General features: G+C 40.2%; 2 protein-coding genes across 8 annotated transcripts; both read left to right on the forward strand.

The window, feature by feature from the left end:
- Positions 1 to 57,907: 57,907 nt before the first annotated feature.
- On the forward strand, positions 57,908 to 70,386 carry TMEM33 (transmembrane protein 33). 2 transcript variants are annotated; one of them, XM_075148983.1, is made up of 8 exons: positions 57,908 to 57,927; positions 58,029 to 58,093; positions 59,229 to 59,323; positions 59,763 to 59,950; positions 60,934 to 61,001; positions 61,739 to 61,872; positions 63,820 to 63,903; positions 65,361 to 70,386. In XM_075148983.1, exons 2-8 carry the CDS (start codon positions 58,037 to 58,039, stop codon positions 65,488 to 65,490), a joined length of 756 nt encoding a protein of 251 aa, XP_075005084.1. In that variant the 5' UTR covers positions 57,908 to 57,927; positions 58,029 to 58,036; the 3' UTR covers positions 65,491 to 70,386. The 2 variants fall into 2 exon arrangements, with proteins under 2 accessions (XP_075005084.1, XP_075005085.1); XM_075148984.1 differs by lacking the exon at positions 57,908 to 57,927.
- Positions 58,032 to 120,243, forward strand: SLC30A9 (solute carrier family 30 member 9). 6 transcript variants are annotated; one of them, XM_075148982.1, is made up of 18 exons: positions 58,032 to 58,093; positions 80,205 to 80,381; positions 83,917 to 83,979; positions 86,969 to 87,068; positions 88,470 to 88,562; positions 88,959 to 89,041; positions 90,434 to 90,492; positions 91,217 to 91,284; positions 95,996 to 96,098; positions 99,465 to 99,520; positions 100,872 to 101,007; positions 101,414 to 101,453; positions 101,900 to 101,971; positions 102,427 to 102,534; positions 103,820 to 103,985; positions 109,547 to 109,676; positions 112,152 to 112,265; positions 113,788 to 120,243. In XM_075148982.1, the coding sequence occupies exons 2-18, from the start codon at positions 80,219 to 80,221 to the stop codon at positions 113,830 to 113,832; spliced, it is 1,599 nt and encodes a 532-aa protein (XP_075005083.1). In that variant the 5' UTR covers positions 58,032 to 58,093; positions 80,205 to 80,218; the 3' UTR covers positions 113,833 to 120,243. The 6 variants fall into 6 exon arrangements, 5 of the variants coding, with proteins under 5 accessions (XP_075005083.1, XP_075005079.1, XP_075005080.1 ...); XM_075148978.1 differs by lacking the exon at positions 58,032 to 58,093 and adding an exon at positions 77,957 to 78,296; XR_012673488.1 differs by lacking the exons at positions 58,032 to 58,093; positions 109,547 to 109,676 and adding an exon at positions 77,957 to 78,296.
- Positions 120,244 to 121,896: the final 1,653 nt, after the last annotated feature.

The following is a 121,896-nucleotide window of genomic DNA, read 5'->3' on the forward strand; positions in this document are numbered from 1 at the left end:
GAAGAGCACTCGTGCCACAGAAATACGGCAGTCGATTTTCTACACCGCATGAGCATAGCTGCACTTGAAGCTTACCTTGAAACTCTGTGTGCATTCATTGATAACCCCATTATGAAATTCAAGAGACCTAATGCAATTGTGTCTAGGAAGATTTACTTGTTAAAAGGAAAACAACTTTAACATAAATAATTTACTACAACAGAAAAATAATCCTCTGTGCTATCATCCTTGCATTGAAACTAATCGAAGGGAGTTATTTTTAAATTGCTTGGAAGTGTACTGCTCTCGTTTCATTGTCAATAAATACGCTCCATTTCAGCACAGCGCCTCACTAAATGCATCTGAATTTTCAAGGGGGGCAGGAATTGATCAGAATTTTTTAAAAAATGCAGAAAGAGAAAGTTCCTACAGAAAATTTGTATATTGGAAAATTCATAACTCCTTTAACAACCTGAAAATGGGCTTGGTTTCTGTATTGATTCAGGTCTGGTGTCTGCTTTGCCATTGAAGTTGTGCCATTGACCTCAGTGGGAAGAGATCTTTAATCCTCTGCTGGAATGGATTTGTCTAAATCCTGAAAAAACAGCAGAATTTAACCTCTATAAGGAGCACTCAGAATTTTAACAGATGTATGAAAGGCTTTGTTTGACTTCTTGATCTGACCGCAACAGAAAGATATAATAACAATTACTAAGGCGTTTTTTTTCTCCTCTCTTTTTTTCTTTTTTTTTTTTTAACTTTTCACCAATTTCACCATATCTACCAGCAGGAGCTGCAAGGACTGCTAACAACACTTGCATTTTTAAATATCCCTTTCCCTTGTATGTATGTCAAATCAAGAAAGAGTACCTGCACTTTCAGTTAATCTAGGCAATATTTTCTAGGCAAATTTTTTGCCTGTCCAGGATAATTCTCTCTCCCATTTTCCTTCTTGCCCCACCTCCTGGTCCCTTACACTATTCCGGTTCTCTGCAAAGACGTGTTTTCCCCTATGGAGGCTGCAACTGCTTGAAAAAAGGCAAAATCAGCTTTTAGAAACGCACATGGGAGCAGTTCTGAGCTTGGGAGGATGGTAGGGTGTCGGGCCACACATCACCACCACCAAACTCCCTGTCTCAAATCCCAGCTGGGCCACTCGGCAACCCCGTCCTGCCTTGGCATTTTAGTTGGTCAGCAGGGTTTGGGTTGAGACAAGCACGGATTTGGTTTGTGCTTACACTGTGCCTTCAAGTGCAGGGATTGGTGTTACAGAGGCCAGAAATACAAGCTGAGTATACATATGTGACACTAAGATGAGTCTATACATGTGTTCTTAGAATTAAAAGCTAGAAATAATCACAATTTTTGTTTAAATAAAAGTTCTGGGTAGACAAATGGCCTTTCTCTATAAGGACAAGTAATCTTTATTGTTTTTCTCCAGTGGTTTTTAATAAAAGCTGCAAAGTGAACAGTTTTTGTTTCCGAAAACTGACATTTTTCATTAGAAAATATACAAAGGCATGGAGAATTTGTGGGTGAGTATTTTGATTGAAAAGTCTCTTTTTAATGACAACAGTTTGCTTTATTGGAAAACACTCTCAGAAAATGCTTACCATTAACTTGAAATCTCTCTGAAAGACTGATTTGATTTTATTTAGTAGGTGTTTAGTTCCGAGGATTCAGCAATAAGTGCTTGTCCTAGCGTAAACATTTTTGGGAGATTCATGCATATTCAGTGGCAGTAAAAAGGCACTAAACACAGGTTTGTGTAAGGACTGCAGGATATTAGATGTGTCAGCATAAGAAGCATTCTTGCTTTTTCTTTTTATTCTCTCCTACTCTTTATGTAAGCCCTCCAGGAGGTCTTTTATATAGCTGTGTTTTCCCTGAGCATGGTTTAACCATCGTGGGATACGCTTGAACTGGCATAAGTGTTAAATATAGACAGACTAATTCAGTTTTAGTCGAAGTCCCAGAAAGGCACCAGAGAAATCATGTCATCTCTTGTGCTACCTGAATGTCACTGCTTCAGAGGAAGTCACCTTCAAGAAGAAGTCATCTCAGTGTCTCTTATTGTCCCGTTGTGTCATGGCTTGGATCTCCATGCTGTTAAAAACCAACCTGTTAATTTCCATGCACAATCTAATAAATGCAAAAGAGTCGGTGTGGAACAGTCTCATTCACAGCTGGTTATTTTGTGTTTCTGTAATTAGCGTAGCACACGCAATTACAGCTGTCGGTACTCTTCGGCTGAACCTACCTAACAACTCGCTTGCTCTGACAGGGCAAGATCCTGCTCCATTTTCCCCCAGCTCACCTCTCCCTTTGCCCCCTGCCCGACCACCAGCTCTTCCCTTTCCTTCTAACGCCCACCTCGTGCTCAGTAGTTCCTGTGCTGAGCCAGTTCCACTCACTAACCTGGCAAAAAGCTATCCCCTTTCTTTGCTGGGTTATTTTTCTGCCAATGTAGTGCACCGAATTGGCTTGGCACTGGGTCCTGTGAATGCCAGAAGTGGCGCAAGGGGAAGGGGAGTAGGTAGTCGGCATTGGGATGAGCTGCAGCAAGGACAGAGGTTGGACTCCCTGTTTTGGGTCAGAAAGCCACTCGATTGGGTAAAACTGCAGGTGTGATTTCCCCCTCTCTTGATAAGTAACCCCGCTGTCCTCAGTAGGGGCGTTCCCAGGACCAAGTAGCTTGGACTGTGTCTCAGGGCTGACAGACTGCTGTCCAAGACGGCATGACGTCCGACTGAAGCTTTTTCTGGTGTTGGGCATTGGCAAGGTCTTTCTGTTGACATGGACTCTCCGGTGTGAATTGAAGTTAAAACCTGTCTATCAATGGGGGCCATTATTTATTTGGCTTTCTATTTTCATGCAATGTGTGAAAACACAATTATTTTTGAGCCTGTTACTGATCAAACTTTGTTGAAATCAAGCAAGGGGCTTAGAAGTTATTACAGAAAGGACAAAAAGGACCCAGACGGACACACAAGCAACATGATTGCAATGAGCTTCATTTCCTTAGGAAGCCAGGCAAAAAATTACTCTTCCACAGGGTCTAATTTTGTAGGGACGGAGATACCAGAACACTAATGCATAAAAATTACAAATAACATTGAGGCTGTGCTGACAGGCGGAAGAAATTCAGTGTGTTGTTCCAGACCGTTCCCCCTCAAAGTTATCCCTCCTCCTCAGCATGCATAAGGACTGCATTATTAATATGTGCATGAGCTGTCAGGGCAAAACATCTGGTGTAAGGCAACCAGTTTGTCTTCCACAGCTGCTGCAATCTGTTTCTAAAACTGTCTTAACAACCCCATGAAGAATCAGCCCAGTGTATGGGTGATCTTCTCATGCCAAAGATACTGTAATGCAAGCCAGCGGTCCTAGCACTGTGCAGGACTTTCCTATCCATAGGTACCTTTGACCTATGCTTTCTGCAAAATATGGCCACTTGTGTCAAACAAAGTTTGCTGTAGAAATTCTACTGAAATAAAAATACATTGGATGTTCTAAAAATTCATGACCTTGTAGCATTTTGAGTTATTTTTTACTTAATCTGTGTGGGTGTGAAACTAATGATGACAGCACTGGTGACTGATGGCCAGGACTTGCTGCCAGCCCCGGCTCCTGATTACCCACCGCACGCCGGCAGTCGTGGATAACGCTTGCACCTTTATCCAGGCTGCACACAATAGGATGCATTGTGGCTGTTGGTGTCAGGCAGGAGCCTCTTCCCAGCTACCGCAGAGTCCTCTGGCTCTCTTACAATCAAATTTGATTTTTCAGAGCACCCAGGTCCAGGCATGGTTCCCAGTTTTTCAGGGCAGGCTCGTGTCTAGTGGACGAGCAGTAGGACTGCATCACAGGCTTGCAGAAGCTGCCTGTAGGGCTGGTCCCGTTATGTCCGTGGCCCCCTCCATTCGCCTGTGCCTTGCCCATCTCTAACACTGTGTCCATCACATAAAAACTGGTTTTCTTACATTTTCATGTAAGCAGGCCCCTCACAGTCTCCTTTGTAGTAACACATACTGAGCTGTTGCTGCTGCCCTCAAGTCAGCAGATGACACATCTCCTACAGTAAACAGAAAAACAAGGGAATATCTACTTTCAGGACGATAACGAGGAGCGGGGAGAACTTGCCGTGTTATTGCTGCATCAGTGCACTCCCTCTTGTCTAGGAGAATTACTCTCTGCGGCTGAGAGGTAATTTAACTCTCAGGCTCATTCACCTCTTGGCCTCCGTGTTGCTGCTCTGAATATAATGGCCGTGGGCGCAGGAGGGAACGGGGAGCGCGTAGGAGCGCGTGGCCGTTAGGAGCGAGGATGGAGTCCCTGAAGCACTTCACGCCGCCAGGGTGACATCCAGAGTGAGGTTTTGTCCACTACTGGCCTGTCTGAATTAGAATTGGTAGGGAAGAGGTGAAAGGACAGGGATCCCGTTCCCGGTCCTCTGAGCCATCCAGTCCCCTGAAGGGTATTTTGAAATGCAAAGTGCAGTTCTTTTATCATCTTTGCTGCAGCAGCACTATTTAAAACACAAATGTAAGCTAAACTATTCAAATACACGAGTTAAAAATATGTTTGAAGTACCAACCTCCCACAGTCTGACTCCAGAATTACTGAAAAACATCAACCTGGTTAAATACTGGCCATGTGCTTAAGTGGTGTACCCATGGTCTGAGAGTGTTGTGCTGCTCTGGCCATTGCTGCCAGTTTCTCCGTTATTCTAGCCAAGGAGTTGATATTAAAAGTTGCTTTCAGGGTTGTTCAAAATTCAGCTTTGAATACCCAGTGTTTTTGGCTTTATTTGAATTTTTTTTACCTGTCTTGGAGTTTTCAAGAAACAGTGGATTCACAGTGTTATTGATGTCAGTGGGGAAGAGCTGGATGTTTCCCTGGAGCATCTCATCTAATCATGCTGCACCCTTCAAAGATGAGGTGAGCAAGCCCTGCAGGGAGATCTTGCCCACGCTCCAGCCCTCCCCGCGGTCCTTCTGCTACGGAGAGGGGTCACAAAGCTGCACATCCAAACTGTGACACACCTGAATATAACCACAAAGACCCCAAAGAACGACGTGAAATTTGTGGACGAGTCACAGATACCATGGAAGTTGACTGGATTTGGACAGTGTGCATTTAAAGTGTTAAAAAACCCTGAAAAAACCTCAGTTTGGGCACCCAGGTTTAGCAATTTTGACCTCAATCCCTCTGGTCCTCAGTTTCCATCTGTAAAATGGGAATAATTATATCCATCTGTTTTTTTTTCAGATGTGGCAAAGACAAATCTGTATATTTTTTTTGAAGCACTGAGCACACATGGATGAAAGCTATATAAAAGCACCCACAAAGAACCAAATGTCTTCAGTTCACGTTTTGAACAATGTGTGGTAAATAACGCTTGGGAATTAAAACATAAAACCCAGCAAATTTGTAACAAGTATTTATTTTGCTCAATGAATAAGGCAAGAATCCTGTGGAGAAAACCCTGCATGATTGAGTAATAAAAAAGCCCTCTATGTCTAAGTTTAAGATTTCATTTACAGTTGCACAGGCAGCTTTTATCCAAAATTTAAGTGTTTGATTTTTTACCTCAGCATTCCTGCAACTGAATGCTTTTCTGAATGGAATATATATATCCCCTCCCTTTAACTGCTGCTTTCTCATCGTTTATTTAAGAAAACATTTGAATTGCTTTAGATGTCTTGTGAAGTTAATTAAATAAAATTAGGGATAATTAAGTGTCATAAAACATGATATAAACTTGTTGATGTCAAGGGGGATGTTTAAAAACAACGACAATGACAGGTAAATTTGACATATGTCAGTATTTTTTCCATAAGTTTATGTAATAGAGAACCACATTTGTTTTCTTTTCCAGGCTTCCCTGTCCATATAATTCAGGTTTATTTTATTCTGTAGCTTGATTACATTAAATCCATTGTTATTTTTTATAGTAAAAATTATCTTCTAATCATGTGTCTTGAAATGTCTCAGTCAAACACCATTTTATATTAACATTTTTAATGATATAAATGATTAAGTTTGGTTAATTAAAATATATCATTAAGACTGTATTTTTCCTATATTAAAAAATTGATTGCATTTTGTATCTTCCTTGCTTTTGTTAGAGCAGCTCCACTACAAGTTGCTGTATACCAGCCTGTTGTCTACGTCTCCGCACATTGACCTTTGTTGTAAGATCTGCTATAGACATCACAAACTCTCACATCAATTTACTACAATTGGATGTGGCATCTTCCAGCTAATTTGATTTAGGAAGAAATGCACCTGGCTCTGTTTTTCCCTATAGAATGTTGAGGGAGTTCGGAGTCCTCCCAGATGCCATCTATCTGAGTAGCCCATGTGTTTTTCAAGGTCTAAGCGGTTTGTCTTCATCTTCCAAAATGTAAGCCATTACAATAGGAGAGTAACTAAATTATTTAATGTAAAAATAAATTTGATTTTAGGTGCAAAATGCATACATATGTGAACATATGTATATATATGCATGGGTATATATGTATGATGTATTTATATGCTTTATATTATGTATATAAAAATATAATATGTAATATGTATATATATACATATTCATACATATACATATATATGCATATAAAATGAAAACATAAGCCTATGCCTCAACAACATTTAATATTCTGACTTTTTTGCAAATTTACTTTTTTTGTTTTTTAATATTAAGCTGTTACAGGGACCCTTTGCATGAAGAAAAAACATTTCGAATCTTGTGAAACTTTCCAGGCACTGATTTCGATCACGCGGATCAAGCAGGTTATGAAGATCAATCCTGTTCCAGCGGCAGGAACATAGAGAGAATGAACCACAGACTTCTGTTTTCTGTTTCATCCCATAGGTCCAAAAGTAAAAGCATGATTGAAAGCATATACATGAGCCTTCTTCACCGTATAAGAATCTTGAGCGATCAGACAAATTAAATCCCTGGATATAGAGTTGCAAATGGCCGTGGTGATTAAAACGAGTCCGGACAGTTCGATGGAGGAGGTTGGTATGGTCCTACTGGAGCAGGAGCTGAACTGAGCAGAGGATGGTCCTGCAGTACTGAGCAATATTCTAGATGTTTTCACTGGTTGTTTTTTTGGCATGGAGGGTGGGTGGGTGAGGGGAAAGGGTTGTTTATTGAAATATTATTTGTATGGCTAACTACTTAAGTTGATAAAATACATATAACAGTGTAAACTCAACGTGTTGCACTTTATTGCAAATGGAAAGCCTAATTAAATTAAAATGAAATTATTTGAAAACTTCTCATTTTGGCTTTTCAGAACTACAACAGTTGTGTTTATTTGTCAACTGGCTGCCAGTACTTGGAGGAACAACCCAGCACTGGACACCAGATTCAGTGTCCTCCAGGAATCCAGAAGCTTTCCCTGATGCCAGCTGGGGCCTGATCCTTGCACGCAGGTTAAAAGTCATTCTTGATGGAGTCAGTGGGTGCTGGGTTTGTGCTTCAGAGGGAGTGAGGGAAGGGAGCAAAATATGGCTTTTGGAGGGATTTGGTGTCCAAGAAGCCTGGGGATAAAATCAGCCCCTATAAGAGGGAATCGTGAGTAGCACAAAAAGACAGCTGTTAAAAGTGTAAATATCTGCTCTTAACAACTACAGTAGATATATTCAGTGCAAAATATGGCTTTGGAAACATAAAATGAATTATTAAGGTGATTGTGCTGCCAATAATTTGCAAATCTTAGAAAAAAAAATTAACCAGCTATATGCTACAGTTTATTTTGGTACTTTGATTGCAAAAACTATAAATCTCTGTGTAGAAGTAAAAAGAAATGACTTGTTAATGGTGAAGTTGGAGAACTGGACTATTCTGAAATACTTTGACTGCTCTATCTGCTCTTTCTTTTCCTGTCTACAGACTCATGAGTACAGACCATATCTCCAGATGAACTCTTTGTATTTCACAGTGTTTCCAATTTTGATAAAATAACTAAATTACCTGAAACTGATAAAGGAATACCGTTTACACACTTTGAATGTACTTTACAACAAAATCCTTAATTAATTTCTGGAAGTGTTTAGAGTAGTTGCATTTTCAAATCATTCAGGCCCCCGTGGAAATGAAAAAAAAATGGGTTTTGTTTAGAAAACCAGCTTTCAATGAAGTATGGGTCTAGAATACAGCCATCATTTACTTTATAAATATATTTATTTCTTTTCTCACAGAATAATCTTTGGCAATAGTTCCTCTTTTCAAACCATTTGTCTGTAATTTCCATTTACTGCAGTGACACCTAATGGTAGGAGAAGAAGAATTGATCTCCAGCTGCCTTGTTTGCTGTTGGACAAAGGGGGGTTTCGCATTTTAAGCTGGTGGGGAATGTGTGGATTCTTTCCTCTCTCCTCAAAGAGCAAACAGACTCTGCTGCGATCTGGAAAGCATTCAGCTGCAGGAACAAAAGCATCTAAACTAAAACTATGGCCCTTAGAAAGCCAAAGATCTAGCCTTGCAATTTTTTATAAGCTTCTAAGCGCTGAACTTCCATTAAGAGTAAGGAGAGACAGCAAGGGCTGATTATTAAAATGACTAATAACAAAATGATACATAATAGTTCTTTGCAGCATATGGTCATGACTATACATCTGGAAGTTTCAGGCTCAAGGGGGCTAATGTTTGTGATGGATTTTTAAAATTCATCTGTGCTAAAAGCTGCCAGAAAGTGAGTTATTCAGGTCAGAATAAAAGTTGGCAAGATATATGCCAAAGATGTTCAGAATTTACTTCTGTATAACAAGCTTATAAAATACCTTTTTATGCAGCTAAGACCAGCTGGACGAAAGTTAATCAGCCAAATGCAATTATAGGTGGTGTAAGTCTTATTAATGTATTAGGAATTCTCAGGGTACTACTGGACCATTCCAGATGTGCTGCTGCATAATGAGTACAGAGTAACCTTGATCAAGAAGCCAATCTGCCAGGTCTCCTCATCTCTTCTAATAATCTATATAATATTTACTAGAAGGGACTAATAGAAGTAATAGGTTCTCATTCAAATGTAGACTTCATTTTCTAATAAATGCAGCTCAGTATAAGCCTAAAATGACAAAATTTCACTTCACCTGTAGTAGAAAATGACATTTCTTTAAACATGCCGCCAACCAAAGGCAGGCCTTATTTAATATTCTGGCTAGGACAGGTGTATTTTGATGCTGTAAAAGCTGAACAAAATGATCGGTTTGTGTTGGACTAGTGACAGCCTCCATAGGATATTTTTTACTGAGATACCGGGCAGCCAGCTTCGGGGAGAGGGGTCTTCCAGACGGCTCTGAAGTGAGATGGCAACCAGGCAGGCTGGGAGGGAAGAGCAGATTGCCAATCCTGGGAGAAAATCTGGGACTCGTGGAGACAACAGGAGGTTTGTCTGTGGGGTTCTGTTTTCTCGTACTGCGGCAGGATTCTGCCCTGTTGGTTACGAGGGAGCTTGCGGAAAAACTACCGGCTGTGTCTCACTAAGCCACTTCTTCCTCTGGAGAGAAAAAAAAAAAAAATAGGAGACTTGAATCTGACCTACTCAAGCTACCCATAAAAATGTCCCTACTCTGTTTTCACCTTCTGTTTATTAACATGACATTCATAGATCAAGTTTCTTACCTGCAAATGTGTTATTAACCGGGTAGCCACAGGGACACCAACCTTTACCCTCAGACATTTGCACAACTCGCTGGCCATCGGTAATTATTTCCCATTACAAGGGCTGCCAGCAGCTTCCATGCTACGCTGTTGTTCTGGTAGTATTCTGGCATCTAAAAAGACCACAACAAATCTACGTGTCTTCCCCATTTGTACTGACATTCCCCAAAGGAGGCATGGTTCGTCTTAGGGACCTATTGTCCTCTTTGTACATACAGTCAACGCCCATTAATCTCATTAATGAGACCTACATTCCCAAACTGGAAGGAAAAAAATCAGTTGGTAGGAAACAAAGATTTCCTGGGGAGGCAAGAAGGGAGCTAAGGAGAGTGTAAGCACTCTGTCCCTCCGCTCCCCTCCCCGCGGTACCCTAGAAATGCCCAGGGGAGCACCCATGGGAGCACCTGTGCAGCAGAGCGGGGCCACCCACCCATCCCCTTCAGCTCAGTCCGTGACTGATTGCACATGTAGGAGGGAAGAGAGTGAGGGGGAGGAACGGGAAAGAAAACGAGTGTGATATTTCTGTTGGCCCTTCCAGCAGAGACCAATGTCTGGCGACACTCAGTAGGTGTTTCTTGTCGTCCTCGGAAAACACACAGGGAGGAAGAATGAATGTGGTGCATTCTCTTGTGTGTGCAGCATTTTCATCTCAGGAGAGGAAATATAAGCAGCCATTTAACCTTTCATATTTTTTAATAAATTCCACTGAATCAAATCTGGAAACACTGTTGCAGGCTTAAAATAACCCTCATTTAGCTAAACTGCTTGGGAACAAAACTTAACGAACAGTCTCTGCTGGAAGAAATAGGTTCTTGCAGGAAATGGTGCAGCCTAGACTGAGTCATTACTGTGTCTCTCTGAAGCACGTTTTTCCTGCCCTCCTGGTGCCACCTGCACAAGGGACCTTCCCCCAGCTCCTGTCTGGAGGTAAGGTACCTCTTACCTCTCCCTTCCCCAACAGCAAGCAAAGCCACAAGCTCAAAAAAGTGGCACGTACTTCACTGGCCTAAGGATCAGGCAACTATCTCTGGGCATCAGGGTGCTAGAAGATGGCACTGAGTTAGCACTCTGTGTGGGCTGTTAAATTTAGATGGATGATTAGCTGATGAGAAATGCCATCATGTATGCATATAAAACAGAATGTTATCCGAGACCTGCAGTTTCAGAAGCATCTGCTACTAAGCCTGCAAGTCTTACAAGTGAGAGAGAAGCCAGCTGGATTCAGGATGAGATCCAGGCATAAGTGAAGCAAGCGCTCGCTCAGGGCAGGGATCTGAGGGGGCTTGCAAAGCCCCAGCCCTGGGTGAGGAGCCTGGAGCCGTGGCTGTGGCTGGCCCACACCGCCCACATGCAAGTATAGGGCAGCCCGTGCTTCTGGGCAGAGGGGAGTCCTGCCCAAAGCAGGCTTCTCAGCCAGGTGAGGAGATAAGAGATGGGGCTGGGACATGGCCGTGCTTCTTGTCCCCCACGCGCTGTGGTGCCCCTGCCACCGGCTCTGGCTGGATGCTGATGCTCAGGGCCGGGGACAGGGTAGGAGCAAAGGCAGGCAGAGAGCAGGGCTGGATGTGCAGAGAGTGGGGCCATGGGAATACGCTCAGCCTTGGTGCTCTGAGTCATCAAGAAGGCTGGTGCCAGGGAGCTGCTCTTCTGCGACTGAAAAATTGAATTTTGCTTGTGCTTACTGGGAAGACTTGAGTCAGCCTTGGTTCTGCTACAGAAAAAAAAAAAAAGAGAATTGCCCTGATTATGTGGCATTACTGCCTTTATTATCTACGTCAAATGAGTCCAATGTTTTTTCAGACTTTGTGGCCTGATGATAGGGCATTCTCCACATCGGAGATGGAATTTAATTGCTTAACAGCCATCAAGCATGTTGTGAGATGTGGCCGTAGCCCCCAGATGGGTGGCAGGCCAGCCTGGGCAGCGAGGCAGAGAAGCCAGAGGAAGCCCACCCGGGCAGGCAGCACCGCAGCTGTCAGCGGTACATGTCAGCTACTGGGACTTAAACATGCACTGAAAGCCAAGGGTGTTCTTGAGGGATTCATTGAACAGAGGTTGCCTTAATCACATGCTTTGTTCAATCCTTCAACAGGAGGATTCTTCTTCCTAGGCAGTAAAGGGCCATGCGAAACACTGATCATGGCACGTGTGGCTCTTCCTCATAAGGAAAAGCAGTCTGCTGACAACTCCACTGGTTCGCTTCCTACTTTCTTTTCCGCAACAAAGTGTTTTCCTGCAAGCATAGCTATAGCGGGAGAGAATGAAAGCTGGCTGTACACAAAGGGAGTCCTTGAACGAGGAAGCACGAGATGCTTTATACACCACACTCGGTGCGATCCACTTAACAGGCAGCCTAGTGCTGCAGGCATAAGACAACCTTCAAAGTCCCATCTGCCGTACTCCTGTGCGAGGCGTTTGGCTGGCTGATGCTGTCCCACCACCCTTGTGAATGGACGCTTATGGATCAAATGCACAGAGTGATGCTGCTCCTGCCAAACTCCCTCAGCCTCCCTCAGCCTCAGGATCATTTCGCTGCGGCACATCAATCGTGTATCCAAATTGTACAATATACTTAGAGCTGCCCAGAACAGTTTATCTGTGTTTTTTGCAGAAGCATTGCAGATTCAGTCAGTAGCAAATGTTTAATCATATCAGGTTACACAGAGTTCCCCCAGAATGAGGCTTTGGAGGCTTTTTGGGTATTTTCTTAAGCAAGCATTTCAGAAACATGGATGCCCAAAGTCTGAAATAAAAGATCAGCATATGGTGATACAACTTAACATTAAGGAAAGTCCTTTTGGCCGGTGGAAGAATGCATCTCTCCTGACCATGCCTAGACTGAACTGCCTTTGTATGCCGTTGGGACATAACTGGAGCCTGCACCCCTGCTCCTGAATCCAGATCTGTAGCTGTCCTGTGTATGTTTTGCCTTTGCAGTCAGCCACTGGCCTGTGGAAATGCTTTGAAGCCTTTGTAGTCACATTTGTGTTCAGCAGGCTTACTATTAACACACGACAACTAAACCAAAATGCATTAGAACAGAATTTATTTGAAATTTCCTGCTAATACCCCATCTCGGTGAATGTGCAGAGCGCTGAGGTTGCCAGTGGGGTAACGGCTCGTGCAGACCCTGCCAGGTTCGACCAGCACCCTTAGTGCTGGGGGTATGCTGTATGGCTGGGGGTAAGGCACTGAGAGGCACTTTAGGATCCTGGGTGCTGGAAGAGTTAATATTCCGTGCTGGGCAGAGGACACAGTTACCTCACTACTATTTCAGTGTTTATGCTAAGGAGATCAAGGAGGAAGGCCGCTACCTTAAAGCTGTGTTAAATGTGCTCATCCAGAAGCGTGTGCTGTCACTATGGAGAGGAAGAGAGATCCAGAACCACAAAGTTTGGATTTATGTCTGGAAAATCAGATGCTCTTCAGTGTGCAAAATTTAACTGGAAATCTAATTAGTAAAGATTTTTTAAATCTTTTTTTTTTTTTTGAGATGTCCTTATCTCAGTTTCTAGTAAGGTAACAGATACTAAGACATGAGCCTTCCCATGATGATAGGTCTGTTTTGCTGCCAGCCACTGAGAAAACCCAGAAGTATACATACAAAAAAAAAAAAAAAAGGCAACTAAACAATTTAAAACTTTCCATAAGATTTTACCGTGAGTTTGGTTCTAGAAATGTGCAAAAGTTGGGTTCAGTCCAAGTTTTCATTGTTTCAAAATCACGTGCAACAGAAATGCTTCTGAAAGGCAGGCACAAATTTTGATGTTACTTTGATTTCAGTGTGGCATGGGACCCTCAGTTTCAGAAAGAGGGGAATCAGCTGCACAGCGCAATGAAGCACTGTAATGCTAAATATAAAGTAAAATATTTACAAATTGGGATGACTTATTAGCTGCAAAATGGTTAAAGCTGGACTAATCATTAGGTCAAGACCTGCTGGGAGGAGAAAGAGAAGGAAATTTAGGAAATCCTTTATGGCTCCCTCATTTCCAAGCTGCCCTGGCACCAGGAAAGCTAAAGCAGTTACAGAGCTGCTTTAACGGCCCAGCCCGGCTGCAGGGCCCTGGCTGCGGCTGCAGGGGAGAGGGCAGCCGCATCCCGGGCAGTAGCTGGTCTCTCTCTGGTGCCCATGCCTCGGGCACCAGCTGGTTGAGGGTTCTTTTCTAACCTTTAAGAGAAATCAGCCCCACGTGGGGAAAACCTAAGCTGCCCTGAAAGAGCTGGTTTCTGTCCTTTTTGTATATACTCCGTATGTAACCCTGGAGGAAAAGAAATGTTTGTCCATAGCTAGTTCCTCTGAAATCCTTCGCTCTCCTCAAGCGGTGTTGTCTTTACGTAGGGAGCAGCTGAGTGATTGGCAATGCACAGTCTGATGTGGGAGGGTTGGTAATACTTTTTGGAAAGCAGTGCTTTGCCAGCAAATGATCTCCAAATAGAACCCCTCATCTTTTTGTCCTTATTTTGAAAAAAACTCCCTCTAGGTTTAAAAAATAACCCAAACTTTTGAAATTGCAAGCAACGTTTCTTCTTTCCAGAGCTCTGACTTTATAATATAAAATCATCTCTGTTACTCAAGTGTTACGTGTCATTCCTAGAGTCCTGTTTTTATTTAAATACAGGATTTAAAAAAAAAAATCACATTAATTAAATCACTTATTCATCACATATCATAAAGAACAAGGCCTTCAGTTGAAAAGGTTTTCTTTCTTTCGATAATAGCAGTAGTAAAAAGCTTATATGAGCGTATCCTGCTACCTTGTATCTTTGGAAAGTGTACTTTTAGTCACACTTTTCTAACTAGACTTTTTGGAAATAGATGTTATGGTGCAGATCTGTGCTGCAATGGATTCAGTTCTGTTCAATAAAAATGCCTGTTACAATCACAACCAGTTCCCAAAGAAACTCTTAAAAAATAACTATATCAAGCTCTTCTGCTAGCTACTGTTTTTTTTTCCTGGGAGCCAACTCTTGCTGGGTGCCTGACTCTTTCTTGTAGGTTTATGTTTGGGAGCCCCTGCAGAAAGCCCTGCCCTGGCACAGCCCATCTCTCTTTCTAAGGTCGCTCAGTACCGGGAACTGGCAAATTGCTTTAAATCATTTCTTAGGTCACTGTTCTTCATGGCCCAATAAGTCAAAGCCAAGCTGTGATCAGCTCTACCTGCAATTTGACCACAAGCTGTTATACATCTTTTTTTAAATTCTTTTTTTTTTTTTTTTAATTTACCATGAGTTAAGAAATTGAAGGAAACTTCATTCAAGAAGCTAGAGCTCTTCCAAAAAAAAAAAGCCAAAACCAAACCAAGAATAGTGCTTCTACTTTGGAAAATGGAAAGAAGAATTTTATGGTCCTATTTCTGTTATCAAGCAAAAAATGCAAAGCAGCTGGAGACTGACCTGAATCTGGACACTGGGCAAAAGGGCAGGGGGGGAAGGGAAGAGAGGGGCAGCAGAGAGGGGAGGCAGGAAAGTCCCTCATCAACAGCAGGGCGTGGATCAAACCTGTAACGCTTGATGGTGACTGATATTGTGCACAACTTGAAAACCATAAACAGCTTGTTAATTTTAATACCTATAAATTATATTATAATTAACTGAACATAGTCATGACTACTCTTCTTAGTTAAATATACTTCCTATAATATTCTTTTGCATTATAGACATGGTTTAATTTGGTGCAGTTCTAAGTAATAACGTATATTCCCACCAGTATTTCAAATGAAGCGCAAATTATGCTGCAAATACACTATTTGTAGTGTATTTAAGGCTGTGAAATCAGGATTAATCCTGAATACTTGTATCAAGGAAGACAGGGACTTTTCCATCCACTGCAAAGCAAGAAACACTGTCCGTGGCATAAGGCTGACGTGTACAATGTGTGTAAGAAAAACATAAATAACAATAGCATGCAAAAAGTTGGACGGAGAGCCTGACACGGGGTGTCTGAAATAAGTGAGTCCTGATGCTGCCTCACGTGGTCTCCGCATCAGGTGCAGGTCTCTGAAAGCCGCCTCGCACATTCTTCGCAGCACTGAACCGGCCGTACAATGCCGGAGCCCGAGGTTGTTAAGTTCAGTAAGAGCAGGAATGAGCCATTGATGCTGCTTGAAACAAGGGAAGACAATAGGTCTTTAAGACAGCTCCCATTGCTGAATGTAAATTGTTTTTTAATAAAATGTAGACAAAACCAGATGATGTCAGAAGAATTCCTCCCCTGTGCCACCCTGGAGATTCTTCAATAAACGGCAAGAAACGCATACATTTTGGGGAGCCTTTCTGGGTTTCTCATGCCTGTTGCAGCTGTACACCAGAGTCTGTAGGCCTTTTCTTGCATATCCAAATCCTTACTTCCAGCAGGACTACTCCTATGAAAATGCAACATATTAGGTCTGTGGGGTGGGACTCCTAGGCAGCAAGTACACGGCTAATTTCTTCCTACTTTTAACTGCGCCATGGGACATTCTGTGCTTCGTTTGCTGTCTTTAATTTTTCCCTCCCTTTCATCAGCATTTGTTTTCCTCAGATCTTGTTGGTGGTGAGTCCTTTCTTAGATTAACAGAAATAAGATTAAAAAAAACAGACCATCTGTGCATTTATGTGTATATATGCACACAAAATAATTGCATGTGTGTGCACATATATATTTATACATATGACTACATGTATACATGTAGAGGGTGTGTATAGCTGTATGTATACACATATAGTCATTTTTTGGAGGGCAATGCCTTGTGTTGGTAAATTGTATTAATGAGAAACAAATCTTCAAGCTGATAAATAATGGCCTTTTGAGACAACCTATACGTTAGCAGTTCATGTTTGATCATTTTCTTGAACATTATCCCCCAGCAGTTAGAGTCATCTGATTTCATGTGTTGCATCTGTATTAAAAATAACGCAGTTCCCCGTAATTCCTTCTGTATTTTCTTCAAACACAAGGGAGAAAGCACATTCCCTAATATATTTTATGGGCACACTCTCTTTGTAATATTTCCTTTGCAAAGGTCCTGCTCATATTTGTATCTTATTACTTTTCTTATACTGGATTTATTGATAGTTTCTAACAAAAATATGATTTCAGTATATTTACGGAGCAAAACTCAATATAACAGCCCCCAATTCAATTTTTTTCATCAAAATGGAGAACAATAAAGAATCTAAAGTCTTCAGTTCAGACACATAGCATCAAAACCTCCTATATTGTTAAAAGAAATAACTCAATAACAGGGAAGTGATAGATATTACTTAAAGAACAGCATTAGCTTTGTTTACCTTATCTGTGTTTCTAATAATCCAGACTACAACTTGGAGAGTTACACATATTTTGCTCCTGAAACATGTATAAATTCAGTCATATTCTGTAAATGGGGAAAAATAGTGCCTATACATTAAGAAGTATTTATTGCATATTGTTCCTGCTAGTAATAATGTTATATGCATTCAGATGCATTTTACACGAAGGAGTCTTGCTGTTGTTCTGTCACACTTCTTTTATAAATGTGTTTCATTGATGGGGTTGAATTTTTTTGCTAAAAGTTCATATTCTGCATTTCTAATGGATTACTTTCAAAGAAAGACTGTGGAGCTAGTTCAGGGGGGATGTTTTGTTTGTTTTTCTATTGACCACTAGCTAAAGATTTGATTAATAACTTTGGCTAACAATAGATTTTTAGTTAAATAGATGGATGAATTCATTATTTACCTGTTCTTATTCTCGCGTGTATTGCCCAGTGATGATTATAGCTGTTTTAGAAATCATCCTTATTTATGGTACGTTGCATCATCCAGAGATGTAGTAATGATTTTAGATTTTCCACCTAAATTACAGGGCACTTTCCACTGAAAATGGTAAACAATATTACAAACTTAAAAAAAAGAAGTAATCTGATTTCAGGGAAGAGGGAACCCAGTGAAAGATGTGTGCTTTTATAAGGGTGGACAATGGAAAGCAAAATAATAACTCCTAAGTTTGATTGTTCAAATATATTCTGCAATACAGAGAGCTGCATGCAGGCTGGAGCAGGCATGGGGCAGGAAGGTTAAGTAGAAGAGAAGGCACAATACTTCAGATTGGCAGTAGACTGCAGCAAGAATAATCTAATCAAAACTAAATTCAATTATCTAGTCCCAGGGCAGGCTCCTGGGACTGCTGCACTGAATGCTAGCAGAGCTCCTCCTAGACATTTTTCCCCAGTCAAACTCACATGATGAATGCAGATGAAATTTGAAATATGAAAATCTGAAATAATTTATGGAAGTTGTCAGAAATTTGGCCTGCTTGTGGTGTAATTTCCTCTGAGACGAGGCAGGCTGGCTCATTCCTTCTAGTCTCAGAGCAGTTGCTGGTCTTCCAGTGGATGGATCAACCCCTTTAAAATGCTCTTCCAGACAAATTACAGCTCATTACAGACAGCCTTGCACCATGCCATTATGTCAGAGGAAATCTTTTTTCATTTGCACAAATTTGCTTGGAATTCTCATATTTATTTGAGCATCCATTATCGAATCTGAACATTGAATTATCCACAATTATTTTCTGGGTAGGCGGATGTTTGTGTATATGGAATAGATAGTGACTGTGTAGATATACAAATATTACAGCATTGCTGAAAATCCTGCATGTTTCAAACAACTGCATTTATGCAGAGAGTTGCTACATATATATATATAAAGGTTGTTTCCTGAAGATGGTCTTTTAGGAGATGCATTTACTTTCTGAAAGGAGTCAGCTACAGAAACCAGCTCACTTCCCAGTGACTCAGAGTCTGCCCTTTGTAGTTATCACAGTTAGAGCTTCTATCTCTGCATATGCAACTCTTGTATGGTCTGGCCCCATGTGAGACATCTCCAGTTGTTATGTACTTTAAATTACATTCTGTAACAAACATGCTGTCTCCGTCAGTGCCACGCTCACATCTAGCACGCCTCCCACCCCTCCCTTGTGCTGGGAACGGGAGTAAGCGCTGGCATGCAAGAAAATGGAAGGGGCAGCGATGGGACACATCCTGCAGTCCTCACTCCGTTGCTCTCAGGCAGATTTTGCCTCAATTAGGACTATGAGCTAAATGATGTACTCAATACTTACACTTTCTAGTTGCTTAACCCTGTTACTAGGCTACTGATATCACAACTTTATGGTTGTTTAACATTAGAAACGTTCATTGGAAGAAAGATTTTACAAGTGGTAAATCTTGTGTGAAATTGTTCCCTTAGTTCGCCTCATCAGGGACATCAGACTCTTAGACGTGAAACTTGCTGAGGATAGGAGTTGCTATAGCAAACCAGGCCAATGTGCCATTGAGACCATTTTTATTCTTCGATCATGGTCAATGTTAAAAATCTAAAAAGTGTGGCATTGGCCCTTCTGAGAAGACCTGTCAAAAAAGAAACAGGGTTTGGAGGACTTCACTTACAACATGATGAGTTTTGTCTTTGTTTTAAGAAACAGCCCATTGCAAATACTCTCAGGTCTCCATATAAAAGTTTGATCATATTAAAGTTTTTAACTGCCTATTGTATCTCTTTATATAGATACCCTTTAACTTATTTCTGATCTGTTCCAGCACTGTAGCTCTAATCCCATCATTATTTCTGTCCTCTGAACTTCTCACAGAAAGCTTTTTCCAACCTTTACGGAGTAAGAGCTGGAGGAGAATAGAGTGCAGGGCTGTTTTTCTCATGATGTTCACATAAATTCTCTTTCATTATTCAGTCAGGTAATTAAGCACCAAGGAAAGGCTCACAGTGTGATTAGATCTCCCATAGTCAAACCTTTACAGACAACTGCATTTAGGACTCTGGTATTTTTATTTTCTTGAAATAGAATTAGGTTTGAAAACTGTTTCACAACACTGCAGCAAAGCGAGCAGAGCTCAGTTTAACAAATAACACATGCCCACACACACTCGCTCAGAGCCCAATCTGTTGAGCTGGCCAATATTCTCCCTTAAGGGTCCCCCCTTTGGTTTTGTCAGAAGCCTACCCAGTGCTCATGGAGAAGGTGCTCCAGCACGGGCACAATTCTCTGCAGGTCCTTCCACTCCAGGTACTTGCAGCTACAACCTTTGGGAGAGGTATGGGGCATCGCCTGACTGCTAGGGTGGACCGTGCAGGGCTTTGGCAGAGCAATCCCTTTTTGCTTTTTGCTATCCGTAGCATATGGAGAGGGGCATGTGTTAACACATTCATTCTTCTTCCCCTCAATATTGTCAACTGTTGTGGGGATGCGTTATTGAAGATGTGCATTTGTCATTTTTACCCATTCCAACTTTTTTTTTCATTACTTCTCTGGAAAATAATTAGAGGAACTTTCCTTTTTATCAGGCTGAAAGGATTTTTTCTAGTCACAGGATTTTTTTATGAACTCCTCAAAGGGTATCTTTCATGAGATTAGGCAAATGTGTGCTCGTATCGATTGGAAAACTGTCCACCCTGGAATATTTGATAGGTTTTGTGATGTATCGAACTTCCTGCTACATACCTTTGCCTTGCTGCTTAATCTAGTCATCCGCCTATATGAGAAGACTTTTCCCCATCTGGCTTTTCAGAGTGTATTCAGTCTCTCAGTGGAAGTGATGATATGACTGGACTGTTTGTAGGGTGGACAGCATTTGGGACAGAATGTAAAATACAGACTGTTCAATGATCTCAGGATAGTATCTCTGTCTGCCTTGGGACAAAGCCCAACCAGAAAGGTCTCCATCCCTGCTGGCAGAATCACCAGTCGCTGCAATAAACACATGAGAATAAGGCATGGTGGAATTTGCAATAATTTTATAGTCAGTGGATAGCTCCTAGTAACCTGCAGAAACTTGCAGAGATCAGGGGGCCACCTTAATTCCAGCAACCAGACCCAAAAGTTCCTGGTCGGTTCAGGCAGCAGAGGGAATGCATTCATTGCAGGAGACCCTTGAAACGTCTGTTTATGGCTGGGCCCAAGAGGTGTGAGCACTTGTAAAGGGGAATTGGCGGTGTGTTGGGATGATAGGAGAGCAGGAATGAACCCTGATTGATTATAAGGCTTATGAACATTAGCCAAATGCGGTCATTTGTGCAATTAATGCAATGATGCTGAGAACAGCAATATCTAGTACTTTATTGTAATACTCTGAACAGAATTTTGAACTAAGAAGGAGTCATTTTGCTACTACGGAAGTTATTTATGTTAAAGATACATAATGATATTAGGACTTCAAAAACTAGAGCCACAAAATCATTAAACTGAGAAAGCTTCGAGCTATTTTATATGTCTTGTCTTTGCATTTTACTCATAATAAATATAAATTGCGAATATTCCCTTAAAAAATGTCAGAAGAAAAAATAATTACCTAGGAATCAGGAACTTTGTTTATTAGGATTTCTGCTCCTTTTTGTGCTACACATTTTGAAATATTAGTGAAGTCACTTCCCCACCCCCCTCCATACCACTCGTAGTGTTGGCGGGATGGAAAAAAAAAAGTCGCAGAAACACGTAACTTATTTAAGTCACCACATTCTTTCTTTCATCTGGAGAGCTGTTGCTTGGCTGGAGTAGGTTGTAGCCTCCCAGCTTCTCTTTGCTGCAGGAAACTTTGTAATAGCACTTAAATAAATAAAGAGACTGGGTAGGAGATTATTGCTTTCATTGTGCTATTGTATATGTGTATTATAGAGTCACCCCATAGATTGACACAATTAGTTGAATGCGGGACAAGACAAATGTTGTATATGACAGTGGGGTAGTATTGAAAGATGACCCCATATCTGGAGAGCTGAGAGTTATGGATCCATTGATAGCTGTTACCAGCGTTTTGAAGCGTGGCTGTTAAATTTTGCCTGCTGGCTTCTGGCTGCTGGCCTGCCTGCCTGCCTGGGCAACCGCGCGGCTGAATGGAGCTGCAGGCAGCTTCGGCACTTTGTTCTTCTGTTATAATAACTGACCACTGACAGGAGGAGCCTCTGCAAAAAGCCAACGGGGACACAGCACCGCTAATCTTTGTTGCTCGTTTCACTGCCTGCACTTCTGTTGTTGAAACAATCTAAAGGGCTGAGACGCTTTCAAACGCCTGTGTATGGCGGCGCTGGTCAAGAAAAGAGGCTCTGTTCGCAAAGAAAATATTCTGAATGAAAGTGGGAATTCTAATCAAACATTCAGCATTTCCTCCACAGAGAAAATAAGACCATAATAAGATACCTAATAGTGACAGCTCAGCATCTCTGAATACAAGCCATTTTGTATTTAGATGCACACAGATGCTATAGACACATGTATGCAATAGGCTGCTAACTTCAAGCATCCAGCCTTGAAGATGTTGGCAGAAGTTTCTGTCTGCTTTGTTTTGAGTATCTGTCATTATAGTAATAGGTGTAAAGATTTTATATTCTTTAGTCTTTGGTGACCACTTTACCTGTAAATAGCAAGGCCAGTATTTCCCTGTTAAAACAAGCAAGCAAGCAAGCAAACTTAAGCATTTAAGTAGATGTTCCACATACTTACTAGGAAAAATATTTAGGAAACCTCTAAGGGATTTTTTGTTTGATTCCCTGAGTAAACAAGGCTTATGCGATCCCACTGTTTGGGTTGTATGTTAGTGTGTGTGCATGCGTTCGCCCAAGCGTGTCCCCTAACATGGGAACCCAGAGGACAGTCTGAAACAAAACAACAGTGAAACAGTGGGTGATATGTTCCAATCTCATTAAATGGTTGAAAGTTGGATTTTTCCTACTAAAGAAAAAAATCGTTTCGAGTTCAGCCCGTGTGAAACAGAGAATCCACCCAAACAAGACCTTTCAAATACATTATTCAGAAAAAGAAATCTAGCTGCCAGCCCAAGAGAGATGGTCACGTTCTGGAAAGCTCATTGGCATAAGCCTCTGCTAAAAAAAGAGAATCGTCTGTTTGACTTCATATAGCAAAAGCTAGGCACACGGTCAGCTTTCTCAGGGAAAGCCATTTCTACCTCAACTCCTAAAATGCTGGTTATTAAATATGTGCCTCACAGGATTTATTCATGCAGGCATCGGGCCTGTTGGATTCTGATGGAGGAAATTCTACGTTTGGAGGAAACTATAAGCTTTTGTCTGACTTTTCTAAACTAACACCAGTTTACAGATGGGTGGTACTGGTTAAACACGCAAATATGGGCTAAATGCAGTTTGTCACTTGACCCTGCACTTCATCAGAGGAATATTCTGGCTGCACACACACAGATAACTGTGTCATATAAAGGAGTCTCTGTTGACATAAGCTGAAAAAGACCTCATATCATTGTGGAGTTTTGTTATTACTGATGAGGAAGAAAACATCTTTTGAATGAAAAGATCAAATGAGCCTACTGTTCCTCTGTTTGCCTCAAGTCCCTGTGGGAGGAGGAAACTTATGAACAGTTCCCACCATTACTGTATTGGGAAGAAGCTGGACTTTCGAATTTAGATTTTCCACCTCAAAAAGAAATGGGAGCTGGCAGGCTCCAGGCCGTTGTGGTTTCCAGTGCCCCTGACCGCTCTGCTCCCACGGATGTTGTACGTCCAGATACCCCCCTGGCTGGTTACTGCCCCCAACTTTCTGGGCTCTCTTAAGCTCTTCTGTTCCCCCTTATATATTTGGGAGAGGAAAGAAAGCACTCAGGACGAAGACAGCACATGTGAGTGGTGTAGTTAACCAAATCATGGGTTCCATGCTGGACTGGGAGTTAAAATTGTCAGGAGAGTAACCACGTTTCTCCTAAATTCGCCTGGTTGACCATTCCCTAGTTTTAGAGTGCCTGTGCAGTATTTTCTGTGGAGACCCCAGGAAAGGAGAGGTGTTACAGAGCAGGGTGGGATACTTGGATACTCCTTCTGCATGGGGCCAGCAAATGCTGGTCTTCCTGGCCAGGAGGAAGGAGACAGTTTAGGATTAGCAGTGATAGAGGGGAGATGGGGATTTGCTGGTAAGAAATCAGACTAGCAATCATGAGACTTGGATTCTGATCTTTGTTTAATATAGAGAGCCCCAGTTTCCAAGTCAAAGTACGCATTGATTGTTATGTCATGGCACATATTTTTTCCATATAAAAAGTAGATAAATAATATTCGCCCTGACATTGTTGCCAAACTGTGGAACTCTGTGTGAATTAAGATCTCTAGGAAGAAGCCAGTAACTAAATACAAAATAACAGATTTTTTTCATGCCCTGCCCTGCTCATTCATTAATAATTGTAAAATGCCTTGAGATCCTTGGATGTAGAGTAGGATAGAATATGCTGTAATGTTATTGTTAATAATAAAATCAAGATAATTTAGAGATAAAAGGAGATTGATAGATGTAATAGAGTTCTTGTCTAGGAAGAGACAACCAGCAGTTTCTCTTTCCATTGTACCAAATGTCTTTGTTTGCTTTTCAGAGACAAATTACAATGTACTAATAATTTCATTTAACTCACTGATTTCTTTTGTCCTTTTTTTTTTTTCCAAAGCACTATTGCTTTTGCAAGACAACAATAATCATGACTCACCCTTCATATGCATTTCTTAATAAAGTTGTTCTATTACTCTTTCCCAACTTCCCGGTGTTCAGGAAAAGTGTGGTATAAAGTTAGCAGAGTTACTCTATTCGAGTGGGGCTTTTTTTACCTTTGCTGCCAACCACCCGTGTGAGTACTCCCACCCCAAGGCAGATGATGAGGAGGATGGAGTTCACATCTGCAAGGGTTGCAACTTTGGTGTCTCTTAAATTTGCTCACTCTGCGGGTGTAAATAGTTCCTTGGAACTCGGTGGGATTTCATAAGATGAACAAGATTTTAGCCTTGCTGACTACAGTAAGAGTATTATCTGATTCGGGATCGAGGTGTTGGTCCCAAAGGTGAATGATCAAAGCCAAAATGATAAGAGATGAAGTGAAAAAATGAATAGTCATCCTTTTTCCCCTACAACCTGTTCTCATTGCTTTATTGAATTCTATCTCTGTAAAAATAATTCAGACTGCCTCTTTTCATGATGCACTTTCAAGTAGTATGAAAGGGGAAAAGATGGTTTCTAGTACTTTGTTATACTGAAAAATACAAGGTATTGTAGGGGATTTTTTATCCATCCCATGAACCCTAACAGCAGAGTCTCACAATGTTCTTGTCTTGCAATTGTCAACACAATTGCAACCAGATTGTGTTTGGTTGTTAAGGGGAAAGACACAGACAAGGTTTAGAAGATCACTCCTGAAGAGGATACATTTTTTTACGTAGGAGTCTTTCCTACCACTGATTTTACACAATACTTGGGCACAGGGAATGTCTGTTCCCATATACATCTTGCACATTTTAGTCAGTGAATTGCTTACTTCTGCGGGACTTGAATAAGTCTCTTCATTGTAGACCATGATGCTCAGTGGGACATGTTTGCAGATCAGTCTTTATAAAATAAGGGCATTTCCATCCAGTCATTATGTGGCATTAGTTTTAGTTTGCCTCAAAGAAGCCATTTTAGTCTTGAGGAAAAAATGGGGCTTAACCTGAGGAAAGTTTACACAAATCTAACTGTGCCACCACACTAGGGCACTTGTCACTCTTTGCAAATCAGGATCCAGGACTCAGCTTTATGCCCTGCCTGCCAGAATGGCTTTCCACCAGCAACACCATCCTACTGGGGCCACGAGGCCACAATGTTCACCTTCCCTAGGGACTGGGCTTGGCTTGTATCTCTCCCAGCTGAAGAAAGAGTGGCTGGCTCAGCTAAGGAGCCTTGGGAACCGCACAACCCCATGGAATATGACATCAGATTTGCAGGCCCTCTTCCACCAAAACATTTGGGACATCAAAGATAATAGACCTTTTACAACCCTTTATTTAAATCTGCTTTTTATTACTATTGCAACTTCCACAGCTGTTGGCTCACTTTTCTCCTGCCACACCTATGCCTATGCCCCTATGTGTGTTTGGGTGCGTGTGTGTGTGTGTGTTGCAGATGTTATAGGGGTGCTGTCACATCAGAGAGGGATCGCATTGCGATGGGCACCATCTCCGTCACCAAAGCCCCAGTCCGGAGTGCGGTGGGAGGACTCTGCTTTTAAGGGCAGACCCATGTCCCCTCACTCGGGGACCCATCACCATCAATCAGCGGTTGAGTGAGAGCTGCCAGCCGTGCCGTGCCGTGCCGTGCCGTGGGGGGAAGCGGGTGGGGCCCCACGCTGCGCTGGCAGGCAGCTGCATGGGCCGGGGCCGGGGGAGCTCCGCGGGGGTGTGAGGGTGTGTGCACGCGTGTGTGTGTGAGTGTGTCAGAGATGGCCCTTTCACCCGCTCCGCTTCCCCGGCAGCGCTCTCCTGCTTCAGGCGGCTGGTGGCTCAGTGCACAGGCTGATTAGGTAACAACAGAGCACCTTCCCTCCCTGTTTGCTCTCAATGCGCTTGGGCCACGGCTTTTGAAGGAGCCCAGCCCTGCCACTATCCAGCCATTATAAGGGGATGTATGGGGCTTTATCCGGAAAAAGCTCAGCCTTGCCCCAGGCTTCATCAATCATTTAGACCGGTTCAAATCCCCTTCATCGCGTTCCGCCTCATTAAACCTATCAAGGGGGACTGAAGAGAGTTTGTATAGGTCCAGAATGCCTGTACACTCCTTCTCGCTATCTCAGATAGCGCGTATGGAAAAAAAAAAAAAAAAAAAAAAGCCGAAGAAAAAGGCAAAGAATCAATTAAAAGGAATTTCGCTGCCCTGTCCACTGCCTCCGCCCATGAGCCTGGCCGAGCGTCCCCTCCCGACCGCGTCTTGAGGAGCTCCTTCACACCCCGCCTGGGCTTTCGGCCCCCAGGGGCTCTCGGCCCCGCGGGGGCAGCCGGCAGTCCCGCCGGACCCATCAAACAGCCCCCAGGCGTGAGGGCCGGGTCGGCGCGGTCTGTCCCTGGCCTGTCTGCCCGTCTGCAGGCGGGAGAGGAGGACGGACCAGTGCACAAGCCCTGCAGGCGGGGAGCGAACGGGCCGGTTGCCGTTGGGTCGCCTCCCTGCCTTTTGAAATAAGCGTGTTATTTTATCCCCTGGGAGAGAAGGATAAACTAGCTCCAATAAAACAGTGCTGGTTGGTATTTACCGTTATATTTTTATTCTGACGACGTCAACAGCCAAATTTGCCACCACCCCCGCCCCGGTGGCGGTGCGCTGCTGCCGGGGCGCGGCGGGGACGGGCGCTCCGTCGGGGCCGCGCTTCAGTCCCCGCCCGGCGCCGCGCTCCGGAGCTCCGCTCCAGAATGCTGACATTTGCATTTAAAACAAAGAGGGGCGGCTGCATTATCGCCGATCCCTCCTGATATTAATAGTCATAAAACCCGGGGTGATTACCGAAAGGGAACGTGTTAAATGCCAGGAGCCTGGGTAGGGTTGGGTCTAAAAAAAAGGAAGAAGAAAAGAAAGAAAGAAACAAACAAAAAAAGGCAGTGCACTGAATCCAAGTCTGTATTTTAACTTTTTTAATAACGATTTTTCCTGTGCTGTAAGCTTGCACCGAATCCTGGAGGAATTGCTAAATCAGATTAAGGTTATATTTTGCAACAGACTGGATGGAGCAATAAAGGAGAAAGCGCGGAAATGGGACTTCACCCATCAATTAGATCTCTATTAGCAGCCAATGCAGGCTTCACCACAGGAAATGTCACGTCCCGGCAGAAGCAGAGCCTTTCACTTTCCTCTGAAATTAAACAATTCTTCATGCTCGCAGACCCCGGGCGAGCCGAGCCTTTGTTCGCCCGGGCGCAGAGGGTGCGCGTCCCGCCAGCACCTGCTCGCTGCCTGCGCCGGGAGCCGCGGCCGGGCCACCGCCTGCACAGGTTGCCCCAACACCTGCGCTGCTCGCCCGCCTGCCCAGCGCCCAGGAAACCGCGGCCTTAAAAGGCTCTATTAATATTAAAGGGGTTATTCCAGTCATAAACGGGCCATTACCAACACAATGGGTAATATTTTGAATAGCAGTTCGGCTCATCTGCCTCCATAGATCATATCTGCCAAAGCAAGGCCCCCCTCCTCCCGTCGCTCCCCATCCCCGGCTCGTTGGGGTTTGTGGGGCCAAACGCGGCTTTTCGCATCGAGTCTCGACGGTGGCACCGTCGCGGGGTTTAGGGCCGCCTTAGGCTAAAGCAGGCCGAGCGGGCCGCTCTCCGGGATGGAGAAAGAGGCTGCTTTCCCCTGTGTGGAGCCGAGTGCCGGGGGGAGCTCGGCTCTGCCTGGCAGGGCGTGCCTGGTACTACCCTCCCCTCTTCCCCCTCCGGCACTGCAACCAGACGAGCCACCGGCTCCGGGGAGCATCCTGCGGGGAGGGAGGCAGGGAAGGGCACGGGGCTTTTCCCGCACACGTCCCCCCGCCACTCCTTCCCCCCTTCCCGCTCAGAGAAAAGAAAGAAGAAAAGAGAAGAAGAAAAGCCCTTGAATTTGCCCATAAGCGAGAAAGGTGCAACAGGAAAGGAATGGCCAAGCAGGGGGAAGTTGCAGGGGGGATAAAGGGAGCTCTGTTGCCCCGGTCCTTGTTGTTCTTGCTGCTGCTCCATTCAGGCACCGAATTCAAATGGATATTTACAGCTCAGCCCAGCTGAACAGGGGCTCAATGCCTGAAAGCTGCTGAGCTGCCTCCGCGGACATGCTCTGGGCCCGATATTATAATTTTCATAATGCGCTTTTATGTAGCTCCAGCCTCCTCCGGTGAGGAGCCCGCAGAGCGGCTGAAAGGGGCTTTGAGAGACCGGGGAGCGGGGCTGCAGCGAGCTGCGAGCCCCCCGCCGGCGTGAGTGGCACCGCCTGCCCCGGCCGAGGGAGCCTCCCTCCAGCCCCCGGCCCTCGGCCTGCCGCCCCGCCACGCTTCCCCGCCCGCCCGCCCGCCACGCACCGGCCCGGCCCGGCCCGGCCCTGCCCCGGCGCCCTGCGGTCCAGGTTTGCTCTGGCCTGATGTGGCTGGACTGGTGCGCCCCGGCCGTCCCCGCCAGCCAGCCCAGGGGCACCAGGACAAAGCTCTGTCCCAGCCCGGGCCGCCAGCGACGTCCTGTCCCGAGAGAGTGTCCGGCTACGCCGGTCCCACCCGGGAAAAAGGCACGGAAAGGGGGATTCTCCCTCCAAGACAGGCCGTGGGGCTCGAGTGAGCCCGAAAGCCACGCTTGCACCTGGCCGGAGGGAGGGCAGCTAACCAGTGAGGAAGCAGGAGGGTTATTTCCATCGCTAAAAGTCGGGTCGACTGAAAAATCTGTAACTGTGTATTTGTCATCCTGGGTCAGTCATCCGCTGCTGAAGAGGGTGCCTGGCTGAATCGTTAACCGGCTGGTGCCAGTGGCTGGGAATGACATTCAAAAGGTTATTGATTTCCCTTCAGGGCAAAGCGACACGGCTCCGCCAATGCCCGCACGCCTCCGCCCCGCTCAGCAGGTGCGTGAGCCGCGCTCCTCGTGTGAAAACATCCGAGGTCCCCCCTTAGAGATATGCTGCCGGCCCCTTCCCTCTTGGGAGGCACCGAGTAGCAGTGGTCCAAGAGATAGTCACTAACAAAGGAAAGGGCCTAAGCTGATATTTCTAAAACTTGAAGTTTTAGCTTCAAGTGTGTCCTTAAATGTTTGCCTGATAGACTGAAAGAAGGGAAATTTTTAAAAGGGGGGGGGAGGAAAAAAAACAAAGAAAAATATAAAAAAAAAGAAAAAGAAAAAAAAACGGAGAAAGCAGGGAGCGCGGAGAGGGCGCACACGGCCGCGGGGACGGCTCCGGCCCCCGGCCCCGGCCCCGCATCTCCCCGCCGGTGGCTCGGCGTCGCCCGCCTCTGCGCGCCCGCGGCCGGGAGCGAGCCGGGCAGCCGCACCGCGGTCCCGCGGGGCTTCGCTTAGGGACAAGGCAGGCAAGGAGGCAAGGCAGAAATACTTTTACTTGTTTATAGCGTGACTTTTGACGTTTAGCACGGAGTGGAAGGCTCCCTAAGAATCAAATTACTATTTTTATCGCACTATGTAACTGCAACCCGAATATGAGTGGCTTGTCCCCAAAATCTTGTGTAACTACTGCCGTGTCTCTCTAGCTAAGCTCCTGCTGCAGAGTTATAAACACACAGAGGCATTTTTTAAGCAGCTCAAGTCAGAAGACGTGTTTTTTCTCTGCTGAGGTGTCCCAAAGCCTCCCGCAGCCCCACTGCAGCGGCGGGGGGCGCTGCCTGGGGGCTTTGCTTTCGTGCCCGCAAGGTTCCCAACCCGCCCCTAGCCCCGCACACGGCTCGGCTGAGTCCCGGTGCCCGGAGCCGGGCGGCACCGCGGGCTCCGCTCCCCCTCGCCGGGCAAAGCCCCCGTTCAGCTTCGCGGCAGCTGCGGCTCCGGGCACGGCTGCGGAGCATCGTTCCCTCCCTCCCTCCGGCTCTGCAGGAGAGCTGGAAGGAGGGCGGACAACAAACCTGTCTTCGCTTGAGAAAAAAAATAAAGAAAAAAGACGGTTTTTATCTCGTGCAGGTGGAATTTCACCCAAGATCCGCCTTAGGGAGGGAAACTGTTTGCAGCCCCGAAATTTGCACGGCGTGAATTGCTCTGCTTCACACCCACGGGGCCCGGGAGAAGCCACGAGTGGCCACGAGCTGCTTTAACCCTTTCCCTCCGCCTTTCCACGAGGTCCTTTGCAAAGAGGCAGAAAGGTTGTTGGGCAGATGAGCCACCTCCCCCCCCCCCCCCCCCCCCAGGTTGTCCCCTCAAGGGACAGAGAGAGGCCGGGGACCCCGTCTGCGCTCTGCAGAAGGTTCCGGGTGCTCCGGGAGGGCGGCTGTGCCCGCCGCAACCTGGATGCTGCCGTTTCTGGGTTGTTTTAGTTGGGAACCTACTGCGCTCATGTTACAAATGCAATTAATAGTAAAAGCAGCCTTTATCTGAGGAGTAGGAGGCAGCTGCACACCGCAGGTCATTATCCATTAGCGGGGAGTGTTCAGCACTTAGCAAGGCTATCGTGTTCAAGGCGAGGAGAGGAAAGGCAAAAGCTAATGCCTTATCTCCGGTCCTCCTCCCTCCACCACCTTCCTTTGCCCGGGACTGAGGCCGGTTTGCAGCAAACTGTCCCGGGGGACAGCGCGGGCTGGGCGCCGGCAGAGCGTGGGGACCGGGTGGGCCGCCCCCGGGGTCAAACCCCGGGGGCAAGCCTCCCAATATATATCCTTCTCGCCCGCCTTCTTCCCAGAAGGGTCCTTCACTTCGCTTCGTAGCGATGGGCAGGAACCAGCGGGCACCGGGCAACCCACGGGAGACCCTACGGTTCCCTTCCCGGACCCAGCCGTGGGAAAGCGGGTCCGTGCCTCAGTTTCCCCATCCTGCAGACCCAGACCAAAGCTCTTAGCTTACTTTCCGAAACACCTCCAGACCGGTGCCCTGTGCTGGCGATGCTAAAGGTGTTTCCGCACCTCCGCGGGCCACCCTTACGAAATGAGCTGCCCGTCCCAATCCCGCCCGGATGCGTGGAGCATCTAACGGGCTGTCCCGAGCACAGGCTTTCCCCTGCAAGATATTCCTCCTCCCTCCGGCCGGGAGCTGTGGGACTGAGTCCGGGGGCGGCCAGAAAGCCGGGAGGCAGAAACCCTCCCCTCGGCCCCACGGCAGAGCTCTGCCAGCTGTGGCTGGTTGGCAGGATCCACCAAGGTCTCCACCCGAGACTTTTAGGGCTTCTCGCCCCTTTATGAAAGACCATTCTCCAAGTTCAAGAATACACTGGGCAAATCCAACCGGTCTGGCCAAAACCTCGCTCGGGCCACTCGCTTACCGCAGAACGGAGCAAAATACCTCCTCGGCAGAGCGGTGAGCTGGGGTGAACCACCTACCACCTGCTTAAACCTCGGGATAAGAAGAAATAACCTATTGATTTAGTCGCTAAAAGAAAGAGACGGAGGAGGGGAGGAAAAAAAGCCAACCCAAAACAACCCTTTTCTGTACTCTGGAAGAAAAAAAAAAGCACCTCTTCGTAGCTCAGTGGGGAAAAAGGTCAAGTTACTATTGACAAGTATGTAAAGACATCTTCTAACCATGGGAAAACATGTATAAATTGTTTCGACTCACTGCATTCAAAACCAATGGAAGTGAATTACAAAACTGCACTTCTTGCATTGTTGGACTGAAAGGATATCTATTTATCATCTTATAAGACAGCTCGAACGATCTTTATCTGCTTTGCCCACTTTCTGACCCAAATTCAGGGTTTTTATGGAAAATTGCAGTCAGTTTGATTGATGAAATCCAAAGATGTCTAAAATGGCACCAAAGATCTCCAACTGTGCAGACTCCAACCGAGGGCTTCAATGTTGGCATTGTTCCTACGAAAAAAGTTGAGAAAACGAGCAAAAGTTAGGGAATTTCTGTTTAAAAACTTCAAATTTCAATGAGGATCCCGAACCTATTATCCCTATTCATGGGGCGAACTGTGTGAACATAAAAGTATTTCCCACACATTGCAAAACAACAACAACAAAAAACCCCTTAGTTTTAAGCCGCGCCATAAACCTTCTTTGTAAAACGCTGAATAACCCTGTGCAGAAAATCAACCCAGCCGTTCCCGTTTAGAAATCAAATAAGTTTAAATCGTATAAACGGGAAGCTCACGAGAAGAAGCGTTTAAAGAGAGTGTGAAAAAATACATGTATTTCAGCTGTGCATCCGAAATGGAAGACAGCCTTAATTTAAAATTCGGAGAGGCAACGGAGGATGATTTTTTAACCCGATACGTGTCTTCAGAGGATTGCATCCAGGGTTTGGAGGAGGCAGTTCGGCGGGAGAAGCTCTTTCCCAGCCCTCCTCGTAGGAGGAGGGTAAACCGGTACCTGCCAGGATTCAGCTGGCAACGCACTGAGCTGCGGGCTGGGGGCTTCGCAGGTAGATGAGTCCTCGCTGCCCCCTGGACCAGCCCGGACTCACTCGGGACGTGGCTGCGGCGCAGAGCCCCGGTGCTGCTCGGCCACGGATCTATTTGTTAGCGGCTCCCCGTCTCGATAAGGGCCACGCATTATTGTGGAATATTGTCACCTGCCTAATTGTGCTAAATGGCCACCTCCTATTATTAATAATAGCTGGAACGTGGCTCCTAGACACGTTACCAAGGCTGGGAAGCTGATGAATGAAACCCCTACTAGGGAAAATCTTGGTAGCTGTCTTCTGTCGCATTACCCAAGGGGGCCGACTATAAATCTTCCTTCATTTTAACCACGTTTACCCTCATACTCCTCCAGGCTAGGGATGCTGTGTTAAGATTGCACTGATGTGCCAATGCTTTGGACCAGCTGCTCCTAAATACAGACAAGTCCTTGTCAATTAAGCCATTGAGGAGCAGGGCCTGGGAGCTCTGGGGCATTTTAGCAGGCAGCAGTGTGCAGCCCCAACAATTAGCATCCATTTTGAAGGGACCTCCAGGGCACAACTGCACAGGCAGGGAAGAATCAAAACACCAGGCAACTTCAATTCTGAAAACCGGTCACATAATGATACTGAACAGACCGGCCTAGGAGAAGTGAGCCAATCTTTCTTGGGAAGGACATTCACCCGCTCCCCCAGCCAAGCTGTAGGGCCGAGGCACGCCGCGAACCGCGGAGTCAGAGGAGATAAATGAACACATTCATTTGCCTGTGTGAGCCGAAGTTTCCTTTGGCGGTTCTTCTTTGTAACTCGGTGTCACCTCAAGCAGCTGGTGGCATGCAATGCTCCCATGATCCTGGCCTTTGGCCCAGGCGGAGCTGGACAAGGCAGCCCGCTCCAAGGAGAAGAGCTGCGATGTCTCAGGTCAGAGAGGCCACGCTACCAGTGGGACAGGCAGAGCACTAGGAGTTCAGCTAAACAAAACCCCGAGGGGATTAGGGAGCCTGGGGGATCATTAGCGAAGGTGTTTGCTTAAGTCATTAGGAAGCCGGTAGCTAGGGGAAAAAAAGGCTTGTTCCACAAGGCACCTCCCCAGAATCGCAGGGCTGGAAATGCGGAGGATATCACAGCACAAGACTATGTGACCCTTCCAAGTTCAACAACAGAGCAAACAGCACATGCCATTAGGGACGGCAGTCAACTGGGAGGTAACAAAGAGAGGAGGGCACCGGCAAAAATGTTCCTGTATTAAATATGGAAAAGTATGGGGACAAGGGCAAGGGTCAATGAAAGTCAACAAGAGAGCAGGCTTAATGATAGAAAGAATTTAATATCAAAAATACATAAATCTGCGTGGGAGGCAGCCCCAGAATAGGCAGAAAGGAAGGCAGCCTTGGAGCCAACATTCACTTGGTAATAGAGCCAGAATGGATAGCGCCACGTTGTTAACATTTAACACAAAAGTTAGCGGGGAATAAAGGGCGGAGGGCCGGCTCCTTTAATTGTGGGTCCGCCGAGAGATTTCCATATGTCACACTAAATGGATAACACCAGCCCCGTTCCGCAAGACTTCTGCCGAGGAGTCCCTTCCCCCCCCCGCCCCTTTACTTTCCTTCCCCATTATTTCTTTTTCCCCCGGCCCCCTCCGCACGCCCCCGCGGAGATCCCGACAGGGGCCGAGGCGAAGGTCCGGCCCCGCGCACCGGCGGGGAGGCGGTGCGGGGAAGGACGGGAGAGCCAGAAGGGAGCGGAAGCCGGAGCCGAGGCTTCCAGGGAGCCCATGCCTCCCCGGGGCTTCCCTGCCGGCCCTCCCCGGGGTGTCGCGACTCGCTGCTGGCTGTCGCGACATGAAATTTAACGCCTACCGCTTTGTGACGTTAGGAAAGCGCCCTAAAGGAAAAGCGGACTCCGCTGGAAAAGGACTGCTCTCCCGCTGCAACACTGCGCGGGGAACCGGCCGGGCCCTGCTGCCGCCCTCCTGTGGGGACTGGGCCGGGTCCGGCTCGGGGGAGCGTACGGACCGGGGGAAGGGGTGAAGGGGTCTTCCCGGACCAAAAAGATTTAAAAAAAAAAAAAGAAAAGAAAAAAAAAAGAAAAAAAAACCGCGCCCCTGATCAATACGGCAGTGTTTCCGCGCTGGTTCAGGAGGTCAGGCGGGCGTAGACACAGCATGGAGAGTTATTTATGTCAAGTCGGGTTATTGTAAACGAAATCCAGCAAATTGCACATAAGCTCCTCGGGGCCGCCAGTGGGCTCGTGGGCAGAGGTCAGTGTCAGTCAGTCTGTCCATCCCTCTGGAGACAGTAATTGTCCGGGGGCTGACACCGCGTCGGGGGCGATAGGCGGCTCCATCCATCTCCATCCAGTTATCCCGGCGCCGGGGCCGGGGCTGCCCGCTGCTCCGCGGGTGCGTGGCACCAAGCCACGGCCGGGCTCACTAGCGGGAATGCCACGGCGGGAATCCCACGGCTCCCACGGGCCGTGCCGTGCCGTGCCGTGCCGTGCCAGGCGGCGGAGCTCCCCCCGCGGCGCCCCGCCATCCCCGCGCACCCCGCGCTTCGCACCGCGCCTCGCCGGCCCCCAGCATCCAGCTCCATCGCTCCTCCATAATCCCTTTATTAATAGGGAAATTCTTCCTTTCTGACAATTTAATAGTCCAAAGTAATCATCTGCGTGACATTGCCCATCCGTCTTCTCAAAAGAGAAAACAAAGGGGATGTTTTTTTCTCTGGGCCTCTCCAGATCCTTTTCTATTTTGAGAAGGGCTCCCCACAATGGGGTCCTTATGAACCATAATGGTTATGTTTATGAAGCCAGCGATACCAGTGTATGAAGACAATTTTATGCCTAATTAGAAAATGATGTAAGCAAGGGGGAGACAAAGAGGGCTTGTTTGCCCTGGCTGGGTCCTCGGCCATCACTCCTGGGCGAATATATCGCCTCTTCTGTGCCTTACGTCCACTATTTTTATAACATCTCGTCCATTAGCTCCTCAAACTGTTTATGATATCGTGGACAGTTAGTAAAACAGCTCAATTTAGCGGTGGATTAAAGCAATTTTGAAACATGTTCCGAAGGGAATCGCATGGGAGGCGAAGAGCAGCCCTCCCCGCTCCTATCCAAGGGGACTTCACCTCTGGGAAGACTCCAATAACTGCAACCCCAGCCCCACTCGATTAAGGGATAATTTTTAATATATATGCAATAAATGTTCACTTTGTTAGATTGAATGACAGGCAATAATATCGGCAAATCTTCATATCCATCCATTACCGGCAAATGAGCCGCACAAAGAACATATTTGCTTTTGATTAATTTATTTGCAGACTCTGTTTGATAAAGCAATAACTATTTGGTTAAACTTGACATTCGGTCTTCGGGGGGTTATCAGACCAATTCCCTCTCGTTCGTGGGTGATAATAAAGCTGTTTAAACGGGATTAATTATTAATTGGTTGCAATTAATTTCCTCTCTTCTCCGCGTCGACAAACAATGAGGATCACTCACTCCCAAACAAAAGACTGCCGTAGAAGCATCCTCGCCCCATCCATATCTATCTCTCTGTTTGTCCGTCTGTCCCTCTCCAACTCTCCTGCTTCCTCTACATGGGACCTCAGCTTTCCCCTCCGAAGCGTTACATCTGCCCTGTGGCAGGCAGATCTCTTCCCCCGGGGGAGAGAGGGTCGCCGGGACCCCATGCGTGCCCGCGCTCCCCGGTCCAGGGGCGCCAGCCGGTGACGGCCGTCCCTCCGCGGGCGCGGGGGGAGACTGGGGCAGCCCCGGCCCCTCCGCGGGGCTGATCTGGACCGGAGCTGACCGAGCAGGGATCCCGGGACGGCGGCCACGGGAGCGGATCGCTGGAGGACAAAACTCCCCGATTCAGCCGCAGTGATAAATTGCTCTGGGGGAGAGGAAGAGAGCTCCTCTCTCCCCCTCTCTCTGCCTCTGATGAATGGGGCCGGAGGATGGATAGTCCAGAGTGTGTTATATCTTCATCAAACTGTGAAACCCCTCCCTTTACTAATAATCTGTCACAACTTTACAGAACACACACTGAGACCAAAGGGAAGCCCCTGCCCTGCAGCCTGCCCCTTCCCTCCCCTGTCAGGAAGGGCTTTATCCGGACAGGGAGCACGGGGGAGGGGGGCTCCCGCCGCGGAAAGCTTTCCTCGGCCGCTGCCCGGCCTCTTCCCCCTCGGCTGCCTCAGGAGTCCCCGCCCGAAGGGCCCCGTTCCCCGGTTCGGCTCTCCCCGGCCGCTGAGCCCGGTCCCTCCCTGCCGACCGCGGGAGGCGAGGCGCGTTGTGCTCAAGAGAGCCGAAAGCACCCCAGAAAATTCGCGGCTTCCTCGGCAAGGTTTTTAGTACCGGGAGGGGGGAAGCCGCCCGTTTTCCCCGGGCAAACGGAGGAGAAACAACTAAGGCGAGACGCAGCACCCTCCTTTAACGACAGATCTAGCTCTTTCCGCTGGTGTTTCGCTAGGACACAGATAAATCTCCCTTTTCTGTTTTACATTTCGAGCAGATGCGTATTCCAGCAGCGATGTCCGTCCATTATTCTATACAGTTAAAAACAATAATCGAAACTAGTTGCTTAAAAGTAAAGTAAGGAGACCAGCGGGAGATGCGGTGGGTGACAGGCGGCAAATACCCACAGGCACCCGTGTGCCCGTGCCCCGCAGCTCCGAGCCCTGCAGCGTGACCTCTGCCTGCCGCCCCGGAGAGCTGCCTGCCGCTCTCCCCGGCCCTTTACCTCGAGAAAGGGTCGTTCCGGATTATTCTACTGTTAGCAATAGTCATTGCTCTGTCCGGGAATAGTTTAAGGCGTAAAACTGAGGCAGTGAAAAGACATTAGTCTAATGGGGTTTGTCGTGTAGAAGCTGTTGATATTATGTTGTCATTCATCTCATTTAAAGTCCGAAGAAACGCATTCATGAGATTGTTTCTTTATTTTTTTTCCCCTTTCTCCCCCTTTCTTGCTGTTTTAAAAACATCGCTTTCTTTGGCTGTTTGCTTTAGGGGCTTTTCATCTGCGTGTTTCAGATAAGAAAAGAAATCAGATTCTTTTATTTTTCGATTGGATCCGAATTCCTTTTGATGTCCCCATTTAGTGCCTTTGACTTCTCCTGTGAATGGCAGCCTTTTGTTGCCGTCCTACATGCCCTTTAAGAAATTCTCCCTTAAACGCCTGGTACCCGCTGATGGATCCGTTTTCAAATGGACCAGAAGGAAAATGCAAGGAGCGAGAGGCCCGTTTCCTTAGTAATTGCTCGCGTTTGGGTGAAAATGCAGATATTTTTGTCTGATGTGGGAGTATTGGGAGCAAGAACATCAGCAGGGGTTTAAAACAAAGATTGTCAGCTGCGATCTCGCTGCACAAGGCGAGCAGCTCGCTTGATTGCGTTTGGTGTCAAAGTTGGGGTATCCTCCAAAGCGGGGAGCGACGTGCAAAACCTCCCGACGGCCAGAGCCGCGCCGGCGGAGCGGGGGCAGCGTCCCAGGCCGGCCGGCCGCCCGCGCCCGCCGAGCCGCCGACAGACGGCCCGGGAGCGGCCGGCCCACCGCCCCCGCCGCCCTGCCTCGGCTCCCCTCTGGTCACAGCCGTCTGCACAGCTATTTCGGCAGCATCGCTAGGAAAAAGAGTTTACGCGTGATATATATCTGCGTATATATTCATATATATGTGAAAAGTTGGATGGATGGGTGGGTGGCTGTGTGGATGGATGGATGGATGACTGCCTGTGTGTATACCCAAATATCGCTGGCGCTAAAGAAAGATTTGCGTCTCCCACATTACACTTCGGAGGAAGCTACTGTAAAATAAATTCGCCATCCGAGAGTGCCAACGCCCCTCTGCTCCGAGGCTCGGCAAGCAACGAGGACATCGCACCCAGCCCAAGGTGCCTTTCGGAGACCAAAAGCTAAAACTCACAGGCATTCCCAAAATATATATATTTTCAATCTTAAATAAGGAACTTTTTCCCCATTTTGCCTCTTGGAGCTTTAAATATCTTTGAAATAATCGGTAAGCTATTAGAAATGATTTTCAAGAAACGATTTCAAGGTCCGTGGAGCAGCACCAGCCCCGTGTCCCGCAGAGATCCATTCGCTAAGCCGGAGCCCGTTTTCTCCTCCGAGTACAGCGTTTTTTCTTGTCACTCGCCAGGGCTACATCGTCGCAAAACCATTTCCTGACCCTTTTCGGTTTTTCCCTTTCCTTGTACAAACTCTCCGGTTTTACACCATTATGTCTCGGGACACCGAAGGATAATTAAAAGCTAACAGAAATAGCAAAAAGTCGGATACGTGACTTAGAGCTGTTTACTTCCACCCAGCAGAGCTCGGGGTTGTGATGGGAAAAGGCTGGGGTGAGCCTTTGCGGGGGACCGGCACAGGTCGAAGGGACGGAAAGGCTAGCGCTCCCGGCAGGTACTGAAATCTCAGCCCCTCGCTTCTCCTTCTTTTTTTTGGCAAGACACTGCAGCGGCCGACCTGAAAGCAACCCTTTTCGCATGGGGAGCTCTCCAGGACAGATACCTTCTCCCCCCAAGCAGCAAGAGCTAACCAGGGTCCTCCAAGTCATCTATTCTCCAAGGAAAAAAAGCTCACACTGCGACAGGGGGGAGAAAAAAAAAAAAAACCCAAGCAAGATTTTCTCTAGAATACAAATGTGGGAGAAAAGGTTGCGTATATTTGGAAACAAATTTGTAGCCAGACATAATATTTCGATTCTGCAAAGACAATGGCAATAAGAGCGGAGCGAAAGGTGCCTTACTTACGTTTTAGGCGAGCGCCTTCCCTTCCGCACTGACCTGCCTCCTGTGCTGTAGATTATTTTATACATTTCTCCCAGATACACTTATAAACAAGTGGAAATTTTGCATCCTACCCGCACCATTTTATACATGATGAGCCATCAGTAATAGGATTATTAAACAAAAACCGTCTGAGGCGCTGGCGTTAACCTTTTTTAAAATGGCTAATTAGGTTTTGCACAGAAAAATTAGATTTAACATTGCTTACATTGCCTACATTTTCAGTTGATGCTACAATAATTTGGGGGGTAGGACGGGTAAAACAATTCGAAGACATAATAAAAAATTAACTATTTTAACATATATTATAGGTCCCCTACACTAGGATAAGGCAAAGAATATTTTCATGATCAAATATTATATACATAAAACTAATTATCTCTCGCTGCTGCCTCCATCAATTACGCGGGAGAACAGAGCGGTGCAGAGCGCCCTCTGGTGGCTGACTGCCGGAACGCGCTGGGCGCAGCCACCCCGCCGGCTCCTTCCCTCCTCCGCCCTTTCCTAATTTTGGCGGGGGGTAAATGTCCTTTTAATTGATCTGCAGCTAGAGCTACATTCGTACACAGAAAATAGGGAGGATGCGGATTATTTGATCTGGGCTGTTCTCCATAGAGGTAGTTACAACAGATGGTATGGGGTACTTGTGAAAGTAACACATTCTAGACAAAGAGATCTATCTCCTTCCTTCCTCCCTTCCTTCCTTCCATCTTTTCCCCTTTCCTTCACTCCTTCCTCCTTTCCTTCTCCCCTTCCTCCCTTCCTTCACGTTTCCTGCCTTCCTTCTCCCCCTCCTGCCTTCCTTCCTACCTTCCTCCCATCTTTTCCCCCTTCCTTTACGCCTTCTTCCTTTCCTTCCCCCCTTCCTCCTTTCCTTCCCCCTTCCTTCACGCTTCCTGCCTTCCTTCTCCCCTTCCTTTCTCTCTATTCCTCCCCCTCGCTCTCTGGAGAGCCTCATCACATTTTCTCTCAGAACCTTTCGTGTACCCACAAGCCGGGCACAGAACGCCACGGTCCTGCAGCGCCCGCGGATTTCTCCCAAGAGCGGGGCTGTCCCAGGGGCTGCTGGCACCGCTTGCGCGGCCGGCTCTGCCCGCGGGTGCGGGTGGCTGCCCCGCCCCGCGCCCACCAGTGACCTTCCCCCTGGTGGGGGGTCGGGACCTCGGTCCCCGCGGAGCTCCGCGGCGCGGAGAAGCCGCGCATCTCCCGCCCGAAGGCGCTGGGCGGCTGCTGGCTCTCGCCGGCGCTTCCCGCCCCTGCTGCTGCGGCCGCCTGCTTGTATGTGCGGTTTTTTTTACGAGAGCTAAGCGGCGGGGAGCGTTCCAAAAAGCTCAGCGATGCCAAGAGAGGCAAGTCAGCAGCATTCAGCCGGCTGCCAGTTTTCACGTCGTCCCTTTCTCCCACCGTTGTCAGGAACAGCCTTTTCATTGACTCCGGCTTTTGAAAAGGAAAACGGGCAGCCAACATCGGCAGCTTCACCTCAGAAGAGTCTGCAGATAATCTGGGGGAAAGAAACCTATCTTTAATGCCTGCCTTACTCCCTCCCCTAGCTATTTACCAGAGATAGCTTGCTTTTCATCGTGGTTTAACGAGCAACACGTAGACCACCTGAAAGGGCCATCAGGGAAGGAAAAAGCTTTCAGCTGAAACCAACTGGAAAATGTAGACAGTTTATCCCACACTGCAGCATTCATTGCTAAACTGCGTGCCTGCTCCTCATCTATATGGTGGGCCGCTCGGTTTGCAGGATCTTTGCAGGGAAAGGCAGTAAAATGGAGACATCTGCCCAGGAAGGGCAGCAGGAAGCAAAATACATCAGAAGGCACTTGACTGAGGTTTTCTGAAATGGGAAAGATAAGAGAGTATCAGTCCTTTTTAAAAAAATCTTATTCTATCAGAACAGATAACAGATAAGAAGGTGCAGTACTTAGAACAAACAAAACATTATTCAATTTAACATTTAAAATGCAACATTAAAAGCGTTCTATCATCATATTAAATACTCACTAGCTAAGCCTACTCTGGAGGCACAAGAGTGTCTGTCCACTCTTACAGGTTGCTCTTCCCCTATGAAAGCTTTACTGAGCATCACGTAACTTCCTGATGTCGCCATTGCGGCTCTCAATTATGTCTATGGTGTTCAGTCTCCCTAGGACCACGCTTTGTGCTGCTCCTACGGCCTCGTTTTTTAGCAGGAAAGCCCTTCAGTTTTGCTGTTCTGAGGCTACAGGCTGCACTCACTGACTCCTGCACTAAAAGCAGCGTTTGGTTGAAATCTAGGCTACATAGGTGAACAGTGTGATACTGTAGGGAGACAGCCGAGGAGGCTGTAAATGAGCACATTTCGCTTTGGCTAATTTAGTCTTCTCGGAGAGCTTTACAACGTCTAATTTGAGTGATCTCTTTTACAGGTATCTTTCGTGGCACTGTACTGAGCTGTGTAGACATACCCTCAGGCAGGACAGCAATCCTCAAGACTCTTCTCTGATCCATAAGCACCACGGTTTATAGGAAGGGAGAGAGAAACACTATAGCAGCCCCCCACCTCTGTGACCCAGAACATGTGCTGCCCTCCACAAAATCTGCGGAAGTATCTGAAGTATACAGATAACTGCATTTTCCCCACAGGCATACAAATCTGTTTACCAGCATTTCAGGACTTCCCCCCTGCTGGTGTGTACCTCCCAGCTAACCACTACTGGCACCTACAAACTAGGTATCTCCTCACCTTATTTTCCCAAGAAGCAGGGTCTGGTGGTCAAGCGCAGGGCGTGCCTGTTTCACACCTCCACCATATTGTATCGCAGTTTCTTACCTGCAGGTTCCTTCCCCTAATTTCATCTCAGGCTGTTTTCAGGGACTCCGTTAGGAGTGGTTAGAAGGTGATAATCTAGTCATTGGTCTTCCGTAGCACCCTTCTGTGCAGAGACAGGTGGTACTTAACAGACTGTATATGCCCCGATTTGCAGACTAATATTCATTTAATCACCCAGGAAATAAACAAACCCTTTTGTACTCAATCATTATCAATATAGCAACAATAAATGGAAAAGGCGATTTTATTAAAATCCAGGCCTCTCCGTCCTTTTCCACACACAGCGTTTATCTCAGCCATGTTCAGTAATATATTACAGACGGACATTTTGAATGGAAGTATGCAAATATTTGGAATATAAGACTGAAATATCCTACCTTTCTTTCAAAATTTGCTGTATTATGTTAAGTCTGCTGCTGCTAGAACAGACTACAAATATATCGAGCTTAACAACTTTCTCTAAGGACCCTAAATCTTGGTATATAACGCAGAAGGTTTTTTATTGAAAACAAACAACTGAAATGGCCCATTAGGACAGTTAGCCCAGAACCCTGCCTTGCCAGGTTCATTGCTTACAGTCAGGACCAGTGCTGTAATGCAATTACGTGGCTGTGTACTGTGCGGCATCTTAGGAAAATATATCTGCTCATATGTCTGTTTTTCTCTGGTAAAAAGAGCTTGTGGACAGCTTGATGGCAGGATATGGCTGGTCTTTGTGTGCGGCGATAGCCAGACTGATGGTAAGGATTAAAGACTAAACGCTGTTATTGCCTGTGATTTTATTTGGTTTTGAGTAACATTTTGAATATTTTTTATTTCTAAGTGGTCTGTATTTGCCCATACCTATTTAATCATTACAGTGCTCCTTGGCAGGGTTTTGGCCCATTCCCAGAGATGGGCATAATTTGGGAGGAAAATATGTACCTGGGACTGTTCCCAATAAGTAGTTCTGGCACAGTATGCAGGCAGAGGTTGTATATTTTATCCTTATACCCAGAGAACAGACCCTGGCCCATTTTATTTAGTTATGTTGACAGTAATTTTCTCATACAGTCTTTTATAAACACCTGAAAGAATGAGTAAGTTCTTTTTATCCCGATTGTCTCGTTTTGAGTGGATCTTGAAAGGTTATTAGGTAAAAGCCTTGCATCAAATAATTTCCTACCATGCAGTCAAACACCCAGGAGAAACTAATTCCATTCTGATGGAATCAGAGTTTAGAGTATGAATAAGATTTCATTTGGTTACAGCTTTTGTAAAAAAAAATCTTGCAGCAGAAACATCTTTAATTAGTATAGTAACTATTAAGATCTCAAAAGCAATTTGGATCTTGAGCAGGAAATTTCCCTTATGCAACTGCACAGAGTTGATAAAGTTGACTTCCCCAGCTAAAACGTCCCATCGATAAAGCCACTCTGAGCCTAGCGCATGACATGGACATGGAGAAAAAGGGCCAGAACACAGGGTTTGCATTACCTCTACAGCTTCTTAGTTTCAGTAATGGGCATGAACCCTGTTTGCCCAGGGTAAGTCAGAAGGTGCCTGTGTATTAGTGTCTCAGTGATAACTCACAGGCTAGGTAGTCTACATTGCTAAATCAAAAAGGACTAAGCAGTATGACTGAGTCCAAATGACCAAACAACTTGTGTCCACGCTGCTTTCTCGCTCCTTTACAGATTTGCTTTGGAGAAAGTTAATGACAGCAACTAAAGCAGAAACAGGGAACGAAGTAGGAGCTGGCAGTGTGGACGCTCTCCCACGACTGCTCAAATTCACTTTCTGAATCTTTTTTATTAAACACTTTAAATGCCTCCAGTGTCACGCTGACAACCCTGGATTTCTGGTGCAATGAGGAATGATGATGTGGAGTCACCACATGAATATCTATAGTCATATTTATACTTTCTATCCTGGTCTGAGGTGCACATAATATCTCCAACGTAACCTCACCTAGGGACTGCTGGATGACTATGTGGGATGGAGTGTAGAGAGTGGCCGGGAGTCCATGACTTCCCTAAATAGGCAGGAAAAGGGTCTTTGCAGATAGGTCTTTGAATTAAGACTGTCATTGCATTTTGTAAGGATGTGTTTCAGCAGCCTCATTAACAGTTATGAAACTAAGGCACAGGGGTGCTGTCATTTATACTCATCTAAGGATGTAAGTCAGTAGCACAAAAGGAGTGAAATCGAGCCTCCTCATCCACGGGTTCTTGCTGTAGTTGAAAATGTAACTCAAACTCTATTTCATTTAGAAAAATATTTGTCTTTTCTAGTTGCTTTTACTTTTAGACTGATAAACACACTGAATTGTGTGGTGATTTTGTTACCTAGACAAATATCTACAAGGAACAAGTATGAAACCACTAAACTGATTTTCACTTATGATTTTAAAACAAGATTTCACAGTAGGTCTCTAGAGGCGAGATCTAACCAAAGATTAATCCCAAGTCACCTAAATGTTTGGTATTAGCCTTAGGAAGTTTATTCTTCATAAAATAAAGCTCTATTTTGATACCAGATGTTAATGCCTTTATTCAAACTGATCTCAGCTGGATAGCATTACTGAAAAAGCTTTTAGCAACCGATAGAAATTGAAGCACTATCTCTATTTGTGTATAACTAATACATATGGTAGACATCGTTTAAAGTATTTCTCAAACTAGACGGCTTGATACTCAATACTCAAATAGGAAAGAAAAACTATTCACACTGATCTCCAGAGCAGAATGAAATCAGATGACTAGCGACTGAACAAGCTAGGTTCATGAAAACAATCTTTGAATATTATGGGTTGAATATAAAGAACGCACAGAACAGATCAAATCCAAAATGCAATACTGTATTTCTATTCACTGGGTATCAATGTGCCCCTTTTATCGGTCTTTCAGAATCCGAGGAAGTCGTGATTAGATGGCATGAGTGTTCCATTTTCAAAAGAATAGATAAATAGCATGAAAGTCCCCTTAAGAGTTTAAGAAGAAATCCCCCCCACACTATTTCTGGTTCCTAGTAAACTTCGCTGTTCTTTGAGAAATACCATTCCTTCAAGATATCATGCAATTCTACATCTGCAAATGCCAGAAATACTCGGATGCCAACACCACTGAAAAAGTCCTTCAATATATTAAATACTTCCCCTAACTACCCTTCTTGTCACAAATATTATTCACTATTCATTTCTAGTGACCTTTTTTGCAGTGTTAGATTGGTTTATACTTTAAACAAGAAGAATCTTAGTGCGAGGGTCTCCAATGAAATTTTCTGAGATAATTACACAATGATGAACAGAACTCACCACTAGTATTTTGCGATCATCATCATTCTATGCTTTACTGCTTTTGTTATCACCACCTCTAAAGGCCTCAAATGAGGCTATTGAGACTTGGCTAAATGCTGCACTTGCTCAGATGAAAAGAAATCTTGTTTTTTCTTCCCGGGCTTTTGCAGTCTGAGGCCCTGGCTGAAGTAAATGGGGCCAAGTTAACCAAATTAAGCACACCTGTAAGTGTTTACTGAAAAAATACAAATGTAGCGCCCCATTTAGTTTTCAAGAACAATGAGTAGACACAATCCAGTTTCTGGATAATTAGAAATCTGGATTATCATGAACGAACTTACTTGAAAGGCACGGTAGGAAGTTACTATTCCAGTACACATGTAATACAAATTAACAGATCATAATGCTTTAAATCTCCATTAAATCAAACACCGAGAAAACTGCAGAAACAGGAAATTCACCCACGTTTCTTCATCCATTTACTACATAAGAAGTCTTAATAACTCCAGAATTCCAAAATATGTTTCAGAAATAAGTTTACTAGCAATTTGCTATGTTATTGAGGTTGCGCTCCCCAGTTTCTTCATTCACTGGGGTTTAGTGAGAGGAATCATAGAATCATAGAATGGCTTGGGCTGGAAGGGACCTCAAAGATCATCTAGTTCCAACCCCCAAGGAAGACTTGAACTGCACCTGATACGATGTCCTTATCACAACAGAATCAGTTGTGAGGTTTTCCAGCACTAACTGGGACATAATGAAAACAGATCTGTCTTCTGACCTAGCTATCTTTTGTAGAGCAAGAGATGGCATCTTCAGAAGAGATGAGAAACCAGAGCCTATTCTTTTGGCGTAACATAACATATTTGATCACTAACCATGCCTTTCCCTTTAGCTACTATTTGGCCCTCCATTCTCATTTTTTATCAGTTTTGCAATGTTTAGTCTTTTCTCTGGGCCATCCACTGAACACAGGATACCATCCTGATAAGAGGATTAATATAAAAGACATGTGTCCTCATGATGGGCATGTGTTTGACCAAGAAAAGAGGATAAAAAGCTGTTTATTTTCTTATGCTAAATATTTTTTTCATGTATCAAATGCCTATTTTAAATTATATTCTAATTAGAAGTAAAAATACTTTAGGAATAGAAATGCATTAACTTGATGATTCACTCATAAATTTAACATCAATCAGAAGTTACAATTAGAAGACAGATCTACATGTTCTTATTTATATTCTGTTTTAACTCATCTGTGTTTGACTTTTGAATGATTATGTTATTGCTAAGTGATAAATCCTCTGATAAGCACTATGCAAAGCCAAGACAAATAAATATTTGATTGACACAAGTTTTATTTTATTGCATGAGCTGATGCTCAGAGGTGAAGATAATTAAATTTTATGGTTTATGCCTGAGGCACCTCTGGTTTAAAAACGTTGTAAAATAGCCTGATGATATTTAATAGTTAGAAGTGCACACTGCTACTATAGGATAGTAAGGTCATTAGACTAGCAAATGTTATCAATGTTCATCTTTGTTCTGGAAAAACATTTTTATTTGCTTCTTTTAAGCTGAGGTCTTAATAAAAGCAGGTGCACTGGAAAATATTCTTGAGGAAGCGGGTTTTACATCGGACTGTAGTTAATTTGGGCAGTCAGACCTATTATAGTTACCATGTTTTGAACCCTACAGTTCTGACAGCATCCTTATCTTGGCCATGGACAACTCCAAAAAGTTGGTACCATGTTGGGTGAATAATTGATGTTCTGGCCAAAAGTGCCACATCTTTGTTGTGGATTTCAAGAGGGCAAGCTCCATGACCTGCTCTCTGTTCATATTTCAGGCTGATAGCTTAGCTGTACCTTAGGTTCAAAGCATCCAGAAGGTACTGAGGAAAGGCTGATCTTGGGATTACAGCTGATAACAAGGTTCTGACTTGCTTGGCTTGGATGGTGCCCAGAATACATCCAAAAGGAGGCCAAAGACTGGGACTTGACCTTTGGAAAGATTCAGTGAAGTTTGAGAGATTGGCGTTTGGAAATTCAGATGAAAGCCAAGATTTTACCTTGTGCTTGGAGACAGCACTGACAGGCCTTTCTCCTGCCTGGTGACTTGTATTCTAGACACTTGTAAGAAGCTTTTGTTTCCAGCTCCAAAGTGGGGGGCACGTTTTTAGGGAAATTTTAATCATTTGACTATGAGATCCACTATGGCATCTCATTTCAGTCACAAAACCTCAGAGATGCTTTTTTCCAGCCATCTTGCAAAACTGTTTTCCCTCAGAAATTGCAGAGTACGTTTTTGTTTTGAGGTTATTAAAAAACAATCACAAAATAATTTAATTTCCATCTGTTTGAATAAAAACCCATGATGGAGAAACATTTTTGCTCTGAAAAATTGACTATTATTTAGAATTTTAATATATCGGCACTATCAGCATTTTTTTCAGGTAAAAATGAAAATAGCAGTAGATCTCAAAGGATGCACTAACCACTGAAATTTTCTTCATTTTGTGGATATGTTCATAGTGTCCTTTAAACCAAAACAGTAAAACCAATCATGTCTGGTACTGTTTCACGCCTCCCAACGAATGGATATAATTAACTGAAACCCTTTAAGGATGATTCAAAGAGAGTTTCTCCTTAACATCCCAGGAGGAACCATCTGGGCTGTCAAGCTGTATAAACTTACTAAACTCCATTTTAAGGGTATTTAGATGTTTTAATTCCACTGTTCTCACTGGAAGGCTGTTACAGATTCTGATTGTTTGATTAGGAGGCTGCTTCTTGTTTCTACTCTACATGAATAGCAATTTATACCCATTTATTTTTGTATGAACTTCAACTGAACTAACTGCATGCCTGTCCTGTTGTTACCTAATACAGAGCAATTCTTTTCTACTGTCCTCTCATAAAATCAGTTATTCCCCTGAGGAATACAACTCTATACTTCTGTTTCAGTTTCTTATTCTTGAACTTATGTCGCTAGACCTGTACAGTGTGTTCTAGGTGAGGTTTCATCTGCGCCACATACAATGGCAATAATATTTCCCTCTTTCTTCTTATTGCCCAGAGGATCACGTTTATCCCTCACATTGCCTATCATTTTAGCAGCTCATATTCATGCTTTGGTAGTCTGGTACCTTCACCTCCACCTGGGTCATTACCAGATGATGCTTCTTTCCATTAGCAGTTTTCCTGAGACTAGATGGTTATGATTTTGCATTTAGTACTACTGAATGTGGTCTTGTTTCTATTTCTCAGGCCCTTGAAGCCATACAGATTTTTTCTGCATGATAAAGCAATCTATTTGTCTTGAAGATGCCTCCTATCTTTCCAAGACTGCAGATAACCCTATCTCCGTACTAATACCTATGCCATTATGCAATTATGTGCAAAATGAACAAGCACAATCTTGTAATTTGTCTTTAAGGAACTACATTAGTAAGTACCCATCAGTCGTCTTCTTTTAATCTTTGCCATCTTTGCCAGAGCCAGTTCCTTACTTACTTGTGGTTCCTCTAACACCCTTCTCCATTTCCACTAGCAGTGCCATGCAGCATCATGCCATTTTTTTAACTGATGAGATAGCTGAAATCTATCTACATTTCCTTTTTATAGAAAAACAACTCCATCTGACATTTTTCATAAACTTATATTGACTTTTAGCTGATTTACAATTTAATTCTTTTATTTTTTAATTGTTACATTAAGAAATCTCATCCATTATATTTATTTCCAATATCTTTTCTCAAGTATGTATTCATTCAGATCTGTGTGAGGGTGGTGGCATCAGTAGCAACCTCCCTGTCTTCTCCTCCAGTAGCCTACACTACCTAAAATTGAGATTTTTTCCTCCTGGCCATTTTAAGAGGCTGGGGAAGGAATTACAGACATCCTGCTATAGCATGTATAATTTTTATTTTCTTATTTCACCTGTACTTGAATTCCTCTGTATAGATGACCTCATTAACCATTTACTTAATTTATTGATGGATATTCTTGCAAACTATAAAAAGCTTAGATAAATATCTTTTGTTTATTCTTCAATTTATTTTAAACCATATCAACTTGCAATTGCTCAGTCCAGGGTTATTTTCAATAAATGGTTATCTTACAATATTTGTATTATTTCCAAAACCAAGATTGATGTAGCAGCTCAGCTTGTTGATGCAGTGTTGATGAGGAAGTTTGTGAGCTGTAACACTTCAGAATTGCTGCACTGTATGGTTACAAATAACCTGTATTCTTTCATCTGTATCTTAGAAATCAACATTTTTCATAATGATGGAATTCCTGAGAACATTGATTCTGTTATTAACCTCCACTGTTACTCACCACTTTAATTTCTATGAATCCTTAAGAGTCCTTATCCTTCGGTACCCCTTAGCAATCATGCCTGCTGTTCCATCATGTATTTGTTATCCTGACAATGGTGGATGTCACACCCATCACTAGTTGTTCCAGTTTCTTCATTTTTGATGCTTAAGACCCTCACTTTTCACAGAATCATACAAATATTGATCGGAAGGGATCCCAGGGGCCAGATGGTCCAATCTCCCCCTTGAAGTAGGACCATAGCAAACAAGACATTGAGTCACCTGTGGCTTTTTCTAGCTGAGTCTTGAAAATCTCCAAGAATACAGATTCCTCTACCTCTGAGCAATATACCGCTGCATGGAAACTATTCTCTCATTTCTTATTGTTCATCTCCCATTTCTCAAGCACATTCCTGTCACTAAGCCCACTGCCTGCTACAGCTTTCTTCTTACACTTCAACCTTCTCCTGACTAATGTTCCTTTATCTATTTTAATACTGCTATTTCTCTGAATTTTTTCTACTTGTGCTAAAATTAGTGTGCAAATTACACCTTTCCCTTTTCATCTTCTTTTCCCATTTTCCTTTTTATCCACCCTGCCAGTCTTAACCCTAGAATATTGCTTAAAATCCTTATCATGAATGACTCCTATGCCCCTACATCTTCATGTCTTTTCCTGGATTTACCTTTTGAGGACATCTTCTCATAGCCCAGCGGGCTGTCAGGGGAATTATACTGAGCACTGGCTGGGTACCTTTTCCTTTAAGCATCTTTCCCAGGATATTAATTACCCATCCAGTGAATTTTGTCCTGTCAGGCAAACTTCCAGAACTTTTTTCCTGTCAGAATTATTTTAAACTTTACATCTGCACATTGTTTCTTGCTGCAGACGAATGACTCTGAAGGAATCTCATGACAAGCTTGCCAGACTTCCGAATAGATCAAGGCTTTTAATAAAGGCCCTCTACCTAAGGTCATCCATGAAGATTAAAACAAAGGTGCCAGACATCTTATACTACAAAAGAACTATTTGTAGTTGGACAAACTGTAATGTAAGACAATCTTATCTATGACAAAGAAGAATTTTTTAAAATCTCTGGTTTATCTTTTGATTAGGAAAATGAGATCAAGGACATTTGCTTACTTTTCAGAAGCGTGCAACTCATCGAAATTCGTATCAACAAGAATAATCATATCACCAAAATCATATCACCAAAAGCCTCATTGAAGAAGCTAACAGTGAGTATAGACAGTTTTCTACAGACATTGCCTGAATTCCCTGCGCGTCTCTTCCCATGCCACTGACTGATACACCATTGGCCATTTTATTTCAGAAGCTGTCATCCATGTCAATAATCTTGCTCTGTGTTTAACTCTTCATTTTACTTGTGACCCTCTCTAGACTGCTTACAATTTCCCTTCTATAATGCCAGATATCTCCCTTGAACCCTAACCCCCTGTATTTTACTTCCTAATAAAGTAATTACTAGTGGCTATATATAAGCAACCAAAGATTGCCAAAGAAGAAATGTAAGATAGCTCTTTTCTGCAAAAGTCATAACACGGAAGGCTGAATTCAATAAGAAGTTATGAGCTTCAAAGAATACGCTTCCATTACCAGTCACCGTGGTCAATATATAAATCGGAAGCATTATGACTGAGTGAGAAACTTATCCTTGACTTATCAGTAGACTATCTGACTAATTGGTATCCTTGAGGATTTTTATATCTCAGTAAGAACATTTTCTGGGATATGGACAGCTTGATTTCATTCAATTTCACGCCACTTCAGCACATGATTAGATCAGATTTAAATGGATGGACTTTACCTATGACTGTTTGGAAGGACAAATCTAATTAACCTGATTGTCTTTCCATGTATTCTTTATCTTTTCTAAGTTCTAAGCTCTTATTGATTATCAGTGGCCACAAAAAACAGTTGGCAAAAATATGCATATACTTTTTTTGGCAATGATTATAAACCTAAATTAATCTAATTAAATTATACAGAATAAAAAAAAATAGAGGGATTAATTATATAAACTGGAACCCTTGGAGCATTTTCCTCCTATGTTTGGAATTGGATATGCTGTGAATGAACAAAAATACTGCCCTCCAAAAAAAAAGCAACAAAATCTCTACAGAAGACATGTCAGTCCATTGTGTTTAAACAATTTAGTATCAAATACCAAATGTTAAAAATATTTCCACATATCCCTATCGTCTATCCAGTTTTCCGTGACTGAATTTTGAATGGGATCTCACAAAGAGTGGAGAAAGTTACTGATTTCAGAGTTTATCTGTACCGCAAAGTGACTTTCAAAATTCAGCACTTGGAGTATGTGGTAAAAGATCAAGAAGAATTTATGTAACATAATAAATGAGCCCACTGGTTAGGAAGACACACTGGATTGTGTAAAAACTGTCCAAAATCTAAAGCTTCTCTCTGAAGCCTCTAATTTTAATACGGATTTCTATACCCACTTGTAAAAACATTTACTTTCTAGGTACTTTTGTACTTAGGAGTGCAGATGATACTGATAGACATGAAACCAGTGGCAGCTTTGGGGGTGCAGAGAACAAAAACCGTGCAGCCCCCATGTTTGCTGTAGTTGTGAGAAAAGTTTTGTATGTGAATGGGGTGGGATTCCCCACAGTCTGACTGGTACACTTATGTCGAGGGAAGATATCAGTCTTTGGCTTGCACCAGCTTCAGATAAAAGCAGAAAACGTCTTGGTAGTTCCCTTTGATTCAGCTTATGCAGCTTGCAACCCTAATTATTTATCTGCAAACATCTGCTTACGCTGAACGAGTGGCAGAAATGTAACCCTGTTCATGAATACCTCTGCTGAAAAAGACTGGACCACAGATTATAGGGTTATTAGTCTTTAGTTATTAGCGCAGTACCGTGTCAGGCGTTATTGTCACCAAACTTTGTGGGTTTCTTGCTCAGTTCATATAACAGACAATATTTCAGAAAGGGAATATTTCTTTTCACATTTCTATGCATACATACAGCTAACATTCCTTGCATCATGAACTGAACTTCTCCTTGGGAAAGCTCACAGCTTTGGGGTTTTGTCCCTTGTCCTCTTTTTATTCTCTCATTGTGGCCTGTGATTAGTAGGAGAAAAGGAGCCTTTTACCAACAAGCCAGTACTGAGTTCAGCATTGATCAATACACCTCCAGATACTGCTTTAAGCTTGCAAGAGGATGCTTATCAATCTTTCCTGCTGTGGTATTTCTAATCAGGCAGTGCAGGTAGTCGAAAGTTCACATCTATAATTCACCATGTTCCTCCATTTCTTGATACAGTTTCTTGCTGCAGAATTCTAAAATCTTCCTAACCTTTCTTGCATTTATTAAAAGAACACTTGCCCATCTTTCTTTCCATTCTTAAGTTTCCAATATTTTTCATGTCCTTAGTGGTTGGACATTGCAAATAAAATACACTAGTAAGGCTGCTCTCTGATTCAATCACATGCCAAGCCTTGTGCCATACCTCCAATCTTTAAAAAGATACATATAAATTTATCATAGTTCTTTGTACCATCTTAAGCTTACACTTGCAGTTTCTGTGTCACATATCTTAATAACATAGGGATATACCAAAACGCTGAAAGTTATGAAAATGCTGACATAGAAAGCAACTGGAATGAATATTTTCCTGTTTTGCACATCTTCAAAAAGGTTGTGGTTTCTCTTTTTCACTGCTTTGGCAGGCACTCAGTGATTAAAAGGGTAATCCTTTCAGGAAGGGTGAGTAAATGGAAACTCCAGCTGTGAGGGAAAAGAAAGAAGACCATGTTTGATATTGCTACAGACCATCGAGCAAAAATCACAAAGCAATCTGGCAGAGAGAGACAGAAGACTTCTGTTTCTTTTTCTGAAAAATGTAACAGGCATTGACCCGATGTCCTTTATTGTTTCTTGAGATTTGGACAGCCAGCTTGAGATAACCACAACAAGAACCAAATTGTTCATTACAACTTTGCATAAAAACTTATTTTAGCTTCGTGTTATACACTACTGATACAAATAATGGAGCTAGTTTGGCTATGAGGAACTGTAATCCTATCGACCTTGGAGGAATGTTCTCTCTTTTATTCGAAATAAATAAAAACTGTATACAGATGTTAGCAACAGTACCTTCTTTCAAATCAAGACGGACAAAATAGATAAATCATTAGCTGAACCTCGAGTGCTCCATGCTGCAAGGTGATGAACACCACATAAACAATGCTACATCAGCTTCTGTTAAAATGATTGAGAATTGAGGCCACTGAAGATCACAAAAGATTGCGTGCTTCTAATGGTGATGCTATTAAAAAGACAATAAAATGTCCAAATTTAAAATAACCTGTAATGCAAAATACTGGTTCTATAAAATATTTTATTATGGCTGTCAAAATTTATTTAATAATAATCATTGTTTATAAAATATTTCTATAGTGTCTGTAATAAGGTTCTCAGTAATTCATTGGAAACACCAAAAAAGCCTCCCTCTTCTTTGGGTATTCAAACAGTCTTCAAATTACATATGGACTGTTGCAAATAATTTCATCTGAAAACACGTAGTGACTACGAAGGAAAGTGGCAATGGGGACTCAGGAACTGTGGATTCTGTTTCCAGCCCTGCTATGCTACTGCTCGTGTGCCTACAAGTAAATTACCAACCTTTTTGATCCAAAATCTTCATTGAACATCTAACTCATAGTGATGTTGTGAGCATTAGTAAACTTGCAGTGTGTCTGGAGAGTCTCAGCTGGAGCTAAACAAATGCAAAGCATTGCATATTTTCTTTCATATATTTCTAAAATATGTGAATTATTTTACAGACATACTAAGGTGTTTTATTTTTTTTCCCCGGAGACTTCAAAGTGGGTTAGTGGAAGTAGGTGTATACGTTTGGGCCTAAAAGGTCAAAATATATCCCTTTGCATCCGAGAGAGATGATCCCAGGTATCGTTACTGCCAATAATTCTCTGATAGGCTTATAAATTTACTGGGGGGAAACAGAGAGCTGTGTTAGTTACAGTTTCAGATATGTCTGTGCTGATCGTGCTGGACTGCCACAGAGGAGAAATGGGACTGTATTGCTAATGAGGTAGATAAGTCCTCAGCAATTACAATGATACTTTTCTAAATATCTGAACTATCAATCATCAATGAAAGAAAACTGGTGCCTTAATGGTCCAGAAGAACCCCCTTACAACTGTCGGAAACCAAATCATTAATAACACAGGAATCAATTTCTGCCCCTCCTCTCTGCTCAATCAGCAATATTATAGCAGAGGAGAATTGGGAAAGGGAGAAGCCAATAGCTGAAACTTGATTTCTTAAGATATAATTTAATGTCTTCTCTCAAGTTAAAGCGAACAGTAGCGTGGTCCAAATTGCTCAACAGGAGAGACTATATCGAACAAGAAGCGACAACAGACACAGAACACAAGTGAAGGGGAAAGTTGGGAAAAGAAAAATTGATATAAACCAAAGGGGACTTCTTGGCTGTAAAAGGCCAAGCATGATATTCCTTATTAAGTTTTCCAAAGTATGGCACCTTTTAAGCCATTAATTTTTGGGAATAAACAACGGTTTAACATTCTATTTAAATGAAATTAAGGCCAATTTGTGAAAGACAACTTTTGCTTTTTTTGCATTTAGTGTTATGACTGACAGACAGCAAACCACACTTTAGAAATGAATGTTTTGCATGTGTGTGTATTCAGTCCTTCCTAAATTACAAATGCTAAGAAATAAATAAGCTCTCCTGATAAAGACGTGGATTTGTCATCCTAGGTCTGTTTAAGAAATACAGAATTTTGAAGACTGATCAGAAGGTTTTTTCCCTTGTGACATTTCAGTTTGGCAGTGTTAAACGTCTGGTGGTCTTCAATGTGTATTTCCACATTTCAGTTGCACCTAAAGAAATCTCCTGGATATATTAATATCTTCTTTTGTAATAAAGAAAATGACCTGGTAATGGTTAGACTTACTTATTGGGGCAATATTCAAAGCCTTAATTTTGGTTTAGCATAAGTGTTTGTCAGTCTTTCTATTACACATTTGAGAACACCCAGCAGACACACCGAGAGTCCTAATTCTCTAGTGCTGTTTACCCATAAAGTGTCCTCCACCTCTAGAAAAATGGTCCCAAAATAGCAGGTAGTTCTTGTGCCTACTTTGCAGCACTTTAGCGAGAGATGAGTGGCTGGCAAAAGCAGTGGAAAATCAGGTTCTCATCTTCAATTTTAGAACTGTTAATTAGCCTCAAGCCTTAGTTTACTTGTAATTGTTACAGTATTAGAATCCCTATTAGCTGGCTCTTCTTTTGCTCCTTTCCCGTCAAGGTACTTCATTACACATTCTCCTGATGTCTTCCCGAGCCTCTTCCAATCAATCTTCAAGTTTAATCATCATAAGCCAGAAATGAGGCTGATTGCGGATGTTGATTCCAACATACTCGGTCACAAAAATATGTCTTTTTTGCTGTTAAAGAGTAATTGAAAGCATCTGGGAATGATTAGAAACTGGAGCAGATGGCTTGCTGTCCTGGAACCCATGCTGCCAGAAGGGGGAACCTGCTGCACACCCTTGAGAGAAACCCAGGAGTACAAACCACATGAGGCTACAGGAGCTAAAAGACAAAGGTGTCAGTCTTGAGGCCCTCACTTTGTTTTCCTACTTTGGTACCACTTCAGCCAAGTTATACTAGGTTTACAGACTTCCAGCTGAGAACAGAAACATGTCCGCACAGCTATCCGGCACAGATCATTAAAAAAAAATTAATATTAAGACAAAGGTCAGATTAATGGAGGGAGGATTAACTCTTCCCAAGACCTTGCAAATGACATATGCTGTATGTTGCAAAGTGAGCAGGAGGCTTCTGCTTTGTGCTATCCAGCTTGGTCCTTCTGTCAACGTTGCTGGTATACCTGCGCTTGATTAAAGCTCTTTAGCTTTAATGTTTAATGATTATTGACCAAAGATTTCATAAACTTATTTCAAAGCTGCTGCCTTTTAATTTAATACTGCTTACAGTATGAATGTTTGGGCACACGCAACTTTGAAAAGGCTTTTTTTGTCTTTTTACATTATAGGGAACAAGTAACACTAAACCACATGGACACAGCCTGAGGCAGCATGATACTTAATTTGCATATTGCATCGTTGTTGTGTGACATCACCGTGCTACCACAGCATCATGGAACTGGAGAGCACCCTGTCTAGGGCCTGTGACATTACGATTCCCGTTTACATTGCTGTCGTGGTTTAGCCCCAGCTGGCAGCTAAACACCACTACAGCCACCTGCACACTCCCCCCCAGTGGGATGGGGGAAGAGAATCACAAAAAAAGTAAAATTCGTGGATTGAGATAAAGACAGTTTAATAGAACAGAAAAGGAAGGAAAAAATAATGATTGTGATAGAATATACAAAGTAAGTGATGCAAAATACAACTGCTCACCACCCGCTGACCCATGCCCACCCAGTCCCCGAGCAGCGGTCACCCCTTCCTGGCAACTCCCCCCAGCTTATTTACTGAGCATGACGCCATATGGTATGGAATACCCCATCGGCCAGTTGGGGTCAGCTGTCCTGGCTGTGCCCCCTCCCAGCTTCTTGTGCACCTGGCAGAGCATGGAAAGCTGAAAGTCCTTGGCTGAGTAAGCACTACTTAGCAACAATTAAAACATCAGCGTGTGAGCAACGTTCTTCTCCTACTAAATCCAAAACACAGCACTGTACCAGCTACTAGGAAGTCAGTTAACTCTACCCCAGCCGAAACCAGGAGAATTGCTGACGCACAGTGCTAAGTCTGTCTCTCGCTAAATGTCTCTGGAAAGCCTGTTTGGCCCTCACTGAGCAAACGCTCCCCAGGCTAGCGCCGCAGCGAGCACCAGTATTGTTGCCGTTACCGTCACAACACAGAGGTACCCGCAGACGGACCCCGTGGAGCGACCTGAGAAGCAGGGGTCGGGCCTGCTGCGGACAGCGGGGCCCCGGGGGCCGGTGAGGCGCCGCGCCAGAGGGGCTGCGGCGGAGGAAGGGGCGACCCTCGTCCCCAGCGCCTCGCCCCGGCAGACGCACAGCCGGGCTCGAGGGGGTGCCACCTCCCAGCAAGGCCTCGTGACGTCACCAGGCGCGGTCGGAAGCGTCGCGTCGCCGGGCCTACATTGCCCGGCAGGCTCCGCGGCTTGCTGGAAGTGACGCCCGGCCGTATCCGGGGAGCGGTGCGTGGTGCTTTGCCGTTTGTGGCGCTTGCGGTGGGTCGCGGGCGGCCGGGCCAGGGGCAGGAGCTCGGGAGGCGGCGGCAGCGGCGGCCGCCGCCGCCCCGGCCCCCGCTGAGACGGTTCTCTCCCCACAGGTGCGGCCATGGCGGACTCCACGCAGAACGGGCCCATGCAAGGCGGGGCTGGCGGCGGAGCCGTGGTAAGGAGCCCCCGGCCGTGGGCGGGGGGGAGCAGGCCGCGGCGCCGGCCCGACTCCTGGATGGGGAGCGTGAGGGTCCTGGGCCGGTCACGGTGCTTCTCCAGCAGGGCGGGCGCCCCTTGTGCGGCTAGGGGGGTCCTGCAGGCACGGCAGCATGGCCGGCTGCTCGGCCGGGCAGGGGGAAGCAGCTCTTTACTTTCTGCTTGAAAACGTGCCGTTGCTGTGCCGCCGGTCTCGAAAATGTCTCAATCAAAACTAATTCCGTGTGACGGTAACTATGTGTCTGTGGTTATATTGTGCAAGTAAGTCAGTAGATAATGATAGGAGGACGCTGGCAGGTGAGTTAGGTTAATTTCTGGTCATCTTCATCAAAAGGGTCTAGGAACATAGAGGAAAAGAACAGTTTTCAAAAGCTGGTTCAAATTCGGAAAAAAATCTTGAGCTCTTTCAGGTGAAAGGAAACTGATGTTTTGGCTCTTTAGCACCTAATGGCCAAAAGCATGCTGTGTTCCATTAGAGCCTTTCTGGCACGGGGACTATATCAGGTGTGAGGAGGACTGTGGTTAAGGAGAGCTCAGCAACAGGAGAGGTGCTAAATTACCATTAAAAACTTTTTTGAGGCCAAGAATAGGTAAGCCAAAACGATGCCACTTTCCTTATGATGTAGCTATGCCAAATTTACCTGACCCCTTCTTTTTTTCCCCCTCTGTAAGAAGTGTGGAGATTTAACCCCAGGTGTGTGAAGTGTATTTTAAAAGGAACCTTGGAGCAATAGATGCAAAAGTCAGTGAGGTCTAAAAACCTTGCACGATGCATTTTTGAAGCTGGCTGTTTTGTGAGGTTGGTTTGTTTAGAAAAACTACCTCCACACAAGATTTTACCACTATATTTTGTTTTAACATATAAAGGGGCCTTTTGATTCTGAGACAGCCAAGCTATTTTTGATCTGGTTAGTAACATTGTATGAGCCAAGTTTCATACAGAACAAAAAGACGCTCTTTGCTTCAAGCTACAATTTGATTCTATCCAAGGTTGGAGAAAGACTTGCAATTTAATGTAGAAGGGATCCATTGTATGCAAATATTAAGGTACCAACTTCTGTGGGGGTTGGGTTTTTTCTTTTCTTCTAATGTAGCAATTTCTGATGGCTAACAAGTTGGATACAGCAATGTGGATTTCCCGCTTGTTCACAGTTTACTGCTCAGCTTTATTTGTCCTGCCTCTTCTAGGGTATGTATTGTAATATTGTGAAATAGCATTAAAATTTTGCAAAGTAACTATACTCCCTTTTCATAGAGTTGCTTTTCATGTAAGGGTAAATTTCTATTATTCAGCTTGCTTGGTTGCTTTTTATAGGAACGGTTCACAGATTTTTAGATTGGTTTAAAACACTTTTAGGTGTGTTTGGAAAATGTATTGAGCAACTGTAAAGTAGTGGCAAATGCATGTTTTTGTGTGTGGTTATGGAGTAATATAACGAGTTGTTTTATCTTTGGCACCTGCAATAAGTCAGTGTTACCAGTTTTTGAGTTGTATTTTGGTAATAGTGCTTATATACGATAATAGAAATACTTCAGGTACTGTGCAATTGTGATGCAATTCTCAAGGGTGGAAGACTTCTGAGCAGGGGCTTGGTTCATATGGTAACGTCTCCTCTGATGATTTGCAGGTTGCATGAAGCAGCAAGCTTTTATCAGCGTGCCTTGCTGGCAAATGCTCTTACTAGTGCCCTCCGACTACACCAAAGGCTACCGCACTTTCAGCTTAGCAGGGCGTTTCTGGCCCAGGCTTTGCTGGAGGACAGCTGCCACTACCTGTTGTACTCTCTTATCTTTGTGAATTCCTACCCTGTTACAAGTATCCTTTACTTGTGTCATCCTGGTAATGTTTTTAAATATCTTAAACTTGATTCTTTTCATCACCTGTGCCATGATTTGAAAAACTAGTTTAAACTAGAATACGTTTGCTATTCATAGAACATACTCTATGTAAAATAGGAGAGGCTTATGTTGGTTGATCCATATTCAGGTTAATCACTTCTATAACTAGTGCATTGCAGTCTCTGGCTATTTACATTTTCTTTTCCTGAGACTTAAGTTCCGTGGATTTTATGACCAGCCTCATGTGATGCTTTGAGAAGTTGGTAACTTTCATTTGTTACCAGTACAGGGTTTATATATGACTCCTCACTGTAAGTAGGACATGTATCATGCAGAGAGACAATTATTTAGTAGTAGTTTTTTCAGGTAAGTTATTAAACAGATAAAGTCTGCAAAAAAAACTTACCCCTGTGGCTTGTCAAAGGTGACATGCAAGAACTGACTTTTCTTTGCGCCACTTTGTATGTGTGCTTAATGTCCTACTCTTAAAATGTCTCTGGCAGAGAGAATGTCTACGTTCTTGCTCTCTAAAATCTGAATGGCTGGCAATTGCATGTTCTTTGGTGAAGAAACGCGTTTTGTAGCATCTCTTAATAAAAATATTAGGACTACATGTATATGATAAATTTTTAAGAAGTAACTTCACATGTGTCTTTCGTGCAGAAAGAATGCATTTCAGTAGAAATGCACTGGTGTGTAATGGTGTATGTTGTACTTTTGCATACCTGCATACACACACGTTTTGAAGTTAATAAAAATGCGTAACAAAAAGAAGGTGTAAGAAGCAAAGGGAAGAGGTATAAATATAGTTATTAGACCTCTACATGTCTTAATCCAGTATAGGTCATTCCAGCCAACCTCTTACAAAGAGCCATCAGGGTATGACTTGTGTGTTAGCATAGCATCACAGAGAAATGAAGCACTTCAGCAGCCTGTAATTTTCCTTATCGCTTGCTCCAGTGAGTATTTTTCCAGTTCTGCTGTTCTCTTTGCTTCATGCTGCCACATATACAAAGAAGGTTCTTGATGTAAGTATGATATGCTGTATGAAATGATTAATACTGTTGATATTCTTGGGGTTTATAAAGAGGTTTGAGTTGCAGCTATGGTTTCCTTTAGCTACGCTAGAGGAGTAAGAGTGAAATTGTAGTATGGAATCTCAGCACAGAGAATCTGAGAGAATCTAATCTTCTGTTACGACTCCATGATATTTTGGAGTTGACACTAATTAGTTTTCTTCAAATGGTGTTCTTTGAAGGAAGCAAATGCTGTGTAACAGTTAAGTTGAAACTTAAGACATGTCTTTTCAAGCTAAACCATAGCCTGTGAAATGTAATGTTCTATTTCAGTAGTAAAATAACAAACTGCAGGATGAGGCTAGGAAGCAAAATACTTGTGAGTTGGACCTGCTGTTCAATGAACTGCCTTGTGCATCTTAATGTAACTCCAACATTGGCTATCTTGCTACCGTAAGTATTTCCTTGCAGTGGACAGAATAAGGCTTGTGGCCATCTCTAAGCAGCTGAACCTAAAATGGGTGGATGAAGGAATTGCAATACTCATGTTTTTAATTGAAATCTATGTAATTATGGAGTTCCAAGCTTCTGGTAGTTTTCTTTGGGATACTAATCTCAATATCTTTAAAGGATCTAGTCTTAAAATGCTGAAGTGAGTTGTAAATGATAATTGTTAGTATTTTGATTTCTTTGAGCTAGAGAAGATAGATGTAACTTGTTTTCTGGCAATCTTTTTTTCTTCTTTAAAGGCACGAAGTTCAAATAGTCTGCCCTTTCTGAGAAATCTTTTAGAGAAACTGAATGCTAATCAACAGAATATTCTAAAATTCATTGCTTGCAATGAAATTTTCCTGATGCCAGCTACAGTTTTTATGCTCTTCAGGTAAGAATTACCATAAATGTTTTTAGAATTAGAAACTTTCTACGCAAGATTACTTTTTGCAATTGAGTTCTCTATGGGTCACAGAGCTCCATTTGTATGATTCTGGCTGACCAAGTCTTGAGCTTACGAGTTAAATTTGTTTGATTCCTAGACTTCTCAAGTTGGTGCATCATAAAATCAAAAAGTGTTCACCCTGCTATAACTGAGCACCAAAAAATCCTTCCCTTTCATAGCATGGGTGACATTGTTCGGTAAATCAAAGTTTTTCAGGCCTGTAACTTGCGTTCTTCTACGTTGTTCAGCAAGTTTATTTTTGGTCAGTGTAATAGGATATTAAGATCTTCAGCTTCACTGAAAGTGAACTCTCATTTTTGACTATTAGATTCCAGAAATTTAAGTGCCATGAAATTTCATTGTGCTAAAAGTGTGCAAGCAGGAGTAGGTTATGTCCTCTCCTGTGTTACTTCTGACCAGTGACCCTTGTCTCTTTTTTATGATTCCATTTGGTTTTGCCTGCTGTGCAGCCTGTTGAATTCATTTTAGGGATCTTGAGCCTACGCATGTTGGAATCCTACTGAAGTCATATAGGCATAATGACCTGCCAGTCACTGAAGTTTGGGTCATTGCCTTTTAATATTTGGAGGGGGAATAATGCCCATTGTTCTATACAAGTCATAGCACTGTGAGAGCATTTGTCCTGAGTGGTCTCACAGGCAGCAGAAGGGAGACTTTATCTTCTTGAAAGTTGATAGAATGCATAATTTGTCTTTATCTTTTGATATGTCAGCTGAACACTTCAATGCTTCAGCCCTGAAGGATTCCCTTTCATTTAAGGCTACTTACCAACTGACAGATACACACTATATCCGGTATATGAACATTGAAGTGCTTTAAACTTCTCTTCAGGAGAACTTCCCCCCCCCCCCCCCCCCCCCCCCTCTGGAGAATTTAGTATGTGAAGTGTCGCTACTTGATAAGTCATCTAGTAGATAGTGACGCTTGTAAAAGATCATATACCAAATTTTAAAATAGTATAATGGTTAAATGCAGCTATTGTGAGAATTTGTTCTTTAAACTGTTACAGCATATCAGATTGCTTGTAAATACTGTACAGGTGCAAGATTTCCTCTTTTCCCCCTCCTTTAGCTCACTTTCCTTTTCACTTTATATTTTTTCTTCTGGGTAAAGATATTGCTCCTGCTTGAAGGAACTGTAGTTACTGGAATTGTCTTGTTCATCTTCAAACAGAGCGTTTTAATACTGTGTTATGTAAAAAAGCTTCAGTCGTTAAAATTAATTAAACTCATGGTATTTCTGTGCTTTGCTATGTATGGTTTGTGTGCTACCCTTTCACTATTTTACAGCACCATCATGTGAAACAGCAGCTTTATAAAGTATCAAAACCTAATTTCAGCGTAACTGAAATAGTCGGATATCAGCTTGGCATTAATACCTCAATATATCTATAATAGTCTTCAGTGTGTTCTGAGAAGTTTTGCAAAAGATACTAGAAATATGGTCCAGGTACTTAAGTGCTACGATTAGAGCCGAAAAAGCTTGCTGTAACTGGACTATTTATGTCAGCCAATTTCTGTGCTTGACCAGCAAGCTTTTTCTTAATACTGAACAGGCGTCCACCATCGCTTCTGTGATTCTTTGCCTACCACCAGAAATGAGGCATATAAACAATGTCATAAATATAAAATCAATACAAGAACAGCACTTCTTTAACTGCTTCATTGGGCAGTTTTATTCTATAATGTCAGCTTCTGCATTCGTAAGGATATTGTTACGTACTTTTTCTTGTCAGATCTAGATTATCTGAACGAACGTGACCCCAATCTAGCTTTCTTTGAGCTTAAGTAGTTTGCTTGCTTTTATTAGGAAGAGTCCTGTTGTTTTGGGTTTTCTGTCAGTATTAAGCTCTACTTCTCTATTCTCTTTCAGTGGGCAAGGGAGTCTGCTCCAGCCGTTCATTTACTATAGGTTTCTTACATTACGCTACTCCTCTCGGCGAAATCCATACTGTCGGTAAGCACTAAATTGATTTCGGAAGTTAATGTTTAACTGCATAGTGTTTAGGCATTCAGAGATTTTTCATTCTAAAATGCATAACTCATAATACTAAATCTGCAAATGGTACTTATACAATGTGGAATATACCTGGATGCTAAAAAATCCCACCAGCTGGTTCAAGGTGACATTTATTTCATGTAACTGAACTTTCCTTAAAGTTCACCATCCTTGAATGGGAGCTTTCAGAATGTGTTTGTGTAATTAAAACTACACTTTGAGAGAAGAAAGTCTTTCAATTGTTCTGCAACCATTTACCAGAAAGGGATCCTTATTTTTAGATTCCAGGCCTATCTGAGCCTAAGTCTATACATGAACAGGCATTTATGAACTTGTGTAATGTTGACAGGAAAGAATCTGTGGATGATCTTAAACATGTTCATTACCTCCTTTAGTTAAATTCATAAGTCAGGTTAATTATAATTGAAATAGAGCCTTATTGATTTAGTTTGAAAATTGATCAAGCCAATACTATTGCTTTAAACTTTGAAACCATAAATATTTCTACAAGCATTTGCTCAGGTCAGTGCTTTCTCAGAACTTTTCTTATGACAGGTGTTGCATAGTGTAAGATTTTGTGAACATACTTTCCAGTCTGATCACTACCCGATTAGAAAATGGTTTGCTAAAGTACCAAGGAAGTGGCTTTGGCTGCCATGGTATGCAAAGACAGGTCTGAGAGTCATAAACTTAATCGCCTCCTATTCCCTACTGTTTTGTAAGAAATCAATTGTTCCATCTTAGTACCTGTCTGTTTTGGTTTTTTTTTTAAAAAAAAAAAAAAAAAACAAAACACAAAACAAAAAACAAAAAAAAAATCCATGATGGTGCTTTACTTCTTTGGTATCTAAAAATAATTTAAGTTATGCAATACTGAAACTAACTTTCAATTGAACTAGTCTATCCAAGATTTTCTGCTGGCATTTGTGTAGTAAGTTTCCCTTAAAGAATATTAACATTAAAGATTAACATCTTTAAGGGAAACTGGTGTTGTGGTTTTTACTTCTCATGTCTGTCTTCTAATAGTTGCTTCTAGAGCACAGGGTTCTTGCATTCTGGCAAGAAGCAGTGCAAACACAAAATCACCTCCCAGCTCCTTACTCTATTTCTGATAAAGCATTACTTTGTCTTTTTTTTTTTTTTTCCTTGAAGGTGGAATTTTTCTGCTGTCTTTATATCTGTCCTCAGCTGGAAGTTGCTGAACTAAAGTTAATTAAAATGTTAATGTTTTAAAGGACAAGAATTCTGAAGCTCTTGCAAGATGCTGCAACACTGAATTGATATAAAGAACTTGCTAACTAGAGTGTGTGGGGGGTGTTGAGAAAAGAAGTGAATGAAAAAGATAGATTTAGATGATACTTGCTTCTGATAAATGCTGTAGGATTTTAATACTCTCTTTAAATCTGATTTTTCAGGACTCTTTTCACTGAGCTGAGGATCGTTGTTGAACACCTAATAATGAAGCCCTCATGCCCTGTTTTTGTAAGAAGACTATGCCTCAGCAGCATTTCCTTTATAAGCAGATTGGCACCAACTGTTGCATAGCCAAATTTCAGGCACTTGTGTTTTGTGAACATTATGAGCAGCTGGCACTTCTGCTGATGATTATAAATTCCTGGTTTTACACTGATCTCACTCCAGGCTGTGTAAAAATGTGTATATGCTTTTCTTGGAGGTAATATGAAATTTAGCATATCAAAACCAAGTCATGGAAACTTAAAATTACTGTGCTGTATTGCTAATTGGTGAAAAAAAAGTAGCTGCATCCTATCCAAAACATGCCCAGTCATACAGAATTGTTTTCTTAGGAATCAAGGATTGTTTGAGGTTGATTAAAACTTTAAGAAGTCGGTGCTCAGTAGGTTTGTGTTAGTTGGAACTAAGCTACTGTAGGATGTCTCCAGTGGATAGCACTTGGTACACATACCTATGCAGTACACTTTGGACAGTATTCTTCTGCTTACTAAATGTATCTGTAGAACCATTTTGTCTAAATTACTATACTAAATGTAAAAATATGGCCCACGTCGAATTTAACAGAAGGGATTAAAGTCTATCAAGCTGGCATAGTTAACACCTTTTCTGAAGGAGAGGCTATTTTTATTAATATTACTTAAAAAGTACTCTTCCAAGTTTCTACCTTGTGACATAGTCTTACATTACGTTGTTGGAAGAAATCTCAAATCTTTGATCACAGAAAACTCTGTGCAGTTATCTTGTCATAAGGAGATATTTTATCAAGCCAAATTGCTGACCTGTAGGCTTTTCAGACAAAGACGCAATGCTTAAACTTTTAACTATCTCTTAAGTGAACTAATCAATGTAAATGAAGTAATTTTTGCAGAATCATTGCAGATTTGTTCTTGTGTCTACACGAATGTGAGACTGCAGTAATTCAAGCATGTCAGCTTTTTAGAAAATTGATCTGTAGCTAGCTCTATATAAATTGTTCTTCCAGTTTCTGAGACTCTCATTGTGATGGGAAATTTGCATAAAGGATTGCATCTGTTTAGGCAGCTTCTGAAACAAATGGGTGTAGGATTTTTTGGCGTAAATCCATCCGATGACGGATCTGAAGCCAGTGTCGTGACTACAGAAGTGAATATTAAATTGAGTGCTGATTATGCATTCACCCAGAAGCTGAAAGGTAGGTCGTGGAAAAAGAAGAATATCTGTCTGAACACAACTTCTTTCCATAAATTCAAGGCGAAGTATTTGCCTAATCTTCTGTAGTTAATGTTAATATTCTAATTGCTTAAAATTAAAGGGGTTTCATTGGCCTTTTGTAAACTTCTATAGTACTGTACTTAATTATTCTCCTTTGGTTAGAGAAATACTATGTGAAACACTTTTCAAAACAGTCTCGAAGCAAAGTATTTTCCTGTAACTATTGCGTTTTCTTGTTTGTGATGTGGATATCATTTAGACTTTGTGGTTGTATGAGTTTGTTAGATCAGAGCCATGTATTTACACTTACTTCATTTTTTGCTCAACCTCTTGGTACTGCTGAACCAATTGGTAATTGAATATGATATTCTTTAACTACTTGTCTTGCTCTCTAAACATGATTATTTATAGAACACTTGCACACTGCAGAAGGAACTGCATGCAGTAATGCTCTACAGCTGCTAAAGACTTGCAACGAGATTGACTCTATGTATATCCTGTAATTTGGGGATTTTATAAAAACTAAAATTTCTACTGCAATAAAAGGAGTGTTAAATGTAATTTGCTAGGCTCTTCAAGCTCATTTTCTCTCTAACAGAACATACTGATGCTTGAACCTGGAAGTTGAGCAGAATGCTGTCCTGCGTGTATGTGTGCATGTTCTTATATTCCCACTGCTGCTTCTGAATCAGGACATAATGTCTTGTGCATTTCTAAATTACTTTATAGGGAAACTTTGCCTTCTAAAGTGCAAAAATTTATGACCCTCTCCTTCAAAATTTAACCCAAGAATAAGCACTGCAACAATGATATCTAATCAGAGCAGAAATCTAGACCTAGTTCTTGCCATTTCAATTCTTCAGTACTGTTCTAGACCCTCTTTCATGTTACAGGGTATATTTTTTGAGTCGTGACATCAGTCTCTGTTCAGCTCTTTGCACCACTGTGATTTAAAAATTAATTTGGTCATGTAAGCTGGTCCCCCATACTGGGAGTGGAAAGCAAATAAATACTTCCGTAATTAGTGTAAGCAAAATAGCATGTTACTTCTGAGCAAATTTTTGTGGTCTAAGACTGCTGTTATGGGTGCAGTCTACTGTTCCTTCAATTGTATGCTGTCATTAAATTAGAGAAGAGTCTAAATTGGATCTGATGTATTGCAGCTGTGACTGAAGGATGCTAAGTCTTGAGATCCAACTCTATGAATGTACAAGGAAGATTAAAGGGAATAAGTGAATGAGATTTCAGTAAGTAGAGAGTTGGAAGACAGCGCCATGAAGTAGGGCTTATATGTGGATACCAAATTTCTTGTTAACTGTTTCTATTAAGTCTAAAAAATGGATCAAGAGGAGGATCCCATCAAAAATGGGATTTGATTTGATTTGGCTAGTAGTATGTCCTTGGCTTTGCAAGGAGATGCTTGACAAATGAGGCCTGGATTTTACTTGTGGCCTGGTGGAACTTACCTCTCTAATGTGCCAAGAAAACATGGAACAATGGGGTAAGAAGAACTTCCAAGCAAAATAAATAGGGCAACTGACCTGCACTCTGCATCAACTTTGATTTTTTACTGTAGCCTTTAGGCTGCCTAAATGATAACACCGAGTTTACTCAATGCTGGCAAAAACATTCTGTCCTTGTGCCTGTTTCCTTACCACAGTTTGTGACTGTTTCTATACTAACGATTAAATTAAATACATGAAATGTGTTGTGTCCTGTTAGCTCGAGATTTTTCTGGTGAAAAGAACTGTATGTTCATGCTGCTGTGCTATCAACAGCTAGCTGTGATACAGAGGCTGTAACAAGTCTGTGGTAGTGGAGAAATTTTGCAACTGACCATAAAATGCCTGCCAACCCCAACTGCGAAGCAGAGGAGTTTTTGTCCTACTGAAAGGTTGTCTACCTAATGTGGTAACTGTTTCCGCTGGTACAAATCACGCTGGTTATTTTTATCGTCCTAGCTTTTGTAAGTTAAGGTGCTCTTGCATAAGTTCTGTGCATAGACCTACCCCTTGCTGTGCACAAGCTTGGTGTAGAAGTGATGCTCTAGCGTAGGACTTGGCTGTTCTCACCTGTAGATAAATAAAACATCAGACCCACAAGGTCTGTTGGAGTAGCTAATGCCAGTTGGGATTTCTTACACACAAAGTAATTCACTAATGCATCCATCCTTTCCTTTATTGTCTTTTATTTAATTTTACACTTTTATTGTAATTTTTGTGCTGTCACATTTATGTTTTGCTCCCTTCTTTGATGGATGTTCAAGGGGGGTGATACCCATTAATATTTTAAGTTACACGTTTTAAGGATTTTTTTTAATATATTATAATCGTGAGCCACTATTTGTTCCAACGGTTTTTGAGCTGCTAACTGTGTTTGTGATAGTACTGTCCAAACAACATAGCTGGTTATTTTGTACAGTCTGTGTTGGACCTTTTTATCGTTAGGTGCCTGTATTGCAACATTTGCTGTACAGATCCCTTGTTAATTAAGGAAGTACAGTTCTTGCCCATTTTACAGACAGGAACTGAGGCACAGAAGAAAGGAGCACTGGCCTGAGGTGATGTAAGAGCTCTGGCAGAGCAGGAAGTAGAAAAAAGAGAGCTGGGCAAGAGTTCAGGGGGAACTGTGATTCGTTTCTACACCACATATGACTTCTTGGTCCTGTTTCCAAAATGATACTCACCGCTGCTTAAACAGTTTCAAAAATACTGTACCTTATGGTGCTCAGATTAAGGGTAGCAAAGACCATTGAGCTAGAACAGCATGTTTTTTTTTAAAGTGATGTCAAAAATTGATTCCCATGTGCAAGAGCTAGGTATGGCCCCTGGTATCTTCATCTTTCTGGTGAGGAAAAATAACAAAACAGAATAAGATCTAGCACTTGTACGCTAGATGTTAGTAGAGTATGCTGATCTGTTGTAATTTCCTATAATTTTTAATTGCTGCAGTACAAGTATTTGTGGTTAAACTATACTGAAATTGGTTAGTTTATATTTGTACTGTAACTTTTAATGTGCTATAAGTTTCTTAAAATCACAGGAAGAGTCAGGCCTTGCTGTTTTAAATCTCCTTTTAAGGATAGAACCTTAAGCAATCCTTTATTTCAAAGATGCATTATCAGTACAGATAATTGAATTTAATCTTAAATGTGGATTCAAAAATATCTTTTTCATAAAATGTCAGCATTAGTTATTAACTTTTCTGCAGAAGCTAGCTCTGTGATAATAGCAGATATTGTGCAGGTAAGGGAGTTTCATTGCTTAGTTCCGTGCCATCCAGATGGTACAAACTTCTAAAATGAATTGAAAAATTCATCTTTTACTTGTATTCAAGGACTGAGGCACAAAATGCTAATGTAAGGGCTCAGAGGGGAAATATAGTTCTCCTGCATATTTGAGAAAATGTGAAGCCCTTTCAAGAAAATCTAATAAACATAATAATCACAGGCTGCTGACACTAAGGAAAAAGCACCTCATTCGCTCTTTCTTTTATGCAGCGATTTACTGGTCCCTACTGATTTTCAAATTGGATCACTGCAGTAAATTATCCATGCCAGTACCTGTGAAAGAAAGCACTGGGATCCATATTTGTTTAGTGCTGTGCTTAAATCAGCAAGAATGATAAATATGATGGTATGAAATTGGAAATACCAAGGGCTTTTCTCAGTGAACGAGCAAGTATCTCCATTTGTAATTTATTGTGACCCTTTTTCACTGTATGTGCTTTGTATGTCAAATATTTATTCTGAAACAAATTAAATTGTTCTCTGTATTGATACAGCTATGGTTTTGTTGATGTTCTTGAAATCAAATTGTATAGGTTTTTTTCTGGATTTAAAATATTACTAATGTTGTGTTGCAAAACAGCACTTCTTTAAGTTCAAATCTCCAAGTTTGTGTTACTGACCAACAGCTTTCTATGTTAAATGTTCTAGGTGCGTGTTGGGTGGGGTTTTTTTGGTTTTGTTTTTTTTTGTGTTTAGTGCAGGATGCAGTGAGCTACTGTGGCTTCTCATTTGTTTTTTTTCTCGAGAAAAAGGAAGATTAAGCTGTGTATCAAAACCAAAAAAAGCTGATCCCTGTCTTTAAGTCATTGGAGCTATTCTGCTTTACACCTGGCATAGGTTACACCAAGTCCTGTGAAAAAAATTTACTTACGTGCTCAGTTTACTGCCATATTTTCAGTGCAGGTGTTAATAGAGAAAGTTGACTGTACCCCCGTGTTTTGGCAGGAGTCCTGTCCCTTTAATCTTGAAATAGGTTACTTTGTGACTGATTACGTCCCACTACCTAAGTAAGTGCCACTGCTGAACGGAAAACGAGTTGTAGCTAGTGCTTGATTACTTGGAATTTGTATTAGTATAATAATAATTTGTTTGCAACTAGTAAGCAAAATCGTAAACCGGTGTTGTTAATAGTGTGGCTCTATGTTACCCTCTTCCTGTGGGCTAGGCTTAGCTCATTTGTGATGGCATGTTAAATAGCTGACTTCTGTTCAATCCCAGTGCCAACCAGATGGGCTTTATTCTACCACAACTGGCTACCACCATACAGCTGTGGTTTTGTGGAAGCAGTAGAGTGGACTGTATTCTGAAGAGCCATGAAAGACTTTGCTTTTAAAAGAAAGCAATGGCTAATTTGAGTTCATCTTCCTTTGTCCTGGTTTCCGTGTGCCTGACCATGATATCTTGCTTGTGAGGCGAGCGAAGTGTTAGAGCAGTCCAGACTCGTGCCTGGGGTGAGGAAACTGGTTCGCTTGAGAACAAGTGCAGTCATGGTATTTCCGTTTGCTGTGTGTGTTGCTATGAATGCTCACACATGCACCTTTGCCAATGTGAAGAGCGAGAGTATGTTGGATGAAGATGATGCATGAGTTGGTTGAGATATTTCACAGGAAAATTAAGCTGATAAAGGTGCGGGGCTAGATTATCTGCAAGGGTTAAAGCAATGTCAGCTATAGTTTCACAAAGGTAGAAATGTAATAGAAGGAGAAGGAAGAAGAATGGGGAGAAAAATAATGAGAATGCAGAAGAGTTCAGCTCTACGTGATAAAAAGAGGCATGGAAATCCTACTGGGTTCTCTGTTGCTTTCACAAATACCAATTAACTGGTCATGGTTTTATGCCATCAGTATCCTCTGGATAGTACTTAAGTTTTCCAGCTGTAAATTATTTCTAATTTAGTCTCTATTAAAATACTGTTGGAGTAGCATGTTCAGATGCTGCCACACTGTACGAGAGCTGACAGGCTGATCTTGGTTTACTTAAAATGGAAAACAGCTGCAGTGGAACTATGTGTTCTTGTCCATTATGTTTGAAGCTCTTGTAGTGGAAAAGTAGAGAAATAAACACTTAGTATGGTCTATATTGCTACTGGGCTTCTTGGCTTTTTTTTTTAAGCTTTTCTCTTTCCATGTTGCTTTGCTACATTTTATATTGGCAATCTAGGGGAAGATATAATATGTGCAACTGCATGGGGCTTTGTCCTGGTGTATGTTTGCTTCTGTGTGCAAAGACACATCTAGAACATGATGTTTGTAACTTAACATTTTAACACTTTTGGGTTTAATTTTTTTTAGTCTAGAAAATCTGACCAAACAGTGTTTTGAGGTGACAGATGTTTGCCTATTACAATCCCTTTCGACATACTTTCTGCTATAGCAACTTCGGTTAGGTTCTGACTAAAGCACAACAAAAATCATTGTGAATCCTTTCAGTGATAAAGTTTTAAATCAAAGCCATTATTAGCACGTTTTTTTTGTAATGGCAGATGGAAATCTGAAGTTGACTTTCTGAATTCTCATGTGTCCGCTGGCATTTTATCATTTGTATAATTGTATAATACAGAGAAATATCGAAACCTTAGAAACTGCAGTTGTAGCATCAAGCATTAGCCCAGCGTGTGTTTGTTGAGGATCCAGTGGTTCTATTTACATTTTTAATTCTCTCAAATTTTTAGCTGGGGCAGAGGTAAGCAAGACGTTTGGTTGCATCAATATATATGTGCTGTGGATCGATGGTGCACATTTACAGCAGCAGATAGATGACTAAATAAAACACATAATATTTTGAGGGTGTTTTTGCCATTTGGATATATTAATACATTTTGCTTTTTATAATTAAAAAGCCTCTTCCTGCCCTCTGCCAGCATTCTTTCTTTGCAGTGTGTTACACATTTGTAAGGGAAATCGTTTTTAAAAAGATTGTTGCACTGCATAGGTGCTTCTAATATTTTGCCTTTATACACTTCAAAAGTACTAGTCAAGCTTATTTCACATTCTTGTAATCACTTTGTTTTTTCTTACAAGCAAAAGAATCAAGCTGCTTTTAAGCTGGTCCTTGATTTGTTCGTGTAAGAGATTGTAGGACAGGTAGAGTGGCAGGAGACTAGACTTGATGATGCAGGAAGCTTCCTCTGGTCCTGTGTTCTTGTGCATGTCTGCATATTACTGTAGAGATAAGAGTAGTTTTTTAATATATTACGTATTATGTACCTAGTATTGTTTTTAAGAATTTTAAACTAGCTTTCTGCTTTAGCATAAAGAGAAGTGCTGCTAACCTTAAGAGTTCTTTTTCCTCGCTCAAAGGCTGGAAATTTTATTTGATGATATGATTTGGTCAGCTGAAAGGAAATGGAATTCTTCCATACACTAATTTTATTCCAAACCACTGACCTCTGGTCGCTGGTTTGCAACTATGAAGCAAAATATTTTAGCAATTTAATGTGCTCCTCATGCATCTATTGCCTACAGGAGAGTCTTTTTCCCTTTAAGTTTCTCAGGAGAATAATGTCTCTTCATGATTTATTGTACTTTGGCTTTGCAAGTATCTATCTGCCTTATGCATTAGAAAGGAGATCAAAAGAAAACCAGATTTATGCTTAAGGTTTCTTTGAAGAACTAACTACTCACAAGCCCAAATGTTTGTTGTGATTGTTGGGAAGCTAAAAGACCCTATCATCTGTGAGAGCATCCCACAAGAAAGATCTTCTAACATCTATTGTCAAATCTTTGCAGTCATAAAGCACGGTAATTATATTAGCAGAATCCTTATTCTTTTTTGCTTAGGATGTTGCTGCTTTACAGTTGAGGTCTTTCCTACATGTGTGTGTGGGATTATTGATACAGGAACAATAATATTTTCATCTTTTTCCTGCATAACCATGAAGTGCACATTTCTGGATATACGTTGTATGAATCTTTCCCTTTTCCCTAATTTGATTGTAGCTGCATGTGTCCTGGAATAACTCCCATTGATTTTTGTTGAGATGCGCAAGCGAATCTCCATTCCCCAGTGGGAGAGCGAATTCTTTAGAAATGTAATGCCTCCCTTTAGGAAAACAGAATATTGGGTAGCTAAAAGGAGTGCCTGCGTTGGCATGTTAAATCAGAGCCATAAGGGGCTTTTTAAGCAAATCCCCTGATTGTTCTCATTTACCAAGAAACCAAACTGGAACGTCTGCTCTAGGCTCACTCCTAATGAGCTCTAGTCTCTGTCAGGGATACAGGGCCTGACTGGCGGGGGGGGCTGCATTACTGCCAAGTTCTCCTGTGTGTACCAAGTGCATGTGGCAATGGAGGGCTTCCAAACCATGGAGACAACACGTGGTCTCTTGAGGTCTTTTGAGCACTAAATAAAGGGCCAAATGATATCTCTGCCTCCATGTCTGCTGTCAATCTCTAGCCCTCAAAGTTTATCTCATCTTTCTCCTATCCTGATATTCCTTCCCTTCTTTACCTGTCCTATCTCCTGCTGTCTGCTCTTGTGAAACCCTCTCTTCTGGAATTCCCTCCCTCTGCTTTATTGTACTCCCATTTCAACTGATTCTGCAGTACTGATGTCAGCTTAGCCTCCCAGAAGATCTGGCATGTGTCACCGGGGTTCCCGAGGAAAGCGCATGGCTGCCAGCCTGTGCTGTGGGCGGACTGCAAGCAGCTCCAGCAGAAGCAGGAGGTCACTGGCCACCTAGCTGCTGCTGGGGTCAAAAGGGCTGGTTGAGCGCTGCTCTTGCACACAGTTTAAGAAACTGAAGATGACTCTGCTGGTGTTCAGGTGAATGAACTGCATGTGAATAATTGAAAACACTTATCCACATGCTGGAAATAAAAGATACTTACTTCTAGTTCATGTTGATCTTTGACCCAGTGACCATGAAATAACTTTACAGACCTGTGTGACTGGTGTGTGGTGAGTGGTATTACGCAGACTTCTGTAGATTCACCATTCTGAGTTTCGGAAAATTCATTTGCCTCATGCACCTGCCCACCATGAAATATTTTCTCTTTTTCTGTTAATTTAAATATTTTACCTTAAAAACTTAAAGGATGTTTGGGATCACTGAACACTTTATGTATTCATACTTTTTTTGGAACTATCAGTGTGTATTTGCTTGGTGTTAACAATATACATGTAGTATCATAAAAGGTACAAAATCAAAATGGTCTTTCCCTTTTAAAAACCTTGCTACGCTGTATGAAAGACACACAAGGCAGGATGTTATGGGAATCCCAAAGTATAATTTAAACTATATTAAGTCATTACCTCAGCTCTTGCGCCACTGATCTGGGGACATTGCAAGTCTTCTCCACTGTATGAACTTGACATCTTTAATGAATTTCAGATTCAAAAATAGTCAAATTGGCTTTATATTACATCATTTTTCGTATAAGGAACACTAAAACCCTTCACTGTGAATAGCCTTTAGGTATCACAGATATCTTGCTAGATAGTAACATTGGAGAATTTCATCATGATGTACTGTTGCAGCTCGAGTAATCCAGTCAGTTACTTATTTCTCTTAAACAAACAGGACTGAGGAAAAAAGGTTCAAAGGTTTTCAATCCAGTTGCCTGTCTTTACTTAGAACTGCTTACAGATCAAGAAACTCTTCAAGTGTCTCCATAAAGCAGGTTCTAAATCTTAAAAGGTTGTACCCACATAGTCCCTATTCTTCCTGAAGACCTTTGTAACGTGGTAAAGCAACTTAACCTTATCAGTTTTTACTGACAAGGTAATATGCTTTATACAACAAGGTTCTAGACTTTTTACAAAAGGATGCCTGAAGAAATGACCCCGATGCCAGCCAGCCTCCCTCTTGTTAGGAGCAAAAGATCAAGATCCTCATACAATAGGTATATGAGCAACCTCTGTCCTCTAGCCAGAGGTTCAGATGGCACAGAAGCTCCTGTATGAGCATGGCATATATTAATAGTAATCTTTTTATCAGGTCAGAGTTTAGCAACTTGAATGTGAGTGAGATTTTTTTCTTTTCTTTAAACTGGTTTGATTTTATGAAATATGGGCTTAAAACAGCTATTGAATAACCATTATTTACAATTAAACTTTAGGATGCAATTCCAACTATATTGAATGAAAATGTTGCCACTCAATGACAAACAAGATCTCACCTATTCTCTATGGCTATACATAGTAGTTTTTGAAATAGGCAAAAAGTTGTTTAATATAATTTAGATGTGCTGAAATACGTGAACAGTTCCCTATCATTTAGGGTGTTGCTCCAGTCATTGCTAGTGATTGATAATTAATGGTTGTGATGCTCATAAATAAGGATTTGAGATTTTTGTCTTAGGATGCTGCAGCTACATGCCATGAGGCATGGTAATTCATTATCAATTGCTTTACGTACTTGGCTATCCCATGCTGAACAGGCTGTTATTGATGTTCTTTTGCTTGTTCTTTGTCTCCTTCCCCAGGTTTCAGGATTTATCAATAGAAAGGTTCATGCAGAGCCCTTGATCATGTAAATCCTCGTTGACTGCCACACTGGTAGTACCTATTAATCTGTCTATGGTATTCCAGATTTATTATTTTCCTTCCTGTTTCATATTTACCACAACAAAACCCAGCAAGGCAAATTCCGTTATTCAGCTGGATAAAAGAATATGTAATAGTTTAGTAATTAATTAATTAGTAATAGTGTTTTTGGATAGGAAATGATAAACCTAAAGAAAAATATGCAACAGTTAGCATCTCTTCTACAGTATAGCAGAGACTCTTTGGGAATTTCAAATGTTTTAAGAATTTCTATATTCTTTCAAATATCTTTATGTAGGGAAAAGAAAGGGAACTCTGTTAACCTCACATTTCTTCTTTTACTGTTAGGCTCTTGCCAAAATAACAAGCAGCCAGCAAAACATACATCAGTTGCATGTTAGACCCCAATTAAAATTGGTGAATTGACCCCACCTTTGCTACTTTACAACTTGCAGTGAATTTAGTATTTAACTCCATTGCTGTACATGTGGTACTTAATGATATAGCATCTGTTGCAATACTCCTGATTCACCTGGTATAGCTGCGATTGGACTATTGGGAAGATGGGTGTTAATTATTTTATGCAAGTATTTTACTTCAATCTGCCTCCATCGGGCTTCTAGGAAAACCTGTATTGGCAATGCTAATCACTAGTTGGCTGGTAAAGAAGTTACGTGCCAGCAAACCTTGTTCAAAATCTAATTGGGTACGTTAAAGACAGGCACTGTAATAATTCTCCTCAGCGATCAAATGCTTTGTGGATTATCAGGTACATTAATTATCCAAATTCCCTGCCAAGCTGACTTCTGGTGAGCTCCCATGTTCCTCACAGCATGCAAATGAAGACAGGAAACCAGTCAGTCATGTAAACTAACATCAAAGTTGTCCTGGAAAAACTTATAATTGCCCAAAAGTTTTTTCATAAAAAGGGGTATAATGTGATGCCAGTGGGGCTAATGGTCCTGCGGCAGGCCGTAGGTGGGAAGAGCAGGAGGAGGTGTCACAGCAGGGCTGGGATGGGTGCAAGACATCACAACCCCCTGACTGCAGGCTCATCCGCAGGGCACTCTGGAGAAAGAAATAGTTTATTTTATTAGATTTTGTTTTATCAGCACTGACCCGGGGAGCACATCTGAGGGAAGACCTAGGGGTAGGGAAGAGCATTTTCACATGAAAACCTTGCCAAGAGATTTAGCATACGTGTTTTAATGTTGTTACCTATACAACCATATTGTTATGTGTTTTCAATTGTGCTAACAAACATAGCATACATACATATGTTACACACACACGTATATATTCTCTCTTTATCACGACCGGTAACTTGGCAGTTCCTGAGCAGGAGGCGCTCCCGACGCGTACTTCAGACGCAGCCTCGCTGCAGGCGAGCCGGGGGGGAATCGGGGCCGAACCGGTTTCAAACGCCAGCCCGCCGCGGGCCCGCCCCGTCCCTCCCGGGCTCGGCGGCGGCTCCTCCGCGGGAGGGCCTCGCCCGCCGCGGGCGCGGAGCTCAGCTGAGGCGACGCGACACTGCAGCGCGCGCCGGCGGCGCCTCCGCGCAGGCGCAGCGGGAGAGGCGGGTGAGTCAGCGGCGGCCGCTGGGCGACGCGCCCGCCCGGCGGCCCCGAGGTCTCTCCGCACATCCGGGTGCCGCGGCGCCGCCCACCGCCGGCCTCCCGGCTACCGCTGCCGCCCGGGGCCAGCGGGGGACGCGCCGCAGCCGCGCCAGCCTTCTCCGATGCGAATCGCCGGCCGCTCGCCGGCCGCTGGCGTGCGGCGGGGAGCGGCCAGGCTCTGCGTGCGGTCGCCGCCATGATGCCGGCCCTGGCCGCCCAGCGGCGGGGCTGCCGCGGCCTCTACCGCCTGTACCTGCGGTGCCAGGCGGCACCGCGCCCCCGCGCCTGCCACGGTGAGTCCCCCAGGGCCCGGCCCGCTGCCTTGCGCCGGCGGGCAGCCGGGAACCGCCGGGGGCGGGCAGGGCCTGTCGGGCCGGCGGACCCCCACCCACCCCGGTCGAGTCTCGTAGGAAGCTGTAATCAAGCTGCGTGCTGGCGTGGGGGAAAGCGAGTGCCAGCGCTCGCGGGCGCTGGTGCCAGCCGGCCTCGGGCGCCAGCAGGGGCGGGAGGGGATTCCTCTTGAGGCGGTGACACTGACCCCGGCCGTGGGGCATCTCCGGGCCGGGAGCCGCCGGAGAGCGCGGGCTGCCTTCTGAGTATCGACTGTAAGAAGAGGAAAGTGTGCCAGTGGTAACTGCCTGGGTAGGCGAGGCGTCATACCTTATCGCGGGTGTTTTCACACGCCCGTTGTAGGCCTGCTACCCTATCAGCCCCAGTCTTTCGTAAAACCGATATATCATGGTCGTGTTGGGGTTGAAGTTTGCAGTAATTGTAGAGAAAGAAGCGTAGTCTTAGAGGATTTGCGTTGGTCTGAGAAGTGAGCTTTTCCTTTAGGCCACAGATCCCATGAGATTTAAATTCTGACCAGTTTTGTCCCCCTTCATTTAATCACGGTTGAATTGAAGCAAATACCTTTTTCTTTAATGGCTTCTTGTGTGTGTATGGATTAGTAGGAAAAATCTGCTCTAAACATGCTGATTGTTTCCCTTTTTAAGCTGCTGCAGTATCACCAAAGCTGCTCATCTTGTGCCATATATTTATTATAGTCTTTTATCAGTCGTAATCAGTAAGTTCACTGAGCTGTGTTGCGTTGATATTTCTGGCCTTTTGTCACATTAACAACAACAATAAGAGCTTATCTGACTTCTTTTGGTGAAATTGGTCTGTAAGGTTCAAATCAGTGCACGCACACGTGCAGATGCTTCTGTACTGTAAAGGACTAAAATAAAAGGGAAGCTGTTGAGACTTTTATGGAATAAATAGTTTTATAAAATACTATCATTTTGTTGAGAGGTGCATTATTCATATATGATTAGTCATACTTTGTATGACTTGATTTACCAGCACTGCTTAATTATTTTTTTAATTTATTTATTCTTTCAATGGGTGCTTTCCAAAGCAGCCAGTTTGCCTGTTGCATTTCTGGTTGGAGGAGTTACATACCCTCTCTACAGAAGTGTTTGTGCTGCCTAAAAGAAACTGGTTGCTCATACAAGTTGGCCTGTACTGCATACAAGTCTACTTTTGTCTAGTCTTTTGAAGTTGAAGATTGCCTACCCAGGGTGATTTCTCAATAGGCTTTTTACATATTTATCTTGTAATTTATCTGTTGTAAATGTTGCAAAATTTAAGATTCTTCTGTATAAAATGTTTTATACAATGTTGTGTGCTTTTCTACGTAATTTCTCTAGTGAGCTGCTCTTAATATGTAATGCACACAGTTCAATTTTTCTTAATTGGTAAGCTGTGGTTTGTACAGAGTACACACAGAGTGAAGTGAATTTGCAACACTGGCTAATAGTTTTGTAGTGGTCTGTATTTGTTCTTTTATCTATACTTGTTTTTTAAAGATTTTGAGTCAGTATGACTAGAACGGGACTTAATGTATCAGTAAGCCAATCTTATCAAATAGCTTTGTATCTTCATTTTTTTTTTTTAACCCCCTTAAGATCACCTAGAGGTCTTTGGAAAAAGTGCATACCGGCTTGTATGGGGAAAAACCCTAATGTTAGAATGAAGTTTAAAAGTGGATGTTTGAAGGGAGGCAGTGAAAGCATGCTGTGTACTCCCATTTTGTAATTCCTAAACATAGATAAAATAAGCTAACTTTCCTTAACTTATGTGGGTATAGTTGGACCACTTTCCCTTCTTTTTCTTCCAAAATGATCGCCTGAAACATCTTTTTTTCCTCCCTCTGTTAGGATGGCAAGCTTCAATGAAAAGTGGGAGTCTGTCATACATTCTACCATGCAGTCGTCTGCCTGTGCAGTTGATGAGTCAAGTGAGAGTTTATACTTCCAATGGTCAGAAAAAAGATCTTGGATCAGAAGATACAAATAGATTAACCCCTGAAGAAACCCTACATAAAGTTGGAACAGGTAGTACTAAGCTAAAATAAAAAGTATTTATATAAATGTAAAAACTTTATGTATTTAACAATTGCTAACTTTTTTTTTCCCAATTGTGTGATATTACGGTTGCAGAATTCTTAGTGTTTGTTGCTTGTGGGCATCTATGTGTAAATTTCAAATGCATAAGCAGGGAGGAATGCTATCTATTTCTTTGTCATTCCAGTATTTAAAGGATTTAAATTTAGAGTAATCAAATTTAAAGTAGCGGTGATAAAATGTGGGTGTCAGAAGGGATTAGGTATCTTAAGGGATAAGAAATGGAATGTATTACTTGTCTTTTACCACTTTGCTTGCTTACTTGAATTCTTTTTGTAGTATTTCAGGTTTGTTGTGTGAAGTGAACTAGTAATAAAGACTGAATGAGTGTGAATACTGAGCACTCTGACTTCTCCAGGTCAGGCAATAGATGACTGGTAAAGAAGGTTGAGCTGTTTCATCTGCTGGAGTTTTCTAATCTGACAGTTGTCACACCTGCAGCATTCACATTAAATACTTGATACAATGGATGTAACCTGACCCTCCTTGCTGTTCAATTTGATTGTCAATCTTGTGCTAGTTAGGTGCTTGTGAAATTCAGAACTGTCTTGTCCTTGCTCCATCATAGCATCCTATTTTTTCTGCTTATTAAGTGTAGGACTGCACAGATATATGTTTGGAAGACTACTGTGCTTAAGAGATAACAAATGCTTTTTAAAATGAAAGCTCTTTTTCTGTGTGCTTTTGTCTAAAACTAAGTGGTCTACTAAAGAAAATTTTCTTCTCTTCGTTGTCAGGTTAGCAGGTATTCATTCCTTCTTTAGTAACTTGTAAATTCCTGAGGCTTGCAGCAGTCTTTAAAAGCTAGTAACTATAACCAGCTAAGAGTGTTACTTTTCTGACGTTTGGAATACAAAAGTGGATCTTAAATGTTGTTCTAAGTGTAACAATTAGATACTATTTCTTAAGTCTGTGATTGGATTTTAGAAGAGGATAATACTTAAGACCGTTTATGTTTCTAGGAAAGTCTTGAGCTGAAGATGGTTGCTAGAGGGTGAGATTCTTGCAGAAGAATGTCTGCTTGAATACAGTGAAAGACTGTAGAGCCAGTTGTAGTTGTTGGTATTTTCTGGGTTCTTAATGTGCAGTTACTGGTGTTAAAAATCGGACATGTGAAAATAGTCTACACTATTGCTTTCATGATTGCCTTAAGTTCATATAATTGTTGACTGTCATCAGAAGGGGTGTTCCCACCTTCTCCCATGCCTATCTGATTACTCCCTCTCTTGTGCTGGCATTAATGGCACTTAGGCCTGTTTTGTGAAAAATTAATTGCTTTCTTGTTTTGCAGAGCTAGGGTAGAGGTAGGATGGATCAGTAAGCTGATCCTGCTCACTGTCTCTAAAATGGCTGGAGGAGAGACACTGTCTTTTGTGGCAGCGTGGTCTTGAGTGGTAGTAAGCCTTGAGTGGAACTGCACCACATGGGCACCATGAGACTTACCTTTTGTTGAGAGTGGGGGCTGACGTATGCAAGTGTATATGAAACTGCAGCCTAGAGATATTGTGCATAGGTGAACAATCACTTTGAAGTTTATTTTGGAATGCGTGTTGTTATATGCACGCTTCATATAGGGGGTGTTTTCTGGGGCCTAGTGGATAGAACGTTCTTATGCATTGTGGACATATTACTACTGTTTATTTAAAAAAACCCATGGTATTTTGATAGAATTCTGAAAAGGTAATATACTACTTGTAAAGATTGCCGTACTTTTCCAGTAACTTAAATATTTAGCAGATAATGGATCTCTTTTGGACCTCCATTTCTTTATCAGTAAACTTGGGAAATGCTTTTCCTGTTAATGTGATATTGAAAATATTAATGTATTCATCTTGAAAGTTCTATCATATCAACCTCTGCTTGTCTGAAAAAGAGTAATTGTGAATTGAAGTATTCTGTATTTTTTTTTGCCTCACTGGTGCACTGTGTTTTCTTCCAGTCTCTAAGCCAAGGTAGTGAACTTTAAAAGGGTACTTGATGTACATAGACCTCTGTGCATAGATATAAATCTTGATATTTTTGTGCCTTTTTTTTTTTCCCTCCTCTGAAATCTTATGACCCAATCTTTTGTTAAATTGTGTTGGTGATATTTCTTTTAATGACATGAATGGTTGCACGCAGTTTCTGAAAAGAAGCTACTACTCAGTTTTTGCTAAGCAATCTTAGCTGAAGTTTTTTTATCGTGAATATTGATAGATCGGATGCTTGGTGTTTTAAACCAGGTAAGAAAAGAAAGGAAAGAAACAGCAAAGGCTTTTTGCTTTTGTTTCCAAGTCAAACAATAACTTATAGGGATGGCTGTTTTAGGAATGCTAGTTATTTATATCCAGCCTTATTTGTTGTGTAATAAAATCAGTTTCATAAATTTGTAAGTGTTATTTTTCTGAGACAGTGTACTTGGATTGTTATTAGCATCAGTCCTCAGTTGCTGTTAGGGCAGCAACTAATTGCGTGATGGAAAGATACTTATGTAGTCCAAGCTTCAAGAATATCTGACCTTTGAGTAATTTAAGTAGCATGTTAAGCTAGGAGCATCTCATAAATTAACACAAACCTGCTTGAAAAATCTTCACCTTTTTTTTTTGTATATCACTTTCAGTAAGGTCAGTTTTAATTTTGTTAATGACTGTGGATGTGTGGCAAACCTCCAACGTTAGTGTTAGGGCACAAAAGAATGGGTATGTTGGTTTGACTTGTTAGAATCATAGTGTTTTTGTTCTGAAAGCTATGTCGAGATGTATGAGATAAGGATGCGATATTTGTTTGTAGTAGTACTTCTGATTTCTAAGTAGAAATCTCACTGAAATTACTGGAATTTATTATTTTCCAAATATTAAGATTCACTTAACAGTACTGCAAATTATATTTTATTGGCTTTTTATTGAGTCATATTCTTAAATTTCAAAACCAGCTAAAATACTTTGTTTTCATTCTAGTTCCAGCTTGTGACACAAGAGTTGTGGATTTTAGTTTAAATATTTTGTATTTTAAGGAGCTAGCTTTTTGTAAGTGAAAAAGCTTAAGTCCCTTAAAATTGAATTACAGCTTGAAAGCTCTATGAGACTCGGGTGATCAGCAGCCATAAACTATATAGAATTCAATATATTTACTAATCTAAAATTTTGCATAAAACTTGCCCCAAACTCTAAGTACCCTGTTAAAATATTTCTAAAAGTTCAGGATACTTTCTGAAGTATGTTGCAAGTTGGTGCTCTTCTGCAAGCTGCTAGGAGTTTATTGATCAATGCTATATTAAATATCTTATTTTGTTATTTATTGTTTCACTATTTCTGTCTTTTATTTTGGGAGTTTTAAATGTTGGAAATCTAGCAGAAATGTTTTTTAATTGTCAGTGTGGAAAGCAATATTAAGATACATTTTTATTTTGTTAAGTCAACCAAACTCTTTAGTAAAAAGAAAACTAGGTACTTCCATATTTACAGTGAGCTTTATTTTTGTTTTACAGGACAAGATATGACCAATGCAGGCCAAAAGCAGTCTTTCCTTAAAGAGCCAATCCAAGTAAAAGGTAAAGAATTACTTTCTGTATTGAAACTTTATTGCTGTCTGCTAGAAGTCAAAAAAGATATGTGTAAGGAAACTGTGGTTCCTCTTCAATTGTGTAACAAGTTATGTGAATAACATTTTAAAACACACTTGTATGTCACTTTGTTTGGTATCCAGTTGTTTGAAAATGACTCATGAAAAATCAGATATAGCAGTATTCCTTCTAATTACTCACTGTTCTATGTCTGTTTTTAATTGTTTCATTTAAGCTGATGAGTTTGTCAGGAAAATTCTAATTTGTTTTCTCATCTGTTATCACAGTCTGTTCTCCTTGCATGTTTTTAGGCATGTCCATTCACCATCTCAGACTTAATGTGGCTAAGCTGAATACTTGATCTTCCCCTGTTTCTTGTTCTAAGTCTTCCTCTGTTCCTTCTTATTGCTGAGTTAATCTAATCAGTGTTGCTTCTAAATATATTTTGACCACATGAACTGCCTAGTCTGAGTCCTGTAATGTTCCATTTGTGCCTGTAGTAAGTACATGCTTTTGTCTTTAGTTACAATGTTTAAAAACTTAAGTGGATAAAATAAGAGCATAACTTACTTTCATGTTTTTAATTTATCATGACTTGATTTCCCACCATCTTCACTCCGATAGTTTCTGTTATGTTATTGTGAGAATTATGCTATTAAAAACTCCTGTATTTTTGATCACTCCTAGCCTTCTATGTATGGAAAGAACTTTATCAAAATAGAAATTGCCATTTCTCTTTAAACTCCGTTTAAAAAAAAAAAAGTCTGGCGTGAAAGTGACTCAGCAGGCTATAAACTGTATCAAAATTCCTTCCTATCTTTCCCCAAATTTAAAGAAACATCAAAACATAATACTTGTTCGTAACAAGGTGAGATCAGTGTCTCTCTGTGTATTTTCTGTACACTTTTGTTTACATCCTGTATGTCAATTTCTTTGGGTCTATTGTCACTTAGTGTATGCATGCAGGGGGAACATACAAGGTAGATTGTTTAAATTCAAACTGATGACAGAAATCAGATTATTATGGTAAATATTGATATCTGTAGTGTTAGTGCATTATTGAGTGTCAAACTATATTTTGCCTTTGAATTTTCAAAACTCAGAAATCTAGAACTCTGGGAAAATTTTTCTCGAAGTCTTTAGATGCAGTATCTTTCTGTAAGTATCCTATGACTTAAGGAGAAGTTCTGGACTAAGAAAATCTGTAGAAAAACTATAGAAATCATATCAATCCTGTGATTGCAGGAAGTTCATGTGTGTTCATAAGTCATCCCACCTGCAGAATTTGAATTAGAGTTTTGACTGCCTCTCATGTTCTGAATTCCATTCCCATGATTTTCCTTTTCGTAAAAGTGAATATAGTGGACGAGCAATGACAGAAAATCCCGATACATGTTTTCTCCAATATCCTAAAGTACCCATAAGCTGTTGTAATTCTTTCTTAGGTTGGGGCATCTGCAATTGTTCTATTTTACTTAGGGTGTCCGGTGGAATTGTTGCACTACCTGCAATCCACCAAGTACCTAAAAATTTTACTTCTCTACTTGGTCCCTGACATTTCTCAAAGGGGATTTCAATTTCTGCTTTATGTAACACTTGCCATACTGCTGTTGCTGCTTCCCCCACCTCTTCAGTGTTCTTTAATGTTATATCCTTCAGCAATTGTAACTCTTCTTCCAATAAGCATAACGTTTTTAATGGAAGTGAGTGTATAGTGACTTGCATTTGAAAATAAGATGAAGTTATGTAGAGACAAGCAGGAAATAATGACATAAATTTAAAATCCATTTATCCTTTTTCTGAATATGTGTGATATTCTTTTCCTTGTGCATGAAAATCTGATGTGATGAGAGTACATCTTCTAGACATACAAAGCATTATAAATAAAGAATGTATATTTTTAATTGTTATAAATGCACAATATTAAGTGTGCTAATTTTGACAGTGATAGTTGAGAAAAATGTTATAAGTCTGTCTCAGTTCTCTGTATGGTCTGCAAAGGTCAAAAATCTTATCTGCATGTTGTGGTTTAACCCAGCAGGCAGCCAAACACCACACAGCCAAACACCACACAGCTGCTCGCTCACTCCCCCTACCCTCCCAGTGGGATGGGAGAGAGAATTGGAAGGGGGGAAAAAAAAAAAGTAAAATTTGTGGATTGAGGTAAAGACAGTTTAATAGAACAGAAAAGAAAGGGAAAATGATAATAACAATAATGGTAGAATATACAGAATAAACGATGTACAATGCAGTTGCTCACCACCTGCCGACCGATACCCAAGGAGCAACTGTTACTTCCTGGACCACGCCTCCTATTTATATACTGAGCTTTATGTCATATGGTATGGAATATCCCTTTGGCCAGTTTGGGTCAGCTGTCCTTGCTGTGCCCCCTCCCAGCTTCTTGGGCACCTGGCAGAGCATGGGAAGCTGAAAAGTCCTTGACTAGTAGACTACTTAGCAACAACTAAAAACATCAGTGTGTTATCAATGTTCTTCTCCTACTAAATCCAAAACACAGCACTAGCAAGAAAATTAACTCTACCCCAGCCGAAACCAGGACACTGTAGAAGGTGGAATTGGTTAAGTATCGGAAAAAAAGAAATGGAGCTCTATGTTGCCATTTCAGTTGCTCTAGCAAGGGTTTCCAAATTGCCATATTTGAATGCGATCTTTAGTAGCCAACATCATCTCTGACATCAAAGTTGGAGAAGCAGCTGATGGTGGCAGTTAAGTGTGTAGGGCGTACTTAGCAAGTAGCATTTTTGGAGGTAAATTATTCTACTCTTACTAATTTCTACAATGAAGAACATTCCTTTTTCTTCACTGTAGGCTTTCTATCTCATTGACAAGCATTGTTTTTCAGATCTCCACTTTGAGGTATCATGATATGACACTAGATTAATTACCTTTTGAAGTGTAGACTGCTGTAGTCTCCATGAGTGACTTAACTTGCTTATCTATTTCTCTTTCAAAGTGAAAGCAGTCCTTAAAAAAAGAGAGTATGGACCAAAATACACACAGAATAACTTCATCACTGGAGTCAGAGCAATAAATGAGTTTTGTCTTAAATCCAGGTATGATGGGTTTGAGTTGAAATTTAAATTGTGAATATTTGTTTGTTCAATATGTGCTTCAAAAGTGATTGTGATTGTAGAGTGATTTTACACAGCAACTTTTTCTAAATGTTTTCGTGGTATACATCATCATAAGTGGCTGAAGTTAGTTCTTGTTTACTTAGTGTTACAGTGGATTAGGAATTTTCACTTAGTTTGCATGTTTCCGTAGTTGTGTCTTAAAGTAATGTATTTGTACTTATATGACCATAAATCTCGTTGGGGGGAGTCTACCTCTAGAGCAGCTAGTTATAGGGGGGAATGGCAAATAACTCTTGTTTCAGCATTTTGGGGTCATGATGGTTTGATGTGGACATCTCTAAAAGATCAGTGGAAACTTCATGTTACATCAGGTCTGTAATTTGGAATAAAATATAATCTGGTTCATTGTAACCTAACTATTGTTACTTGATTCATATTTACTGCCTTTTACAATGTGCCGTGCCTGCCAGCAGGTCTTACTAAGTATTGCTATAGCTGAGGTGTCTGTCAGATTTCATGCATGTTAGGTGTGTGACCCATATTAAATCTACAGGCTTAGCAGCTTTGTTTATAACTTCTTATGCTGTCATTGTTCCTCCCCAGTTTTTACATATAGTATATGTCACCAGACTTGGTCTTTGCTGAAAATCCAGTGACAAATTATGCTTAGTCCTCTGCCATATTTTTATCATAACTGGCTTATTGTGCAGAAAAATAACTAGCTAAAGTGTTGCTGGATTGACCAAAAGGGGAGGAGGCGGGAGGAAAGAAAAAAGAAAAAAGGACTCGATAATTGGTTGGGCTAAAAATGAAATGTTCTGTTGTATTGAAGGGGGAAAAAAAAATCCCTGATGCTTCTAAATGTAGATGCCCTAATGTGTAGCTCAGCACAGGAAAATTATCTGTTCCCCCAAGTAGTTTTGTTATCTCCAACCTTTTGCAGCTTGTGCTGGTTGTGTAGGTTTTGAGGTTAAATTTCTTAACTTTTCATGTCACGTGACTTCTGATTTCCACTTAGAGATGTTAAACCATGAACCCTCTTGTTTAGCACTCACGCACATTATCAATTACATGCAGATCATTCATTGGATGTTTTATTATTCAATGTTTTATTACTTTGTCTTACATGTATAGTATTTTATATTGTGAGGACATGATTTGGACTTTTGAGTGTGGAAAACACAGTGGTTTTCAATAGCATCCTAGAGATCGCTTGCTTCATGTTGCGTATCTGTTCTGTTTGGCTCAAGTAAACAACTTCAGTTTTTTTGTACTGCAAATTAATAATATCAAAATTGTGGAAGACCACCCAGACATGAAAGTAAAATTAGAATAATATGGACTTTTTCTTGCACTAAACTCTTTGTCCACTTTCCTTAGTGATTTAGACCAGCTGAGGAAAATTAAACGGCGAAGCCCCCATGATGACACTGAGACTTTCACTGTGTACCTGAGATCGGATGTAGAGGCAAAGTAAGAACATTTTTATGAAGGAAAATGTTTGGATCATTTAAAATGGATTATATGAGAGAGAGAGAAAGAGAGAAAAAACTTTTAAAAGTCAGGTTTACTATGTGAAAGGGCAATAATGTTTTCCGTTTTCTATCTGAACACATTTTATATCCTCACTATTGTAATAATTGCATGGTGTATATAAAATTGGAGGGTATATTTCATGTGTCCAAAGATTACATGCTTGTCCTCAGCCCCCTCTTGCCCAGCTTTTTATTCTGTAAAGTAGTCTGTGTGGCTTCTTATCAGAAAGAATGATGTGATGTTCTGCTTTTAGGAAGGGCATTTGTAATGTAGTCAAACTGAAAAGAAGTTGCGTAAGTAGTGCCATTGTTAAGTTACTTTTATTTTGTGCAGGTCTCTTGAAGTTTGGGGTAGTCCAGAGGCTCTTGCTAGAGAAAGAAAACGACGTAAAGAGGCAGAGATCAAGTACAGAGAAAGTGAGTATAGAGTTTTCAAATAACTTCAAATGTAAACAAGAAAGTATGATTGTTAGAAATCTGCTAGATGGTGTGTTGTTTCATTGAGAACACACAAATTTGGAATTAGCAATTACTGATAAGGTTTTATAGTATAGTGTTAGAGTAACACATTAGTATCTATGCAGATATAGTCTGTTACTATCTTACAATTTATCATTTATGTGATACAGCAAGAATATACATGCAGTTGAGATCTATAGTTATACTTTTTGTTTTTTTTCAGGGGCTTTCAATTTTTAGATTATAGTTGACATCTTCAATGGTTTTGGATTTTTTTACTGAGAATTTTGAAAACACTTAAAATCAATCCAAATCTTGATATCGTACCGTTACTCATTTATTTTTCCTCTGAAATGAATTCAACTTACTTTTGTGCTTCAGAAGGGGGGGAAACACCCCCAAATAATCTTTTTGCTTAGAATTATTGTTGTCATCCTTGCTGGTATTATCAATAACAGGTACAGTCAAATCAGTAGTTTGTAATGGATTTTGGTCTGTCTAGTCAGTTAAAATCACAGGAGATTTGAAGCAATATTGCTTCAAGGTACTTATTCCAATTATGCACCTTAAAATTAGAGGTCTTCTCGTTGTTTTTTGAAACAGTTGTGCCACTGGAACACCCTCCTAGTAAAAAGGCTAGAGCTGCAGGCACTTGTTAAGGTACCTGTAGGTGTTTGTACTGAGAGTGCGGTGAGTAGGTTCAAAATTTTTAGTGACCAGCAGAATAAACCTTGGACATAAAGAAAAAATGAGATTGAAAAAATACTACTCAGTCATAATAGCATGCTGAAACATTGTATACTTGAAGTGGTAACTCCCTTTTTTTACAGACTGTCCTTGTACTCCACTGGCTGTTTTAATCTATTTAAATTGTTGTGTACAATGTATTTTGTATAACTTTGTAGGGGAGAAGCTAGCATTACAGCTTCTAGATAGTATAGTATACCAATGCTTATTTTGAAGTTACTGAACATCATTAGTGGATGGAAAAATACTGACATTAAGAGACTTGCTTTGAAACATCCTTCCCCCCTCTCCTTCATGGTTGAGGGGGGCAGTAGAATACCTGGATTTGGTGCAGAGTATTTTGAGTTTTTCCTTCTGTGTATCATCCTTTCTTTGTAGAAATGGCAACAACGTATAGGATCATAACAGATTGTATTTGGCATTTTGCATGAGTATGTAACAATGTGTTTCTGATTAACAATACCAGGAGAGAAGTTTTTCACAAAGGAAGGTAGACCACGTAGCTCTTACTAGAAGTTGGCTGCTGCATAAAAAAAAATAGACTTCGATTCCTGAAACTACTGGTTACTAGTACGTATTCATGATAACAATTTTGTATTGCAGATCTATTTAGAAACCAAAGGCTGTTGAGGGAATACAAGGAGTTCTTTGGAAATACTAAGGTAAGAAATGTTTTAAAGTTTTTGGCTAGAAACATGCCACGAGATGTACTATGACGCCTTTTGAAGGAAGAAGTTGCGAAACGATTGCGTAAGCTTAACTAACTGAATATTATTGGAAGATTTATTTGCACTGTAATATACCAGACTCTGACTGTAATGCAGTGGTAAATATTATCATGCCAGTTTAAATGGGTTCCTACTGTGGCAGTGTAATCCACCAGTAAGGTTTTTTTTTCCTTTTAGTCAAAAGCTGTGTTATTAACAAAATTGCAGCTGTATCTGTGATTTCATCTATAGCCTATAACCATGTTTAGTAAATATTTTGTTAATTGAAAGAAAACATCAACATTGTGCTCTGTGCCCTACTGGCCCTTCTTTGCTTAAGCAGACCCATTCCCCAGATCCAAGTGCTCTGCTATGGTAGAATGATTTGTTAATCTTTCTGCTGCACAGCTGGCTCCTGTCCTTATGGTTGCAGTGGCCCCTGCTGGAGGCTTTGTTGGTTGTTTATCCTTTTTGTAGCCACCCATTTGTAGATATATTCAAGACCCAACTGCAGTTTGGGTGAGTATTCAGTAGTAAATTAGAAGGCTTCAAGGACTGTAGCTTCACATTTGCAATATAGGGAACTGCAGTGTTTTTTTTTAATAATTTGTATGGTATGTCCTTCATGAGGTCAAGATTTGGTTATTTTATTTTAATATTCTCTTATTTCTTTATGTAGCCACGCTCCAGTGCAGCAGCTATGTTTTTCAAGGGACCAGGGAAGGTGGTAATGGTAGCTATTTGCATGTAAGTTTAAAAAAAAAAAAAAAAGTTTTGTTTATGCAAGTATAAAACAATTTATTTTTATTATCCTGGAAATGAGAACGGTCTGTCTATTCAAGCTAAAGATACCTGTGTCTCTGTTACTGAAGTTAACAGATTTGTTTATTCATTGTTGATGGGAGAGAATTTAGGTAAATATATATAGAGAGATCAGGGATAGAATATATCTCTGGTCAGAGACGAGGTAATTCTTTTGAAGTGGATCAGACTAAACAGTTTATTAAAGTGAAAACTAAAGTTTTGAAGGACATGGAGAGGCAGGCATTTAAAGTTTTCCTTTTTTCTTGCTCCTTCTTGAGAGAAGTTTTTCATATGTTTTAAACATTCTTCCATATAACCAACATAAAAGAATTCACTTTTCTCTTTCTGCTGTTATTCAACTCTTTTCGTCTCTAACTGAAAAGGGGATATTTTAGGAGGTTTTTGCCTTTCACATGTCTTACAAGTTTGAATGAAACAAAATTAAACTGATGATCTTGATTTAGAGCAAATGAACACAGAGACTATCTGGCATGAAATACACAGAAGTGTGTTAAGTTTTTCTCAGGAAATGATGGCTAAAATTTATTTGCCATAAAACCTGTGAATTTTTAAAATAAATTTGATTTTATAAAAGGTATTTATTTGCTAAGACACTATTGATATAAGGGAGCAAAATAGAAACATAAGGAAAATGCTTTTTTGGCACAGGAAACAACATTTTGAGCAGCAAATAACTTTGAGTTTTCCTACAAAACTATATGCTTTTTGCTTGGGGGAAAAAACCACAAAGCTCGTTTGACTGAAAACCTCCCTCTTTCTTTATTGAGAATTCTACTAGTAACTGTTCAGAGCTTTCTAGGTTAAAAACATACAAGAACTGCTAGTATGGATGTTTCTAATGAAAAGAAAAAAAAAAAAAGAAAAAAAAAAGGGGGGGGATGTTGTATGGTCACTTCCACCTCCTTTGTTATCTAGTATGGATGTTTCTAATGAAAAGAAAAAAAAGGGGGGGAGGGGGAGAGATGTTGTATGGTCACTTCCACCTCCTTCATTTTCTTACAACGGTCTAGTGAAAACTGACCTTTCCTCCTGCTTTGTAAATAGGGCATTGCTATAAACATTGTACTCTCTTCCCTTCATAAATACCTTTTTGATGATTAGGTACTTCTATAGATGAATGCCTGGCAGCCAGGCCAGCAGAAGTTTGTAGAGCCTGTGTTGTTCCTCCATCATCTTTTTGTGGAGCTTTTTTAGAAGTTAAAGGATCTCCTGGCCCTCAAATACCTAATGACTTTTCAGAGATTTAAGTCAAGGCCACCATCAGTGCTCCTCTGTTTGTGGCCCTGATCTTCTTGACATCAGAATGATTTTTAATGGGTTCTGGTTTTGGGTCAGAAAAGCCAATCTGTCTTAACTTCTCCAGTTGGAATGATTTAGTAGGCTTTTCACAAACTTCAGGCTTCCCCAGTGAGGACGAAATGTGGTTCAATGAAAAGCAGAGTTCTTCTCTACGGGTCCACGTATGAATGTATAGATCAGCTGCACTGGCATACTCTATGTTGTTAATAGAATTCTGTGTGCGAGGAAAAACTTTGAAGCTCTGTTACAGAAATACAGGAAAGTAATGTTTTTTATCAGAAAGGGAATGATCTATTATTGCAAAGCATTTTTCAGGGTCTGGCATTGTTGAAGTGATTTTAAACAATACAAAGTTTGCACAGTATATAATATTTTTTTTAAAAATACTAGCGGTCAAGGATGTTAGTAATGTTACTGCTTCTGTGGAAATAGATGTGATGAAATGTGTTTAGCTCTCAAATCTAGAACCTAAATAGAAGATTTTTTCTGTAGATTCATAATGGAGTTGAGTATTTTCAGTTTGATTTTTTTAATTTTGACACTTACTTTTTTACTGTCCTTTCTTCAAAAGCCTAAATATTTTATGTAGGTAGACAGGGATGGTTGTGTAAATCAGACCAGGTAAGGTAAGGTAGAGTATGAAAAGTGAGCAATCACATGATGGTACAACTCCCTGTGTATATTTCTCAATCCCCTGTAATTCCTGTTCCCCATATACACCTTGGGGTTTTGAGGTGGTTATCTTTGAAACAAATTTGGAATGATAAATATGTAAAAGCAAGTATTAATGCCCTTTAATTTTTCCAAGTTTACAGTTCAGTCAGGATGGATTTATCTGAATTTGTTTTAATTGTAATTTAAATTGTTAAGTTAGGAACCTTGATTTGAATAATTGATTTTGATCTACTTTTGCATTTGTGTGGTTTTGGCATTTTTTTCCAAAGAAAGGCTGATTCTGTTCATGTATCAGTACATTTTAAAGTTACCAATTAAATTTAGACTTTACACTAAAATTGACAAGATTTCTGACAGCAAGGAAGATGTATATCTGTTTAAACACTTTTTTTATTACTGCCCCCCCATTTTGTTGGTGAATGTCTGCTTCCTATGTGGACTTTGGAATACAGTTATAAAGAGTTGTGTTGAATGAAACTGCTTATTTTATAGGTGCAGAAGAGAGGCTTATTAGAAAATGCTGTATAGTAGTAGGTTTAATAAGCAAGAGAATTGTCTAATGAATCATGGGGTTTGTTTTTTTTGTTATTTCTTGGCATGATGTCCAAAACATTACAATAAATCTTTTTCAGTCTTTACCTGGCTTTGGTTTAAGTTCTATTAAGATTTCCTACTCTTTCAGGTCCATGCAGATAGAAATGAGGTAGCTAAACCAGTCAGTTCAGTTCATTTCAGTACAACAGAGAAAATACTTTCTGAATTGGTGGTCACTGATGTAAAAGATAACTTTGTTTCAAACTGATTGAGAGTAATTTACCTGCCCTCTCAGAACTTGCTGGTTTTGGATTATTTTTCTTTTGCTGTTTAAAATCTTAGTAGTATTTCTTCAATAGAATTTAGGGTTTCATAGGGCTTATTATTTTCAAATGCAGTGTTGAATTTGCTTTTAAAGCAATACATATTTTACTTGTAGTAAAAACCTGACTTTTTTTCCCCAAAACTGACTGTGTTGATGTGAACGTCTAGTCAGACAGGAAACACTAAATAGGCTTGATGGTTCTGTAGGCTCACTAGTTTTTTTGTAATTATTGCCCATGTAGTACTCTTCATCTTTCTATCCTATGTCTCCAACTTACTGGACATCATTAACAGATTGATTTTGCTCGGCCTGACATTTGAAAATCTTAGTGAGGTTTCTTTTTAGATTTCTAGGATGTTTTAGTTTTTGGAATTTGTAGGGGTGACATAAAATAGCAGCTGAGTGCCTATTGTGTCATCTGAACAGGTGGGGGCCCCACAACTGAATTGTACCTTCAAATAAGCTGTCAGCTCCATTAATACAACATTGGGAAGAACAATACAAAAGTCAAGAGACTGTGCTCATGAATCCCACTGTAATTTATTTCATTTTCTTTCTGTGCTAAAGATGTACTATGCTGTGAGTTGGAAAAACTTGTAATTAACGCAGGGAGTTTGAATTTTAGTGTTACAAAAGCCTTCTTTTCTTCTTGGGTTATCCACTAACTTCCACATTTTTTTACTTTCCACCTATAAATTATGGTGATGCTTCACCATCTCATGAGGTAATGAGACTAAAGTAAAAAATGTAAAGCACATTCAGGTCCTTGGATGGAAGGAGGCATAGAAAACAGTGCTACCTTTTGCTTGAAGAAGTGGATGTACTTTCACAGAAATTCTTTAAGAATTACCTTGGAAATGAGTGTTATTTAATCAACTATCTAATTTGGTGTATGGCAAGGGGATCGACTTGTTCTTCCTCTAACTTAAATACAATTTTTTGGCACATGGTTGTTTAAAAATGCAGCTACAAGATGTTGTTAATACTTATTTATAACACTTAATTTAATTTGAATACTTCAAAAAATTGCCAAGAAGCTAAACTCAAATATATTAAAAAAGGTAGAGGAGAATGTTATAATCCTCTAGTCTGATTTTCTTTGCAATATGATTGTAACAATTAACCTACTGATTCTGATAATGAATGTTTGAAGTGAGAATGTAGACTTGGATTCTAGTGCTAATAGTTACCGTTCTCTGTACAACATAACACAATGCTTACTCCAGTGAGCTCGTAACCTAAAAAAGACTTGACAAGTCACACTGGACATCTTAATGGGGAAGTTCCATAGATAATTTTTACAGCGTAATCTAATGACAGCTTTGTCTTCGTGTCTGTTGTCTTACATTTGTATCCTACTGGGAGTTGCCCAAGCTGAGATTGAAGTGGGGAACCTTGCACTCCAGTATTAGGAGGGAAAGGATTGAAGAAAGAGAAAAGGAAATCATTAAGGCTTGTATTCTCCCATTGGTAGGCAATTAGTTGTTCTGCGTAGTGAATGTGATGGTAGTTTTCAGGAAGTGTAACTTATTCAGGACTGCTTAGAAGTTAATGATTTTAGAAAAATAAATTGTGTATCTTTACGTATCAAGTTTAGCTGAAAGGGCTTTTTAACAGTAACCATGCAGAAAATGTGTAGGCCTTATCTGCCTGTACAGGTCTCTAATGATTAAACTGGTATTTGGTTTCACCACTTGCTGTCAGGTAGTGCATGACTATACAGCACTTGTGGTTTTGCTGAAAATATTAAAGACCAAATATTCTGTTGTTCTTTAGCTTATTTCTTCTCTTTGTTTTCAGAAATGGGTTGAATTTTTTCTTTAAGCTACTTGCTTGGGTTTACACGGGTTCTGCAAGTATGTTTTCAGAAGCCATACATTCTTTAGCAGACACATGTAACCAGGTGAGTGTGTTTTCCATTCTGCTTAAGTTAGCACTTGTAATAATTTTTCAGGAATAGAGACAGATACTTATAGTAATTGTGTTACTCTTGAAAGCAGTAATTCAATCTACTAGTGTTCCTTAGTTTGTCTATACTGTCTAAATAGTAAACACCAGAGAAATGAAAAACAGTATTTTATTTAGGAGGACTAGAGCACATGGCAAAATACTTTGTTTTTCTTTACAAAGTTTGCTCATAGATAACATCGGCATTGTAGAGAAGCCTAGAAATTCCAAGTTTATTAGCCCCAACTCTTATTAAAAATGACTCTCAGATTCTGTTGTGGTGTGTATTTACAGTGCTCTTCTTGTTCAATACCTGTGATTGTTTTTGTACTGTTTTGTATGGTTTACGTCCTTCCTAGAATTAATAGTAATATATTCTAGGAGGAAAAAAGCTAGTAGTTAATCTAATGACTATTTAATTTTGAGGCAAAACGGTCTTAACAGTGTTTTTTAAATAAACTGTTTCATCTGGGAGAGGGTGTTCTTGTTTTTTACTTTTTTACTGTATTACTAATTTTTTTTTTACTTTATTACTAAATAATCTCTGGTTTCAATCATTCCGATTACAAAGTCTGCCCAGAGTGTGACAAGCTTTGTGTACATGCAGTGGGAGGAAGATGTACTCTTTTCTGTGTGTGTGTAGTATACATGTATATTTTTTAGCTTCCTAGACACAAAAGCGAATCTCACTTAAAGTAATGTTTTTGTTATATACAGTTTTTATCAAACTGTAGGCAGATGAAGGCATGTTTTGTCAGAAATTCACATTACTTTAGAAATATTGCTAAGCCCAGATCTCTTTCTGCTGTTCCCCAATCTGAGTGCAAAGCTGTTGTTACTCTGTTGCAAATTTACTTGCCAAAACTAGTGGTTTCAGCTAGTGGTTTCTACAGGTTTATCTAGCTGCTCTTTTATTTCTTTTTGTATTGATGCCAGTAATTTGATGGAGGGTTTATAAGCTAACAGTAAAATAACTGACATAGTCTAGAAGCCTTAAATGCAGAAGGAATCTAGAAAGAGTCACCTGTAATTATAAATAAATTCTATTTGAATGGTGTTTGGACTAGTATTTCTGCTAAAATAATACTATTTGTAATACATCTACGTTATTTCAAACCACCTGCCCCAATTACTTCTGTTTTTTTCTAAACTATTGTTTTTTCATGTGATTAATGGTTCCGTACTTCAGTTGCAATTTCTTTTCCCTATAACTATCGAGATGAAAGTGCACTAAAATGTTAAACGGGTTATAATATTAGTCAAATATACAAACATTAGGAAATAAGTCCCTAAGACAGGCTTAATTTTGTTTGTCACAATGCATATGCATAATGTGACCAGCGTTATCTTTAGGAAGTGGTGTCAGAACAAAATCTCAGTAATTTGGGTTACATGCTCATTCCTCTCTGCGTTGCTCCCTGCCCCTCCTCGACAAGAATGCTGTATTGGTCGTCATAAAGTATTATTGAGGGCCTGTCCAGATAACGTTTTTTAATTTGTATTAGGGTAAGAATGAGACAAGTCAGAATGTAGATTCTTAAGTTTTTTTAGAAATGAGTTGAAAGAGAGAAGTTGTAGCAAAACTATACCCAGCTGCTTCGTGAATTGGAAGTGGAACTTGAAACTAAGATGATGTACAAAGTATACCTCTTTCTTATTTTAAATGTTAACTTGAAATACTTTTCTTGTCAGTTATTGTGATAGAATGACAGACTTTGTTGCTTAGTCATCTTTTGGTAGAATAATGATGAGAATTTGAGCATCTCAGTTTCTTTTTCTATTCCTAGACTGCCTTAGCAGCCTCTCACAGCACAAGTAGCCGCATACCTGGCACATTTACTTTGATAAGGTGGTATGGCAGACTCAGAGCTGGGCACGTAATATTAGGGTGCAGGGACAAAATTAATGTTGTTTTTTCCACTATTTTCTTTAGTATGCTTGAGGCATACATTACAAGACCTTGAAATTTCCCCTTCTCCCAGTGTAGAAGGAATCTTTCCTGTTGCAGTTTTTGATATAGCAAGGCTTTGGAAACAAAAAAAAGTACTTAAAGATGAGTGGCTGAAACCCTCCTGCAGCTCAAGCAAGAGGAGTCCTTGGATAGCTTGTGACTCCTAAAATGACACAGTCTTGTGCTCCTCCAAATCTGAGGAATGTATGGAACCTTAGAGCAGACTTAATATCTTAAAAAGCATTTTAACATAATTTTGGCTACCTTTGTGCTTCAGTTGTACTTAGTATGCTTCTCTGTCCAGAAAGACTGAGTTGAGGACTCATATTTTGTTTGCTATTTTTCTGTTAATGGTTTTACACAACCTTTCATCTGTTCCAGCTGTAAAGTGAAGACAGGGGTGCTACTAACTCAACTGATAAAGAAATTTATGGGGAGGCAGCCTTAAGTATGTGATTTTCATTTGGCCGAGTGTGTCAATTTATAGGTGAACCAACTTTGATAGTGGAATTATCTACCACTTATATGTGGAAGAGCTATTCTGGTTTTTAATTGTGAAAGTTAAATGTTCCACTGGAAATGCGGGGGGGTTTTCCTCAAATATTTGGGTATGTGGTTTCGGGAAAAACACAGGAGAAACCTTGCTGCCTCAAAGCAGCTTGCTGCTGCGAAGACTAAAGTGTCTAAATTTTAATACTTGTTATTACGTTTCAATAATTCATAGTCCTAAAACAAAGCATGTGCTTTGCAAAATTGAGGTCCAGATTTATAACTTGCTGCATCAGTAGTTTAATACATGCCTAATTAAATATATCCCAAATAGGCCATTTAGATAGCAAGAGGTTTTTATTTCTTCCTTCAAAATAATGTTTTTCTTTAGTTTGGAGAATACGAAGTTCACTACTGAAAGAAGCTGCAGTGTAAAATTACTGTGTTAAACGTAGTATGGTATCACCATAGTCTCTGTATAATTTCTCTTCAAGAGGGATTTATTTAAATAGCTTTGTTCCCTGAACGACTTCATTCCTTCACATTGAAGCAGAGCAACAACACTTGCGATTGCATGTAATGTTCACTTTCAGTTGCAATTCTAAAATTATAATTAACAGTAATTATATATATACACACACTATATAATTGTCTATGTATATTTTATATATATAGGTATAATTAACTTTTTTTTTGGGGTGGTAGATTTAGATGAAAGATTTTGAGGATTATATTCCAACTCTAATAAAATATCAGTAACAAAGGATATGTGCAGATCAGCAAATTGCATCTGCCTTTATCTTTCAAGTTCAATTGATATAGAATATTTCTAAATTTATTTATTTTTTTTTAACAAAGGTTTTTTCCTTTTGTCCTAAATAGGCATTGCTAGCTTTGGGCATCAGTCAGTCTGCAAGGACGCCTGACCCTAGTCATCCGTAAGCTTTTTGAGTAAATAATGATTTTGGTAATTATATATAGGAGTAAGATCAGTTCTTGTTTGTGCATCACCTTGTTCTTTTTAATCTGCTGTTTCGTATCATTTCTGAAACGCATTGTTTCTGACTTTACAATAGATAAAATAAGAAAAGGGATTTCTTCCAAACTGCCAGAGTTGTAGCTTCAGTGGCTTGATGCATGTTATATTTAATGATTTTTTTTTTTTTTTTGTGGTATGCTTTTTGATGTGTATTATTTTAATAGACATTATTTCTTTAAGTTATTCTGGGCTCTTACCTCTTCCAATGGATAGATTTACTTTGGTTTTAAACACTGTTCATGTGCATGACAAGATTTTTTAAAAATAAAAAATACTGTGCTCTTCCTATTTTCAACAAAGTGCTTTTCTGCAAGGCAGCTACTTGTGTCTAAGGAGATGTGTTTGACTTAAACTACTCTCTGTTTTTATCTGACTAATAAGGATATTATTGATAAGTTCTTCCAACTTCATGAAAGTTAGAAGCTATACTCTCCATGATATTTTCCTTGTGTTGACCTGCTTTACGTTTCACATGTTTGGGCAAGTCATTCATACTTTAAGCACCAGTTCAAAATACTTCTAATTTACAGAATTAGTTAAGCTTTTCTTCATTAAGAGCATCAGTTAGTTTGAAAACTATTTTAAACTCAAATTTGTCTAAATATTTGTGGTATCTCCTTCCCCTCTCTCTCTCTCTTTCCCCTTCTTCCTCAATATAGTCTTTTGTACTATTGGTTTTTAAATGTTGCTAAAGGAACGTACTGTTTGTAGGAGCAGTTAATACCAAAAAAAGGAATAGATGTACACTTTTAATATTGCTTTAGCTCTTCCCACTGCTCTTAAAAACTGCAAGTGTTGAATGTCTGCAGTTAGCTGAACTACTTAAAGATGTCACAAATTTTATTCCCTTTAAATTAGAATTATAAAATATGTAGACTGGCTGCCTATAAGGCTAGAGTTTTCATTTAGAAGTAGCATTTCAATAAAATGTAAAAGTGATGTATGAATTTTTTTTTTACAGTAGTAAAATCCTCAGTCTTTGCACAAGAGCTAATACAGCTGTGTAAATAGCTTGTTTAAAAACGCATTAGAAGAATATCTGTGCTTGATGTTCTTGCGTGTTGTAGATATCCTTTTCCAGGTGGCTTTTTTTTTGGATTAGGTTGGATTTAGCAGCTTTGTCTTAAATAGATGCCCAGTCATATGATGATAATTTAAGACATGTAAAAATTAATGGAAAAAACTTGTAGATATGTTTGCAGAGATAAAGAATCTTATTTTCCTAAATCACTTGCTTTGTTTTCATCTAGGTATGGTTTCACAAACATGCGCTACATTGCCTCCCTGATTAGTGGAGTGGGGATTTTCATGATGGGTGCAGGACTGTCTTGGTATCATGGGATCATAGGTTTACTCCATCCTCATCCTATAGAATCTCTTCTCTGGGTAAGCTAATCTTGTTTGATATTGTATCTAACACTGGTGACTTAATAGAAAATAATGGCACAGTCTGAAATTCACTTCCTGAGTCAGTTTGAATCCCAGCACAATTAACTGAAACCATCCTTAATGAGAATGCGTTTTAAGGAAAAAATCATGTTAAACTATAGCTGATCTTATAGCAAAATGAGCTGTTCTTTAAATCCTGCATCGTCTTCACACCTCCCAAGAGGTCCTCCTTTCCTATTTTGCAATATATTGCATAATTCAAATATTGTTGGTTGCTTTCTGTTTAGGGACAGCTACAGTGCGTAATGAGGTTCTGGAATGCTGCATTTGGATAGTGTATGGTGAAGAGATCTGTACAAATATGCATATAACATAATAATTGAGACTTTTTTGCCCCATACAGGCATACTGCATTTTGGCAGGGTCATTGGTATCTGAAGGAGGTATGCAGTTTCAAGAAAAATTTCTATTTAAGTATTTGTAATCTCTAAGAGTACAATGTGAGTAATTACAGTAATAATTGGTCCTTGCTTACACAGTAAAGTTTTGAGCTCTATTGCAAATACTTGTGTTGTAAACAAACAAACAAAAGTGGGAAAATTTTTTTCTTATCTGTCTATATAATAAATTGAAGAACACATCATTTGGAAAGTATACCTAGAATGCCTTTTTGGTCACTATCAGTGAATATAACTGTTCTGATTTGTATGGGAGATACGCAGGTAGAAAAGAAGGTAACTTTATGCTTTGTCATTATTCAAAGTACCAATAATCAGAGCTTTCTTGATGATTTGTTGCTATGATATAAAGAAAATTTCCCTCTTTTCAAAGTGGAAACAAGTCTTTTTGCCTCTAACCATTTTCAGCAACTACTTTGGTGTTGTTTCAGCTACCCTTCTTGTTGCTATAAATGAAATTCGCAGGAGTGCTCGAGCCAAGGGTCTGTCATTTTATCAATATGGTATGTGTCGTTATAGCAATAAGGTATGTGGTTATTTAAAACAGAATCTATTTACCAATATTTGCATAATGGTAGAAACAATTTTGTCTGTTTTCTCTTTCTCCTTGCTTTATTGATCTTTATTGATATATTTTGCAAATTAGGTGAAAACCTGTTGATTTAAGTAACACTACTTAAATACGTTTACTAAACTACTTGCATTTTTCAGGATGAATGCTCCTTTAAATTTTTCAAACGTTTTGGAGAAACTTCCATAATTGACACAGGGCTTGTTCTGTGTATTTATGAATGCTTTCAGAAGTGTGTACATATGCAAAAATTCAGTTTACACCTATATACTTATGGAAATTATTCTCTTAAGTTGCTGGTGTTAGTATAGTTTGTTAAGTACTGTGCATAATGTAGAAACGCTAAGCTTTCCAAAGCAATGTAATTTTTTTTTGTTGTATATGCAGTTGTGCAGAGTCGTGATCCCAGTACAAATGTGGTGTTACTGGAGGATGCTGCAGCAGTTCTGAGTGTGGCCGTAGCTGCTACCTGTATGGGTCTGACTTCTTTAACAGGTAAAATTCTGCCTCAAACGGAGGCAAGCAGGATGTGAATTTCTTCCTGTACATGATATGAACACAGAGCATTTAGTTTATATTGGTTGGCTTAAATACATCCCTGCTCTTTTTCTGATACTTGTACTGTGTAAGCTTCTGGAGGTTTATACTGTTCTCTGATCTAATTTCTAGTAGTTTGACTTGAAAACATTTAAAATAAAAAAAGAAGTTTGTTTTTTTTTCATATGTCTGTTATTGGTGGGGTTAAGCTTGAAAGAGTACATGCAGATGGGTCTAACTTCCTTTTGAGCTATTTTGTCATACAAACTAAGGTGTTTATTACTAAAAGTATATTTACTGTAGTCAGTAAATCACTTTGTGTCATGGTGGGATACATAATTTGCGCTTCCTCAGTCAGTGGTGTGCAGGTCCATGTGCATGTGGGGAGGATTTAAGGAAGCAGTTCTTTCCTTCCTTTTGATACGTGGTGTATTAGTGTTACCTTCAGATTACAATAGCTGCTCCTGAACAGTGTGGCAAACCTAACTCATGCAGGTAGGATGATCTGTATGGCAACTGATTCAAAGTCTGTCTTTGCTGCACAGTTAAGTTCTCTGAAGAGGGAAGATTATTTATTTGTCCCTTCTTAAGTATTGGCTTTGGCTTTTCAATTGTTTAAAAAAATAAATATGGTACTTTTGTTTCTTTGTGGCTTCTAATGAGTTAATTGCAAGTTTCATTTTTTTATATAGAAGTCAGTTTTTAATTCCATCTCTAGTTTCCTTCATGAACTTAAAAATACATTACTGTTTCTACAACTCTGAATATGAATGAATAAGTGTTTAAAACTTACTATATAAGTACTGTATTCCAGAAATGGTTAATACTTGCAAGTTTTTGAGTTACTGATAAAAGAACACAGACTTTTGTGCTACTACCTGTGTTTAGGTGTATATAATTTTATATTAATAAAGGTAAATCTATACACAGAAACCCAAATAGCTGACAAGAGTTTACCCATTTATTAGTCCTGCAGGAGAAAGGAGTGACTGAGGGACAGGAGGGACTTGAGACTTTATCTTAAGATAACTTGTTTTCTTCCAGCTTCATCTTGTTCCTTAGTAGAAAGAATTGCCAGTGCATTAAAAAAAAAACCTAGACCCAAAACAAACAAAAAAAATCCCATCAAAAAGCAAACACCAAAAAACCCCTCAAAACTATGTACTCTTTTCAGTGTGATATCTGAATTATCTGCTATGTGTTAGAAATGCTCTGTGAAACTAATTTGACATGTCTTGTTTAGGAAACCCTTATTATGACAGTGTGGGGTCTCTAGGTGTTGGAACTTTGTTAGGAACTGTGTCAGCGTTTCTAATCTACACTAACACTGAAGCCCTGCTGGGACGATCCATTCAACCTGAACAACTGCAGCGACTCACTGAGTTACTGGAAAGTGATCCTGTAGTAAGGTAAGAATATTTTCAGCTCAATCTCTGCTAAGAACAACAAAAAGCAAGAAAATAACATTTAGAAAAAATAGTTCAAGCACTTTAAATGAGAAAAATCTGGTAAGATTGATTATTTTTAGGGTGGATACTTCTGTACTGAGATTTTACAGTCTTAATTATTACTAGCTTCTCTTTCTCTGCTAAAAATTTCAATAAGTGAATACTTGTACCTCTCATATGTTCCACAGCTGAAATAAAATTGCAAGTATGTTCTAACAGTTACATTAATTACTGGAGTTGACAATGACTTAATGAGAAAGCTATCACAAACTTAAAACTATTTTCAAATGCATGAAATGCAAGCACTTAAATGATCCTGTAATGTTGCTTTTATAGTTTATTAGCACTTGAATATTTAAGTTCTGTTACTGTTAATATTCAGTGTCTGGAATTCTGTAGCAGTTGTCAGTGAAGTGCTGCAGTAGTATTATGATGTAATAGATTCTGCATGTTAGATGCTTACAGAATGAACTCAATACTAATTTCTCTTTCTTTGGAAATCTGTAATTTGTAGTGAAATAAACTTTACAGCTCATGAAATTCTGAAATCTTGTTTAAATACTTTTTTAAGGAGCTATTTTAGCTTACTTCAACCCTATTAACCTTGATTTAGAAGCAAAACCCTTTTTGTTTTCTTCTTAATCTTTATTCAGGAATATATTTCTGTATAAATCAGCTGGAATATTTTAGTGCTTTTTTTATTCGTAGTCATTACTGAGCTCTAGAGGGAAAAAACCCAAGCCCGTTAGTTTAACACCAGAATACTTGAAAGAAACTAAGTGCTGCATCATCTCAATTGCAAGCAACAGGTCTGAATGCCCATCATTCCCAGAAGCTAAACAAGATTCCTATTTTGGAATAGAACTGTGTTAGAATTTTCACATATCAGTAACTAAACTCTGTTAAAGTATTTATGGTGGCCCTGGATTAGTCTGAATGGTGGAGCATGTATCAGCAGTGCTGTGTTAGAGTAGGTGAGTTCACATGGTTATTTGTACACGACTTCTGTAGTTCTTTTTTTGAAAGTGCACAGTTGGCCTTTGCTTGTCTCAGACTGGAATCATAAAATTTCTTCTATCCCAAGCACCATTTTATATTATATTCCATTTTGTAGATAGCTATAACCCCTCGGCAGAGCAGACTTAGTTCATCTCCTTCTTGCTGTAAACATTTTTTTTAAAATGAGAAGTAACTTTATTTTAAAAAAACACAAAGAATAAAAAAGTGAAGACTTGGTAAGAAACTACATGTTTCTTTTAAGGTTAGAAGCTGAAACATGTTTAGGTAGTTCTCATAACACTTGTTGCAGGACCTTCTGTATGCACTTTGTCTTGAGTGATCTCTTTCTTAGATCCATTACATTACCTGCTTTGACTTCTTTTAGCGCACACTTTGTCTTTGACCCAGTTCTTCTTGTAACAAGCCCAATATTTTGAGCTTGGTTAACTTATATCTTCTAATAAGACACCTGGTCTTGATCTCAGAATTCTCTGAGATGTAAATATATATTACCCTTGCCTGTAACTAGGCATAATTTGGGGAAAAAGCTACTCTAATTTTTTTTCTTATTCCAACCTTTGGAATAGTTAGTTGGTTAGTTAGGTTTTTTGGTTTGTTTTTTTTTTCAACTTTTTCCTGTGAAATGAGGAAGCCTTCTAGCATCAAGCCTTTCTTCAAAAGGCTACTTGTACATTTTCATCAACATAGCTTTGGGCTTGTAAGAGTTTCAGCATTTTCTTGAACATTCAAACTCTCCCATTTTCTTAAATGGAGTTCTGTAGTAGTATGTCCTACTTTTACATTTTTACCAAATGTAAAAGAAAAAGCTCCTGAGTACTGGTCTGCTTCTAAAGCTGCTTCTCTTTTTATTTCAACCTTTCAGGGTTTTCAGCTATCAAACTGTATCTGAGTTCTCAGTGCAATCCTTTTTGCAGTTGGTGCTTCCCAGAACAGTCCTCCCTTGTTCTTTCAGGGAGGGTTTGCAATCTTTATTTGCCAATGTGTTCTGCCCAATATGAAGGGAATATATTAGGGAATCATTCAGTATTCATCAGAAGGTATTTTAGATCCAAATTGACCAAAGGATCCAGAGGCTCTGATTTCGGCTCCCCCCTGCCCCTGTCAGCACCACCACTACTTAACTAATTCCAGCAGTAGCTTGCCTGAACATCATGTTCCGCTGCTAATTATAAAGTATTTGTTTTATCAGACAATACTAACAGCTGTACTACTAAAATAAATAATCTCTGTGGTGTTGATCTTTTTTTTCAGATAAATCTTGATTTTTTTTTTTTTTTTTTACAGAGTTGTTTGACAAGACCTACATTCACTAACATCTTAATGACTGGAATTAATGCTCTTAATACATAATTTTTTTCCCCACGTTTTTCACTGTTTTTCCTTGAGTTGTCAGGTGAAGTTGTCTTTAGTTAAATGGATTACTTCATTTGCTGTTCTTAAATTTTGGCACAGTGTTGTTAATCTACTCTTTTTTTTTTTTTAATTCTCATCAGTATTGCAGGATGACAAATTAATTGGCCTTCACAGTTATTCTTAGTTCTTTTTACTCTTGAATGCAAGTTATGGAGCCTGCTGAATTAGAAGCATTTTTTTCCTTTTAAATATCCAGTATGCTTCTCTGCTACTAATAGGGAAATGCTTTGTTGTACTGATATATCGTTTTGCTTTTTTAGATCAAGAAAACAGTGATTATTGCATGTTTTTGCCTATTCTGTATCATCAGTAACAATTTTACAATTTCCATCTAGTAGCAGGCTTGTTTCCAGGTTATCCTTTGGTTTTGCTATACTTAAAAAATGTTGGTTTGTATCACACACAGTGCCTTCTTTTATGCTTCTCCTATCAGTTTGTTGGACTTCACAATTTATTTTTTAGGCTCATGGCTATTTATTTCCCCTTTCTTTTCATTTTGCTTGGTAATTTCTAGTTGTAGCCCGTATTTCATTTGTGATCCAGAATGGGCTTTCAGTCAGAGTTGTTCTGAGCTGGAAAATTATTTGATTTTATTTTTTGCTCTAGAAACATTCCATTCTTAACTCTTTCACACCTTTGGTGCCTGAATCATTCTTGTGTTCAGTAGATTAGGCTTTCAGAACTGTGAAATAAAATATATTGTGTGGTACAGACTGTCCTGATTCTCTTCTTATGGCATGTAATCACAGATCCCTAGGCATAAACTATTCTTAGTGACAGTTTCATCTTTAATTTTTACTTCATTGTAATAGCTATTGGGTAATTGTGCTACTGTTGTGCTGGAAAAATCTGTCATTCTGGTCTGGAGGAAAAAAAAAGTATTACAACTAATGGCTCAAAAACAATAACTTGACATCCTCTGACAAATTTTTCTTTAATGTGAAACTTGCTCTTTTCCTTAGTTTGAATTGATGGTGTCTACTAGCCATCCAGAAGCTTCCATAAGCAAGCTTTGTAGCTTAAGTTTTAGCATACATATTTGTATTTTTGAATTATTAGTGATTTTTCTCCTCTTGACTCACTGTCTTATCTTTCCTGGACAGATTATAAGCGGTAAGGTAGACATTTTTTCTTCACATTTACAGAATATGCATCATTCCGCTGATTTTACCAGGTTACTGCTTAATGAGAATCTCAAATATCTCTTGTTATCTTCTTGCTTAGCTCTGATAGGCACTTGATGTATCTTCAACATTTTTGAATCACATGGATTCACATTCTCTTCAATAACCCTCAGTGAACCATATCAGTTATCTTAAATACCCTCTTGTGTGAGGAGGTAGTTTGATGCCATTTAGGTTACTGTTTTGATTTGGTAGCTTCCCACAGAAAAGCTGTGTAAATTTGATTGGAGCTGGAAATTCTTTATTGCTACCAGTAAGCTGATAGTTCTTTTAATCTGCTTAAATGTTTACTAAGATGTATTTTTTGGTGTATCTATATTTAGTTCATGTTCTATTCCTTTTTTAATGTGCTTACCCCTCCTCCACCCCGAGTATTGCAAAAAATATTCCATAAACATTTTCTGTGACCGTTCATCTTAAATTTCTGCTTCCTGTTCTTTGTCAACTGTTCACTCTAGCAGGCTACTTCCGAAATATATGCCTTCCGCTTTCTTCCTGAACCACCTGTGAAGTTAGTTATGATTTATAAACATTCAGATGAGAAGAAACATTTCTAGTTGGGAGGAGTAAATTTGCTTAAGACGAAGGGCATGCTAGAATTAAAGATGCTGTGAAATTGCACAACTTAGTAAAATGAACGAGGGGAAAAAAGTTTAGTAATTTCCATCAAGTGAGCTTTATTGCTGAATCTAAATTTTGTTTTAGAACTTAAAAAATTGTCAAGATTGCATTTTTCTGTTAATAAAACCAAAGTCTTTGGAATATTTTATAGTTGACCTCAGATACTTGTTTTGCTTTGGAAATGTCAGAAGAAAGAATTTCAAAAATTTGAAACTTCTTTGTGATTTATGTCTCATATTTTAATCTCCACTTTTTTTCTGGCCTTGACAGAAAAATGTGGAAACTTACTTTGCAGTGGCAATTTTAAATTCTATTTGGCTTTAAAGATAAATTAATCTAAAGTGTTAATCTAATCAGAAAAAAACTAAAGTATTTTATTTTATGATTTTATTTTATATTTATTCCACTGTTGAAACGCACCGCAGTATGTTCTGGGTCCTGAGTTTGCTTCATATCTTACTATCCTTGAAAAATAGAGGGCTTTTTGTTTATTACCTATATTCATACATCACAGAGTTTATCTAACAAACTGGAACAAAACTATACTATAGAAAAACAGAAGTTTTCAAAGGACCAAAATATAAACATTTTACAACATGAATGTTCTAGTACCTATTAGGAACCTTTAAATAAATATACAAACAGCTGTGTTGTGACTAGTTGTGATCAATAATTCAGTACAATCAAAAATGAGTTCCAAACACGACATCGATAACTTTTTCTTATATCAAATGTAACTTTGAATAGAAAATTCTCCATGCCTTTACAAATTGTAGTTATCTAGGAAAGGACACTTCTATAATTGCAATGTGTGCTTTCAGTAATTGACAATAGATTATTGTTCCTTACCTCAGAATTGAGGGTACTTAAAGGTTGTTAAATAGTGTCATGTATATGTATATGGACAAAAAGTTTTGTGTAATAGCAAATAAGTTGAACTCGGAACAGGGAAGTTCTCATTTTCTATTGTGGGATTTTTTTTTTATACTATTCATCTAGTTCGAAATCTGCAATGCTTCTTGTAGTCTGTCTTTTATCGCAGCGAGCCATTTATAGATGTGTTAGTGTAGCAGACGCCTGTGGAAATGGTATAACTGGTTAAATACAAATCAGTATTTAATGGAAGTGTGTGGTGGCAAAATGAGGATATGTTAGTCAAAGGCAGTGGCCTTTGAAAATTACGGGATCATTTTACTGTGACAATATTGTTAACATCAGAAGACAAACTAGCTAGGTGTTTGTTTTATGTTGTTCTACATTTTCTTTAAAAATTATGTGTTTCAGAGCAATTCATGATGTTAAAGCCACAGACATGGGAATGAGCAAAGTGAGATTCAAGGCAGAAGTAGACTTTGATGGACGGGTTGTTACTCGTTCTTACCTGGAAAAACAAGACATTGAACAGCTGCTACAAGTATGTTTAAAGAAAAGATTTTGTAACTTCCGGTATTTGATATTTACTTTCCAATTTCAAGTATTTCTAAAACCAAGATTTTCAAGTAGGTGAGATGTATTCCACTCCTTCATTTTGAAGGATTGCAGATGTTTTTACTTTGTGTTAGTGTGTTAAATATCTGTACACAGAATCATATTATGTGCTGCTGAAATAGAGCCACTTTTCTGGGCTGAGTAGGGCCTGGGTAGGAGGAGGGCAGATTTTTTTTTTAATTCAATTTTTTGTTAGAAAATACAGATTTGTCCAAAATAACTTTGATGAGAACATAATTCTTCCAATAAGTTTTTATTGAATTACAAGATCTCCAGTTAAAACTGGAAGCCTGTCACCTGAGAATAAGCATCTGTTCTGGCAGAGCCATTTGCCTTGGGTGCTGAAGATGCAGTGTTATGGTTATAGATCCTGCCATTCAGACTCGGCTTGAATGTGGATTGCTTGCATCACATGACTTAGCATTTTGACAGTGTTTAACAATTAACCACCCTTAACTAAGTGTTTGTCTCCGATTTTAGTGTCGTTCAGAGTAGCTTTTCTTAATCCTTCTCTTCAATATAGAAATGCAAAACTGCTTTCAGCTGGATTCTACACAGCAAAGCTATGAAGTAAAGAATAATTTATGTAAATTACAAGGAGAGTTTTAAGTGGGCAAAATGTTTTGCTTGCTTACCCATTTTTGCCATTAACTTGCTTATATACATTTGCTTGTGTACCTACAAGATTTCTTTCTTTGCTACCCTTTCAAAATGAAAAGTAGATGTCAGATGTCTGCATTTTATGTCTGTCCGTTAAACACAACTTATAAGTTATCTGAGCTTACATTTAAATTACTACAATTTTTTAAACCATTAGTCAGTGTCTCAGTTTTTAAAAAGTACCGCCCTTTAATGTCAAAATAAGAATGTGTGTGTATTATATATATAGTGCAATAAGTGATCTGTTCATGTATTGGATTTCAATTTAATACATTTTTGAGAGGAAGAGTGCTGTCAGCTTTGTACAACTGAGGCACTGCAGGTTTGCTTGGTTTTATATTGCCAAGTCTCAGTTGCTTGCTGTTGCAACTGTTTAGTACTCTACTCTTCTTTTCAAAGGCTTTGTTAGCTTTTGTTCTTTACCCACTATTCCCTTTGGCAACTGCCTACAACGTTCGCTGGGTCTTCCAACTAGTATTATTGGGAAAGTTCTTCCTGATTGTTTCTAGGTTGGCAACTTTTTCTTACACAGGTCATAGTAGTTTCATGTAGTAATCTTGTGTCAGCTATAAAACCATTGTTGAAGGATAGTCGCTTTCAGCAGGACTCAGCCACCCAAAGTCAAGGGTAGACATAGTGCTTGCCTTTTGATCTATAGTTTTTCAAATAACTAGCTCATTCAACTAGCATTGCTATAAACATTACTCTTTCTAAAGTTGTGAAATATTTGTTGAAATGCTGTCATTCAGATTAATCTCGTTTCTTTTTCTTGTCATAGGTGGTCGTAGTCATAGGTTATTGTGATTGGGATCTCTTTTAAGCTCACTCAATTACATTATCCCTCTTCAGTTTTAGAGTAACGGAGGGGCGGGGGCGGGGAGAAATGGATGTTGTGTTGTAGTTATATACACAAGAAGAATTAGCTATTTAATAATTACTGTGTCTGTTAGCAATAACCTATTTGTCCTAAACATACTGCAGCTATATTGCCTAAACTATGGCTGAGATACTACAGGGCAAATGGCTTCTGGCCAACTTGGTGTGAGACCTCTAGGAAAGCTGATGATAATGTTGTAATACTTGCTTTGGTGCTTCTGATGTCTGTGGTGTTTTGGAGGGAGGAGCATAGCATCCTGTCTTCCTTAACCTCATTCCTTCAGTCTCGTATGCTATGGGTCTCCTAGTCCGAGTTCCTATCAATTATCTTCGAGTTTTTTGATATTATGGAGGAGTTGTATTTACAGCAGCATTCATAGTAATCCTTGTGGATTTTCAGATGAGTTGGTAATGTGATGCCCAGAGTAAGCAGTGTAATGGAATAGCAAGAATGTATGAAAATGAGGAAAGAATACACAGGGGTACCCTGCTCTGCCTTGTTGTGAGCAAGGGATACCCCAGAAACTTCTAGAAAATGAATGAAATTCTCTAAACTTATTTGGAAAATAAAGGAGAAAATCCATTAAAGATAGAAGAAGGTTTTATATCAAGTGCAGGTGTAATGGTAAGCCAGCTGTTTTCATTGAATAGATGCTACTTTTCTGTGTCTTTGAGACATAAAAACAGATGATGTTTTGAAAGGAAATGGCAAAAGCTGGAAAGTGTTTGGTTTTTTTTGTGTTGTTTTTGTTTTTGTCGTCTCCGCCCCCCCCCCCGCCCCCCGAAATATATCAGGACCCTCTGTAGTGTTATTCCTTTCTTTTCTTTCCCTCGTCTCAACCTCTTAAATTCGATTTCTTCCTAGGAAATTCAACAAGTGAAAACCCTTGAAGAATTAGAAGCCTTCATGCTTAAACATGGTGAGAATATCATTGACACGCTGGGAGCTGAAGTAGACAGACTTGAGAAGGACCTAAAGGTAAAATTTAGCTGCTTATTAAGGAGTGCTTATTCTGTGATATATTTTAAACAATATCACTGCATCTATTTTTTGGGATTTTGTTTGTAAATATGGGAGAGGGGATGAGGATGATAATTCTAATGCAAATTTTCTTGCTATAGTATCATTAACTAAGTTCTGACCAGCAGCAAACTTTGCCATTGAGCTGTTTGTTATGTATTTTGTTCAATTTTATACCACTGTAGAACAATATTTTTATGAAATGAGACCTGATTGTGTCTTTGTTACTGTATTCTCAGAAATGTCAGATTATTTACAGGCTATTGAATTCTGTTTTGGTTGTAAATTTCAAATTTTTTTTTTTTTAAATCTGTATCAAATACAAATTTGTATTGTATACAAATTTGTAAATTGTATCAAATACATCAGTGTGTGATGAGGGCTTTACTCAATATTTTTTTTTTCTCTTGTTGAAGCAGTACAGTGTTTACTTTTATAAGCCTGTCATAACTTTCTTATTACTTTTTTTTTTTCATTCTGTGATTTAAATATCCTTCGGTTGATGCAACAAAGGATTGTTTCCATTTTTAATTTCATAATTATATTGTGGCTGTTAATCTTACCTTTTCTGGCATGAATACAGAACTGTAAGTATAGTGACTGCCAGACAAATACAGTCCTGTCATGACTGCCTTTCCCAGTCATCAGGAGACACGGCTCAAGAGCATGTCTGTCTTTGCTTATTATATTTTATAAATACTCTAGTTTTATTTTCTATCCCTAGGGTGGTGCTGTTTAAAAATCAAAATACTTTTTTTGAGTTTAATTCCACCAGCAGATCCAGTTCTTCATGGTTTTTGAGGAGTAGGATCATGACTAATTATTTTATAAACATGAATACTGTTTTTTGGTATAGGCAGGGATTGCAGTGATTGTGTTACTGTTGAATATGCTTTACTAAATATGCTAGTCAGATTCACACGCTGGATGACTTTGAAGTCAGTGACTTTCAGTAAACGTCTCATGGATTATACAATCCATATAATGATGACAACATATCAGAAAATGCATATTTCTTAATAGAAACAGTATTTTGAATCTTCAAATAGCTTCAATGGCATAGGACAAACTATTTCAGCAATCTTACCCATTATTCAGGAAAGTATCTGTTAAAACTTTCTTAAAGTGAGAGATATATATATGTTTATTTGGACAGGTTTATATAAAAGCTAACTGCCGTTTTAAAATCAAGAGAGCTGCTTCGTACTTTATAAAGCATAAGAACTAATTTATCTGTGATGTTGAAAAGTACTTGTCAAATAAAAAGATGACTTAGCCTTCAAAAAATTGCTTATAGTATGGGCAATAGCGTTTGTTGATGCTATTCCTCATTTTAAAATAGTCCCTATGTTACCAGAAAAGGGGATTTGTTATGCAGTTGCCACCATCATAACAGAAATATATTATTTGTATCCATGTGCAAAAATGTGTTTGAATATTTTCAATAAAAATGTATTTTTTAAAATTTATTTTATTTCAGCAACGAAATCCTGATGTTCGTCATGTGGATTTGGAGATATTATAGATTTGGCAGAAGAAATCTTCAGGTTGCTACCATTTTGGAAAGAAGTCATGTAAAGGGCTGAAAAGCTTCTGAAATTGCAGTGACCTCAGCACCATACCTCACTTACTTTTGCTGTAGGCTTCTTGGACTGTTAGCACTGCTTCTGTTTCTGGAAGAGCGCTAGACTCGCAGGCAAAAATTTCCATGGCAGAATCAATTTTAAAAAGCTACTTGACTTAAATTCCACAGGAGAGTCTGTCAGAGTATATTTACTGCAATTCAGAACTTAAGACTTGAGGTTTAGTTAGGCAAATAGAGCTGCCTGAAAATATCGAACACATTTAGTTTTTTCCATTTGTGTCCCTTTGCAGTCAGTTTGCACTTCTTTAGTTTCTTTCAAGATATCATTAAAGGTTCTTGGGAGATATTAAGATTAGCTAGGAAGAGTTTGTTCCAGTGGAACCTGCCAACCTTAAACTAATTATAGTATTTCAACTGTGTGATTGTTTCACAGTTTTTCTTTTCTATGACATAAATTCTTTTAAAGAGGCACTGGCCTCCTCTCAAGTATCGTGACCTGGAAACGTGCTTTTTGCCACTGTTGTGATTACCAACCGCACTTCAGAAAAATAAGGTTTTTCTCTTAAATAAGGTTTTTCTCCTCCGTGGAGTCAGCTGTATGTGGTTAGCCAGAGTATGTTAAGTTACTGTGAAGAAATTACTGTGTAGAGATTTCAGTGAACTTCCTCTATTTAAATTTTGTTCTTTTTTCCCTACTTTGACACTTGTTCTCTTATTTGTAAGTATCTTCAGATGTAATCTGGGAGATATTTATGGTAGTGCTTATTAAAAGTTACCTGGCATTTTTGGCTTTTTATACTTTTAATAGGCTGTATTGCCAGATACAGTCTTTGCTAGAAGGTGTAAGAGTTGGAAGTTACAACAGTAAAAAATGTATTAGAACTATTTATAATTAAACACATGAATACATTGTATTTTTAATTTATTTACCTCTAGACATTATCTGTTATCTGAATTCTAAACCGCTTACTTTGTGTTTTTTAAGAATTGACCTTGCTTGTTTGGGGAAGTAAAGTAATTCTATCAGTGGTCCTCAACAATCCTGAGATAAGTGCTTAGAGTTTAAAACTTTGAAATGTGCAATTCTAGCACTGTATGTAATCAGCCTCAAGGCTTTCTGCAGTAGGCACCCAAGTTGTACCAGAGTCTTTGAGACCCATCTTCATTAATAAGGCCATGAGTACTGATCATGCAAGTTGAAATATAAGTGAAATAACTGCATATAAATAACTCTGAGGAAAATCCTTTATGTACTTCAACATATTTCAGTAAAATGAGAATTGCTTATGGGTGAGAGGTGGTAATAAGACCCTCCTAGTGACTCAGTTGCTGAGTATTGACTGGCTTACTGAAAGAAGAAATGTTGATATGAAACACAAGTCTTCGAAAGTCAATTTAAGATTAAATTATAAGCATCGCAGCAAATAATAATTGTGGAGACCAATATGTCCAGATTTGACTAAAAGCTTTTTAGAATGTTTTTTTTCATACTAAGTGTCACTTACTGGTGAATTATGAGAATTTAAAATAGCATGCCGTTTGACAACTGCAAAGCACTTTGCATGCTGGTCATTTTAAGTAGAAAAACATTCCAGAGTTTAGTTACAGACGGGACTTCACATGCAGTAATTGTGAGTAAAAGGGTCTCTTTAGTACCCTTGTCCATAATCCCTATTCACCGGTGGCTTCTTTATAGCATATTAGCTTATTATGGCTAATCCAAAAGAAGGCTTACTTTATCTGGTTTTCTCCTATTGTAGAACTGGTTAGTATATTTGAGCCTGATAATTTGAAATGCAGTTTAAAGGTAATTTGGAAGTGTACTGTATCAAGTAAATAAGGCACATTTTGGCACATTAAATCATTTACCTTTCTCCTCGCCCTTCCGTGTAAACTTCATCTCATCTCAGTATGCACTCTGCTGATGTTAGTCTTACTCATGAAGAGCACTGGAATCTGACAATGCATAACCTCTTTCCTTCTTCCTAGAATATTTATATGGATTTTGAATTTGAATAAACACTTTAATAAACCCATTATTCCAGAAATCTTAAAAACCTGAAGAGAAGTAAAACTGGGAAAATGTTCTTACTGAGGAGGGTAGTGGAGACAGCCAAGGTGATCTAAGTGGTTTGTATGCTGGAGTTACTAATGAATGAGTAGTGTTAGTATGCACTTTGCAGGGCAGAAATTTCACTGAGAGGTTAGTAAATGTTATCTTAATACTGAAGTGTTCCCATATCTTGTTTAAGAGGAGGCATGAGTTTATATTCTTACAGGACATCTGGTCCAAAAACCTATAAAAATGTTTTGTTATTCATCAGAGATGTAATTCGTATAAATTCGTATCTTAATTTCCTTATCTGAGTCAGAAGCAATACCCATCCACACACCTTTTGTTTGTATTCCAAGATAAAATTCAGATCCTTGTCTCCCAGTTACATTATTCATTATAGCATCACAATATGTTAAATTTAAGAAGCCAGAACTGGAATATTTTTGGGTACATAACAGTTGCATAGTTTGAAGACCCAGTTGCATTTTTAAAAACGATATGGATGGTGATGTACCACAAAAAGGAAGGCAGGCTGATTTTGGCAGTACCTTGTAAGTTTCCGTGTCTTGCAGTTGGATGAAAATATCGATTCATTGAGCCTTGTCAGGTTGGAAAGGAAAAGTAATTCCAAGCTGTTACATTTTAATATATATTATAATTTGCAGATTGTTTTTAACAGTTTTGACATTTTTACTGCTTTTTTTCTCAACTGTCTTTATGGTCTAAAACTCGAGGTGATGTGGGTCCAGTACTAAGTTTATTTTTTAGTGTTTTTGGGGAAAATGCTTAGGTAATACATTTACATGATAGAATCCTCAGAATTAAAGAAAACTTATAAAGTGTGGAGGAGTGGATTTTTTCTTTATCACAAATGCAATTACATAATGTTTCTTTTACATTGATTTTAAGGAAAAAGAGTGAGGATTTAACTAACAATAAAGTTGTATTCTAGGATTTTTTCAATTAAGGTGTGGTCTTTTAAAATCATTTATTTTTGTAGACTGGCCTTGCAGGTTCTATTTTTTAAAATTGTGTTTAAAGTACTACTGCCCTCTGCTTTGTGAAAGATTGCTTACGTGTTGCGCAATGTCTCATAATTCTGTAAAACTTGCGGTTTTTGAAAAAATTGTCTTAGTGTTCCAATATACTGAGTGATCTTAATGTATTTTAAGTCAAAGTTGGCTGGACACTAAGGATACGTTTTTAACCTCTAGAATTTGTTTTTCTATAAAAGATAAAATTCTGAAGTTATTATCTTTCCCCTGTGAATCAAGTCTGTGAATTTCAAGTCTAAATTGTCTCCTTTATACACTGTGGAATTCAGTATTTGATGTGGTCCCTCTCTACCCTTCCACTTTCTAAAGCATTTATTAAGCATATTGTAGTAGTAAATACTTTAGTGGACTACTGTATTACAGAGACTGTTTGCTGTGTGTTCTGGTCTAGAAGTAGCAAGGACTCAGGGAACAGGAGAACATATTTTTTAAGGACAAGTTGCATCCTTTATCCTCTGTGACTCATACTCAGGCTGAAGGTTTTTTAGCCTCTACTTTTCTCCTTCCTTGAATTCCCACACAGATTTTTTTTTTTAATAACTCTTACTTTTAGAGGAGGAAGCCATTTATGAGCATCTTGTGTTTTTAATAGCAGGGCTAGATGCTACTCTTGGTCTCTGGATTTTGTACTGTACTTGTTCATTGATAGTTGACAATAGTGACTGCTGGTTTGAAAGTTACAAATCATGTTAGCCAAAACTACCAGAGTTTTCTGATTCTGGCAGGTGCAGTTTTTTCAGCTATATCTGGAGACTCAGTTTTTATTGAGAGATTTTTACTGGCCCCTCTGTGATAAGGGGGAGTGCGGGGAAGAGTTTTAGGTATATTTTGTCTAGGTAATACACTGATTGCAATTCTGTGTTCTCCTTATTTGTTATCATTTTAGCTGACATCTTTTTTCCGTAACAAATTAAAAATTACGCATTATGGAAGTACTTCTACTAATGATGAGTGCATTGAATACAAGCTTCCCGCAAAAGAGTTTTTAGGCTTTTGTGTATTCAAAGTGTGGCAATTTTTGAAAATTCTCAATTAAGTAATCCTTTTTCTAAAGTTGATTTAGATGTGTTTCTTACAAAAGAATCCACAGAAGCATATTGTTTAAGATTTGAAAGAAAAGTATTTCATTTTATGGTCGTATGTTCTTAAGGCATTCTGGCTTGGTAGAATAGAACAATTGATTAATATTGACTCCTGTACAAAAAATGAACTTCTGTGCATGCCTAAAGGCTCATTGCAGAAGGGAATATAAAATGCTTTTTATCTTATAGCTTAAGTATTGTGCTGCTTCTATTCTTATTGTTAGCTCTGAATAGAGTGTACAACTAACATCTCTTTTGCAGTTTACCTGCTTAATGTAAATGAGAAGTCAAGGTGTACCAAAAGGACTTTTTTGTAGAGAAGTTGTGTAGCTTAAATAAGTAATTTTTCTTTTCTTGTTAGTGAGACACAAATATTAAAGTCAAAAGTAGACTATATTACATATAAAAAGAAATAGGAATCCAGGCTTTAAAGCACAATAGCCAGACTTTCGAAATGCATGTCCTTTGAGGAAAACAAAATGTGCCAGGAGCTCTAAGTGGTTGTATGGACTATAGAAACTGCAGTCAATCAGGCTTTGCTGAAGCAAAAGAAAAGAAACTATAACAAAGTGTGTGGTAAAAAGAAAAGAATACAAGGAAGGAAAAAAAATAAGGTGTTGAGCACTTGGGAATAGGAAAAGATGAACACAATCTAAAAAATGTGGCCAGAAATAAGAAATGGTGATTGGAGAACAAAAGAACAGTAAGAAATGGTATTTGATTAGAATAATATAAAACTGCATAAAACTACGTAGCATGACATTCACTTTCATTTAGCAATATTCAGATAGCTGGGTGATTCCTCCCTCCCACCCCCAGGAAAAACTCATCTTTTTTTCCCTCTAATGAAAATCAGTACCTCCGTTTAACTGTTTCCTAATACGGTATTCAGTCTTGCAGGTATAAACGTATTTGCTCTCTGAAAACTTAGTCTTATTGCTCAGTCTGGAGCTTTGTTGGTGAGGTATGTATTTGGTGAGTGGAGGGTGAGTAATTTTAATTGTGGACACGGGACATGGAGTGAATTAAAGAGAAAATGAATTGACTCCTTCAGCCAGAAAATGATTGAAGCACTGATTGAAGCATACTGAAAATGTTACGGAAAAAAAAAAGGTGCGGTGTTCTAAGGTCTACAGAATTCTTGTAATGGACTGTAATCATTGGTGTATATGTTAGTCCATATTTTTCAAGTTGCTTAAATACCTGTGGATAAGCAAGATTTCTAGTTAAATCATCACATTCTGAAAAGGAGTTAAAGAAAACATTCAAAACATAATGTGAAAAGGATGTACATTTTTTAAATACCATAGACAGATACTGTAACAGATTATGGTAGATAGGCAGAAAATTGTAGTTCTATCCTGTAATACACGAGGCTCTTGAGGACAATTTATTTTTTCTGTGTAAATCAAAGCCGCCAATTAAAATAAAAGGTCTTGGTTACTTTTTATAAGTATTACACTAACAGTAAGCCTGGTCAAATTTTTGTATTGTCAGCATTCATAGCGCTGTTATGGGGAGGTGTCTGTTAAAATAGTGGAATACAGCTCCACACTCTAGGATACATTTGATTTTTGTAACCTAAATTTAGACTGTATTTAAAACTTTTGAGGTTGTGATCAGCTGCTTTAAATCTGAAGACAGAAGAAAAAAAATATGCAATGTTGTGTAAATGATGTAATATAAAGGGTTGTTTTGTAAGTTTCTCTTCAAATTAAAGATGCTCAAGAACTATGTGCGAAGAAGTGTTTGAAAAATGCCTAAAGCATTTGGAAAGCATTTTGGCTATTGGCAAAACTGTATTAAAACTGAAAGTCGACACAGAGGATTTTCACTGGTGGTAGAACTTTCAAAGGGCAATCTCAAAGCTGAAACATGTTTTTCCATGCAGCCTTTCCATGCAGCCTTTTAATCAAATGTATTCCCCATCCACCCCCCCCCCCACCCCCCCCCCCATGTTTTTGGTGTATTGGCTTTTTCATTCTGTGTCTTGGTTACTTCATATTAGTATGGGGAAGTCATTTTGATTTGTGAGGTGTAGGCATTTAAGTATTTCTCTGCATATGTTCTTTCTTTTGTAATTATACTTGAATTCGGTACATCCTGTAAAATGTCTGGAACTTGTAATTATTCAGTAAAATGTTACATAGCTGGTAAAGATTGTGTTCTGTTAATTCAAACAATTTTATATATATTGTAAAGGCAAGCAATAATACAGGCTTTAGGCAGTTGCTGATTTGCTGTGTTTCTGAATTCAAAATGCATATAACAGTATTTTATGGATGCAAAACAAAGGTTATATCCATCTATTTTTACTAGTTTTTCAATTTGCCTTTGTGATGTTGACAGTACACACTCTGTTAAATAGCATGTACTCGGTACGTGAGCAACCTGCCTAGAATAGCCAAGCTACATTTATTAATACTCCGTACTTCACTGGCAACTGTGCCTTTCAGCCTATTCACCCCCACCCCCAAAGGGAGCAGTTCCTTCCCCAGTGCAGAGTAAGCTCTTTCTGCCTGGCTCAGAGGTCCCACTGGCACAGTCTCCAGTTTGGACTACCAGTCCTGATCCAGATCTAAGGATGACGTGAAGAAAGGTAGCAAGACCGATGGTTGCATGTCTGTGTATAGTCAAGGGTATGGAGAAATTCTGGAAGAGGTGGGGTTTATGTATTAGACTTGCATAGTAACTGTAGTTTGACAATCCCAGCAAAGCTGTCCAAGCCTCTTAAGAAAAAGCTAGGTATCATTCAGTTGAAATTAGTCAGCTTAGAAAGTATTTAACATGCTGTCTGGCTCACTAAAGTGCCACTTTTTATCACTAATACTGATGAAAACTGGTGATTTATCTAGTTACAGAAAGAACTACTTCTAATTGGGTTAAAAAAATCTGTATGTGGTTGGAAATAAAGAGACAAAAATGCAAGAAGCCTGGGTGATAGAGTGGAGAAACTTGAAAAACTCTGGAGTTTTTGTCTGTATGGTATCAGATATCAGAAATAAGGTGGTCAAGCAACGTATTTCAGGAAAGATTTTGCATATGCAGAGCATGTCTTGATTGCTAAAGATGTTTCATTCATAGTTAAGAGACTCCCTTTCTCAAGGGATTTTCTTGCAGGGACGCTGGACAGTAATGTGTGGTGTTCAGAGTGCAAAAGGCTGCGTGTCACAAACTCATCTCCCACATTCAGCAACATTATTTTTGGGTGGTGATACCATTGCCAACAGTTTTGGTGGTTGTTTTTGTTTTGTGTTTTGTTTTTTTGTGGGTTTTTTTTTTTTTTTTTTTTTTTAAATGAACCAAATGGCACAAAATCTGCCTGAGCAGGGAAGTGACAGATTTCAGGGCTTTGTCTGTTTGAGGTCAAGTCCAATATCAGACTGTCTTTTGGGCTGTCTAAATAACTGGGCAGATGATCTCAGCCATTTTGAAAGAGGGAGAGCGCTCTGTCTTTTCGCATTATGTAACCTGGAATCTTCAAAATCCTTTTTTTATTTGCCATTTGTGGCATTTGTTGAAGGGCCCTTCTTAAATAATTGTGTTAAATGGTTGGTAATGGGTTGAAGTGGGACCTTGCAGTCAGCTGGTTGGAGGTAATTTTAACAGTTCTGTTCAAGAATCAATTTTGTCTGTCTTATTTTATGGGGGACTTGATTAAAAGATCATGGAAAGTAAACCTTCCTTTACCATTTGAATTAAACTTTTTGAAAACCTCGAGAAAGGGACAAAATTTCTGCCTTCACAGAAGCCGTGCCAGCTTGGCCTCTAGTAAGTTACCTATATTGACTTACCCAAGTTCTATAGTGAT

The sequence above is a fragment of the Calonectris borealis genome, chromosome 4 (assembly GCF_964195595.1).
Source record: "Calonectris borealis chromosome 4, bCalBor7.hap1.2, whole genome shotgun sequence".
Classification (NCBI taxonomy): Eukaryota; Metazoa; Chordata; class Aves; order Procellariiformes; family Procellariidae; genus Calonectris; species Calonectris borealis.

Bases quoted from the DNA above. Each gene is read 5' to 3' on its own strand.
- SLC30A9 (XM_075148978.1), top strand. From the start codon at position 78,200: ATGATGCCGGCCCTGGCCGCCCAGCGGCGGGGCTGCCGCGGCCTCTAC. The intron at 101,972-102,426 runs GTATGTGTCGTT...TTGTATATGCAG, and splicing joins TCTGTCATTTTATCAATATG to TTGTGCAGAGTCGTGATCCC. The intron at 102,535-103,819 runs GTAAAATTCTGC...TGTCTTGTTTAG, and splicing joins GGGTCTGACTTCTTTAACAG to GAAACCCTTATTATGACAGT.
- TMEM33 (XM_075148983.1), top strand. From the start codon at position 58,037: ATGGCGGACTCCACGCAGAACGGGCCCATGCAAGGCGGGGCTGGCGGC. The intron at 61,002-61,738 runs GTAAGTATGATA...TCTTCTTTAAAG, and splicing joins ATACAAAGAAGGTTCTTGAT to GCACGAAGTTCAAATAGTCT. The intron at 63,904-65,360 runs GTAAGCACTAAA...CTGATTTTTCAG, and splicing joins CGGCGAAATCCATACTGTCG to GACTCTTTTCACTGAGCTGA.